This window comes from Megascapheus bottae, chromosome 22 (assembly GCF_031878675.1).
Source record: "Megascapheus bottae isolate mThoBot1 chromosome 22, mThoBot2.hap1, whole genome shotgun sequence".
Classification (NCBI taxonomy): domain Eukaryota; kingdom Metazoa; phylum Chordata; class Mammalia; order Rodentia; family Geomyidae; genus Megascapheus; species Megascapheus bottae.
Genome location: NC_143530.1, coordinates 15,529,231 through 15,673,409, shown reverse-complemented (window position 1 = coordinate 15,673,409; position 144,179 = coordinate 15,529,231). Strand labels below are relative to the sequence as shown.

Here is a 144,179-nt window from a genome sequence, read left to right as displayed (position 1 = left end):
TCTCTTCCAGTCCCTCCTCCACTTTCATCTGTGTCCAGTGAGTTCCATGACTGTACTTTTTCACTTTTCCATCAAGTTCTAGGCTCTCTCCTCCACCCTCCTGAATGTGAATAAACTGCACATAAGGTAAAGTAGACAGACTCATCAAAACCTAAAAACAAAAAAAGTCATTTGTTTCCATCTTTTGAAGTTCATTTCAGTATGTATGTTATCTTATATAAATATGAAGAGGCACTTTGGCATTGGCCATTGTGTTTCTCTCCTAAGAGTATCTTTTTTTTGGTCTCACTGTATATGAATATCTAGAATCCTGTACAATTTGTCATATCCCAGTGTATTTTAGATCGAATTTCCACATACCAGGGAGAACATGTGCCATTTGTCTCTCTGAACTTGGCTTACTTCACTTAATACAGTTTGTTCAAGTTCATTCCATTTCCCTGGAAATGATATTATTTTCTTTTTTCTCATGGTGTGTAAAATTCCTTTGTGTATAGGTACCTCATTTTTTTGGATCCACTCATCTGTTGTGGAACATATACATGGTCACACTCCCCCCCCCCCAACATATACATAGAGTCCAGATTAGTCTAACCTGGTAGGTGATTATTTGTATTATTAATACATTATGAACTGTGAGATAAGAATAATGTTGCAGCCTTAGAGCCAACCTGAATGTTATTTAGTTTTTCTGCTAAAACACAAGTAAATGTTAGTGTTGTATTTTTTTGCCAGTCCTGGGGCTTGAACTCAGGGCCTGGGCACTGTCCTTGGGCTTTCTCAGGTTAGCGCTCTACCACTTGAGCCATAGCATCGCTTTTGGCTTTTTCTGTGTATGTGGTACTGAGGAATTGAACCCAGGGCTTTGCACATGCTATGCAAGCACTCTTACACTCTAGGGCCATGATCTCAGCCCTAGAGAGTTGCATTTTTATCAGAGTTAATATGCATCACAGACACAATTATAAGACCCCTTCCCCCTAAAGAGGAAACCACAGGTGAGTTTAGTATGATTAATTTTTTCCTTGTGCCACAGACTTTTAGGAAACAAGATAGAATTTGTTGACCATTGGAAAAGTAGTAAAGCAGTGTGTGGTAAAAGTAGAGGAGGCAGAATGAATGGTATGAGGACAAAAAGGATTTTAAATGTTGGATTCTCTTGTATTGATAAAACAATTATAAAATAAAATTAAATGATTTGTTTATCTTTCTCCTGAAAAAAAAGAAAACCCATAGGAGAAAAAGAATCACATGTGAGTTATAGCTCCTTGTGGATTATAGATGGTAAAAAATGGGAACTATTGCTCAATCAGGTTAAAATTAAGTCGTGGTTGTTTGTATCACATTTTCTCTCTTCTGTAAGGTAAATATATGACCAAATAAATATCTATACAAAGTAAAACCAACATAATTTTATATTTCAGACAGATATTCATGTTTATTATAGAATAAATTACTTTCTAAGCATCAAAGGTGACAGCCGAGTTAACCTCACTAGGAAAGAGAATTGTCACAAAACTTTTTTGAGTAGTAACTTCAGCTTTCTTTCTTTTTTTTTTGTAACTTCAGCTTTCTTTTCAGCACTTTCCAGGCTATTTCTACTTAGTTCATTATACAAAAGAATGATAAATAGTCTCACATAGGGATGAAAAGTCAGAGAATGTCAAATTTAGTAGAATATCAAATGGCCTATGCAGAATACAGTACATCTAATTCCAATTAGATGTGCTTACAGAATTATGTTTATCTGATTATCTGATGTGCTTTTTTCCACGCAAAGCTTACTTCTAAATGAAAATGAAACATAATTAAAGATACCAGAAAGGCATAAAGATACATGCACAATAACATATGAGTATGAAGTATAAGAATACTCATTAAAGAATGTATAAATATCACTAAAGTGGAAAAGAGGAAAAGCACAGAAAACTATGAGAGGAAAGACAAAGTAGAGGAGCTGATAGCATTTAGAATTACAAAGTGTGTATGCCATAAGGCTGAGAAATTTAAACATAGAGCCTGAAGAAAATTTCCACATGATATCATTTCTATATTGCATTTAATTTACACAGGACTAAAAAATTGTTATTGTCAAGCAGATGTACAGAGTGGTTACAGTTGCATAAATCAGATAAACAGTACATTTCTTTTTGAATGACACCCTTTCCCTCGCTCTCTGTTTGTTCCTTCTGTCCGCACCCACAAGTTGTATAGTTCACTTTCAAAAAAGTGTCTAATGGCTACCATGACTGCATGTATTTGTTCATCCTTTGTCCCACCATTTCTGTGATCCCCCCTTACCTTCCCAAAGACAGATAAACAAACCAGACAAAAGGAAAATAAGAATTAAAATTCTACACATAAATTTAAACTACTACATGATGTTGCTCTTCAGCTGAGAAAAAGAATCATGAATCTTTAACAAAGGCTATCAAGTGGATTTTTGCCATTCACTGTACTGTCCCTGTGAACTCCAGAGTATTTAATTATGTATTTTTGGAAATGATGTGACGGTTTCCTTCAGGCCACAGGGAGCAAAAAATGATGGAAAAAATAAACACTTCTTCTAAAGATTACTTCATTTTGCTGGGTTTTTCTAATTGGCCTCATCTAGAAGCAGTTCTCTTTGTGATCATCTTGATCTTCTACTTGCTGACATTGTTAGGTAACTTGTTCATTATCATCCTATCCCATCTGGACGCCCACCTCCACACCCCCATGTACTTCTTCCTCTCCAACCTCTCTGTTCTGGATCTCTGCTACACCACCAGCTCCATCCCCCAATTGCTGTTCAATCTCTGGGGCCCAGACAAGACCATTTCTTATGCTGGCTGCATGATTCAGCTCTACTTTGTTCTGGCATTAGGAGCCACAGAGTGTGTGCTGTTGGTGGTGATGTCCTATGACCGCTATGCAGCAGTGTGCAAACCCTTGCATTACACTGTCCTCATGCACCCTCGCTTCTGCCGATTATTGGCTATAGGCTCATGGGTATGTGGATTTATCAACTCAGCACTTCATTCCCTCTTTACTGTCCTGGTACCCCTGTGTGGACATCGCCAAGTGGATCATTTCTTCTGTGAAGTTCCTGCTCTGCTGCAAATAGCATGTGTTGATACCCAAGCCAATGAGATGACCCTCATGATCACAAGCTCTATTTTTGTCCTCATACCACTCATCCTCATTTTCACTTCTTATGGTGCCATTGCCCGGGCTGTGTTGAGAATGAAATCAAGCACTGGACTTCAGAAAGTCTTTGGGACATGTGGAGCCCATCTCATGGTGGTGTCCCTCTTTTTTATTCCAGTCATGTGTATATACCTACAGCCTCCAACAGAAAAGTCTCAAGATCAAGGCAAGTTCATTGCCCTGTTTTACACTGTTGTTACACCCAGCCTCAACCCTCTCATCTACACCCTCAGAAACAAGGATGTGAGAGGGGCAGTAAGGAGACTGATGGGGCGGGGATAGTGTGTGCTTGTTACCTGGACTGTAATCTACATCTCTTCTTGACCAATGGTTCATAAATTCATCACTTCACCAACTATACTATTATTCAATAAACATTCATTAAGCCAAAACTTTCACAAGCATAGAGGAGTTATTTCTGGCAAATATAAATGAAGCACGATCTGCCTAAATCATACGAGTGTGGAAAATACAGCCATGTAAATTCAATTTTTTCAATGTCGCAATTAATATCAATCTGAAATCCTTTCTTAATTAAGCATGATTGTAAAACAAGTTGTAAATATTTTCAGAAGAGCATTTTATATTTTCAGTGGAAAGTCAATATTTTAATTAAAAATATCCCTACAATGTATCCTAAATAGCTTGCTTCTTATTTAACCAAGTTAAAGATGTTGTGAAATAAAGCCCAGTGTGGTGGTGATTTATCGTCAGCCATCTACATGTGAGCCAAGTTAAATATGAGCTCCCTTTTCTTTTACTATCATCACAGTTTATTAACAAATGCAGCTACAAAAATAGCATGGCAGACACCTCAATTCGTCCTTTTCAAAAGCCTGTTGATTGGATCCTTCCTGTTACCAGCAGCTCCATCTTCTACAAAATGGGTGGTCGTCTTCATTCCACCTCATGGAGAAGACACTTTGGAGGGCCAAGGGAAGTTATTTGCTTTTTTCAGGCATTTTCCAACAGTACAGATCTCATGACTCAGTTCTTCCATCCACATGATGACATATTTACCAAAAGAATGAGCAATCAAGAGTTATCTGCTAAGGAAATTTTGCCATAACCTCATTTTTAGATTAGCTCATTTACTGATCTAGGTTTGTATCCCCATACTGTGGGTCCCCATGGTTCTCTAGTCCTCAGAATGTTAACTGAAGGCTTACTGACCATAGCCATTGAAGATGTGGTGAGGACAGAGAAGGTGCAACACCTTTGAACCCTTTGGATGCACACTACTGAGATCGCTGATTCTGGTGACAAATGCCAATGTGGGTTCTCCAAGTTCATAGAGGTTGCCCACGTTTCTTGCCATTCTGGCCATTCATATCTCAATTCTGTACATTGCCTGCATTCCTTATGACAGTGCCTAGTTTTTTCATAAATGAACTTCCTCCTTGCCTTTCCAAGCATCTTTTGCAAGTATTTCTTTCTTGGGCATTTTATTTTCAGCTCTGTGAAATTTCTTTGCTTTTTCTTAAGTATTTTGGGCACAGTAGGAGCCTTCTTTTTCTTCTCTTGGGCATTCGCCATGGAGACATAAAACAATGCTATCTTTTGATTTAACAGTCATATCAATTGACAGACTAATGACTAAAGGATAATTCAATACAAAATATTATTTTGGCAGTGTTTGGATTATTTTCTGAAAGTCAAATATCAGTTACGGTCTGAAGGCTTTAAGATTTTGCTCCGGATGACTGAAACATTGGGTCTTAAATTATAAAATAAAGAATATATATGAAAATGTCTACTCTCTTTGTTATGTGGCTTATATTTATACTGTTTCTGATCATTTTTCCTTTCTGTGTCTATGAATCTTCGTTCATTTCCAGTTACATATAAAATATGGTACAAAGATATCTGTCCTTTTTCTAAACTTCCCAAAATCTAAAGTACCAAAAATTGTGTGAATAAAATAATTTTTGCTCATTAATTATGTTATGTTGCAATTGCAACATATGTTGTTTTAAGCAACAAAAGTTACTTAAAAGAATCCAGTCTTGCCTTGAGAAAATTTTGATCTGGGACATCTTATGTAATATTTGATTTCTCATCATCTAACTTTTTTCTTCCAGTTATATTTAAGTTTTTTATTTTTGCCAGCCCTGGGCTTGAGCTTAAGGCTTGAGTTCTGCCACTTGAGCCACAGCACCACTTTTGGCTTTTTCTATGTATGTGGTACCAAGGAATCCAACCTGGGCCTTCATAATATGAAGTTTAGTATCCATATATATCAGCAAATCATTTATTCAAACCAATTGTTATGTCCATTTTCCTGTTTCTACTTAATATCCTTTTCTCAAATATAACCATAGACTTATTGCTTCACCATATCTATCCCTTTTCTATCATATTCACGTGCCCTAGTGATCTCTGGGATTTCTAAAAGTAATGTAATTCTGAGTATGGCAGATTGAAAAATCACTGGATTTATATTAGCTATAAATGAATTAATTCGAATCATCTTTCTTATAAAGAGATGACATACTTTTTTTTGCCCAGCCAGTATTTTATGCAATGCAAATCTACAAGTATCTCTTAAGTACTGAGGAAAGATCTTTTAGGCAACTTAAACATTTCCACAACATTCACTTTTGTTTCCTTTAAGGAAAGTATTAATGTTTTAAAGCCTGCTTGGACTGCTCAGCTTTGAGGAAAGTTTTTCCATCTCCTTTGAAAATATCATCTCAGGATTTCTCATGCTTTATTTCAAGAACAGAATAGAGATTATCTGCCTCACCCGTTAACATATATTTTCCCAAAGTTATCCGTGTAAGCATTCATGCTACTTATACTGAATATACAGAAATACGATATTTTCTACAACCTATAAAATATTACTGTAATTTATTCATACTATTCTTTATCCTGTGATAGTCAACATAATTCTTACAGTTCCTATATTTTCACAGAGTTTGGATGAAATAAGATTATCTATAGACTTAAACACTAGTGCACACATTAACTAGCCCAGGACAATATAGATGATTGAAATACATACTCAGAACATCTGTAATCTGTCTATTGCTGTGCTTACAACACATATAGACATTAGTACTTATCTCTAAAACTGAAAACAGCCTATGTGTCTGCATGTAAAATCAACAAAAATACCTTAACTACCAATTATAATTTATGACATGATTTTCCATCAGAGAATTCCAACTCTTAATATGGATATCATTTGTATGTGAATGAAAAATTTGGAGTTTTTGGCAGTCAGAAATCTGCTAGCTATTAATTACTTTAAATTTGTGCCAACCTAAATCAGGGATGATTGGCCTGGAGAACTGAATTATACCACATAATCTATTACTTTTCAGAATAAATATGAGTTTATAGATTCTTATAGAAAATAATATGAAATTGATTTTCATTCCAATTATTTGCTAAGATGGCTGGTCACACCAGAAAGTATGTTAGAAAAAATCCTAGCAAAAGGATATTGAAACAAAAGCCATATAATGAATGATTGCTGTCCTTAATGTGCTATTTTATCTCATCTCTGTTGCTGTTCCTTTGTTATCTCATATTGACACAATATCTCACTTTGTTATCTGATATATTGGATACATTTGTATTTGGTTACTTGAAATTGGACAGGGAAGGGGGGGAAAACCAAGAGGGGGGTGGGGGGGAGGGTAATGGGACCAAGACATGTGGAATGGTATCAACGTATGTGAATTAATGCACCTTCTATCTGGCAAATATCATGTTACCCTTTTATTTTTTATTTATTATTTTATTTTATTTTTTGCATTTTTTTATTGTAATTAGTAAAAGGGTTACATGATATTTGCCAGATAGAAGGTGCATTAATTCACGTACATTGATACCCTTTCACATGTCTTGGTACCCATTTCCCCCCCTCACACCCCCCACCCGTCTTGGTTTTCCCCCCTTCCCTATCAAATTTCAAATAACCAAATACAAATAAATTCAATATATCAGATAACAAAATGAGATACTATAACAATATGAGATAACCAAGGGACAGCAAAGGAGATGAGAGACAACATAGTACATTAAGGACAACAATCATTCGTTACATCTTACCCTTTTATTAAATACAATAAAAAACAAAACAAAACAAAACAAAAAAAAGAAAAAATCCTAGCAAACTGTTCTACTTATAAGTCTTTCTTTATTCATTACATATGTTTGAATTCTCAATATAAATTCAACACCATATGACTATACAGTCTATTAATTAAATTTAATTAATTTAAATTTAAATTTAAATTTTTATTGTGAGTCTTCGATCTGTATTTTTACCATTTCACCTTTCAATGATACATACCTTGAACATTTTTATGCTCAAAACATACATAAATAAATATGCTCATATTGTTGGTTGAAGTAATTAAATTGTATTTAATCAACAACAAATGATTATTTTGCATTACAATTTTACTTCTTATTTGAAGAATTTCATTATGATATTGATAATTTGTGTAATATATTTAGATTAAACTTATTACATGTGTCTTAAGTCCCATTTCTTGGTGTCTCATTGTATAAATAATCTTTGTTTTAATTGAACACTGAAATATTTGCAAGTGGTCAACTCTAATATCACATCTTTCTTCAAATGCTAAAATAGTTCACAAGAATTTTCAAAATTTATCAGTAGTATAATTTTATTTAGGCTGTGCATTTTATAACTAAATGAAAAATCCTTCATCTAAACATAGAAAGGCATAGCACACTTCCTAATTAAACCAGATTAATATTTTCCAGTGTCAATATTTAACTCAGAGCCTCATGTGTGATAGTCAGGGTCTCTTCTGCCAAGTCACCTATACATTCTTGTCATTCTACTGATTTACCTTAACATAGGGTATTGCTTCTACCCTGTCTGAGCCTGGACTGATAACTATAAGTTTTAGGCTCCCTGCCCAGGGCTGGAATGACAAATGTGTGCACAGATGATGGGTGCACTCTGTGATGAGACAGTCTAACCAACTTTTCTGCTTGGGATATATTATAGGTACTAGACATTTGCATGGGGTGTAATAGCCTTTCTTAATTTATTTTTCTAAAAAAAGACAAGGTATTCAACAATTGAATATATTGAGGAAGTTATTTCTTGTGACACTTTGAAACATTAGAATGCTTTGCAAATGATAGCCTGTGCCTAAGGCAGCTCCTTTGAGCTTTGAGAAGCTCAAAGAATCAGGGAGTCACACAACTACGAATGATTGCCATGCAGTTTTTATGATTAGCTTAGAGTAATGGTATTATATCATATATAATATTTTAATATTTTTCCTATTTCAAAAAGTTACTATTTCTAATAATGTTAACACTTACAGATTATCTTAATGTATTTTCAAATCAATGTTCATAGTGGAATATTTAGTAAATATAAACATTGACTGACATGATTACAAGAAGACATATAACATGGCATATTTTACCAAAAAAAGCAACAATTAATTGTACAAAAAGAATATGCATAAATTACTGACGTGAGAAATGAGAGAAGACTTTATAAACTTATTCTAATTGTAAAGCTAGAAAACCACAAACTTTCACTTCAAACTGTAGATTCTTCTCACCAAATTGCCTAAGGCCCCCTTCACATCCTTGTTCCTTAGGGTGTAAATGAAGGGGTTGAGGGTTGGAGTCACCACTCCATAGAAGAGAGCCATGAACTTGGGCTGGTCCCTTGTGATAGAGGAGGGAGGCTGAAGGTACATGCTAATGGCTGGACCATAAAATAAGAAAACCACAATGAGATGGGAGGAACATGTGCCAAAGGCCTTTTTCCTTCCTTCAGAAGATTTAATGTTCAGTACTGCACGTCCAATGCTAGCATATGAGGCAAGTATCAAGCACAGAGGAACAGCTAACACAAAAATGCATACCACAGAGAGTGTGAGCTCATTGGCCTCTTTCTCTCCACAGGCAGTCTTTATCAGGACTGGGATCTCACACACCAAGTGATCCAGTGTATTTCTGCCACACAAGGGCAACTGTAATGTAACAGTGGCTTCTGACACAGCATAGGTAAGGCCACACAGCCACACAGTGGACACCAGTAGAATGCAGAGGCGCTGGTTCATGATGAGGGTGTAGTGCAGAGGTCTGCAAATAGCCACATAGCGATCAAAGGACATAAGAGCCAGCAGCAGACATTCTGTGCCCCCCATGATGTGAAAGAAATAGAGCTGAACTGCACAGCCCATGTAGCTGATGGTCTTCCTAGAGCTCCCCAGGTTGAAGAGCATCTGAGGGACGATGCTGGTGGTGTAGCACATGTCCAGAAAGGAGAGGTTGGTGAGGAAGAAATACATGGGGCTGTGGAGCCGGGGGTCTAACCTGGACACCAGGATGATGGTGATGTTTCCCATCATGGCCAAGGGGTATGTGACCAGAAGAACAATGAAGAGAGGAAGCTCCAGCCAAGGTCTGTCAGAAAATCCTAGTAGAATGAACTCCTCAGGGAGACTTCCGTTGATGAGAGACATTCTTTTCAGTTTGTTCTACAGTTATAGGGTTGGCTAATGATGTTGGCAGAGAGAGAAATACCATAATCATGACATAAAATATAAAATGGAATGGTAATATCATTTTGAAATACAACAAAGCATGTCCCTCCAGGTGATTTAAATTTCCTTCCTTAAAACTAAAAGCTAATTTATGTTAAATAAGTAATCCAATCCCTCTCCACACACATCCTGAATTTTTTCATCTGTAGGAGGCAATGGTTGAAATATTGATAGTGATAAAATAAAATGTCATGCTTCTCAACGTTCACATGCTTTCTTCCCCTACCCACACCTCTTCTTCCTTTCGTAGAATACACATTAGAATCTTGACTGCATTCTGCCCTTCTCCCCTTCTTCTGTTCTTTATTCATCTATTCTTCTCCTTTTGATCCCACAGTCTCCATTTCAAGCACCAGCTTCCTAGAGATGGGGTTGAATTTGATTGGTTTTGGCACCATGATCTTATCCCATTTGAGCCTTCCCTGAGGATGCCTGACCTTGAAAAAACAGCGATCTTTTTATTACCTTATTTTTATAATCTTTGATAAAAGTAAATGAAGACACTTGAAGTTTTCAAACTTTGCAAGGCAGAGAAATTTGCTCCAGAACTGTTCATATACTAAATGGAAAAAAAATGCTTAGTGAAGGAAAGCAATGTAGAAAAACCGCACTAGGGCTTGTCAGGGTGCTATTTGACTGCTATGCCTGAGGTCCCTTGAGCATTACTTCCTCATAGGACACTCATTAATTTCTGTACCAGATGAGACAGATCCTGGGACCAGAACTCTCCATGGAAATGTTCCTGTGCACAATTATGTATCTGCTGAACTGAGTCTGCAGAAAGTATCTTCTGTAGTTGGATGTGTTTTGAAATAATCTGGTTCCATTTCCCAGCCATGAACACCAGCTTGAAGTAGCGTACGAGTGAAGATGAGCTTGTAGAATACATAATTCTGATGAGTTTATGAGATAATTTCTTGAAAAGTTTACTTTAGTGAACAAGAATATTTTATTAAAACTGGGCTATTTCTAATCAAAATATGATTATAATATGAAATTGAGGTGGAATGGTTACTTGTCATAACATATAAGATCATTGACTTTCTGTTTCTATTTTTTCCATATATTTTACTGTAATTAATAGAAGGGTTACATTATATTCAACAGATGGAAGGCTCTTTACTTCACAAACATTGATACCCTTTCTAATGTCTTAGTCCCCATTTCCCTGCCCACACCACCTCATCTTGTTTTCCCCCTTCCCTATCCTATTTCAAATACCAAATAAATATATAGACAATATATCCGATATCAAGATGAAATAGTGTGACTATATGAGATAACTATGGAACAGCAAAAGAGATGCGAGATAACATAGTACATTAAGGACTACAATCACTCATTATATGGCTTTTCTTTCTATATCCTGGAGGTCCTTTTGTTTTCTGTTTCTATTTGTATGCTTTCAGAATGCAATAAAACATTTCTTTACAAAAACATATTTACCCATTTTCCACCCTACTTTCAATTGTCAATGGGCTCTGAACTCTTCCAAAATATTACAACTCTGAATATCACACTGTCTGGATATAGAGCTCCTCAGTGATCCAGGAATTCCACTCCTGGGTATTTATAGAAATTAATGCAGACAAGGCCACACTAAAACTACCAGAACAACTTTGTTCATTGCAGCATTATTTACCATAGCTAATATATGGAACCAGACCAGATGCCCCTCAGTAGATGAATGGATGAAGAAAATGTGGTATACATATGCATACTATGGAGTTCTATGCTTCCATCAGAAAGAATGCTATGACAACATTCATAAGGAAATGGAAAGACTTGGAAAAAATCCTATTATGTAAAGTAAGCAGGACTCAAATAAACAGAGGCCCCATGGTCTGTCTCATTTGTAATCATTAGCATAGGTGTGGGTCAGTCCGTAGCAGATGATCACAATAGCTCAATAACTTTGTACATGTGACCATACAAGTGGTATTAATTAGAATGAACTCCAAGATATAAAGTCAAGAGGTTTGTATTTTTGTTTTGGTTTAATCTACTGTGTGAAGTTATTTCTTTTACCATCATTTTCCCCCTTTGGTTTATCTCCTGTTGTGACTGCTTTGGATTTTGGTGTCTTGTATAATAAGCGTTTATCTGATTTGGGAAAGCGGAGGGGAATAACAACATGGTGAGACAAAGGATACAGGGTGAACCAAGGCAACAGCAACTCTCATAAGACATTCTGTTGGAAATGGACTTTACAACTCGGGGAGGAAGGTGGGCAGGGAAAGTGAGGGAAAATGAGGGAGGGGTAACACTCTTGGACAAGAAATGTACTCATTACCTTACTTAAGTAACTGTAACCTCTCTCTACATCACCCTGACAATAAGACAAGATAAAACTAAAATTAAAGAAAAAAGAATTTTCCTACATGAATCTACAAAGCCTTTCAAGTTAGGTCAAATGGCTGGTGTCTTTGTTCTTTATGGACTGATTGAAATAATGAGAAAAAGTTTTGAATTATTTTCCTTGAAAGGATAATCTTAGCATTGACTTTGCTTAGTATCAAGGACAGAGCATATTTTCACCATGAAATAAGGGCTTTCTCTTCAATATAGCTTTTCAAAAGTCAACCAAAATAACAATTATGCTGCTTACATGGAATTCTGGAAACAAAAAAACATTTCTGAGATTTATACTGTTCAGTTCGTGTGTGTGTGTGTGTGTGTGTGTGTGTGTGTGTGTGTGTGTGTGTGGTGAGTATTCGTCCCATGTGCATTCACACCAGTCTTGGGGTTTAATCTCAGGGTCTTGGCATTGTCCCTGAGTTTTTGTGTGTAAGGCTGTTATGACTAGTGCTCTCCCACTTGAGCTACAGCTCCACTTTTGTCCTTTTGGTGGTTAATTAGAGATCACTTTCACAGACTTTCCTACCCAAGCTGACTCAATGCATGATTCTGAGATATCAACTTTCTGAGCATGTAGCATATTAAGTGTGAGCCACCAGCACCTGACCTATCGTTCTTATAATTCTTTATGCTTTCATCATCCAGATATCATGAACCCTCTTAAAATAAGCAATCTTCATAATCTTAAACGCTTATAACATACTTAAACTATTTGAGAGTGTAAAATGATTGATATAACTCACTGTGGACAACTGTAATCAATCTCTACTAATCTGGTTATGATAAAAGCTCTCTGTGTTTCTTCTCCAAAACTAAAATCACTAGTTCTCTTTATGTAGTTCTAACATAGAATATCTAACTGGTGCACATTATTTAAGATAATATTATACATTAAAGAAGTATAATTATTTTTGCCTGTCTGTGTGGTAAAATTAAAACATTTTCTGGCATTCAGTCTGAAGCTGGCAATTTAGTTTCTTAATTTTTTTTGGTTTTAAAATGGAATAAAGGCCATTGATTGGTCCAAGAGGTGTTCAATACCAGATAAGCTGGAATTTCTCAGAGAGAATCTGGGTTTTAAGGTAATTCTCATGTTAAATAGCATGAGGCTTTTTCATCCCATTAATTTTTTTAGATCTAATTATAATACAGATGAGAAAAGTCTGAATGACCTCTCATTTTTCTTAGAATTGTTAATGTTTTTACACACTTAAGGAAGAATTCTCAACATGTTAATTAAACAGCACATAACACTTTAATATATTATTTTGCTTTGCATTGATTAGCACTTTCAAATGGTAGTAATGCAGATTTCACAGTTCTGGTATGAAAAATTTGTATCATTAGGTTCTCATTGTTTATCAAATAAACTATAATTAATTATACCATTTCGAGGTTCAAGCTGAATCTTTAGTACTTTTTTGTGAATCTTTAGTAATTTTAAAGAACATTTCTTCTCACTGGATTTCTTCTGACGTGTCTTCTTATTTGGATTTATACATACACAAGATTTTAGTTTGTCAATATTTTTGAGACATTTTTTAAAATTTTAATTCATGGAAGGATTACATTATATTCGCCAGGTAGTATGTGCATTACTTCACAAACATTGATATCCTTTCTTTTGTTTTGGTCCCCATTTCCCTACCCCCCCCACCTTGCCCCTCATCTTCTCCCTTCCCTATTCTATCAGCTTGTCAATATTTATATGAGTTCCTAGTCCTTTTACGAATCGAGAGACTCAAAATACTTTTAAGAAACTAGTAAAAAGAAGTTTCCTCTTTCTCATTGTATCTCTTTCAGTTTTTAATAATACTTACACGAATTAACCACATAAAATCATTGCATAGTAATTGTGTCCAGCTGAAACAACAAGTCCTGGGCTTGCGCTCCTTAGACCTTCTCAAGGCCAGTGCTCTACCACTTGAGCCTCAGCACCACTTCTGGCTTTTTTCTATGTATGTGGTATCAAGGAATCGAACCTGGGTCTTCGTGCATGCTAGGCAAGCACTCTATTGCTATACTAAACTCCTGTGCCCCAACAATGTATTTTTAAGGAGCTGATCATGTACATAAATTGAGGAAGAACATATAAAACATAGGATTTTATTTTTACTCCTCTTGTAACGTAATGTACAGAGGAGTTTCAGTTACCTAAGTCAGGTCATGCGCCCATTCCTTTTCAAGCATGGCACTTCTTCCTTTGTTTCCTCCTAGTTATCCCTTCCATTCAAACACAATTGTATAATTCATTATCAACCCAGTGTCTAGTGAATAGTACTACTGTCCCATTTGTTTACCCTTTGTCCTACCATTTCTGTGCTCCTTTTTAGCCTGCCCAAAACACATCAACTTACACTCAAAACAAAAGGTACAGAAAACAAAAACAGTGACAATGGGGAAAAAAGAAATTCCTAATAACAACAACAAAACCCCTCTTGTTTCCATTTCTTGCATTTCATTTCAATAAACATCATTTTACATGAACATATGCTTACAGCTATTGATTGAACCTTTCTGATCCTCTACTAAGAATATCCACCTTGGGTCTCACTGAAAACAATGTTTTTTGAAAGCTGCGAGTGCTTCAGAAGTAATGATCTGTATAGGCAGGCTGCCCAGAAAGTTGGAACAACTAGAATAGAGTGGCGGAATGTAAGAAATCAGCTGGTGAATGTTTGCAATGCTGGTTTCTGATAATCTAATTAGATGCAATTGTATTAAGTAAATTATTTTATATCATGTTATTAATAGACTGGGACGTACAATATTTTCTATGATTAATACTTGGTTACTTAAAGTGACTATTTCACTGTATCTGAACTCAAATCAATCTATTTTATTTATATTTATATATTGTTATTTTTGGCAATACTGAGACTTAAATTCAGGGCCTTGTGCTGTTTTGTTTCTGGTTTATTTTCAAAGCCTCATCTTTTTTTCATCAAGGTGGACTTTAACCTGATTCTTCGGTACCTGTCAAGTAGCTGGGGTTACTAAGTCACACATAAGTCTGACTTAGATTATTTGTAAAATATCCACCGCATACTGCCATAGTGATGCAAACTAGATAAGTATAATCATCACTAACATGATATAAAATGAAATAAGCAAAATGACATATTTTTATGAAAGGTATAGGGGGTTACAGTTATATTTGCCAGATGGTAGGTGCATTACTTCTCACACATTGATACCCCTTCTCATGTTTTGTCCCCATTTTCTTCCCTCACCCCCTCCCAATCATCTTGTTTTCCCTCTTCCCTTTCTTTTTAAATAAAGAAATAAATTTATATACAATATGCCAGGTAACAGAATCAGATACTGTAAGAATATGAGATTAATCAAAGGGCAAGTAAAGAGAAGAGAAATAACATGGCACACAAAATGACTTAGTTTAAGAGAACAGGGACTTTATTAGGAACTTGTGAGTTAAAATACTAAACTGAGGGTACAAACTTTCACTTTGAATGAGACATGCTCCTCACCAGCATACAAACTGCCCCCTTCACATCCTTATTCCTCAGGGTGTAGATGAAAGGGTTGAGGGTTGGAGTCACCACTCCATAGAAGAGAACCATGAACTTGGGCTGGTCCCTTGTGATAGAGGAGGGAGGCTGAAGGTACATGCTAATGGCTGGACCATAAAATAAGAAAACCACAATGAGATGGGAGGAACATGTGCCAAAGGCCTTTTTCCTTCCTTCAGTAGATTTAATGTTCAGTACTGCACGTCCAATGCTAGCATATGAGGCAAGTATTAAGCACAGAGGAACAGCTAACCCAAAAATACATACCACAGAGAGTGTGACCTCATTGGTCTCTTTCTCTCCACAGGCAGTCTTTATCAGGACTGAAATCTCACATAACAAGTGATCCAGTGTATTTGTGCCACACAGGGACAGCTGTAACGTGAAAGTGGCCTGTGACACAGCTGCTATCACTCCACACAACCACACAGTAGACACCAGTAGAATGCAGAGGCGCTGGTTCATGATGAGGGTGTAGTGCAGTGGTCTGCAAATAGCCACATAGCGATCAAAGGACATAAGAGCCAGGAGCAGACATTCTGTGCCCCCCATGATGTGAAAGACATAAAGCTGAACCACACAGCCCATGTAGCTGATGGTCTTCCTAGAGGTCCCCAGGTTGAAGAGCATCTGAGGGACGATGCTGGTGGTGTAGCACATGTCCAGAAAGGAGAGGTTGGTGAGGAAGAAATACATGGGGCTGTGGAGCCGGGGGTCTAACCTGGACACCAGGATGATGGTGATGTTTCCCATCATGGCCAAGGGGTATGTGACCAGAAGAACAATGAAGAGAGGAAGCTCCAGCCAAGGTCTGTCAGAAAATCCTAGTAGAATGAACTCCTCAGGGTGACTTCCATTAATGAGAGCCATTCTCTTCACTTTATTTCACCTGTGGCAGAACAGTGCCAAGGAAGTTCAGCGAAGTGGTGAAGAGAGAAGGATTGCATAGCTATAAAAATAGGTTGTGGTAACATGCTCTTAGAATAACATGTATGATCTAGCACCAGGTGAATTAAGTTTCCTTCAATCAGAGGCCATTATCTTCAGCAACGAAGACATTCCATTATTGAGTATCCTCTTTTCTAGTGATGATTACAAGAAAATAAGCTATGTTTTGGAAATTCCAATACAAAATATTTCAAACTTTCACCAACCATAATACCAGTTAAGAAAAGTCATTAATATCAAATTTACCGCTTTCGGTTTCCAGTTGTCCTATAGAGTGCCTGTGTCAAAGGAATGAGTTGGAAAAGCAGGGTTGCAAGTCATTTTAAAATCTGAAGAAAAATAATATACTGACAGTGACAGAAGAGAGAATATATCAGTAAGGTACAATCAATAAAATTGGCTCGTCCAGCAACTTCCAATTAGTTGTATAATTGTATTTTACATGTGGGGAAATAGAAGACTATGATCTTAGCAAATCTATCCTAGGTATTTGTATGAAACATATTCAAACTCTGTGAACATATATTTCCTTATGTTCATGGAATATTGATGAGATACCCACATGCTGGAAGAGCTATGTGACCTTAACAGAGATTTTAAAATTTTGAATTTGATTTTGTATTCTTTTTCTAAACTGTTTTATTGTTATTGGATAGGTGATGTACAGATATGTGGCAGTTATTTAAATCAGGTAATGAGTGCATTTCTTTTTATTTCTTTTTTGTATTCTTGTGCTCTTGTATATTACTATTGAGTTCAAGCTTTGAGAAATTAGTATCTACTGTAAAGTTTAGTTAATTTAGTCACCTTGTAAGGATTTTATTTAATCTAGCACATATTTAGTATTCTCTTCTGTCTAATAGTTTAAGTATTTTTCAGAGACCCACTGATTTAATGTAAATACAAATGCATATTTCAATTTCAGGTAACTTTGGTCAAAGAAATTCTAATTCAGCTCTAGCAACATTCAAATTTCAGATAATACATTTTCAGCATGCTTTTTATTTTGCTTTTCAGCTAAAAATCAGATTGAACAGTAAAACCAATGACGAGTGAAACAATATTTTGGAAAAGAAAGAATGTTTTTTAATTTACTGTTTTTCCTTTATTACTGTTTTGTTTTAAAAATAAATACCCACTCATCATCTTTTGTAAGATAAGGAATAGTATTTGTAAAGTTAAGATGATATCGCAACGACAAAATTCTGTCTTACTCTTTGTCAATGAACAATCCCTTGGGAAAAGATTGTATTGTTAGTTTTACAAACAAAGCATTTATGTGGGTTTTCATATAAAACTACTACCAATAACTACTCAGAGGTAAGATATGAATGTTGCTCTTTGAGTATATATTACCCTTCTTCACACATATTTGATAATGTAATTAGTTACAATAATTAATAACAATTCTAAAAATATTAATGAGGACTCTGTACTAAACTCTGAAAGCATTTATTACCCATTAAAGCATTTAATAGGTACCCAAAATACTACAGCACTGGCAACTTTATATCAATGTTGATAAATATTCTTTGTGGTAGCCTGTTAGGGATAATCTAAGCATCAAATAATTCTCAGCGCCTTAAGTGAGGTAGCAAGATTGTAGACTGTCAAAATCAGTAGTTCAAGATTCCATGGAAAGCATCTCTTCTCAAAGCATGTCATCTGAATAAATGTGCTCTATACACATGGATTCACTTCAATTTTGTTCAAATTTTAATATGTACACAATTAATTTAGGACCATCTCATGGCCTAAGTTATATTTTTTCAGGACTAGTTCTATGTCAGAAATTAGACAGAAAATTGTGATGCCAATTAGTTTGATATGAATTAAATTAAATGAATATCTTAAAAACTACAATTTCCTGTTACTGAACAACTAGCATATGGAAACTACTACATATGTAGTTCTCACTGTTATGGTTATTTTTCAATCTGTCAGTTTTTAAAGAGAAATTTTTGATTTGGTTCTCCATGAATTCCCCCACAGTTCCTTTGGTCTGACCCTCACAATAGTGCAGTAAGTATGTTTTCAGTACCTTTATGAGGTTTGTCATTTTCTGGAGTTTTTTTCCTTATTATTCTTTTACAGATTAATAAATATGATTCAGTTTTTTAATATATTCACAATTTATACTTCTATCATTACATTTTCCTCCCTTATGTGTTACTCCCATGATATTTTAATATATTTAACTTTTGGATTTATTAATTTTGAATTTATACTTCCAGTGATTGATTCTATTCATTATTTTAGTGTATAAGGAATTACTTATCCAGGCATGTTTCAAAATCACTTTAATAAATTGCTACACTAAATTTCTATTGATGTCTCATTTGTGTCTTCACTTGGCATTTTTATCTTAGTATATGTTATTAACATTTCATTTCCAATGCACATGTACATTCATAGCAATTTGAGGTTTGTTGATAGCAAAAGATAATAATAAGAAATAAAAATCATATTACCTAAGATTCTATCAGTTGAATGAAATGATATAAATAAATCGATTCATCAAATTTTAACCATAGATTTGTAATTTTGAAGGATTGGTGGAACATTCAGGCACTTCGAATCTGAATGTTTACTAATATTTAAAAACTTTAAAGTCAAGTCAAAGTAAAAGAAGGAGGGATTTATAAGAAAAAGAAGTGAGATTTTCTTAGAGCCAGTGAACTAGGAATTTCTGAGTTTGTGAATACTTCACTGAAAATACATGCTTCATCTGTCATATGCATGTTAGGTACTCTGTGCTACACGCACTCTAACTTTCCCAAGAAAGTTCAAGCACAATTGTGTTGAAAAATTGTTCAAACACAATTCCCTTTTTACTTACCCTCTTTTGATAAGTATAAAGGAATTGTGAAAAAAGACACAAAATTTTCAAGCTTTCAGTGAACAGAGAAGCTGTTATAAAGAGATATATTTAAAGATGTGCCAATAGTACAATGCTTTAAGAAGACTAAAGTCAAAGTCCAACAAAATCAGTACCAAGAAATGTGTACTTTCAAGATGGAAGTACTGGGCCAGGGGGAAAGTGGTAGAAGAATGAAGAGGGAAGCTGGGAGAAGGCTGGCAAGAATTCATTGTATAATCATAGGACTGAGAAATAGAAGGAAGGGGTAGGTCAAAGCAGGAGTGAAGGTATTGATGTGATGACGCAGATCAAGATATATGATTTGTTAAATTGCAAAAAAACTCAATACAGAATCTAAAATTAAGGTAAGCATGGGAAGAAGGGGCATGGTAGGGGAGAATGTTGAAAGTGATGACGTTGAATAGGAGTCATTGTATTTATGAACTGCTTTGGTGAATGGCAACTCCTTTGTATAGCTACTTACAGATAATAAACATCTTAAAGAAAAAAGAATTTCTTACAGGCCAAGTGACAGTGATTTATACCTGCAGTCCTAGCTACTCAGGAGGCTGATTCCTTGACGTTCCAGGTTTAAAACCAGACAGAGCATGAGAGTCCACGAGCCTCATCTCTAGTAACTCGGAAAAATCAGGAAATGTTGCTGTGGCTCAAGTTGTAGAACACTACTAGCCTTGAGCACAAAGAGGCCCAGGGTCAGTTCTCAGGCCCTGAGTTCAAGACTCAGCACCAGCAAAGGGAGGTGGGGGAAGTAGAAAAGAAAAGAAAAGAAACTTGCTATAAACTGAGATTTTTTGAATGGGTACACCTTTGCACAACTACTAAACGAAAATAAAAAATTAAGAATTTACCACAGAATTCTTAGTATTTCTGTTGGTATAAATGTCCCTGAGTTAGAAAGACAAGAACAGAACATGTGTAGGATGTATGTGGGTATATTTGTATATTTTTCTGGAGGACTCTTGAGCTTTCTTTTTACACAGGACATTCATTTATCCTTTTTCCCAAATGAGTTAGCAGAGATAGTTCCTGGGGACAAAACTTTCTGGAAATGCTCCATGTTAGTTATGCAGTGACCAGAAATTGGTATCATGTATCATCTGTTGTTATGTGTATTGAAATAAACAGATTCAATTTCTAACATATTGACTATCAATTTTAATCAGTATAAAATTAAAGATGAGCTTGTTTGATTTTGAAAAATGTGATGTTCTTGAATATGTTACACCATTGAGATCTTATAATATGTCACACATAAGATAATTATCTCTAGCCATAATAATAATGAGCCAAAAAATCTAAGATATATAGAAAAGCTACAATAAAGTAGGATATTCCCAAATAAAGTAGGATATGCCCAAATAATTTTATATGAAAGTAAGAATGGTAATCTCTTATTGACATTGATAACATTTTTATTTGTTAATAGTAATGGGATAATTATAATAATAATGGGATATTATTTTCAGTTTTAACCTGCTGTATTTTTTGCTAGACCTGTGGCTTGAATTCAGGGTCTAGGCACTGTCCTTGAGCATCCTTAAGACCACTCTACCATTTGAACCACAACACCACTTTTGGCCTTTTCTGTGTATGTAGTATAAAGAAATCAAACCCAGGGCTTAGTGCATACTAGGTAAGCATTCCACCACTAGGCCAAACTCTCAGTCCCCTTGTTATATTTTTTAATCTAAGATAAATTTCTATTAGCTACCATGTTTATGATTATGTCTCCATGCCTTCTATGAGTCTTGTTCTTTTTTAAAAATAATTTTTATTGTAATTAATAGAAGGGTTACATTATATTCACCAGATAAAAGGTGCATTACTTCACATACATTCATACCCTTTCTCATGTTTTGGTCCCCATTTCTCTCTCCCCACCACCTCCCCTCATCTTGTTTCCCCCCTTCCCTATCCAATTTCAAATAACCAGATAAACATATATACAGTATATCAAGTAACAAGGTAAAATTCTGTAACAATATGAGATAACCAAGGGACAGCAAAAGAGATGAGAGATGACATAGTACATGAAAGACAACAATCACTCATTACATGGCTTTTGTTTCTATTTCCTAGAGTTCCTTTCATTTAGCATCATCCTATATGGCCTATGGATCTAGGTTTTGCTCTATTGTAAATCTCTGCTAGGAGAGCCCAAGGTTTCTACTGAGTATATGAGTCATGTTCTTTATCAGTTAATTGGCTACCTCAATTTTATCTGGTTCTTTTAAAAATACTTTTTGTATTTTATGAATAGTATGTATTAAAGATAATTTTCAAACCCTCTTATAGAATTTACCTTCTATATAGCACCCATACGTCTTTCTTTTCTAATTTTCTGTTAGAAAAACAACATTTAATATATTATAAATGCATATTGATGTTTCATACATTTTATCTAAAATAATGCATGCTGTATTTTATTAACTATAATATCTACCTATTAAATAGTTATGTTTTCAGACAAAAGACATTGTCAGTGAAAAGAATATTTTCTTTATTTTAATGTTTAAAACATAATAATTAAGTTATATATGTAATAACTACCTTTTTTCTTTTTAAAAAAGTAAAGATAAAAGAAAAAGTAATTATTACATTTCTTAAAATTATAAAAACTGACATCTCAGATACTTGAGAAGATATATAGGGTGATTATAGGCAGTTCTCTCTCAATATCCATAAAACTTTAGTAATAAGTTGGCTACACATTCAGCACAAATGTGAGATTTTCCTTCAGCTCTACTCCAGTTCTAGGATTCACCGTCCTCTAAGGCATTGTTTTCTACATTGATTTCCCAGTCGTCAGCTAGGCAGTTCTAGAAAATCAATTTCCCACCAAAATTAAGACATATCCCTCAATCATAGCAAAACAGGAGCCTTCTTCCCTTAAGTCTAAAGGGAAAGGGCAGTTCATTGTTGTACATAGCATAAAATGAAGAGAGAAATGACAATTTATTTAATTCCTGATTATACTCATGCATATCTGAGTCAGATGCCAATAGTCTAGACTACATCAAGGATGAGGAGGTATATGAAGACTACATGAATAGACTTAGTTGTCAGAAAACCAATTTGCCTTAAATAATAGAAAGAAGCAGGGCCTGGCGGCTCACCACTTGTAATCCTAGCTACTCAGGAGGCTGAGATCTGAGGATCAAGGTTCAAAGCCAGCTCAGGCACAAAAGGACCTGAGACTCTTATCTCCAATTAACCTCTAGAAAACAGGAAGTGGGGCTTGGCTCAAGGGTAGGGTGGTAGCCTTAAGCTAAAGAGTTCAGGGACAGTGAACAGGCTGAGTTCAAGCCCCGTGACTCACCAAAAAAAAAAAAAAAAAAAAAAAAGAGAAAAGAAAAAGAAAAAAAAGAAAGAAAGTAGAGCGAAGAGGGTATAGTAAGGATAGGATCATATGACTATGATAAAAATAAATTGGTAGTCTCATGAAAAGTTTAGTTTTACACTTTTCTCTACTGTCTTGCTCTGTTTCTCTTATGATAACAACCTAATGCTGTCATTCCTAGCTGATAAAACTATCCCACTCTTTTTTTAATCTATTTTTTATTGTAATTAATAGAAGGGTTACATTATATTCACCAGATAAAAGGTGCATACATTGATACCCTTTCTCATGTCTTGGTCTCCATTTCCCTCCCTCCCACCCCCATCCCTCTTCTTGTTTTCCCCCCTTCCCTATTCAATTTCAGATAACCAAATACGCATATATACAATATATCAGATAACAAGGTGAAATACTGTAACAATATGAGATAACTAAGGGACAACAAAAGAGATGAGAGATAACATAGTCCATTAAGGACAACAATCATTCATTATATGGCTTTTGATTCGATAACCTGGAGGTCTTTTCATTTAGCATCATTCAATATGGCCTTAAGTATATAGATTTTTGTTCTATTGTAAATCTCTGCTAAGAGAGCCCAAGGTTTCTACTGACTATGACAAATGAGGGAAACCATTTAGCCTATGTTCCTTTTAGTCTGGCTTACTTCACTTAATATGATTTTTCTAAGTCTTTTCATTTCCTTACTAATGGGGCAAACTATCCCACTCTTTGTCTATAAAACACATAAAATTTAATTCATCAAGCGCCACAAACTATGATCTTGTCAACTTTCAGTAAGAAGATTAAAGAGAAATTCTTAAATTACTAAACTATTCTTAACATCTTTGCCATGGCTTATTAGAGTGGTATAATCCAGCATACTAATTCTTAGGTAGAATCTAATAAAAATAAAAATGAAATAAAAATAAAAAACACATAAAATTTATCATTCTGTGTACATGAGCAAAGCAGTGGAACCTAAGCAACTCACAGTAGTAAGAGCCACATGTAAATTTTCAATGATTTGAATCACCAACACTGGAAACATTGAAAGAGTTACACACATACTTCAGAAGAAAGGAATCCCATTAAGATGTGCTAGAAACACAGGTATTCTTAAAATATCTTATCCTGAAATCATCAGTACGCATGTGGCTATAAATGTCATTTATAGAATGTATACATTTGATCCTGCTGGTAATTCACAGAATGAGTTTATTTTCCTGTAAAAGATTAACACTAAAATCTTTCCCATAAGAACAAAAGGATATATAGATCTGAGTTATTACCTTTTCTCTCAAATTCCCCCGAAAATGGTTTTTATTAATGTGTCTGTTTTTAACCTGACATCTTATCAAAATGTATCCACCCATAAATATTTATTTATTGCTCACTCTTTAGATACCTGTGATAAATTCTTTATGTGGGCACAATGTAACTTAGTTACATGGTCCTCACTCTAATAAAAATTGCAGAAAAATGATATTAGGATTTGCCACTTGGTAGTCAACAAACCCCCGTAATATGGTATTAAAGGAATCCAACAATTTGGAGAGGCTTAAATACTAAGATACTTTTACAACTGGAGCTCTTCTGGGCCATATATGCTGGGTGTGGTACAGAAAAATATTTATGATTCATCTCTTCCATGATGGTAGAATGAGACAAGAAGCCTTTTCATTGCTCCTTTCATGTCCTTATTCCTCAAAGTATAGATAAAAGGGTTAAGCATAGGAGTGACCAAACTGTAGAAAAGAGACAACAGTTTGTTCTTATCCTGGTAGTTGGTTGCAGAGGGTTGTACATACATAATGATTACTGGCCCATAGAACAGAGTCACAACTATAACATGAGACCCACATGTATTAAAGGCCTTCTTCTTACCCTCAGAGGACCGGATCCTAAGCACAGTAGCTCCAATAAACCCATAAGAAACAAGGATTAGGGAAAGAGGCACCAAAGAATAGAATGTCCCCACGATGGACAGTATGGCGACATTAAAAGTAGTGTCTGCGCAGGACATCTTGATCATCACTGGAACTTCGCAGAGAAAGTTATCTACCTTGTTATTGCCACAAAGTGGTAGCTGGACGGTGAGGGATGACTGAAGCAAAGAGTTAGCCAAACCGCTTATCCATGCCACAGACACGAGGAGGATACAGAGTCGCTGGTGCATCATGGCTGAGTACCTCAGGGGCTTGCAAATGGCAATGTACCGGTCCAAAGACATAACAGCCAGGAGGATACACTCTGTCGCTCCCAGGAAGTGAAACATATAAAACTGGGTCACACAGCCCTCATAGCTGATAGATTTATCTGGGCCCCAAAGATTCAGTAAAAGTTGAGGGATGGTAGTTGTAGTAAAACACAAGTCCAAGAAGGAGAGGTTAGAAAGGAAGAAGTACATAGGGCTGTCAAGTCGAGGATCTACCCTGGAGATCACAATAATGGAAATATTGCCTACCAGTGTGAAGACATAAGCAAGAAGAACCACAGTGAAGAGGGGGGTCTCTAGCCATGGGTGATTGGAGAAACCCAAGAGAATGAAGAAATCCGGAGCACTTGAATTGCCTGGGTACATGACTGCTGGTGGCTGTGATAGATTTAGTTGAAAGTGAAGACTTGTATTTTGTTGTTACATGTCTGTGGGGGTCAACCTATCTACTTAGGTAAAAATGAAGGGAGTTGAGAGATTTTTCTTCGTGATGTCACTCCACCCAAATGAGTTGATCCTTGTGCAAGATTAAAAATGAAGAATCTAAGAAGAATATTGCTTTGGTAATGCCACACAAAAGAATGGCTAATGAATATATTTCGTGGTAGAAGCAGGATCCCACAGAATCAAACATTATTTCACTGGGAAAACTAGAAACAGATCTCACCTAGAGTGGGAGAATAAAATGGATGAATAATTGATTCTCAAAGTTGTCCAAGAACTACTTCTACTCACCATAAGTTCATTTCTTTAAGTAGTTAGCCCACCTTCTAATGGGATGTTTGTTTATTTGAGGATTTGTTTTTGCTTGTCTTTGCCAGGTACTGGTTATGTTTAGGAGGTGATTTAGGAGAACTCAAAACTCCAGGAGTTCCAGGTGGATCAGCCTGATTTACATGGAAGAAACATATTGTTATTTCTTAATTTCTAGTCTCCAAACCCAAACCTCACTTTTGCAACTTAACCTTTTGTTACAAAAGAGAATAAGCAGCTGAAAGGAAATGACATCTTTGACTACAAAGATGAGAACTTACAAAACAAGACAACTAGTTGACTTCAAAGCCTAGAGACCCTGGAGGCTTCTGTACCCATCACAAAATTTGATGTTTACTACTGCTCTGCAGATTGTGAACTGTAATCAGTTATATATTTTATGTTATTAGTTTACTATATTTATTTCCATTAAAATGTGAGGATATATTTTTTATGATTTGAATTATGAGGTAAAATATATTTCTTACCATAGACAATGACAGAGTCTGAAAAACACTGGTATAGAAAAAAAAGGAAAAGGATATGACATCTGAATAAAAACTTGGATCTAGTTTGAGCCAGGAGTTTGGCTTAGTGGTAGAGTGCTTGCCTAGCATGCACTAAGTCCCAGGTTCTGATTCCTCGGTACCATATACATAGAAAAAAAGTCAGAAGTGGTGCTGTGACTCAAGTGGTGGAGCTCTACCCTTAAGAAAGCCCAAGGATAGTGCTTGGGACCTGAGTTCAAGGACCAGGACTGGCAAACAAACAAACAAAAACTTGGATCTAGTTCATCAACAATAGTTAATGCATATATTTTTCAGGCATCACACAAATATCCAGAACTCCCTTCCTGACCTAGCTGTGAGAATTAACTAGTGCAGTATATGTTACCACATCTGTGCAGTGCTGAATGCTCAATTAGATATTTTCACAAAATATGGTATCATATTGATTTTGAATCTATTTATGCACAACAAATTTTCTTCAAGTCGGCACCAATTTTAATAGTGTCTATTCTTCTTATAAAAAATTTCAGAAGGATTGAATTTTTTTACCTTCCAATTTCTTAAACTACTAAGATCATCTGACTTGATTCTGATTTGATGACTTCAAGGTTTTTATAGCAGCATACATTCATTTTAACTGATTGAAATTCCCAGTAATTCAAACAGTACTCTGACATGATTTTCAAAAAATCTAATGTATGTTTTAAATTCTACGTGATATTCATTAGTATTAAAAAGTATCAAGCTATGTTCTTCTCTACACATTTTCTAGCATGCAACTTTCTTAAAGAGGAACAAGAAATTGTTCTGAGATTAGGTTGCATAAACTGAATAAATATCTTCAACCAATATGTAATATCTACCTTAAACATTGTCGATGTTCCATAGTGGTATTACATTTTCTTTTTATAATGAATGTTGATCTTTGCATCAGAATTGACTCTCAGTTGGAAGATTATATATCCTCTCTTTATTTGGTAGGTTTGTGTAATATCATAAATCCTTTCTTACATAATGTAGCCCTTACTTTAAATGAGGGAAACATTTTATCCTTAAATAATAGTTAAGGGACTATTGTGTTTTATAAAGCTGTGGGACTTTAATCTCCATATAAATAATAAATCTCAGTGGAAATTTCTCAACAAGAGGCACTATAGAAATTCCCTAATGGATATAACTCCCTCTAACATTCTTATACCAAAAACTGAAATGAAAAAATTATTGACACTTGTTGGGGAGAATGGGTTTAGGTTGAAAAGACTTACAGAAATCTCAATATAACTCACAGAAATTTTTCTTACATTAGTAGATAGAAATTAAGAAAATCAATTTGGTATCAATATCCAATTTTCTTATATATGCTTTTTCTTGGGGGATTATTCTTAAGATTCTAGATATGCTAATGGTTTAGTAATCTTGACTCAACATACATATGGCGAGGCAGTCATTTTTTGTTTTGTTTTGTTTTGGCACTGGTGTTTTGAATTCAGGGCTTTGGGCTTGCAAGGACACTACTTAAGCCAACAATACTATTCCTTTTTTTTAAGGCAACTCTGGAGGCCTTTCGCATCACTTCTGTCTCGCTTTTTCTTAGGCAGCATGAATGGAATACATTCTTCACTGAGGGAGGAGAGGAAAAGAAGATGGTAAGGTTGGAGGAGGCAAAGAACTCAAAGGGAAAGGGAAATCTTAAATAGTGCGTTATCACATTGTGCCACAATAACTACACAACAAAAGGAAATACTAGTCTTTCCTACAAAAACTTGAAACGATGGAAGAAAATGAATTACCTGTCATAACTATTTGTATTTCTCAGCTATATTTTGTGCATTTGTTAGAATAAATAGCTCTTTGTTTTTATTATTTTTTATTTTATTTATTTCTTTAATCTTGTTTGCAGGGTTCTTAGTGAAGTCTTCTTTTTCCAAACTTGATTTTACTTTGGAAATAGTGCGGTAATATGCAGAGGGGTTACAATTACATGAGTCAGGTAATTAGCATGATTCTTTTTGAACCACGTCTCCCCTTCTCTCATTCTCTAACGTGTCTCTCCCTTCCCTTGCTAGAGAGCAAAATGAAAGAGAGAAAAGTACACTTAATTTTCCACAGAGAGTCTAGTAAGTCTGTTGTATTTGTTTACCCTTTGTTCCACCATTCCTGTGTCCCCCTTTCCCTCCCACATACGAACAAACTAACAAACAAAAGAAAAAACAAAAACAGCAACTAAAAATTCCTCTTGTTCCTTTTCTTGGAGTTCATCTCATCAAAGATTATTTTATACAATCATATGCACATGGCTATTGTGCCTTTGTCCACCGTTCCTCCTTTGATCTCAGTGTGTGAATGTCTGGCGTCCTATATAATTTATCATGTCCCAGTGTGTGTGTGTGTGTGTGTGTGTGTGTGTGTGTGTGTGTGTGTGTGTGTATTTATAATCAGTCAGTGTGTTTACTTGTAGATTTATAGGCACAGTCTAGCTATGATAAATGAGGAAAACGATTGAACCTATGTTTCTTTGCTTCTGGCTAACTTTGCTTAATACATTTTTTTCCAAGTCTTTCTATTTTTTTATAAATTGTACAATATTATTCTTTCTGATGAATGAATGGAATTCCATTGTGTGTATATACCACATTCCCTTGATCCATTCATCCACTGAGAGGCATCTCAGTTGATTCCATATCTGAACTATGGTAAACAATAAATAGGGTTGTGTTAGTAGCTTTACTGTGGTGTTATATTCTACTGGATAAATGCCCAGGAGTGAATTTCTGGGCTGTAGAATAGCTCTTTGTTTAGTCTTATAAGGAAGTGAAGTCTTCTCTTGGGATCATAGTCTTTACTTTCACTCAAAGGAGAGAAAGCAGACAGAGCAACAATTCAAAAACACATTCCGTATTTTAATAATATATAGAATGCACTATACTCCTAGGATTTGTCCTCTCTCTCATCCATGTACTCTATCACTTTGTTTAAGGTGTGTACTATCTTTTAGGTATCTGTCATCTTAGGTCCAAAGACAGAATTTTACATGAATTCTGTACCTTACTAGAAGAAGCAAACTTGATAGGGATAAAATATCATTGTTCAACCCTTAGATATTTCCAGTGGTGCCAGAAAGTTTGATAATGTTTTTCCAAGTGCAGGAAAAGACATTCAGATATCACACCTTTTTATTTCCTCTAACCTAAACCAATTAAGGCTTCCTCTGTCTTTATGGATCTTGGTGATTTGAAATGTATAAGAAAGCTATCTGGCCTCATATCTCTTCCCTATTAAAATCAGTCTGCAATATTTTTGCATGAGTCAGCAATATTCTGTTGCGAGTGTCATGACCTGTTGAGAGCATCACCTGACTAGCCATGTATCAATGTTCATTCTCCACGAAGGTGATGCTGACATCCAGCATGCAGCCATGTGTTGAGCAGCCCCTGGCTTCTGGCGTTGATCGCCAGGGATTGCAAAACAAATGTTCATTATTTTTCACTTTGGAGGTAACAAATGTAATGAGTAGTTGATGGGGATGATTTAAACTTTACAAATGACTATATCCTCATTTAATTTTTACCCATTAATTTTATCTCCAGTTAAATCTTTCTAGTGCTATTTTTTTTTCTGGGGCTTGAACTCAAGGCCTGGGAGCTGTTACTGAGGCATTTATTCTTTTTGGCTCAATATCAGCACTCTACCATTTGAACCACAGTTCCACTTCCAGATTTTTGGTGGTTAACTGGAAGCAAGAGTCTCACAGACACTCTTGCCATGGATCAAACCATGATCTTCAGATCTCAGCTTTCTGAGTAGCTATGATTACAGGTATGAGCCCCTGGTTCTCAGCACCACTATTCATTTTACATTTATTCATTAGGATACTTGTGTATGGAGCAGCTTTTTGTCTTCATTTTTTTCCCTTTTATTCTTTATTTTTGAATAAGCTTAAAGATTCTGTGCTATATAGGTAATTAATTTTTTAATGCCAAAATTACTCTAGAATTGAATAGTCATTGGCACTTCAATTTGGCACTGTATAATTTTATTTGTCTCTACGACTTTTAAAGCATGTTCTTTCTTTTCATGAGCTTATGCTATTGTTTTTCCTCGGGTCACAGAAAACAAATGATGATGGAGAATATCAATATCTGTCAAAGTATCAACTGAACTAGAATAATGACTACAGTCATTTTAAACAAATATAGATGTAATACTGATCTCTAAATATCTCTAGATATTTTATTTCTGAGTCAAATGTCAGCTCTGAGGCCTCTATGATTAGGCTGTTGTTGATTCAACACAACCTACTACATGGTAAAGTAAGATGACATTCAGGTTTCCATTTCCTGTGTGCATTGCTATTGTACTGGTTCTATTGACTTAATCCTTTTCTGTGTCTGTGACTCTTCCTTTCTCGACTAGTAGCAAGAACAAGAGTCTGGAGTACATTCTTTTGTACTTTGCCTTCTACTCATAAAATTAAGAACCACAAATTGTGTGCATAAAAGAACTTCTAGCAACATTAAAGCCAACAGAGAGTGGAATAGCACATGAATAGAGAAATCGCAAAACATAGAAAATGTGGCTTCTTACTTTGAACTGTCTTGCAGTAAGAAATCTTCGGGCAATTTATGTAGGAATCTCATCTTTTAAAAACTAAATATTTTCCTGCAGTTTTAGTAGGATATAGTTTTCAAGAATGATATATGGTTATATTACTTAGGATGAAGTTTTGACATTTGATATTTTATCAATTCATTTTTTAAATTCTCATTAAGTAGATTACCATTTTCATCACCCCATACTTAACAGATAGTGTCTAGTAGTTATATGATCTCCTCATTTGAATTCCTATCATCCACATCAAAGGCAGAGAGCTCAGGCCCCTGAAGAAATTTTCTATTAACAACCTTACTACTATTAATTAATTCTTTTTTTTAATTTATAATTTTGATATTGTAATTAATAAAAGGGTTACATGATATTTGCCAGATAGAAGGTGCATTAATTCACATACATTGATACCCTTTCACATGTCTTGGTACCCATCACCCTCCCCCCACCCACCACCCACCCCCCGTCTTGGTTTTCCCCCCTTCCCTATCAAATTTCAAATAACCAAATTCAAATATATCCAATATATCAGATAACAAAGTGAGATACTGTAACAATATGAGATAACCAAGAGACAGCAAAGGAGATGAAAGATAACATAGTACATTAAGGACAACAATCATTCATTATATGGCTTTTGTTTCAGTATCCTGGAGGTCCTTTCAATTAGCTTCATACTATATGGCCTTATATATCAAGGTTTTGCTCTATTGCAGATCTCTGCTAGTAGAGCCCAAGGTTTCTACTGATTATGCCGAATGAGGGAAACCATTGAGCCTAAGTTCTTTTGAGTCTGGCTTACTTCACTTAATATGATTTTTTCTAAGTCTTTCCATTTCCTAACAAATGGGGCGATGTCATTCTTTCTGACAGCAGCATAGAATTCTATTGTGTACAAATACCACAACTTGTTGATCCACTCATCAACTGAGGGACATCTAGGTTGGTTCCATATCTTTGCTATGGTGAATAATGCTGCAATGAACATTGTTGTGCTAGTGGATTTAGTATGCCCTAGATTCTGGATGGTTGGGTAAATGCCAAGTAGTGGAATTGCTGGGTCATAGGGGAGTTCTATGTTTAGCCTTTTGAGGCACTGCCATACTGCTTTCCATAGTGGTTGAACGAGTTTGCACTCCCACCAACAGTGTAGTAGTGATCCCTCCTGGCCACATCCCCTCCAGCATCTGTTATTATTCGTTTTCCTGATCCTGGCCATTCCAACTGGAGTGAGGTGGAGTCTTAGAGTTGTTTTGATTTGCATTTCTTTTATGACCAGAGATGTTGAGCATTTCTTCATGTGTCTATAGGCCATTTTGGTTTCTTCTTCAGAGAAGACTCTCTTTAAGTCTTTGGCCCATTTTTTAATGGGATGGTTGTTACTTTTAGTTTTGGTGTGATTAAATTTTTTGAGCTGTTGATATATTTTAGATATGAGGCCTTTGTCCGTTGTTTGCTTGGTGAAGATCTCCTCCCACTCTGTAGGCTTCCTAATTAATTTACTAGCTATGTCCTTTGCCATACGAAATCTCTGCAGTTTAATGCAGTCCCACTTATCCAGCCTTTCTTTGATTTGTTGTGATTCTTGGTCCTTATTAAGAAAGTTTCGACCTGTGCCAAGGAGGCCTAGTGTATCTCCTATTCCTTCCTGTAAAGTTTTCAGTGTGTCAGCTTTTACCTCCAGGTCTTTGATCCATTTGGAGTTAATTCTAGTGCAGTGTGACAAAGAAGGATCCAACTTCAGTTTTCTGCAGATGCTTAACCAGTTCTGCCAGCACAACTTATTGAAGAGGCTGTCTTCCTTCCATTCTATTTTTTTGGCTCCCTTGTCAAAGATTAGGTGGCCATAGGTCTGTGGTTTAGTATCTGGGTCCTCAGTTCTATTCCATTGGTCTTCAGGCCTGTTCTTGTGCCAGTACCAAGCTGTTTTGGTAATTGTAGCTCTATAATAGAGTCTAAAGTTTGGAATTAAAATTCCTCCAGCGCTGTTCTTTCTGCTAAGAAGTGTTTTTGCTATACGGGGACTTTTATTATTCCATATGAAATTTTGGATTGCCTCTTCTATTTCTTTAAAGAATGCCATTGGGATATTGACGGGTATTGCGTTGAATTTGTAGATAGCCCTTGGCAAGATTGTCATTTTCACAATGTTGATTCTACCAATCCAGGAGCATGGGAGGTTTTTCCATTTTATTAATTAATTCTTGAAGTCATTTTGTCCTAGTGAGTTTCCTATTCTTTTTCAGAATTTTACTTTTTTATTTTTAAAAAATATTTTATCTTTATCTCTATTATAGGAGGGTGAAAATTATTTTTTATAATGCATCTTGATCAGAGCCACCCTTCCTATCATTCTCTGCCCCTCACCTATCCTTCTTCCTACCTGTCTCATCAAGTTTTCTAGATTCATTTTAACGTTTCCTATTTTTTTTTTTAGATAAAGGAGATGTCGTGGGGGACATCATAGAATTGCATTTAAGTGGGAAATTCCCTTTACCAATGTATGTGATACTTACCTCAATAGTCTATCAAAGCATGCAAAAACTCTCCTTCATTTAATAAAAATGTCATTGCACCAAAACCTTACAGAGATAATCTGAATTACTAAAGTTGGATTCACATTGACTGTGACTCTAGTAGGATGAGGCAGACAGACCTGGTGTCAAGATCAACCTGACTGATGTAGGCAATCCCCATTTCAAAAACCAGATCAAGTGAAACCAAACAGCATAAAAACAAAACAAACAAACAAAGAAAGACAAGACATTGGGCCCAGCAAGGGTTTCCAGAATTTTATTCTTATGTTATGGAGTGAATTCATGTTACTTTCCTCTATCCAGCCTCACAAACTGTGCTAGGACATGCAAGTGAAGGCCAGCATAGTTTAGAATAAAATGTTCTTCCTTCTAGTGGGAATCATAGTATCTCTCTGGAGTTCTGAGTAAAGCAGTGAAAAGTTTGGAAGTCTGTACCATAGTAGTCAAATGAATCTAAAATAAAAGCTTTATATGATTTTCCAGCTGAGTAAAGGCTTTTCTTCTCTAGCCATCACAAGCTTACTGATCTTGTTAGTTTGAAAAGATGGGAGAAAACTGGAAATTTATGTTTTTGATGTACAGCTGTATAGTATGCACCACCCAATGTTTCAAAGTCTCCTCTTTCTCTTTCAGGGCCCTGGATTTAGCATTAAAAAATGGCCAGCTTACTATTTTTTTAACCTTTTTTGCTAATACATGACCCTCAAAATTAAAACCTAAACTGATTTTGAACAGTCTTTTTTTTTTTTTTTGCTAGTGCTAGAGAGTAAGAGACTCTTTAAATGTGGCCATGAAAGTTATCTTCTTTCCCTAAATCAGTGGAACTTACAGTGTAGTTCTGGACACACGTCATTACTATAATCAGAGACTTTGCTAGAATTTCTAAATACTTAAAAAATTGCAAACTGTGGGTGGTGCCCCAAAATGCTGTTTGAGAACCCTTAGTTGATAAGCTAGCTGATTTAATTATGCTAGTATTTGCCTTAAAGTCTTTGAAAACAATTAGTAAAAGCCAAGCAAATTGAAAATAATACCGTCATTGCCCTCATGCTTTCTAGGGTTTAAAATACCACATACTGGGGCCAGGAGTTTGGCCTAGTGGTAGAGTGCCTGCCTTAGCATGCACAAAGATCAAGGTTCCATTCCTCAGTACCAGATACATAGAAAAAGGGAAAAGTATGGGGGTGAATGGGGGTGGGGGGGAGGGTAATGGGGACCAAGACATGTGAAAGGGTATCAATGTATGTGAATTAATGCACCTTCTATCTGGCAAATATCATGTGACCTTTTTATTAATTACAATAAAAAATATCAAAAAAAAAAGAAAAAGGCAAAAGTGGTGCTGTAGTGGTAGAGCTCTACCACTCCAGTGAGAAAGCCCAAGGAGAGTGCTAAGGCCCTGAGTTCAAGCCCCAGGACTGGCAAAAAAAAAAGTACCACATACCTGGTGCTTTTCTTTCCACTTTTAATTTCTATCACAAAGTGCACAAAGATCTTAAGCGCTAGGAATGATGATGCTGACTCATGTCCTAACTTACCACTATTCCTCTGCAATGGAGGAGGACTTGTTACAATGAGACTGGTATGCAATTTATCTCCCAGTATGGGGCTTATTATTCAGAACAAAGCTTTTATGTTAGGCCCTCTGAGAGCAGAGCCTTGTTTAAGAAATGAGTTGCAAATAACCGATTTGGGGAGGTAATCTAAAGACAAATAGATGTAGAAGAGAAAAGGAAGGATGAGGTAAGAAAGAAAAGCAATCTCCAGGCATAATGGCCAGCTGTGTCTAGTGGGAACTCAATTCTCTCAGGACCTTCCTACCAAAGGAAATTTTCAACTGAAGGAAAAGTGGCTGAAGTATTTATCCACTCGCTACCTTAGCTTTAGAGTTTAAGGGTTTCCCTCATGGGTCATTAAATCTCTTGTACTTTGGGGCAGCATCTATTTGTGTGCCCAAAGGGTCCCTGGTGTCAGGCAAGGACTTTGAACAGAGATGGAAGATATATACCACACTTGAGATTTAACACTGTCAGTATGTGTAAGATGAGTCAGTTCTTACAGAGCTGCTCCATAAAGTCTGGAGAGACAAGGTGATCAGAACTGGTATTGGAAGCATTTGTTTAAGTGGATGAATTGCAAATGCAGCCAGAAAAATCAGAGCACACTGAATTTCTGCCTGAACTCCCCTGAGTACTGTTCCAAAAAAGTAGAAGAGGTAAGCTGATAAAACTCAAAGGGACATTGGATATCTTCGGGGAGAACTATCTCAGCAGAAACAGGTAATGATATATTTGTAAAGTAAAAACGAGCTGGGTTAAGACTCTGCCCTACCTAACACACACCTTTTTGGATTAGGGGAAAAATTCACTTTCTGTCATGATTAACAATTAAGGAGAAGCTGGGAAAAATAAAATAGATGTTTTGGTTGTAGAAATATAGCATCAGATTGTGTCTACACTGCTATTGAAAGATGAAAGCCTAGAAAAGAGCAGTCTCAACAAAGAATATAAACCAAATGTGAGTTGCTAAGAATTCGATACATCAAAGGATGACGCTGGAGGCACAAGCTTTGGAACATGATAAAAGTTTATTAATACTGACATTTACTCAACCACCCAACTATTCCTCTACAATATCAAACTCAAATTCACAGCCAAGGTACTAAGATTTCATCGCTAAATTCAAATAAAAATTCTCCAGGGAGTAAAGGAACAATGACACAGAAAGGAAATGGAGACATAGAGACAACATGTTGGTTTTCTAAAATGTGTACAATGGGAAAGACAAGTTACATAAAGTAAAAAATGTTGAAATTTGAATTATGAATAATATCTACATCTAAATACTCTTGTAATTACTGTGGATTTGGATTACTTAGAGTAAACATTGATTGTGATAATGTCCTGAATCTGTTTCTTATATGTGATTAAAGCAAAATTAGGATAACTTAATAAATTGTGAATACTAAGCGAATTCATAGGTTTTTCCTCAAAATGATGGTCATTTATTTGATAGGATAATAATTGAAAAGTGAAAAGGAGAAACAGAATGGAGAAGAAAAAAGGAATGGTTACAAGGACATGAAGCACGTAATATGACAAGAGAGAGGAAGAGATAGGGGGACACACAGGAACAAGACAGATACACTGAAAATGACAAAGAGACAAGACAGAAACAGAGATATGAAAACTTGAACAGCATTGTGTGTATAAAGTAGTTCAAGACATGGTAAATAGCCAATCTTTAAAATCACAAATACAACATTTTTGTCATGCTGAACAAATTAAGACTATATGCAATACTTAAAATGGACAGAAATGATCAGCGACAAAATTGAAGATGATCTAAAAGAGAGAAAGCAAGGGAGAGGGAGGGGGAGAGAGACGGAGAGAATGGTGACTATGAAAGTTTAAACACATAACTAAAGGTATTTTCCCCCAAATATAGGATCTGAAAGTCTTACTTTTAAGTAGAAAGGAATCAACTAGTCATACTACCTTTCTTCCTGTATCAGTACTTGAAGTATTAGAAGCCTGGGAGCAGCCAGTTCAAATCTATGTTCCAAAGAGCAATGGTTCCAGAAGCTATGAGCACACTTTGCAATGACAGCCACAGCGATTTCATCCTCCTGGGCTTCTCCGACAAGCCATATTTAGAGAAGGTCCTTTTCTGGGTCATTTTGATCTTCTATGGCTTGACCATTTCAGGAAATATGGTCATCATGCTTGTTTCCTGGCTGGATCCCAAACTCCAGATCCCCATGTATTTCTTCCTCTCCAACCTTTCCTTCCTGGACCTGTGCTTCACCAGCAGCTGTGTGCCTCAGATGCTGCTGAATTTCTGGGGCCCAGAGAAGACCATCAGCTACACTGGCTGTGCCATTCAACTTTACATCTTCCTGTGGATTGGAGCCACTGAATGTGTCCTTCTTGTTGTCATGGCTTTTGACCGCTATGTAGCAGTGTGTCACCCACTGCAATATGTGGCTATCATGCACAGTAGAGTCTGTGTGCAGCTGGCTGTCCTTGCCTGGGGAACTGGCTTGGTTCACTCTCTGATTCAGTCCCATGCCACCTTCCAGTTACCGTTTTGCTCTAGCCGGATGCTAGATGGCCTTTTTTGTGAAATCCCAACCCTGATTCAGATCTCCAGTGCAGACACTACCTACAATGAAGTCCTAATGTCGGTAGCTAGTATTATTCTCCTTGTGATGCCCTTGATCCTTATCCTTGTCTCCTATGGTGCCATTGCCAAGGCAGTGCTGAGGATAAAGTCAGCAGCTGGACGGAAGAAAGCCTTGGGCACCTGCACTTCTCACCTTCTAGTGGTCTCCCTCTTCTATGGTACCGTCACTAGTGTCTACCTGCAACCCAAAAATCACTACGCTCACGAGCGTGGCAAGTTTCTCACCCTGTTCTACACTGTAGTGACCCCAACTCTTAACCCCCTCATCTACACTCTAAGGAACAAGGAGGTAAAGGGGGCACTAATGAGATTAGGGAAGAAAACCTGGAATTTCCAAACTAATATCTAGTCAGGATAATCTATGCCGATTGCTAAATGTAAAGAGAATAGAGAAATAGAGAATAATCTTATCATGGAAATCTTGAAGTTAGGTTAGTTAGGAAAGTGATGCATTTCCTGGAGGAAATAATTAACTAATTTCATTTGTTTTAATCATTGATGAAGAACAAATTCTTCATTATGTTCTTTAAACACAATGTGATATAGAAATCAATGTATTTTATAATCCTTGTCTTCATTTGGGAGGAATGAAACACAAAACTTGCAAATAAAATATAATGTAAACTATGCTTTTCCATTTTTTGCTTTATTTTTTTTATTGTAATTAGTAAAAGGGTTACATGATATTTGCCAGATAGAAGGTGCATTAATTCACATACATTGATACCCTTTCACATGTCTTGGTACCCGTTTCCCTCCCCCCCATCCCCCCCACCCGTCTTGGTTTTCCCCCCTTCCCTATCAAATTTCAAATATCCAAATACAAATAAATTCAATATATCAGATAACAAAGTGAGATACTATACCAATATGAGATAAACAAGGGACAGCAAAGGAGATGAGAGACAACATAGTACATTAAGGACAACAATCACTCATTATATGGCTTTTGTTTCAATATCCTGGAGGTCTTTTCAATTAGCTTCACATTATATGTCCTTATGTATCAAGATTTTGCTCTATTGCAAATCTCTGCTAGTAGAGCCCAAGGTTTCTACTGATTATGACGAATGAGGGAAACCATTGAGCCTAACTTCCTTTGAGTCTGGCTTACTTCACTTAATATGATTTTTTCTAAGTCTTTCCATTTCCTAACAAATGGGGCGATGTCATTCTTTCTGACAGCAGCATAGAATTCCATTGTGTACAAATACCACAACTTGTTGATCCACTCATCAACTGAGGGACATCTAGGTTGGTTCCATTATCTTTGCTATGGTGAATAGTGCTGTAAACTATGCTTTTCCATTTACTACACTTTTTTTTCATTCTACTTTTCTATAAGTTGAAGTAGTTCTTTTATTCAAGAACTGAGAACCTACACATTTTTTTCAGTTTGGAGACAGCTGTGTTTGAACAAACTTACATGCACATCTTTTTTTTTTGGATTCTTTTTTTTTTTTTTTTTGCCAGTCCTGAGGCTTGAACTCAGGGTCTGAGCACTGTCCTTGGGCTTTCTCAAGGCTACAGCTCTACCACTTGAGTGACAGCAGCATGTCCAGCTTTTTCTATTGTATGTGGTACCAAGGAATCAAAGCCGAGCCTTTGTGCATGCTAGGCAAGAACTCTACCAGTAGGCCATGCTCCCAGCCCATACATGCATATGTCGACTTAAGTCTTATGGCTGTTCCTTCTGTCTTCCTGTCTGTTTGACCATTGATGAGGTGTGAGTTGCTACCACTACCCAGAAAAAAAGCAAACCTTGCTAACTGTTCTGTGCCCATCTGCCCTAATATTATCTTGGGTTCTCAATTATTAGAGTTCTATTTTCTCACTCACTCAAAGTTCCTAATTTAATAAAATGTTGCTTAGTATATGGCCTTCCTTCCTTCCCTCCCTCCCTCCCTCCCTCCCTTCCTCCCTCCCTTCCTTCCTTCTTTCCTTCCTTCCTACCTGCCTACCTGCCTTCCTGCCTTCCTGCCTTCCTGTCTTCCTTTCATGCTTGTATCAGTCCTAAGGAATTAACTGTGCTGTCCCTGAGCTTTTGAGCTCAAGGCAAACACTCTACCAATTGAGCCACAACTCCATTTTTGGTTTTTGGTGGTTAATTGGAAATAAGAATCTCATGGAATTTCCTGCCCTAGCTGGCTTCAAACTGAAATCCTCAAATCTCAGCCTCCTGAGTAGCTGGGATTACAGAAGTCAGAAATTGGCAGTGGCTAATAGGAGGCAGCGTTAATAGATACAATGCTCTACTCAGATCCCAGTTTCAGAATGAAGGCATTATTGCCTCAAGGGCTATATGTGATATTGAGATATGTCACTTATCTGATACCTTCTTTTGGGGTGATTTCATTTTAGTGGAGCTCCTTTGTTTAAACACAAAGTTTGGTTTTTATTTTCCCCCTAGGAAATCTAAATTTAATCCTAAGGGAGTTTTGAAAGTCGACCTATTTCCCCAACTCAAGATGTCTCTTAATCCTTCATTCCATACTGATGAATCTCTGTAGGACATAGTGGAATTTTGTAAAGCTAGAAATCTAACTTGACTTTATGTTATCTTTAATCCCATTTTCTTTTTATGATACTGGTCCAATAAACCTAAATGCTTGTCTCCAACCCTGACTCTGCTTCCTGTGAAACTTCAATTTTGATGTATGGCAATACATCTGCAGTCACACTTCCACCAAATGACACCTATCCCTGGTTTAAGCAGTTATAACCAACATTAAATGTCCAGAGAATAGGCATAGTCATCAACTAGAACACTACAGGCAAGAAAAGGTAAACGTATATTAATAGAAGGTGTCAATATTTTATGAACAAATGCTTCCATACTCCAGGGTTAAATAATTTGGTGCATCAACTAGCCAAGAGACTAGCTGATCTATTTAGTGATTGATACCACTGGAAGAATCCAGCGCTGAAATCTGATTTTTCTATGGAGCAGTAAGCTTATACTTTCAACAGCAGCATTTTCAAAAAGATTATGCTCTGTTTCCATCATTTCAAGCCCATCTACAACACTGAGGATTCATTGTAAATAAAAAAATTGACACTCATTATAATCAAATTCCCTCATAGCTCTGCTTTTACCATACCCTGAAGTTTTTAGACTGTCATGCATTTACTTTCATTTGATTCAAAGAATTTTTTTTCAGTTTCTCTTATGAATTCCTCATTGAGCTTCTTGAAAAATGTGGTATCAAATCTCCAAGTAGTTATGTAACTTCTACAGTTTCTTTGGTTTGTAGTTTTGTCTCATATCCATCTGCAAAATTAACTTATGCTGATATGCTTTGTGGCCCAATTTTGAGAAAAAAAAGAGATCTCCTATCAATAATCTAATGATAAAAACTGTCATTGTGCACAGTGCCAAGAAAGTGCTGATATGTTATGATCAGAACTGGTTCCAGACAAAAACCACACTACATTAGAGGAGCAGTCCATGTGAGGAACTGCATCTAGTTATGAAAACATGACTCCTTGAAAAAAATATTGACGAGATGAGCTAGAAGTCTAAGAAGAAAACAAGAACATAATAATTAGCACCAGGAGTTACAGCTAGAAAAAAATGTAAAGAAACTTCAAATTGAATCAGCGCTAGGCAGAGATGCTCCTTTCTAAAGCTACATTGTTGTTCTTTCTCCTTCCGTATTATATATAATTTAATATTACATATATTTCAAGTGTTCATTTACCTGGACTTGAATCCAGGACCTCTCTCATGCCAGAGCCCAATCCTCTCCATACGTATTCTTATTTTACCTTTGGGGAAAAGAAGTAAATTTCTGGGAAAGGGAGGTGATGAATAATTGCAAAATCAAATGGCTATGGAAAAGCCAGAAGTTTCATAAAAGAGATTAAACATGTACAACATCTGAGAAACACTGCTTTTGGGGGCAGTTTTAATACATTTGGGCTATAAAATTACTAATATTTCATGTCATATTTTTGTGAGGCATACAAAATCTATTTTCAAAAACCTAAATACTGGACCAGGAGTTTGGCCTCGTGGTAAAGTGCTTGCCTAGCATGCACGAAGACCCAGGTTCGATTCCTTGGTACCACATGCATAGAGAAAAGCCGGAAGTGGTGCTGAGGCTCAGGTAGTAGAGCTCTAGCCTTGAGAAAGCCCAAGGACAGTGCTCAGGCCCTGAGCTCAAGCCTGGGACTGGCAAAAAAAAATACCTTAAATACTGTGGTGATAAAATTCATTATTCTCTGTGTTTTCTTTTGGAATTGGAGCAGATTCAGTGTACCCTTTTTTCATCCATATATGACACAAGAGTGTCTCTGTCTAGGCTCTTTGCATGTCCTTTCACCTTCATAAGAAGACTGATACCTGAGACAAGACTGATGATACCTGAGACAAAAAAGGCCTTTCCATTCCCAAGGTCTCAGTTAAGTATAAGAAACAATGAAAGGAACCAGGAATGGACTACAGGATAAGTTCTGTCCATAGGACACCGTGTCTCCTAGAAAAGAACCTCTTCCCTTTTATGCTTTCTCAACAATGGAAGGTCTGGTACTTTCTAACCTGTGAACAACTCATTTCCTGAGCATTCTTCCAAGGGTTTCCTTTCTAGTCTACTTCCAGAACCAGGTATTGTAGCCTACATTCCATAAACTGGATAGGAAATTAGGTGCAAATTACTAATTTTGGAAGTGATTACAAACAAAAATAGATAATGCCAAGGAAAGAGTAGCACAGGTAAGAAAGAAAGGAAGATAGGTGTAAAAGAGCCAGGCTGAGTGCAATGGGAATTTTGTTCTCTCAGGACTGTCCCAAAAAAGGAAATTGTGACGAGTGGCAGAAACCTCTATGTACTTATTTCTACTTTCAGTTGTCTGAGAGTTTCCCTAGGGTAATTAAATACTTTGAAGTTTGGGGCAGCATTTGTCATTATGCCAAATGGACTCCCACAGTATCCAACAAGACCTTGTGGCCCAGAAGGAAGAAATATACAGCAGTTCAGGTGTATCATTGTTAGTGTGGATGAGATGAATCTGAGTTCATATCAGGTCACTCATCACAGCTGCACTGAAATGCAAGCTGCACTGAGGAGATGAGTAGCGTGAGCACCAGAGCCTTCTGCTTCCTAGAGGATGAAATGCAAACTCTGGTACACATTCGCAGGTCTGGGAAAGGGAACATTAGATTTCTTCTTGAACTTCTCTGGTTAATCTTTGGAAAAGTAGAAAGGTAAGTTAAAAAAAAATCAAAGGGACACCTGTAATTCTAGCTACTCAGGAGGCTGAGATCGGAAGATCACTGTTCAAAGCCAGCCCAGGCACTAAAGAATGGTAGGCTCTTATCTAAAATTAACTACTAGAAAACAGGAATGGGGCTGTGGCTCAAGGGGTGGGGGGTAGCCTTGAGCTGAAGAGCTCAGGGTCAGTGTTCAGGCCCAGAGTTCAAGCCCTGTGATCCACAAAAAAAAAAAAAAAAACCAAAGGGTGTTATGTATTTTTAGCAAAAAATACATTACAGAGATACAATACAGAGATGCAATTTCTTGCAGTTTTTTCATACTGGAAATGAGGTAGGCCCGAACTTTGCCCCTAGCCAAAATGCTTTTGTAAGTAGTTCACTATAGGAAAAATGCATTTCCTTCGTGATTAGGAAAACAGGGGGGCGGGGAGAGAAGAATTGGAGGTGAATGTAAATGTATTTGATCATCAAAATATTTGTAAATGATTGTTAAAAGAAAACTGGAGGTAATATTGATCAAGATATGTTATGTTTATAAACTGTTAAATGGCAACTCCTTTTTATAACTACATAAAGAGAGAAAACTGGAATGGGAGGAACAATCTGAGCAGACAAAAATGAACCAGAAGGTGGTTGCAATGAAAGTTGGTAAGAAAGGATGGAATTAGAGATCATGCATTTTGGATATGGGAAAGTGTAAAATCCCTTACAGATTCAAAATAAACCTCTATTATAATAGCAAATTCACATTCACTACCAAAGCCTAGCAATTCAAAAATCAAATTTACAAATTAAAAAGGAGACCAGAGTCATCAAGACAATAGATTCCCCACAATGCATAGAACATTAAGGAAAATTTTAAGCAGGTAAAAATAACATGGTGAAATTTGAACTACAAGGACTTATGTCTTTAAATGACCTGAAAAAAGTATTATTAGAGATAGCCCGTATATTAGTGATACTGATGATTATGAAATTTAAAAAAAAATCTCCTTGTAGTACGTGTATATTTATATATCATGCCATTAATATGACTGTGATAGATTAATAATACCTTATAATATCTCATAGTGCTACTTAGAATCATAGCATTGACCATTTAACATAACATTATTTTCAAAGATTTAAATTTTTCATTTTAATTCCATGGTTTTTTGTCTTATCCCATACACTTTTTCTATCATTCTATATCATCACCCCTCTGAGAACCATACTCATATATGAAATTTGGGAATCGTTAAACAGGAATTCAGATTCCTTAAAAGTGAAGAATGTGAAATATTAGAAGGGATGATCAAATCATACAGTTTATTTCATGAAAATGATATTCCACATTGATATATGTGCGCTATAATACAAATATCCATAATCTATGAATGGCAGGAAATTGTATAAATGAAGTTTTTTCAAGTTCTTTTTCATGAAGATAATCTAGAGATATGACACCCTCATAAATATTGCCTTCATTCATACTTGCTGAAAAACAATGGTTGTAAATTTTGATGCTTTCTATTTGGAACGATCCTTGCAATCTTATCAACATTTTTATTATAGCTAACTTATGTTGAAGAGTCAAATAATACCATATAGCCTTTTTTAGTACTTTCCTTGTTTTTTTCACATCTGTTCTTTCCAGTAATAATAAATATATCAGGATATATACATATCAAAATGGATAGACAAATCGAGGACAAGATTAGAAACTTCATGAGGTGAGAGCATGAAAATGTCTAAGGGATTATATAAACTCAGAGATTCACAGATTACATGAAAAGCTAAATGAAGGAAACGAAAAAGTGAAGGGAAAAAGTGGAGAGCACAGTAGGACAAGAGAGATGGAGAGAAGAGAGAAACATGGGAGATAAATTGAGAATCAGCTATACAAAAGTAGAATGGTGGAACAGAGATGAAAGATAACAAATAGGGGAAAATACCATATAAATGTATAAACTATTCAATAAATGTGAAAATATTCAATCTTTAACAGCAAAGATGCAACCTATCCCAAATTCAGCAAAGCCATTGATGCTAGCAAGTACTAAAATATATTTTGGACAAAGTTTACATGAATATCTATGATGAGGCACAAAGCTGAAGAAGATATAAAATGGAAGACATCCATAGTGGTGGCTATTGAACACAAAAGCACTTCACTAAATGCTTACCCAAAATACAGGAGCTGAAGATCTTATCCATTAGTAGAACAACAAACAAAACAAGTCATATTTCTTTTCCCATGACTGAAGTGTAAGTATCACAGGCTTTTGAGCATCAGACTTTTGAGCCATCTCTGAAAGAAGCAATTCTTCCCAGAAGAGATGACCATACTCTGCAATGACAGCCACAGCGATTTCATCTTCCTGGGCTTCTCCGACAAGCCATATTTGGAGAAGGTCCTTTTCTGGGTCATTTTGATCTTCTATGGCTTGACCGTTTCAGGAAATATGGTCATCATGCTTGTTTCCTGGCTGGATCCCAAACTCCAGATCCCCATGTATTTCTTCCTCTCCAACCTTTCCTTCCTGGACCTGTGCTTCACCAGCAGCTGTGTGCCTCAGATGCTGCTGAATTTCTGGGGCCCAGAGAAGACCATCAGCTACACTGGCTGTGCCATTCAACTCTACATTTTCCTGTGGCTTGGAGCCACTGAATGTGTCCTTCTTGTTGTCATGGCTTTTGACCGCTATGTAGCAGTGTGTCATCCACTGCAATATGTGACTATCATGCACAGCAGAGTCTGTGTGCAGCTGGCTGTCCTTGCCTGGGGGACTGGCTTGGTTCAGTCTCTGATCCAGTCCTCTGCCACCCTCCAACTACCCTTCTGCTCCCATCGAATGATAAATGATATCGTGTGTGAAGTCCCAGCCCTGATTCAGCTCTCCAGTGCAGACACTACTTACAATGAAGTCCTGATGTCCATAACCAGTATTATTCTCCTCGTGGTGCCCTTGATCCTTATCCTTTCCTCTTATGCTGCTATTGCAATGACGGTGATGAGGATAACTTCAGCAGCTGGACAGAAGAAAGCCTTGAGCACCTGCACTTCTCACCTTCTAGTGGTCTCCCTCTTCTATGGCACAGTCACAGGGGTCTATCTTCAACCCAAAAATCCATATGCTCATGAAAGGGGCAAGTTTCTCACCCTGTTCTACACTGTAGTGACGCCAACTCTTAACCCCCTCATCTATACTCTGAGGAACAAGGAGGTAAAAGGGGCACTAATGAGATTAGGGAGGAAGACCTGAGATTCCCCAAATTCAGATAAAGATTCCTGTATGTTTGCCTGTTGTTGAGCTTAAAAATAACGAGCTTGTCCTGGGAGATGGCCCAGTGGTAGCCTAGCATGCACAAACACCCAGTTTAATTCCTTGGGACCACATACATAAAAAAAGCTAGAAGTGGTGCTGTGGCTCAAGTGGTTGAGGTCTAGCTTTGACAAAGTCCAAGGACAATTCTCAGGCACTGAGTTCAAGACTGGGAAAAAATAAAAAATAAATCAAGAACTATAAAATTTTAAAACATGGGGGTTATGCTATACCTAACTAGGAAAGAGGTAAGTATAATTATAATTTTGCTTTCAATCATGGATTGGGTCTAATTTCTTCATGATGATTTTTAAGCATAGCATGTTATAGGAATTTTTCTATTGTGGTATTATCTTGCAGTAAGTGAAAAAAAAACCCACATAGTTGCAAAATAAAATATCAAGTCTTAAGCATCATATTTTGCCTTTCCTTTTTTTCATTAATTTGCTTTTAAAGTTGTAGTGGTTCATTCATTCAAAAGTCTAGAAGCCTACAAAATTCCTAGTTTGGCCACAGAGGTATTAAACAAACTCACTTGGACTTCTCAACTTAAATCTAATGATTCAGTGATTTGTGTTTCTTCTCTCCTTGCCTCAGTTTGACCACTGATGAATATGGGTTGTTAGCACTATCCAGTGTAACTACACCAACATGATACTGTGCCCATGGGTCTCAGTATTATGCTTGACATATTTGCTTTTCAGTTATAGGGTTCAAGTTCTTTTTTTCTCCCTTCTAAGTTCTTTTTTTTTTTGGTCATTTCCAGGGATTGAACTGTGGGCCTAAGCACTGGCCTTTGCCTTGCTAAAGGCTAGGCCTCTACCACTTGAGCCACAATAATCCTGCAGTACCATGAAACCTGGGTTCTCATGAATGCTGGGCAAACACACTACCAGTAGGCCAAACTAACAGACCCTTGAATTCTTAATGTAATAAAATGTTTGTCTTTTAACAGATTCTATTCTTATTCTTTTAATGTGTAGACACCAGCTTATTTCTTGTCAACCTGTTATAGACTAGGTGCTAATGGTAGGATGGCAGATCAAGGATACAAAAATCATCCGTGTCAGAGAGATGATTGTCTAATGGCAGAGACAGATATTCATCAAAATAATTTGTATTTATTATCCTAGTAGAAAGAATGGTTCTTCAGTTCTTGCACAAGACTCATTACTATATCATGTGATGTTTTTGATGGGGGAGGTAGGCAGGACTAGGGTTTGTACTCAGAACCTCACCTTTGCTAAGCCAACATGCCACTTGAGCCATGTTCCCATTCTGTTTTGTTTTAGTTGTTTTAGTAAGAGAGTTGGCCTTTTAGCCTAGACCAGCCTTAAGTCTTATCCTTCTACTTCTGCTTCCCCCACACAGTTAGGACACAAATAGATATCACCACACCTGACTCTTTGCTGTGATGAGGTCTCACTAAGATTTTTGGCCAAGCTACCTTCAAACATGATTCTTCAGGTTTCTACTTCCTGAGTGGTGGGGATTAGACAAGCACCATGTGTCCTGGATTTTGACTTTTGATTATAACACAAGAAAAAGAGGGTACTTACTGTTTTGAAGTCTTGCTTGACTTTTACTTTCCTTTATTAACTAAAATCATGATTTATGTTTTGGATCCCTGATTGACCTTCTAATTTGCTTTACCCAATCCTCAGTACATGCCTTTCATATATTAGTTCTTGTCATCTAGAACTAGGATCAAACCATGCTCCTGCCTGTTTTCTAGTTTAAATGTGCTTCCAACTTCATATTAAATATGTAATAAAAAATGTTCCTGAGCTGGCTTATCTACTTAGTGACTTTCATAAGAAGGGCCCAGATCTGAACCCTGATTTCTAGAGATGGTAAGCTTAAATTCTGAGGTATTTCTTCATGTATCCTCTCTCTCACAAATCTGTCCGTGCAACAGGTCATATATATGGCCTGCCTTCTAGCCTATAAATTCGATTACTACATTAAGGATTCATTGTGTTAAAGAAAATAATAAAGACTGAGTTTCAGGTCTAGTGGCTCATGCCTATAATCCTAGCTACTCAGGAGATTGAGATATATGCATGGTGGTTCGAATCCAGCTAAGAAAATAATGTCGGTGAGATTCTTATCTCCAATAAATCACTCAGAAAAAGTCAGAAATGATGCCATGGCCCAAGTGGGAGAGAGCTAGCCTGAAGCACGGAGAGGCTCAGGGACAGAGTGCAGGCCCATAGTTCAAGACCCAGGGCAATAAGGAAGAAGAGGAAGAAGAAGAAGAAGAAGAAGAAGAAGAAGAAGGAGGAGGAGGAGGAGGAGGAGGAGGAGGAGGAGGAGGAGGAGGAGGAGAAGAAGAAGAAGAAGAAGAAGAAGAAGAAGAAGAAGAAGAAGAAGAAGAAGAGAAGAAGAAGACCAAGAGGAGGAGGAGGAGGAAGAGGAGGAGGAGGACGAGGAAGAAGAAGAAGAAGGAGGAGAAGAAGAAGAAGAAGAAGAAGAAGAAGAAGAAGAAGAAGAAGAAGAAGAAGAAGAAGAAGAGAAGAAGAAGACCAAGAGGAGGAGGAGGAGGAAGAGGAGGAGGAGGACGAGGAAGAAGAAGAAGAAGAAGGAGGAGGAGGAGGAGGAGGAGGAGGAGGAGGAGGAGGAGGAGAAGGAGGAGGAGAAGGAGAAGGAGAAGGAGGAGGAGAAGGAGAAGGAGGAGAAGGAGAAGGAGGAGAAGGAGAAGGAGGAGAAGGAGAAGGAAAGAAGGAGGAGAAGAAGGAGGAGGAGGAGGAAGAGGAGGAAGAAGAGGAGAAAAGACAGTATTATTAATTTCTGGCAATTTCCCTCTTTGTACACCATCATCATGTCCTACAGGTTTTGGTAGATTGTGCTTCTATTTTCTTTTGATTTAAGGCATTTAAAATTTTCTCCTTGAGAAAGACCCACAGTTTGCTGAAATGTGGATCATGTGTTTCTATTTCTGCAGTATCTATGTCAAAGTTTTCTACAGAAATGGAAATCTTTTCATTACTGGTAGGGATGGAAAACTAACCACATCATTTGACTATTGGGGAAAGAGCTATAATAAAATGTGGCTATGTAGGTGTCTCTATTGTATGTTGAAATACAGCCCTTCAGATATATGCCTAGAAGTAGATCCTATAGTGGCTCTAAGTTTTAATTTTCAGGAGCCTCCATTTTAATTTCCAAACTGGCTACACTCATTTACATCCCCATAAACATACCTTTTATCATGCTCTCGGCAGACATTGTTTCTGAATAGAAGTCACTCTGGCTGGAAAAAGATGGAATTTCAGTGATGGTTGGCCTTTCATTTCCTTTACGGCTAAGGCTTTTGAACATTTCTTTATATATTTATTGGCTAACTTTATATGTTCTTTGTGAATTTTGTGATAATAATATTTAACATTTATTAGCTGATGTATTTGTTCTATAAGTGTTGGGGTTTTTTTAGCTCTTGAGTTTATGTTCCCTAAACTGGAGAAGAAATTCACTAATTTGGACAGTTTTCACTAGAAAGGTATGGAGGAAAAGTAAGTCAAGATAAAGAAGATAAGATTATAGGCATGAAATAGCATGCCTACCTCAATGGTTTCCCTCATCTGTAATAACTGCCACACATGTAGGACTCTCCTAGCAGAGGATTACAATAGCTTAAAACTTAGATACATAAGGTCATATAAGATGAGACTAAATGAAAGGATCTCTAGGGTATGGAAATAAAAGCTTTATCTTGTGTGATTATTGTTCTTAATATACTATGCTATTTCTCTTCTCTGTTGTTGCCCTTATAGTTAATTTCATACTGTTACTGTATCTGACTTTGTTACCTGGTATATTGTATATAAATTTATTTGATTATTTGAAATAGGGAAGGGAGAAAAACAAGATGATTAGAAAGGGGTGAGGAAAGAGAAATGGGGAAAAAAACATGAGAAGTGTTATCAATATGTGAGAAGTAATGCACCTACTACCTGATAAATGTAACTGTGACCTCTCTATACATTACCCTGACAATAAAAAAAGAAAAAGAAATAGCCTGCCTATATGCCATGGGAATTTAATTCTCACAGGACTATCCCATATAAAAGAAACTGTGAGGAGTGCCTGAAAACATTTATCCATTTGCTTTTATCTTCCATATTTTGAGTGTCCTCCCTAGGGTAATTAAATCCCTTACAATTCCAAGCAACACTTGTCCATGTGCCAAATGGATTCCCATGTTACCAGGCCCAACACTTTGACATAGAGAGAAGACATAGTCGTCAATTCAGGCAGTGGTAGTGTGGATGAGATGATCTGAGTTTGTCTCAGGACATTCATTTTAGCACAACTTGAATACTGGTGTGTTGAAAAGACAATATACTTCAGTACCAAGGCCTTCTGCTTCTTAGAGCTTTGAATGCAAACTCTTGCTCACAAAATCAAGTAAAGGAATCAAAGAGCACTGGATTTCTTCATGAACTCCCTTGGGTAGTCTCTGCAAAAATCAGAGAGGTAAGCTGAACAAAAAAACCCTCTAAGGGTGTTTGATATTTTCAGTAAAAAAAAAAAATCTCGGCCAAGGCAGAGGAATGAATTCGAATTCCTGTATTTTGCATACTGAAAACACTCTCTGTCCCTTTTATTCATTGCATTATTGAGACTTTGAGGGTTGAGATTCCGGAGCTTTTTAGTATACTCTGGGTATTAGGCCCTTGATAAACATATAGAGGGCAAAGATAGCCTGAAGTTACTTAGCTATGTCCTTTCCTGTGTAGAAACTTTTAGGCTGATACAGTTCCATTTGACAATACTCTCTCCTCTATGTGGAACCCCAGAAATGCTACTCAACATTTTTGCCTAGGTCACAAAGTTCTAATGTTTCCTATAACATGTTCTATACAATTTTGCATGCAATCTTTTCAACAAGCATAACTAAATCTTGGAAGGATTAATCAGTATCGAAGTATAAGCTCTAAGAAAACACAGAAAAAGGTATTTACTGAAGACCAGACAGCACACAGATGTCTGAGTGATTATTGAACCTCAGGAACATACAGAGCAAGTTAAAAGGAAGAATGGAAGGGGTGACATTGTCCAAAGGAAAGGTATTCCTAGTCTGACTTATGTAAATGTAACCCATTTGTTTATAACATTATCAAATAAAAATTTGAAATATAGGAATGGAAGAGAGGAAAAAGACCGAGAGTGAAAAGAATTCATTTGAAAACCCAGGACGGCAACAGAGATGAAAATGACAAAGAGAAATGTGGAAGAAACACAATTAGATAAATTAATATACCAATATACAGAAATAAAAGGATAAAAGAAACAGGGCTAAAAGGCATTAAGCATGAAGAGCACCAAAAATTAATACATAAAATCCAATAAGTGTGATAAATATTTAATTTGCCCCATCAAAGATGCAACATGTTTCATATTTAACAAAGTGATTTACATGAGCGAGTGCTTCCATGTATTTTGGACACTATTTACAATGAACATTGATGGCCAAATAAAAAATAGTAGAAGATGTAAAAGAGAAAAGAAGGGTGAATTGTGGGTATAAAACATTAAAACCTGTTATGATTTTTTTTTATTCTGCTCCAAATTCAGGAGATGAAAGTGTCACTCTAGTTAGAGTCCAGAGGAAGAAAGCAGGTCCTACAGCTCATCTTGATGTCTGCACTAGAATCATTACGGGTTTTAAGCATCAAATATTGAAATACCCTCCACGTAAGGGATTGTCCCAGAAGCTATGAGCACACTTTGCAATGACAGCCACAGCGATTTCATCCTCCTGGGCTTCTCCGACAAGCCATATTTGGAGAAGGTCCTTTTCTGGGTCATTTTGATCTTCTATGGCTTGACCGTTTCAGGAAATATGGTCATCATGCTTGTTTCCTGGCTGGATCCCAAACTCCAGATCCCCATGTATTTCTTCCTCTCCAACCTTTCCTTCCTGGACCTGTGCTTCACCAGCAGCTGTGTGCCTCAGATGCTGCTGAATTTCTGGGGCCCAGAGAAGACCATCAGCTACACTGGCTGTGCCATTCAACTCTACGTCTTCATGTGGCTTGGAGCCACTGAATGTGTCCTTCTTGTTGTCATGGCTTTTGACCGCTATGTAGCAGTGTGTCATCCACTGCAATATGTGACTATCATGCACAGCAGAGTCTGTGTGCAGCTGGCTGTCCTTGCCTGGGGGACTGGCTTGGTTCAGTCTCTGATCCAAGCTCCTGCCACCCTCCGGCTACCATTTTGCTCTCATCGAATGGTTGATGACCTATTGTGTGAAGTCCCAGCTTTAATTCAACTCTCTAGTATAGACACTACTTATAATGAAATACAGTTGTCTATTGCTAGTTTTATTCTTTTAGTAGTGCCCTTGATTATTATCCTTGTCTCCTATGGTGCCATTGCCAAGGCAGTGCTGAGGATAAAGTCAGCAGCTGGACAGAAGAAAGCCTTGGGCACCTGCACTTCTCATCTTCTGGTGGTCTTCCTCTTCTACGGCACTGTTACAGGTGTCTACCTTACACCCAAAGACCCCTATGTGCCTGAACGGGGCAAGTTTCTCACCCTTTTCTACACTGTAGTCACTCCAGCTCTCAATCCCCTCATCTATACTCTGAGGAACAAAGAGGTAAAAGGGGCACTAATGAGATTGGCAAAGAAGAGATGGGATTTCTAGATTACCTGAACTTGCTGAGGTATGTTTGCTGCTTGCTGAACTTAAAAATATAGACCAGAATCTTTTCCTAAGTTTTCCCTACCGAAGTTGGGAAGAATTGCATTTTTGTTGTAGCAGTTTGAGTCACCAGGCATTTGTTGGGCCCTCTGTTTTTGTTGTTCTTTTATCCGCTCCCTCCATTTTTAATGATAGAAACAAACAAACAAAAACCATTTAAAACCAAAGCTTCTGGAAGAATCACTTGTTCTTGCCGGTCTTGTATCTCTCCTCAAACTTGACCTTGGCCTCCCATCAAACCTTGCGTTTAAGAGTTGAGTCTCTCATGTGAAAGGGTATCAATGTATGTGAATTAATGCATCTTCTATCTGGCAAATATCATGTAACCCTTTTACTAATTACAATAAAAAACAAAAAAGGAAATAAAAAAAAGAGTTGAGTCTCTGAAGACATCCTTACTGACAACAATTTTATCCAAAGGGATGTTCACAGAATACTTTGTGGGATACTTCAGGGATAGCGATCAATTCCAGCCACCAAAGCATGTCTGTAGGGGCGATCTGAAGTGCCCTCATCAATATTCTTCACGATGACGGCTTTGCGTCCTGAGCAGAGGCCAGCCAGACCAGCACCACTTTCCCGGGTTTCATGAACTTGCCCATTTCAACGGCACCCTGCAGGCCTGCAGCCTGTTATTCTTATTGAAGCACAATACTATAACAAATTTCTTTTTTTTTTGAAAAATATATTCTATACATTTCACTTGGGTACACAAAGTAAAATATTTGTGAAATAAAACATCAAGCCGTATGCATCTTTTTTTTGCATTTTACTTTTTTAAACTACAACTAAGTGTCTAAAGTTCCTAGACACAGACTTTAAGACTTTCATGTACTTCTGAACTTGACTCTTACAGCTGCTTGTTCTCTATGGCTCCTATCTCCCTTTGTAGTATAGAATATTACTGATGTGTGAAATCCTACCAGGATAGCCAAACTCACTGTTCTGGATTGCTTCTCTAATAAGATTACATGTCATTTGCTTTTTGTTTTTTCCCAATCCCAGGGCTCGAACTCAGAGCCTGAGCACTGTTCTTGGGCTTTCTAAGGCATAGTTCTCTGCCACTTGAGCCACAGCACCACTTCTGGCTATTTCTAAGTATGTGGTACTAAGGAACTGAACATGGGTCTTTGTGCATGCTCAGAAAAGACTCTTACAACTAGGCTGAACTTCTGGCCCTGTCCTTGGTTTTTGATACTCTGTGCCCACTATTATTAAATTAGACCAATTTTCCTTCACTCTAAAATTCTTTATAAACAATTATGCTGCTACAGAGACGTGAAATTTGCTTTTTTGTTTATTCCTGATGCTCTGCTATTTGAGCCACGTGTCCCCATCTGGTCTTCTGCTAGTCAACTGGTAATAAGACTTACCAACTTGTCTTTCTCAGCTGATTTTGAACCTCAATTTCCTGATCTCAGTCTCCAAACTAGCTAGCATTAGAGGCAGGAGCCATAGGAAACTGGCTTCCAAATTCCTACTTTAATGAAATATTTTTCATCTATCAGATATAATGTTTATTCTAATTGATGTTCATTTAATTTTATTGTCATTCATTTAACATTTTTTTGCCTGTCACAGAGTTTGAACTCAGGGCCTAAGCACTGTCCTTGTGTTTTCTCAAGGCTAGAGCTCTACCACTTGTGCCTTAGCACCACTTCCAGCTTTTTCTATGTATGTGGTAAGCTAGGCAAGCACTCCACACTAGGCCAAACTCCAGGGGTGTCATTTATTTAATTTTTTGGATGAAGTCTCCCTGACTCTTTGCTTATTTATGCTGGCCTCAAAGTCTTACCTCCTAAGCTCCCTTTTCTGGAGTAGCTGTGATTACTGGTATATACCATCCTGCCCAGTGCTGTGAGACTTTTACTTTTAAATATCATTCAAAAGAAAATTTGCCAGTCCTGGGGCTTAAACTCAGGGCATGAGCACTGAACTTGGGCTTGCTCAAGGCTAGAGTTCTACCACTTGAGCCACCACTTCCATCTTTTCCTATGTATGTGGTACCAAGGACTTGAATCCAGGGCTTTGTGCATGCTATGCAAGCACTTTACCACTAGGCCAACCTCTCAGCCCTGAAAAATATTTTTATTGTGCTTTCCAGTCATGTTTAACTTCTTTCATTTCTTAATTAAAATAATAAGCTCAGATTGCTGACCCCATCTGTGTTTTTTAATGCATTTTGCACGATCCTCACTGCATGACTCCTATGTGACAGTGCATCTTTGTCACATGGAATGAGAATCAGGCAATGTTCCAGCCTCCACGTTCCTGATGAACTGTACTGCTAGTTAAATTGCCCATAAAAATCATAGTAGTTGAGGAGAAACTAGAAGACAAAGTTGTTTTGTGGCATTTTAGTTTACAATTGTAGGAAATCAGGGACTTGAGGTTCCCAGGGGAAAATGACAATGTGGATGTCAAGGTGAGAGGTTTTGTTCAGCCATTGAAACAAGGTTAGGACATGTGTAGGAGTACGTTTTGAGCAATTCCTGAATAGTAAAAGGCCTATTTCTCTATCTCTAAAATTCTTGCCAAAGTTTACAGGAATGTGTAGAAAGCAAATGACATCGGTAAAAAACTGGGTGCCCTTCTACTTGAGAATAAGAGTCATATGGAAAAGCTGTTCCAATTAAGAATCTTCAGAATAACTTGAGTTCAACCATCTGCCTGGGCTGTGAAATGTTTTTATGCAATGGCCATATAAATAATGTAGATAGTAGTTGAGATGGATTGGCACATGAGCTTACAAGCAAGTACTCTAGTCACTGTTTCATAACCAAGTGGTTATCAAGAGCCCAATGGGGTATTCCTGGGAAAGCAATGTCACATTGGTGACATTGCAATGCTTCCATTATAATGTGGCAATGTGTTTTGTCCATTTGGGTTCATTATAGATGATAAGACAAAAACCAAGCATGACCTTCTGTTCTCAAACAAGTCCTCAGTCAATATAATTTTCTAAAGGCTTATGAAGGATTGATTCTGTAGATTACAGTACACAAACCATTAGAGGACACAAAGGAAACCAAGAAAGACCAAAGCAAGTAAGAGTGCTCATATAATACACTCTCACAAAATGGTCTGCTGGAAAAAGTACGATGCCATCCTCCAGGATTCTGAATATACATTAAATCAATTATCTTTCTGAAACTCTGTTCTCACTAGGAGTAATACATGAGTCAAATGAAGAACATACAAATGTCAAAGGTAAGTATTTTCATTTGTGATTTTTTTTTCAAAAACCTATTTCCCTATCCTCACTTCAGATGACTTTGCAAAGGATCTCTTAAATGTTAGCTTTTAGCAGAAAAAGGAATTGAAAGAAAAATAAGCAAGAAACTGAAGACAGCTCATTCCTTTCCAAATTCCCTTTGTCATATGGGTCAAAGCATTTTTCTCAATGATATTCTGACCAGGGACTCATGCTTCTCCTACAACAGCAGTGTGACAGCATGCTGATAAATTGTCACTGTGTCACTGTGCTCACCAGGAATCTTCATGATGTGTTAATTGACACTGTGGGAGCTGCTTTCCCAATAGCCCAGTTGAGGAAATCTAGCCACACTGTTCCTTTGTTTTCACCAAAATCCCATTTGCTCTAACATCAAGAGTTCATCCCTTGATACACGGAATGCTCTCATGAGTTTATCCTTCTGCTACAAACAAATAGCTTTTATTTGAGATATTTCTTCTAGTCACCAGTTCAAACTCTTATCCTAAGTTGATATAGTATATCAGAGTTGGAGATGCATAGAGTTGTTTGTGCTTTGGAATCCAAGCTTTCTATTAAAACAATGAATTCATCCATAAGCAAGATGAGGAAAACAATGTACATAAAATGTGGACAGACACAAGGACACAAGTAAATGTTCCAAGTGCTACTAAAGCCTAGGTAAGAGTGTGAGTTTTTCTTTAATAGCATCAACATTTATTGGTCAAAATAAAAGAAAGGGGGAAAATGATGACTTTTCCCACTAAAATGCAGAATTCTCATCTACTGCACAGCCTCTCAAGCCAAATTCTGATAAGGTCTTTGATAGCTAGCTACTTCCATAGTAAAAAGGAAATGTGAGGTTACAATTTCTACGTTTTCTTCCTTGTATCTAGTAGTATTTGTCTCTTATCTCTTCATAGCAATGATAAAGGGGGGTTATGAAACAAAGAGACTTTGCAGCTTTGTTTTAGATCTTATACTAAGCATGGAGGTAACAGTGTGAGGAAGAAATGGACACTGGCATAAATGGAAATAAGTAGCAACATGGGATTCCCTACGTCTCATATTATATTGTTGCCAATTCTAAAGAAATATCTAAAAGTTTTCTGGACAACTCCCATCATTGTTTTAAGTGACAGTGACCTCTCAGTGAAAAAAAATCTTTATAACTTAATTAGTGCTCATTTTGGGTATGGCCATAGTTTTCTTTTAAATAAAAGGGTCATGTCTTACTTTGAATGTTTTTAACTGATAGAAAAGAACATAAAATGGTACACATTAATGAAGTACCAAGGGGTATTTTCAAATATGTACCCATTGCATGGTAGAATGTGGACAAAGTTGAAAGTATTATTTGTGTAATAATTTCTGAATGTTTCACTAATAGTATAGTTTTATTAGAATTGTGTTTCAAACTATCCATATTATACAATGTCTTTTTATGAGTAAATCAAAATTTTACTTACACAAATCATAAAACACTGAAAACAAAAGTCAAAGTCATATAATAAGCTCTTTAAGGACAGTTTCCAGAAATATAAAAGTATCTTGCTTTAATATAAAGAACTCTTATGAAGTTGTAAAAAAGATTCTAATATTACAATTTTAATAGAAAATGAGAGCAATATGCAACTCAACAATAACGAGATTAAATGGTTATAAAATAGTTTAACCCTGCTACGAAAGAATTGCAATTTGAAATGAGACAGCATTTTTTTAAAATTTTTTATGGTCGGGTAACGTATAGAGGGCTTCCAGTAACATTCATCAGGTAGTAGATACATTACTTCCCACACATTGACACCCTTTCTCATGTTTTTGTCCTCAATTACCTTCCCCCACCCCTCCCAATGGTCTTGTTTTCTCCCCTTCTCTTTCCTATTTCAAACAAACAAATAAATGTACCTAAAATATACCAGGTAAGAAAGTCAGATGCAGTAACAACATGAGATTAACTATAAAGACAAAAAAGAGAAGAGAAATAACGTAGTACATTAAGAATAACCATCACACGAGATAAAACTCTTGTATCCATATCCTAGAGGTCCTTTCATTAAGCCTTATCCTATATGACCTTATGTACCTAGGTTTCGAGATCCTCTGCTAGGAGAGTCCTACATGTGTACTAATTATTACAAATGAGGGAAACCGTGGAGCCTATGTTTGTTTGGGTCTGGCTTACTTCACTTAATAGGATTTTTTCAAGTCTTTCTATAGAACGTCTTTATTTTTATTGGTTTTTTAAGTATTCTAATATTTATGCTTAAAATGAAGTTATACAAAACTGAGGATATTAAGAGAGAGAATTAGGATGGATATCAAAGATTAAAACACTTCCACAAATCATGCATCTCTCTCCCCAAATACAGCTAATGAAAATCTTGTGCTTAAACCAAAGAAAAATCCTAAGAGTGGTATTGCTCTTCTTCTTGTCTCTGAGCCTCAACTTTGGAGTCATGGTCCTAAGAGGCAATGGTCCCCGAAGCTATGGGCACACTTTGCAATGACAGCCACAGCGATTTCATCCTCCTGGGCTTCTCCGATAAGCCATATTTAGAGAAGGTCCTTTTCTGGGTCATTTTGATCTTCTATGGCTTGACCATTTCAGGAAATATGGTCATCATGCTTGTTTCCTGGCTAGATCCCAAACTCCAGATCCCCATGTATTTCTTCCTCTCCAACCTTTCCTTCCTGGACCTGTGCTTCACCAGCAGCTGTGTGCCTCAGATGCTGCTGAATTTCTGGGGCCCAGAGAAGACCATCAGCTACACTGGCTGTGCCATTCAGCTCTACATCTTCCTGTGGCTTGGGACGACTGAATGTGTCCTTCTTGTTGTCATGGCTTTTGACCGCTATGTAGCAGTGTGTCATCCACTGCAATATGTGGCTATCATGCACAGCAGAGTCTGTGTGCAGCTGGCTGTCCTTGCCTGGGGGACTGGCTTGGTTCAGTCTCTGATCCAGTCCCCTGCCACCCTCCAACTACCCTTCTGCTCACACCGGATGGTGGATGACATCGTGTGTGAAATCCCAGCCCTGGTTCAGATCTCCAATGCAGACACTACCTACATTGAAATCCAGATGCTCATATCCAGCATTGTTCTCCTGATGGGGCCCTTGATCCTTATCCTTTCCTCTTATGCTGCTATTACAATGGCGGTGATGAGGATAACTTCAGCAGCTGGACAGAAGAAAGCCTTGGGCACCTGCACTTCTCACCTTCTAGTGGTCTCCCTCTTCTATGGCACAGTCACAGGGGTCTATCTTCAACCCAAAAATCCATATGCTCATGAAAGGGGCAAGTTTCTCACCCTGTTCTACACTGTAGTGACGCCAACTCTTAACCCCCTCATCTATACTCTAAGGAACAAGGAGATAAAGGGGGCATTAATGAGATTAGGGAGGGGAACTTGTAAATCCAAGAATAAGCCAGTTGTCTAGTGTTTATTGATTGCTGAACTGGAAAATAAAGAGTAATCTCATTTAAAACCTAGAAGAAAGAAGAACTTCATTTTATTATAGATATGCTTTACATTTCATTCTTCAAATATTAATTGGATCCTTGATTTTTTTCTTATCATCAGCACACTATAGCCTAGAAATGAAAATGTTTTAGAATGATTTCTTTTAAAAAACTTAGATTGAGTGCACAAGAAACTCAATATTTCCAAAATATACCAAGTAGCAGATTTCATGTATTTTCCTTTATTTTACTTTTTCATTCTTTTCACTTAGGGTCTGAAAAGCCTCTTCTGACAAAGTTTCTAAAATTCTTAGGAAAAGGCTCTTCAAGTAATTTACATTTGCTTCTGTGCTTTCATTTAATGGTTTTGTTATGTGGTTCTTCTTTTTATCTCTTGCCTTAATGTGGTTATACAAGGCATCTACCACTATCCGATGCAAGAATACTTTCCAAACCATCAAAGTCAAGTGTTTCCAGGTACTGTGTCCCTAATAAGATTGGTGTTTTTTTTTAAGAATTCATATTCTTGGGCCAGGAGTTTGGCCTAGTGGTAGAGTGCTTGAGTAGCCTGTAAGAAGACCCAGGTTCAATTCCTCGATACCACATACATAGAAAAAGCTGGAATGGTGCTATGGCTCAAGTGGTAGAGTTCTAACCTTGAAAAGCCCAAGGACAGTGCTTAGGCCCTGAGTTCAAGCCCCAGGACTGGCAAAACAAAGAATTCATATTTTTGGTTGTACTTCTATTTCTTTCTTCATTGTGACTTCCTGTTTTAATGAATATTTGCTCTTAATAGACCTAAATTATATTCATTCAGCTTATAGATGTCATATTATATACCTGTCATGTATTAGACATTAGAAAAATGAGAAAACACTAATGTAAGTTCTCTAATATATTATATTAGAGAATTTAGAAATTACTTAAGTAACCAAGTGGTTGAGTTTTCATAATCAAGGAGTCACAGTTTTATATACATTGCTTTTAATCTGAAAAGAATGACCAGAGATTTAGTGGTTCTAAAATTCATTTTATAACCTTTAGAACCACAGGCTCACTTTATGACAGTTTATAATTTTACATCAATTTTGCTGACTTGACTCTAAAAATGTTTCAGTGAGGAGTTCTAAAATTATACTAGTTAGGCAGCATGAATAGTTTAACAAATTTATGGAAACTTCTTTCCAGTATAATTTGTTTAAGCATCTAGCTCACAATTATGTCTTTTTCTATTAAAGACAGAAGATATTTTACTATTAAAGAAAACATGAGGAAAAGACTTTTCAATTAATAAGATATCTGCTTAATTAGCAGAAACAATTTGTCTAAAATTTGGAAAAGCAGAATATAATCAATAATTAAAATCATTTCTAGTTGGGCAAGGGGCCCACCTATATTTCCAGTTACTCACAAGGAAGGTGCAAGAAGATTTTAAATTCAAGATCAATCTGAGCCAAAGGAACTTAGGCTCAATGGTTTCCCTCATTCGTCATAATCAGTAGAAACCTTGGGCTCTACTAGCAGAGATCTGCAATAGAGCAAAATCTTGATACATAAGGCCATATAGTATGAAGCTAATTGAAAGGACCTCCAGGACATTGAAACAAAAGCCATATAACGAATGATTGTTGTCCTTAATGTACTATGTTGTCTCTCATCTCCTTTGCTGTCCCTTGGTTATCTCATATTGTTACAGTATCTCACTTTGTTATCTGATATATTGAATTTATCTGAGCAAAGTTGGGGAGACCCTATCTCAAAATTAAAATAAGAACGAAGATTGCGGATATAGCTCAAATTATAGCACGCTTTCTAGGCAGTACAAGGTCCTAGATTCATGTCTATGTATCAAAAAGGGACATTAATAGTCTCAGGCCAGAAATAATTATTTTTATTATGTGCTTTTTCATGCTTATCTATACATGTGTTTTTATAATACTGGAAAAAAGTCATCTCATGTTGTGCCTTAGTCATGTACTAAAATATTGCCAGGATTATGAAAAGGCACTACATGTTTAAAATTCATTTAATTGACTATACAATAAATGTTGTATGATTTCCTCTTGAAGACATAAAAGAATCACCCATTCAAACTGGAATGAACCAACAGCCCCGAAAGTGATGTGCTCAAATCCACAAGTGAAATGGGTTTAATAGGCATTATAGACAGGTGGTTGCCAACCTAGACCTGCAGAAATTGCCCCATCACTGAAATTGGCATCACTCTACTTGCTAAAATATTTTACTTGGCTCTGACTCTATAGCAGAAAATTAGTCTTTGTTTGCCACCTAGTGTCAATTCAGCAGAAGTGTTTATAGACCCACCTATAGGCTCACTTGTGTGGTAACATAGGACACACAAAAACAGACTGTGCTAGGTATAATCTGTCCTTATTACAGTCTCTGTTGAGTTCGGTGAAGTGTCTGACCATGGGAAGTTAGGCTTGATTTTGCTGCATATGACACATAGGATAGCAAATGGTTGGACTGCTGCAAGATTGGACTTGCTCTATGAAAAATTTGCAGGATTCATCTCACGACACCAATCAATTGATAAGCAAAGGACAAGAAAATATGATCAACACTTCTCAGTGCTGAAACATTATGATTATTCAATATTGCAATACTATATGAATAATATATGTCCTAGTATGTAAATATTTATGTGCATTTGATTTTAAACATACATATATTTATGTACATATACATATATAAATGTTTATATGCATTTGATTATATACATGAAAAATTTGTAGATAAAATATTTACTTTTTAAAATAATAAAATAATGTATATATATATTTTTTTTTATCGGTCATGCGGCTTAAACTCTGGGCATTGTCCGTGCATTCTTCAGCTCAAGGCTCCCACCCTACTCCTTGAGCCACAGTGCCACTTCCAGTTCTCTGGTGGTTAATTGGAAATAAAGGGTCTCACAGACTTTAGTGCCCAGGCTGGCATTGAACCGCAATCCTCAGATCTCAGCCTCCTGAGTAACTAGGATTACAAGTGTGAGCCACTGCACTCAAATATTGTTTTATTCGTACTTAATTATTTTTAAATCATTTAATATTTTCATTTTATTTAGTAACAACGCATGAACTTAATGAGATTATTAAATAGCTGAACTTCAGAATTGTGCTTATCAGGAAATTATAATTCTCCCTAGCATTTGCGCTTTTAATTTAAACATCTCATCATTACTCTTTCCTTTTTATTGATATTGTAGAGTTGATATTCAGAGGGGTTACAGTTACATAAACCAGGTAATGAGTAATGAGTAATGAGTACAATTCTGTTTGAATTCCCTTCCCTTCCATCACTCTCTCCCAGTCGTTCCCATTCTTTCTATGGTACCATCTTGCTTTGTTTCTTTTTCATCATCAAGTTCAGAAAACTGGGACATTAAATACAGGCATGGAAGTAAATGGAGACAGTAAGCTTTATATATAATATCTAATTTTATGAATAAAAGTGCTGCTACGTGAATGGTTAAATATTCACATACTATAAGTTTATCTATTAATTACTACATACAATACAATAGTTATTTTTAAAAGGATTTTAACTGATACAGACCAGGAATCTGAGACCTAGTCTGCCTTTTATCAACTGCACAACAATAACTTGCAACACAAGTTCTTTAGCTTTTCTGAAATTCAGTGTCTTTGTATACAGAACATGGATATGATGAGTGAGTTTGTGAGTTTTAAACAAATTAGCACAAAAGACAAATAGTATGCCTTCTCATTCACATGTAAAATATGAATATCTGACCCCAAAATATAACTCTATATTTTTATCAGCAAATCTAAACTAAAACACTGAGGATTCTAAGTGTTGGCAAGAACATCAGCAGATAGATGGCCATTTTAGTATTCTTAATTGGTTCTTTAATTTGTAATAATAAGGTTAAAAACTAAAAATACAGGGGCCGGGAGTTTGGCCTAGTGGTAGAGTGCTTGCCTAGCATGCACAAAGACCGGGGTTCGATTCCTCAGAACCACATACACAGAAAAAAGCCAGAAGTGGTGCTGTGGCTCAAGTGGTAGAGCTCTAGCCTTGAGAAAGTCTAAGGACAGTGTTCAGTCCCTGAGCCCAAGCCCAGGACTAGCAAACACACACACACACACACACACACACACACACACACACACACACACACAAAACAACTAATGTAGAACTTTTCATTAACAAATAAATTTTGAATAATTCTGTGTATGCAAATGTATCATAATGGTACAGTCACATCATTCATCAGTTTTTCATTAAATAATTTACTTTGCTTAAGGTTTGGGGGATATTAAAACTTTCTGTAAAGTTACAAGAAACACATTGTTTTCTGACCTTTTTTGCCCAACTTGCAATATCATAAATGTTTTTGCTGTTGTCCTCCATAAAACAGAACTATCTTGCAAGCTCTGAAAAAAAACCCTGAATTTTAAATCACTTAATCATTTAAATGCCTTAGCAATTAAATCATAGAAGGCTGAGTAGGAGAAAATATTATGCTCCATGCTAGGACTCCCTTTTAATACATAATTTTATAAAAGCTATAATATTTATGTGAGGCATATTAAGATCATCTTTGGTACACAGTCTTCTGCAGACACTGAAAGTTTTTGGTGCTCAGAGAAGATTCCCTGCAATGTCAGAAAAACAAAGCACATAATCCTCCATCTTCTGAAAAAGGCTTCAAAATTCCTAAACACATTTGAATTTTCAGGCAATCAACAGGCATAAGCAATTGCATACACAAATTCCCAAAAGAATTAGAGTTCATTTTCTCCTCACCTTTTTATCTGACAAGGACTAAATTCCTGTGATCTTCCTCTTGACATAAATCACCCAATAATCTAAATACCATCAATTAAAACTCAAAACCAACTACCAATTGGCTATGATGGATAATCAAAATTTCACTGAAAACCTACTTTGGCAAAAAGTCAAATACAGAATATAGAAATCCAAAGAGTACCACCAGGATACTTCCCAGTGCAGCAAGGGAAGTGAGGGACCAATTTTAGACGACATGTTTTCATGTGTTTTTTTTTTTTTCAACTTGGCCCAAGGATCAAGATGAGCAATATATCACTGTACTGACAGCAATAAATTGTTAAAGATAAACTCAAACACATCTAGCTATTTAGCAGTGCACTGCTTATTCTGCACAAGAGAGATCAACCAATAGGAATATTTTAGCTAATAAAACAGAGTTAGAAGTTTTTATACAAAAAAGGAATAGAAAATGAAGTGACTGGAAACAAGCCTTGCTTGTACTTTGTTGGGCAAACTTATTATCCACCAGATAGCAAAGGCGTTGAAGTAGATAGGGTATCTTCCAATGCTCTAACCAGGAAAGTGAAAGGAAGCCATTTCCATCGCTTATAGATTCTCCAAAGAGATGCGAATTGAGTTATTTAGCACAAATCTCATATCAGGTCGTCTGTATCATCTTCATCTTAAGTTGAGCCAAATACTTCAGGAAGATTTCTCACACTTCTCAATTCTTGTCTTTCCTCACCAGCCTCCTCAAAGCTCCTTTGACATCCTTGTTTCTAAGAGTATAAATGAGAGGGTTGAGAGTGGGGGTGACCACGGTGTACAAAAGCGTGATGAACTTCCCTTGGCTGTGAGCGTAGGAGCTCTTGGGTTGTATATAGATAGCTGTGATGGTGCCGTAGAAAAGGGAAACCACCATGAGGTGAGACCCACAAGTTCCCAGAGCTTTGCGCCAGGCTTCAACAGACCTGATCTTCATCACTGCATGAGCGATGCGCCCATAGGAGAGCAGGATAAGTGTCAGGGGAAGGAGAAGTAGCACCAAGGAGGCCAGGAAGAGCTGGACCTCATTGGCATGGGTGTCCACACAGGCCAGTTTGATCATGGCAGGAACTTCGCAGATGAAGTGATAAATTCGATGGTTCCCACAGCGAGGCAGGCGAAGGGTGATGGTTCCTTGAATCAGTGTGTTGCCCACTCCACTCAGCCAGGCTACTCCTGCAAGAGACTGGCAAAGTCGTGGGTGCATCACTGTGGCATAATGAAGCGGTCGGCAAACAGCAGCATACCGATCGAAGGCCATGACAGCTAGGAGCACACATTCAGTGGATCCCAGCGCCAGAGATACGTAGAGTTGAATGGCACAGCCTAGGGGAGAAATTGTCTTGGCTGGACCGTGGAGGTTCCACAGCAGCTGGGGAACGATGCTGGTGGTGAAGCAGAGGTCCACGAAGGAGAGGTTGGTAAGGAAATAGTACATGGGTGTGTGGAGCATGGAATCTAGGAAAGAGACAAGGATGATTGCTGTGTTGCCTGCCAGGGTGAGGAGGTAAGAGATGAGCACTGCCACGAAGAGGATTTTCTCAAGTTGTGGCTTGTCAGAGAATCCCACCAGGATGAAATCACCGCCTGCACTCTCATTGATCGTCTTCATCACTCCACCCTGGAAAAGGAGAAAGTGTATACAAATGTAAGTGTTAGGTGGGATACAATATAGGATGCAATACACACCTGAGAGACGCTGCCCCTAAAGATGAAGAATCAGTGCAAGTTATGATGTATGGGGAAAAGAGAGAAAGAGACAGAGATGAAATCTAATGGACAGAGACACAGAGGAAAGAAAAGTAATCAGAGCACACAGAGAACTGTCAAAAGATATGCTGAAATATGAAAAGTGGAACAATAAAGCCTCCATCATTATTGTTCAGTTACTCCAAATTGTTTATTTTTTTTTTCTGGAAATCTGCCTTTTATTTCCTCCACAGCAGGAAAAGCAGGTGTGCTACCAAATCAGTAGACATCTTTGTCGCTATTCAACTGTAAATAATGTAAGTAACAAAAGTAGATGTGATATATGCATTTGTCAATATCATGCTCAGAGTGAAATATCCAACCACATGTTTTAATTACTTATTCGATAACATCTTCTTATCAACTTTTGATTCATATTTTTTGCATAATAATAAAATAAAATTTTCATATAAATAAAAATGGACAATCTAGAGTATTTTAACAGAATCCACTGAGAGTAGCAGTAATTATTGCAAGTTGAAACAAAGCTTATGTCTGTAAAAATAATTTTTAGAGTTGTATATTTAATTTTAATTTTAACAAAAGTAAAATATTTCAAATTTTTATTTTTCCATAGGTTTCATGCTTGGATTATAAAGTAAATTTTCCTTTTATAACTTCATATTGTGTAGTAGAGAATGGCAAATCTATTGAATTCCTTCTTTTTATTTTATTTAAAAAAATACTTGTATTATCTTTAAATAGTTGTACACAGGAGTTACTCATTCAACAAAGCAGTTTATGAATGTGTCTTGACTCCTTCTTAATTCATTTAGTTTTTTTTTTTTTTTGCCAGTCCTGGGCTTGAGTTCAGGGCCTGAGCACTGTCCTTGGACTTTCTCAAGGCTCGAGCTCTACCACTTGAGCCTCAGCACCACTTCCGGCTTTTTTCTATGTATGTGGTACCGAGGAATCGAACCCGGGTCTTCATGCATGCTAGGCAGGCACTTTAACCACTAGGCCAAACTCCCGGCCCTTAATTCATTTAGTTTTAAAGAAATTTTTAATCAATTTCATTAGAGTAACTTACTTGCTAGGTCAATCTGATTTTAATTTCCTAATATTGCTCGATTCTATACTAATGGAATATTTTTAATTGATGGCCTAGATGGGAATACATTCTAAGTAGTTGTTTATCATTTGACTTTTAGTCTTGCCCATTTCTTGTTCATTTGTGGTCATTAGAATCATTCAAAAATAGGGTATTTATTAACATATTTTTATTTTGATAAAATATATCAATATCTTTTGTAATTTTTATTTCTTAAAGTTCCAAATTAACTCAAGGCTCAAATTTGGTCCTCATTTCTGATTGCAAAATTATTTCCCACCATTTGTAATTTCCTCTAACCAAGTCAAATTTCTAAGAACTTACTTAAACTATTGGCTAATTTTTTTGTCTCTTTCTATGGTTCTTTATGTTAAGTATCCTTATTAGGTTTTACTCACCTGCTAATATTGATTTTTTTGATGAACATCTTCTAAGAAATACTGTGATCCAGTCCACTAAAAACTTCTTTTCTAGAAAGTAGAGTTTTTTTTAAACTCTTCAATTTAAGGACCTATTCGATTAAGCATGCCAGGTGTCCTAAAATGAAAATGAAACTCTTAATTGACAGTGATATTTCTTTTAAATGTTTTTTGTCTTTTTAAATGTTTCTTCCTATCCCAACCATGCATGACTATTTTTCAACAGATTAAGTAATAAAGGCATTTTTTAATGAACTGGTACCATTATTTGTTCTATTCAGCTATATTTTTCCTGTTTCCTGTCTTCATCACTAAAGTTATGTTTAAAACATATTTTTAAATGGGGACTGGGGATAGTATCCTTAATATGTGGCTATTAGATCCAAACAGTTCAAGAGAGAGGACTCAATATTTGCATACCCAATGCTATGGACATAGTATTGGAAATATAAACATAATTCATAGACATAAGAACCTATGACTCTATAGACATAATGTTTTATTTCATAAATTAATATGTATCTATGATATACAAACCCTTAGCCTAATTTTGATTATGTTCTAAAAACTAAGTGCCAGTGATTGTATATAGAGATTCCCTCTTGAATACTCATTTGTTAAACGTGTCATTTGAAATATGATGTAAAAATCAATGTTAATAAATTCTTTAATAAAAAAATTTAAAAAATGGAGGCTGGGAGTTTGGCCTGGTGGTAGAGTGCTTGTCTAGCATGCATGAAGACCCAGGTTCAATTCCTAAGTACCACATACATAGAAAAAGCCGAAAGTGGTGATGTGGCTCAAGTGGTAGAGTTCTAGCCTTGAGAAAGTCCAAGGACAATGCTCAGGCCCTGAGCTCAAGCCCAAGACTGGCAATAAAAATATATTTTAAATTTACAACACTATAACATGCATATACTAATGATCGTATTTCAAAGGATACATGTGGCCTGTAATCCTAGCTACTCCGGAGGCTGAGGTCTGAGGATCAAGGTTCAAAGCCAGCCCGGGCACAAAAGAACCTGAGATTCATCTCCAGTTAACCCCTAGAAAATGGGAAATGAGGCTTGGCTCAAGAGTAGAGAGATAGCCTTGAGCTGAAGAGCTCAGGGCCAGTGCCCAGGCCACGTTCAAGCCCCATTACCCACACAAATAAAAGGATACATATGTTTGCCTCACTTTGTACCCTCTCTTTTATTTAGCCAAGGAATTTCAGTATCTTTAGTAACTCTATCAGATCAGGTTTAATGATTTGAAATACACTTAAATGCTTGGGACCATTTTCAAATTAGCTACTATATATTTATATTTTCAAGGTCTCCTTCCTATGCAGTTACCATGTTTATATATATGTATTTTAATTAAGTGTAATACCATTCAATCATTAATCCCTGGAAAAATTGAGCCTATGAGTGTCATAATTTACAATATCCCACATCTTTAAATGCATATATTGTAATATGAGTGAATTCTTTTTTAGTTTCCTGCATTTCTTTGAGAAAATAGATTAGTTCAGAATTAAAGGAGCAAGAACAATTACTGTATACACATATACACAAACATAACCTATATGCTCAGTAACATGTACTTATGCAAAGCTATAACTGTATCAGAAAGACATTATCTTCAGTATCACATCCAAACACATAATTCAAAAGAATTTTTAAAAACCAATAGTTAATAGGGTAGTCCACAAAATGTGCTGAAAGTGCTTTCATTTTTTTCTATTTTTATATTTTCCTGTTGATGAATGTACACTATAAAATTAAGAGAACTATGAAAACAATTGATTTCAAATATAATCCTTTTAATATAAACAGTACATTAAATGTAACATTATTTCCTATCAAAAGTGTTCAATAGAAAGCAGTATGAAGGAAAAACAGATTAGTTATTGGCTGACATAAACACTCAGCATAAATGTTTATATTTTCTCTGTATAGGGATGTTAAAATGAACGTAGATGGGGAAGAGAAAAGAAAGAGCCATTTCATCTTTACCTCTGCAAACTTTGTCTCTTCTCAATAGTTGTGTAAGGTGAGAAAATACTTATTTCCAGAGACATAAAATAATGAATTTTTTTCTATAACAAGAACGGATATGTGGTCTAGATTGGGACTCAGGGAACTCCATATTCCTTATAGGGCAATTAATACCAGCACAAGAGTGACCAAGAACAGAGGTCCCCTAGAGAAAGGGCGTAGAAAGAAATGCTTCCAAACACTTACAACTTCGACCTGAAAAGTGTCCAGGCCCTTAATTCACATTCTGCAATGAAATCTTGAAGAAAATGAAAATAAAGTTCTCACCTTCAGTGAGGTCTTTGTACAAAGTTATGATTTCCATGGAATTGTCACCCAATTACCTCCATGGTTAAAGGCCACTGTGAAATCAGGACATGATTATCAAGATATCTTGAAAATGCATTTGCATATGTCATATACCAAGTTATCTACTAAGAGAGATTTTTCACCAGTGGATTCTATTTCAAGGGGATGAAAACAGGTCATTATCACCTGACTGTAAAGCATTTGCCTTGTCACTATTTCTTAAACCGTGCAAAAGCTTCCCTGATGAAGTAAAATTTCAAGACACTCAACATAACAGAGTCCTTAAAACCTGACAAAACATATTGGTACTTCTAAGAAATTCACAAAATGCAAAGGCTAGATCTGCTCACATCAAATTTCTTCCAAAATACCCTCTAGTATGCTAACACCCCTAATGGTTTAGTTACATAACATTTTGTTCAGTAAGTTAGCAATTTGTGTGAGTAGGGTATTAGGACAAATGTTTAGAGAACTTCTCACTGAAATAGGCATTTGAGAATTGAAGGTATATCCTCACTTTCTAGACTCAATTCATCATTTGTACTTAGAAACAATTGGAAACAGATAAACACAAATAATATAAAACTGATGTATAGGTGGCAGTTTGATCCAAAATAAAGGCATTATAATAATGAGGCAGATTAGAATGGCCTTGCTCTTTGGGAGAGAACCAGAACAGGAATTAAGCATTGTTAGGGCTCTGTTGAATATTGTTAAATTGCTACTAATCCTGATAGTCATTGTAAGCACCCCTTTTAATGCTTAATTTTCTTTTGAATAAGCTAAGATACTGGGGATGGAGCCAATGTGATTCCCTAAATTGAAAGCTAACACATTTACCCAGGATGAAGATCAATCAGCCAAACAAATTAAAGAAAGTTTGGACAAATGGGACTGAATTGAACTGCAGAGCTTCTGTATGGCAAAGGACATAGCTAGCAAGTTAAATAGAAAGCCCACAGCGTGGGAGAAGATCTTCACTAGCCATACAACAGACAAGAGCCTCATATCTAAAATATACCAACAGCTCAGAAAATTGAAGCTCTCAAAAACAAATTCTCAAAGAAATAAACATCCATGAAAAGATAGGTTAAAGATGTAAAGAGAGACTACTCTGAAGCAGAAATAAGAATGGCCAATAGACACATAAAGAAATGTTTGACATCTCTGGACATAAAAGAGGTGCCAATCAAAACAACTTGGAGATTTTACCTCACCTCAGTTAAAGTGGCCATTATCAAGAAATCAGCAGATGCTAGCAAGGATGTAGCCAGAAGGTAACACTACTACACTGTTGGTGGAAGTGTAAACTCGTTCAACCGGTCTGGAAAGCACTATGGTGGTTTCTCAAAAGAATGAACATAGAGCTCCCCTATAACCCAGCCATCCCACTCCTTGGCCTTTACCCAAATGTCCAGAAACAAGACCATACTAAAAGTACTAGCACAACCACGTTCATTGCAGCATTACTCACCATAGCTAAGATATGGAACCAACCCAGATGTCCCTCAGTAGATGATTGGATCAACAAGATGTGGTATTTATACACAATGGAATTCTATGCAGCCATCAGAAAGAATGACATAGCCCCATTCTTAAGGAAATGGAAATACTGGGAAAAATAATATTTAGTGAGGTAAGCCAGACCCAAAAAACATAGGCTCCAATGGTTTCCCTCATTTGTAACAATCAATATATATCTAAGATTCTCTTAGCAGATCATCACAATAGTTCAAAAGCTATGTACATATGGCTATATAGGATGAGGCTAAGTGAAATAAACTCCAGGCATAGAGGTTTATCTTTGTGATTGTTGTTCTTAATGTACTATGTGAAGTTATTTCCTTTCTCCTTTATTTCCCCTTATGGTTTATCTCATGTTGATACCTAGTATATTCTATATACATTTATTTGTTTATTTGAAATAGGGAAGGGAAGGGAAAAACAAGATGACTGGAAGGGGTTGGGGGAGGGAGAAAATCATGGGGAGAGGTATCAATGTTCAAGAAGTAATGTCCCCACTACCTAATGAATGTAACTCCAACCCCTCTATACATCACTCTGACAATACAATTTAAAAAACAAAGCAACCTGTGCCAAGGAGGCCTAGTCTATCTCCTATTCCTTCTTGTAAGGTTTCCATTGTGTCAGCTTTTATCTCCAGGTCTTTGATCCATTTGGAGTTAATTCTAGTGCAGGGTGACAAAGAAGGATCCAACTTTAGTTTTCTGCAGGTGCTTAACCAGTTCTGCCAGCACAACTTGTTGAAGAGGCTATCTTTCTTCCATTCTATTTTTTTGGCTCCCTTGTCAAAGATTAGGTGGCCATAGGTCTGTGGTTTAATATCTGGGTCCTCAGTTCTATTCCATTGGTCTTCAGGCCTGTTCTTGTGCCAGTACCAAGCTGTTTTGATTATTATAGCTCTGTAATACAGTCTAAAGTTTGGTATTGAAATTCCTCCAGCGCTGTTCTTTCTGCTAAGGAGTGTTTTTGCTATATGGGACCTTTTATTATTCCATATGAAATTTTGACTTGGCACAGGTCGAAACTTTCTTAATAAGGACTAAGAATCACAACAAATCAGAGAAAGACTGGATAAGTGGGACTGCATTAAACTGCAGAGCTTTTGTATGGCAAAGGACATAGCTAGTAAATTAATTAGGAAGCCTACAGAGTGGGAGAAGATCTTCACCAACCACACAACAGACAAAGGCGTCATATCTAAAATATATCAACAGCTCAAAAAATTGAATCACTCCAAAACTAATCTCCAAAGTAACAACCATCCCATTAAAAGATGGGCCAAAGACTTAAAGAAAGTCTTCTCTGAAGAAGAAACAAAAATGGCCTATAGACACATGAAAAAATGCTCAACATCTCTGGTCATAAAAGAAATGCAAATTAAAACAACTCTAAGATTCCACCTCACTCCAGTTAGAATGGCCATGATCAAGAAAACTAATAACAACAGATGCTGGAGGGGATGTGGCCAGGAGGGATCCCTACTACACTGTTGGTGGGAGTGCAAACTCGTTCAACCACTATGGAAAGCAGTATGGCAGTTCCTCAAAAGGATAAACATAGAGCTCCCCTATTACCCAGCAATTCCACTACTTGGCATTTACCCAACCATCCAGAAACAAGGACATACTAAATCCACTAGCACAACAATGTTCATTGCAGCACTATTTACCATAGCAAAGATATGGAAACAACCTAGATGTCCCTCAGTTGATGAATGGATCAACAAGATGTGGTATTTATACACAATGGAATTCTATGCTGCTGTCAGAAAGAACTACATCACCCCATTTGTTAGGAAATGGAATGACCTAGAAAAAATCCTATTAAGTGAAGTAAGCCAGACTCAAAGGAACATAGGCTCCATGATTTCCCTCATTTGTCATAATCAGTAGAAACCCTGGGCTCTACTAGCAGAGATTTGCAATAGAGCAAAACCTTGACACATAAGGCCATATACTATGAAGCTAATTGAAAGGACGTGTAGGATATAGAAACAAAAGCCATATAATGATTGATTGTTGTCCTTAAGGTACTATGTTATCTCTCATCTCTTTTGCTGTCCCTAGGTTATCTCATATTGTTACAGTATCTCACTTTGTTATCTGATATATTAGATATATTTGTATTTGGTTATTTGAAATTTGATAGGGAAGGGGGGAAAACAAGATGGGGGTTGGGGGGAGGGTAACGGGGACCAAGACATGTGAAAGGGTATCAATGTATATGAAGCCCCATGTCTGACAAAAAAATAAAGTTTTTTTTTCCTCTTGCATATTTGCCCAAATGCATACTGCATTATAATTTGTCTTACGTAAAGAAACCTACTGTCAACCTGATTGACAGTGGCTCATGCCTTTAATCCTTGCTGAGATCTAAGGATCTCAGTCAAAGCTAGCCTGGGCATGAAAGTCCTTGATACTCTTATCTTCAATTAACCACCAGAAAACCCTAAGTGCTGCTGGGATTCAGGGACAGTGTCCAGGCCCAGAGTTCAAGCCTCATGGTGAGAGAGAGAGAGAGAGAGAGAGAGAGAGAGAGAGAGAGAAGAGAGAGAGAGAGAGAGAGAGAGAGAGAGAGAGAGAGAGAGAGAGAGAGAGAGAGAGAGAGAGAGAGAGAGAGAGAGAGAGGAAGGGAGGGAGGGAGGGAGGGAGGGAGGGAGGGAGGGAGGGAGAGGGAGGGAGGGAGAGGGAGAGAGAGGAGCTAAATGTTTTTATATAGGACATGGTTAAGGAAGAGATAAAGCAAACAGTAGAATAAGAAAATTTAAAGAGCCAGGATCCAATTACCTAGCTACTCAGGAGGCTGAGAGACCTAAATTATAGAGGTTAATAGCCAGCTTTTCCAGAAAAGTCCATAAGACTCCATCTCTGACTAAGTAGTAAAATGCTGACTGGAGCCGTGATTCAAGTGGTTGATAGAATACCTGCTGTGAGCAAGAGAAGAAGAGGCCTTAAGTTTGTGCTCTGATATTAGAATTTAACACAACATACACACACAGACACACACAGACACACACACACACACACACACACACACACACACACTAGCCAACAGAAACCCCTGCAAGTGAAGAGTTTGTGTTCTATAATTAATGCATAATGATATTAAATACCTAATTTTCACCCCTAAAAATGTAAACTTCACAAAAATATGAAAATTATACAGTTGGTTTGAAGCAATAAGTAAGTATAACCTTTCTTAGAAGAAACACAAATACAATAAATGTAGAGTCCTAGAAAATATCTCCCAGTGTTCTACATGTCCTTCTAAAACTGAACAGAACATGGAGAAAGAACTAAGGAAAATACAAGGACAATATATGAATAGAATGAAAATATTAGCAAAGAGAAAACCAAAAGTCAAACTGATATGTGGCCTATCATACCTGCGAGCTTTTGATCAGGTTGATCTTGAACTATGATCTGCCCAATCTATACCTCCTAGGTAGCTGAGACGACAGGCAGGCCCCACCATATTTAGCCAGCAATCAGTACCTTATCCTGGTCTTTGGCTGTTCTAATATTATTAACTCTCAATTATATGTAGTCATCATTCATAGCCATGAACAAGGAGTTTGTCTTGAATGTGGGTCTAGGGGATTTTATAGTATATGATTGCTTTATTTGGGGAATTTAATACATATGGTATGGCTTAAGAATGCATTGAAATCAAAATAAGTTCAAAAGTAAGAAGCTTACATTCCCATATGTGCTTTGCACAGTCTCATGCTTTTATCAGTTGTGTTTCCATCATTGATCACCTACTGGGTGTTTCCCTAACCGTAAAAGAGAAAATTCTTCTCCCATACAAGGCAAATGCCAATCTTTCCAATCCTAACAGAGGACTTATTTTGTGTTATGTTTCATTGACAAAATGAACATTTTAGATATGTTGGAAGGTGGCACAGCTTTACTGGTTGTAGGTGGTGTTGATGGAAAAATGAATCAAGCATCCACAGTACAGTACCAAATACTACAGGTCTTGTGCATTCCTAGCATTTCCCAGATTCAGGAAATTACTATAATTTATTCATGTAAATCTTGTATAATAATCAGAATAAATATTAATTTTATAAATACTACATAAAATGAAAATTTCTTATGTAGTTGTCAAAACTATTTTTGATAAATAAAAGGGATTAATTTGACAATTAAAATTAATAGTTGACATAAGTTAAATAATTTGTTATTGGGACGTAAAAACTGGGAGAGAGTGAGGGAAGGGGCGATACCATTCAAAAGGAATTGCGCTAATTACCTGACTCATGTAACTGACACCCCTGTGGATACCCCTTTACAATAACAATAAAATATATTAAAATATTAATTTGTTGTGATTGTATAATTCACCATTAGTTAATATTACTCTGTATGCACATTCTATGATAATGATTTCTGCTAATATTCAATTTGATTCAATGTTCATTTTCCTCCCTCTTACATTTACTTTTTTGGCTTCTCAAAATTTAGTATTTTCCTCCAAATAGAGATAAAGCAGTAAGAACGACTCTCAAGAGGAAGAATCAAACTGATCCCAAAGAAGAAATTACAAGTCCCTAGGGAAAAGCAAAACGATAAGGAAAGACAGAGGAGAATTGCAGTGGGATGTATTTATATACCATTGTTTCTCAGTAAAGAGGAAAGCTCAGATACACCATCATGTGATCAGCATAGATTTGTAGCTTGCTCGCTCTCTCCCTTTCCCTCTCTCCCCTTCCTCCCTTTGTCTCTCCAGTGTCCAGTGTGTGTGTGTGTGTGTGTGTGTGTGTGTGTGTGTGTGTGTGTGTACAAAGATGAAGATATTGCCAGGAGAGACATGATTCTATCTTGTGCATCCTTCTGAGATCACAATGATCCTTGATTATAAGAAAGACTTCTCAGTACAGTTTTAGAGATGAGGGAAGGGAGGCTTACATCCTCTCATCTGTGAGTTGTCAAGAGGAGAGGAAGCAGAAAATATCTGAGAGTGGTTCATCTGAAGTAGTAACCTGCTTCTTTTTTCCCCTCCCCTTCAAATGTCAAAATTGAAGGTAGGTGTTATGGCTTTGGAGCAGAAAATTGATGTGTGGAAATGGATGGTTGATGGTCCTCCAAGCATTTTCCAATTCTTGCAGTTATTTTAATTACTTACTGTTTCCTTCAAAAGCAGAACAATATTCTCAGATGTCCAGTTCTATTATACATTAAAAACTGAGAACTGCTATGCAAAAATTATTTCATAGGAAAATAATGTATAGCCTGTGGTTGTAGAACGGAGAGACTCTGGGCCTGGATTTGGCCCTGAGCTCTTCAGCTCAAGGCTAATAGCACTCTACCACTTGAGCCACAGCTCTACTTCTAGCTTTCTGGTGGTTAATTGGAGATAAGATTCTCATGGATTCTCTTGCCCTAGCTGGCTTTGAACCATGATCCTCAGACCTCAGTCCTGAGTTGCTAGGATAAGAGGCATGAGCCACCAGTGCTCAGATAGATTATTTTAAAGCACCTCTCAGCTAAATATTACATCTTCATGAAATGATTACTTGGAAAATGTGGAAAGTAAAAGGCAATGATATTTATGAACTTTTCTACATAAATGTACAGAAAATATCTCTACTGTAAAAACAACTTTAGAGATAATTATTATAAAATAATGATTAACATTTGGTTTCTAGATAATGAACACTGTAGAGTGTTTCACATTATAATATCTAATACTGTGTTGCATGATTTTCTTCACTTGTTTGTAAATGACCATTTCATTAAAAAAAGCAGAAAATAAAAACTTAAACAATCAATGATTTGAAATCTGGTGCAATCAAAACTAATGACTAAAATAAAGTCAATATTATTGGATTATTCCAAATGACTTTAAGGCACACCCTTAGAACCAGGTGAAGGGTCTTGAGAATGAGAAGAATAAGCTCAAAAGTGAACCCCAAGTAGGGGCAGCCATATTTAGCTCTCACCACAGCCATTCACATGATGTATGTATTATCCACCAGGGAAAATCAATCCTGTACAACCAATTTCTTTTTAAATTTTTTAGTATAATTAATTGGAGGGTTACATTATATTCACCAGATAGAAGGAGCATTACTTCACAAACATTGATACCTCTTCTCATGTTTTTGTTCCCATTTCCCCCCTTCCCCCTCCCCTCAGTTTGTTTTCCCCAGTTCCCTATCCTATTTCAAATAACCAAATAAGCATATATACAATCATACAATGAATTTCTTTAACAGAATTTTCCCATCTACCATCTAATATCTACAGAACTTCCTTTTCAAAGGGGAATTTATCATTACTTATAAACTAAAATTTAATTTTCTGAATACAATCATTGAAAAGTGATAGTTTATTTTTACCCTTTCTAAAAATCTGCTCCATGTTTGGCTCAGTGAAATTACATCATTTTATTAGTATGGACATTACTTTAATATGCTGTATTTTCTTTCCATTCATTCTCCCACTGAGTCTTCACATGTGTTTCCTTGTTTGTATGCTAGTCAGTGATATTTGTTCAAATTCCAACATTATGGTGTCTCCTTTGTAGATTTTTTTCCCTTGGCTTTTTCTCTAATGCTTTCCATGTGTGACCTCCACTTACAATTCAATGATAGTTTAAATCATGAAATTGTAAATAAATCAGTCAAATAAATTTAAATCTCATTTAAGGAAAAGGGGACTTTTTTCCTTGGAGAATTCTAATACTGGTGACAAGAGTATGAACTGCTCTGGGCTCAATGCTCCTTGAAGAAAGCAAGAAAGGGGAAATGCAAATGAAGAGAAATACATAGGTATGGAAGAATCTTTAGTTGGAGGATTTGATGACTTGATCAAAGCATGGCATGAAGGAAGAATTTAGAAAAACGACCATTTTTCCGTTTCACATATAGACATGGAAATGCATGCAGATGCATTCCAGAAAACTCATTGAACATCTCAAAAATACAATAGGATTTCATTTGAAGATGTGTGAAGTAAGTGCTGAGCTCAGAATTTTTTAAGTTTTGGAACTATAGATTCGAATTTTTTCCATTGGTATTGTAAGAAAAGTAAAAGAATGGAAAGAGTGAAACTCAACAGACCACCAGGCTTTATTTGGGAAAAAAGCCTGGGAAGGTCAGCCATCTCTCCTCCAGCCTGGCTGAAGGAGAAATGTTGCACTCCCCTTTCAGCTATGGACTCTTGAAATACTGGGCTGAAAGAGTGAAGTCAGGTGGGACAGGTGGAAACAGGATGAGAAGGAGGTGGAGTTGGGTGAGCAATGCTTTTTTTTTCATATATTTTTATTGTAATTAATAGAAGGGTTACATGATATTTGCTGGATAGGAGGTGCATTAATTCACATACATTGATACCCTTTCTCATGTCTTGGTCCCCATTTCCCTCCCCCACCTCCATCCCTCATCTTGTTTTCCCCCCTTCCCTATCCAATTTCAAATAACCAAATACAAATAAATCCAATATAACAAAGTGGGATACTGTAACAATATGAGATTACCAAGAAACAGCGAAAGAGATGAGAGATAACATAGTACATTAAAAAAATCACTCATTATATGGCTTTTGTTTCTATATCCTAGAGGTCCTTTCATTTAGCCTCATACTATATGGCATTATGTATCTAGGTTTTGCTCTATTGCAAATCTCTGCTAGGAGAGCCCAAGGTTTCTACTGATTATGACAAATGAAGGAAACCATTGAGCTTATATTCCTTTGAGTTTGGCTTACTTCATTTAATGTGATTTTTTTCTAAGTCTTTCCATTTCCTAACAAATGGGGCAATGTCATTCTTTCTGACAGCCATATAGAATTCCATTGTGTATAAATACCACATCTTGCTGATCCACTCATCAACTGAGGGACATCTTGGTTGCTTCCATATCTTTGCTATGATAAATAATGCTACAATGAACCTTGTTGTGCTAGTGGATTTAGTATGTCCTTGTTTCTGGACATTGGGTAAATACCAAGTAGCAGAATTGCTAGGTCATAGGGGAACTATATATTTAGTCTTTTGAGGAACTGCCATACTGCTTTCCATAGTGGTTTAACGAGTTTGCATTCCTACCAACAGTGTAGTAGTGATCCCTCCTGGCCACATCCCCTCCAGCATCTGTTGTTATTAGTTTTCTTGATCCTTGCCATTCTAACTGGAGTGAGGTGGAATCTTAGAGTTGTTTTGATTTGCATTTCTTTTATGACCAGAGATGTTGAGTTTATAGGCCATTTGTGTTTCTTCTTCAGAGAAGACTCTCTTTAAGTCTTTGGCCCATCTTTTAATGGGATGGTTGTTACTTTGGAGGTTAGTTTTGGAGTGATTCAATTTTTTGAGCTGTTAATATATTTTAGATATGAGGCCTTTGTCCATTGTACGGTTGGTGAAGATCTTCTCCCACTCTGTAGGCTTCCTAATTAATTTACTAGCTATGTCCTTTGCCATACAAAAGCTCTGCAGTTTAATGCAGTCCCACTTATCCAGCCTTTCTCTGATTTGTTGTGATTCTTGGTCCTTATTAAGAAAGCTTCGACCTATGCCATGGAGGCCTAGTGTATCTCCTATTCCTTCTTGTAAAGTTTTCTGTGTGTCAACTTTTACCTCAAGGTCTTTCATTCGTTTGGAGTTAATTCAAGTGCAGGGTGACAAAGAAGGATCCAACTTTAGTTTTCTGCAGGTGCTTAACCAGTTCTGCCAGCACCACTTGTTGAAGAGGCTGTCTTTCTTCTGTTATATTCTTTTTGGCTCCCTTGTCAAAGATTAGGTGGCCGTAGGTCTGTAGTTTAATATCTGGGTCCTCAGTTCTATTCCACTGGTCTTCAGGCCTGTTCTCCTGCCAGTACCAAGCTGTTATGATAATTATAACTCTGTAGTGAGCAATGCTTTTTTTGAATGAGACATTTTCCTCACATTTAAGAATCCACAGAGGGCTGGGAGTTTGGCCTACTGGTAGAGTGCTTGCCTAGTATGCAGGAAGACCCGGGTTCCATTCCTTGGTACCACATACTTAGAAAAAGCCAGAAGTGGTGCTGAGGCTCAAGTAGTAGAGTTCTAGCCTTGAGAAAAATCCAAGGACAGTGCTCAGGCCCTGAGCTTAAGCCCAAGACTGGCAAAAAAAAAAAAAAGAATCCAAAGAATGACTTTACTCTTCTGCTTTCCAGGATATGAGCCTCAACTGCTCCCTGTGGCCAGAGAACAGCTTGTCTGTCAAACGCTTCTCCTTCTCCAGATTCTCCCAGGCAGCAGAACCACGTGTCCTTCTCTTCACCGTCATCCTCCTCATGTTCCTAGCATCCTTGACAGGCAATGCTCTCATAGCCTTTGCCATCCGCACCAGCGCAGCGCTGCACACCCCCATGTACTTCTTCCTGGCCAACCTGTCTCTGCTGGAGATTGGCTACACCTGCTCTGTCCTCCCCAAGATGCTGCAGAGCCTGGTGAGCGAGGCTCGGGCCATCTCCCGGGAGGGCTGTGCCACTCAGATGTTCTTCTTCACCCTCTTTGGTATCACTGAGTGCTGCCTGTTGGCGGCCATGGCTTTCGACCGCTATGTGGCCATCTGCTCCCCACTCCACTATGCCACGCGGATGAGTCGTGGGCTGTGCGTCCACTTGGCTATGGTGTCTTGGGGGGTGGGATGTGTAGTAGGTTTGGGCCAGACCAACTATATTTTCTCCTTGGACTTCTGTGGCCCCTGTGAGATTGACCATTTCTTCTGTGATCTGCCCCCTCTCCTGGCGCTGGCCTGCGGAGACACGTCCCATAACGAGGTGGCCGTGTTTGTGGTGGCCGTGCTTTGCATTTCCAGCCCCTTTGTGTTGATCCTCGCCTCCTATGCTAGAATCCTGGCTGCAGTGCTGCTCACGCCCTCGCCCGAGGGCCGCCACAAAGCTCTCTCCACCTGCTCCTCGCACCTACTCGTGGTCACACTCTTCTATGGCTCAGGATCCCTCACCTACTTGAGGCCAAAGGCCAGCCACTCACCAGGAAGTGACAAACTCCTGGCCCTCTTCTACACAGCGGTGACGTCCACGCTGAACCCCATCATCTACAGTTTGCGGAACAAGGACGTGAAGGCCGCTCTGAGGAGGACTCTGGACAGCGGGAGGTTCTGACCCATGGACAGAAACCCAGAGCTATGCAAAGATGCACTTTGGAAAAGTATTCAACCAAAGAAAGGAAAAAGGAAGAAACTGTGCACTTTCATCTGTGATGTGCTTCTTTAATAACTCACTGGGATTTCAAAGAATCTCTCAACTCAACCTTATGTTGACTGCAAATACTTCAAGGATGCAATCTACCCACTAATTTTATAGTATCTGAGTCAAGAAATACAGAACATTGTTTCTAAGCAGGTGAGATTAATTTTTAATTTACCAGATTTGTAAGTTATCCATTTGTTAGGAACTTGTTAAACTCTCATTTCACATTCTTAGACATATTCTACACCTGAGAGATCATCTAATCTCTGACCTCCACACAAACCTGCTCCATTTGACTTTCACTTTCCTAATAACATTTGGAAGCACATTATTTCTTACTGAAATTTTTTGAATTGAACTGATGGGTATATATTTCAGAACAATTTATTTTTTTTTAATTTTTTTGCTTTTTTAAATAAAGAATTTATTAACATTGATTTTTACATCATATTTTAAATGATAAGTTTAACAAACTATTTTTATGTGAATTTGATATGCTTAAAAGGTACTGATATTCCCTAACCAAATTTTAATTTTAAGACTATTTGCTCTAGAACTTTCAAGCAAAATTTCACAGAATGTTGTTAAAGAAAAAAATTAATACTGAAATGCACAGATAGATGAAAATTATTCATTAAAAATGATAACAAATGACTTTAAAAGTTTAATATAATGTACAATGTGCAGATTAATACTGACTCAGCATATTTAAAGAACACGCTGCAACTTTCCTGTAGAGACATTAACATTTTTTCAATATAGTGCAGCAGCCCTAAGAACATAAGAATGCACAATTCTGATCAAAACAACTGTCAGATTCCACCTCACTCCAGTTAGAATGGCCATGATCAAGAAATCTAATAACAGCAGATGCTGGAGGGGATATAGCTAGGAGGGATCATTACTACAATGTTGGTGGGAGTGCAAACGCATTCAACCACTATAGAAAGCACTAGGGTAGTTCCTCCAAAAACTAAACATAGAGCTCCTCTATGACCCAGCAATTCCACTACTTGGTATTTGCCCAATCATCTAGAAACAAGAACATACTAAATCCACTACCATAATGATGTTCATTGCAGCACTGTTTACCATAGAAAAGATATGGAACCAACCCAGATATGCCTCAATTGATGAGTAGATCAACAAGTTGTGATATTTATACACAACGGAATTCTATACTTCTGTCAGAAAGAAGGACATCACCCAATTTGTAAGGAAATCGATAGACTTGGAAAAAAGTCATGTTAAGTGAAGTAAGCCAGACTCAAAGGAACATAGGCTCAATGGTTTCCCTCATTTATCATAATCAGTAGAAACCTTGGGCTCTCCAAGCAGAGATTTACAACAGAACAAAACCTAGATATATAAGAACATATAATATGACGCTAAATGAAACAAGCTCCAGGATATACAAACAAAAGCCATGTAATGAGTGATTGTTGTCTTTCATGTACTATATCATCTCTCATCTCTTTTCCTGTCCCTTGGTTATCTCATATTGTTACAGTATTTCACCTTGTTATCTGATATATTGTATATATGCATATTTGGTTATTTGAAATTGGATAGGGAAGGGGGAAAACAAGATTAGGGGTGAGGGTTGGGGGAGGGAAGTGGGGACCAAGACATGAGAAAGGGTATCAATGTTTGTAAAGTAATGCACCTTCTATCTTTCAAATATAATGTAACCCTTGTATTAGTTACAACAAAAATATATGAAAAAAAGGCATAATTCTGAATTTGAACATCTACTTCTAGGGGAAGTGCAATGACAATGATAAACTAATTGAATCATAATCTCATTATGACAATTCTTGGAATACAGTTGTTACAGATTTTTTTAACTGTCATATATACGATTTGGTCTCTCACAGTGTGATAGTTCTACAGTCACATGATAATATGGACTCAATACTCAATGCTCAATACTAGACCAGGCTGTCTCCATAAGTGAATGAATGGTGGATCAATCCAGGCTCTCCGATGTCAGAACGCAGGAGCTCTTGCTCTATATCATAATTTCTGTGGTCTGCTCTATGCTTTTGTGCCCATTTCAGCCTGAAAAAAATATTGATCAGGATCAAATGTTCCTAAAAAATATCTCTTCTGGGGGGATTATGATCTTTTTGTTGGTGGTGGTAGTGGTTGAGGGGCTTGAACTCTGCCTGAGCACAGTTCCAGGGCTCTTTTGTTCAAAGCTAGTTGTCTACCACATTGAATCATAACTCCACTATAGGTAGTTATAAAATTGATGTTGAAATTTCTCTCTAATTCTGGAGATTTACTTTTGGCTGCTTTTAGTTTTCATTTGAAAGCTTCTCCTTTGACGTGAATCATCATATGCCACGCAAAAAATAACTTTTCAATCATATTTAATAATACTCTAAAGCAACACCTAAGCCATATTTAAAATAACACTCTTTAAGTACAAAATAAAAATCTAAAACCATATCTTCTTTTGGCATAAAATTCTGTCACAAGAGCATTCTGTCTTCAAGTAAATTTCTCAAATAGATAATTTTTTTAACTCCATTAAGGTTTATTTGACTCGATAGTAAATGGCCAGGCATCAGTGGCTCACAATTACTACTCTAGCTCCTCTGGAGGATGCTCTGTGAGCAGAAAAATCAATAAGACTCTTATCTCCAACTAACCCCCAAAAGAAAGGTAGACCTGGAGCTCTGTTTCAAGGGATATAGCACCAGCCCTGAGTGAAAACACAGAAACGGCACAAAAGAAGCCAAGGAAGGTCAAATAAAAATATTATGTTGTGCATCATCCAATATGACTGGTGGTCTTATGAGATAAAGAAATTAAGACAAAGACAAGTACAGAGGGAAAACCAGTTAACATGATAGGAAGATGACAAACCATCAAAAGGTTCAGAAAGATCAGTAGGAAAATTCATGCCTAGAGAATAGAGAAAAAATGAGTTTTGCTGATTTTAACAAAATAAAAATTTCTTTTTGTTGGTTGCGGGTCTTGAACTTATGACCTGGGCCCTGTCACTAAGCCTCTTTGTGCTCAAGATTAACACTCTGATGCTTTGAGTCACAATACTACTTCTGGGTATGGAGTGATTAATTGGAGATAAGAGTCTCATGGGGACTTTTCTGCCTGGGCTGCATTTAAACATAATCGTTAGATCTCAGCCTCCTGAGTAGCTAGAAGTACAGGCATGAACCACCAGTGCTCAGCTAAGCAAAGCATTTTTTGAATTGTAATGCATGGATGGGTCACAGTTACATTCGCCAGACAGAGGGTACATCATTTCTCACACAGTGACACCCTCTCTCTGTTTTTTGTCCTCATTTCCTCCACCCCCCAACCTCCAAACCATGTTGTTTTCCCCACTTCCCTTTCCTATTTCACATAAACCAATGAATGAATATACAATATACCAGTAACGGTCAGATAGAGTAATAATGTGAGATTAACCAAAGGGCAACAAAAGAGAAGAGAAGTAACATAGTACATTAAGAACAACAATGACATAATACAAAGCTCTTGTTTTGTCTGGTTATCCTAAGTCTCAGGTGAAAAAACAAAGCAAAAAAAATACAGAAGAAAAAACAAGGCAAAAAAATACAGAAGCTGTACTCTAACATTTATTTCTCATTGAGTTAAAGCTAGCATTCTAAACTATTTTAAGTGTTTACTAAAAGTAAATACAAATTATTTGTTTAAGGGAGGAATCCCAGCCAAGCAGCCACCTTAACTACTATCATGGCAGTACAGGTATGATGAGCATTCTACTGTTACCTAGAGGAAGATTCATCCCATCTATATCTGTCTTCTGACAAAATGCAACTTTCGCTTCAGAACACACAGTCCAAGATATAATATGTTGAAAAGAGCTCATACTGGACAATGTACCATCACAATCCTTCAGTCATTTCCAGATGACTCAATGTCGATTTTCATCAAGGCCAAAGGTGAACATTTTCCCTAATGATCCAGCAAAGACCTGTGATGAGTGAAGCCATACACCAGAAGGCTTTTGATTGGTGTAAACACAGTCCTACCTTTGCATGAGGCCTGTCATGGTAAGGTGCAAGAAATCTTTTCCACCACATCGCCCTCAACCATTTCTTGCTACATCAGGAGGACATTCAGCTTGCTTTTTGAGCCAGATGAGAGATCACTGTCTATGTTACCTATTGGTAGGGAGATACCAATGCTGCCATTAGCAAACCTAATGCTGGTCAAAAGCAATAGAGTGGGCTGCACTGGTAACACATTTGGATGATGAGAAAAGGAGCAGCAACTGCAGCAGCAGCAGAGTGGTTCTGAAGCAGCAGGAGAGGCAGCAGAGCTAGCAGTAGCTGATACCTTTTCTGTAGCAGTGGCACTAGTAATTTCTCAAGAGTTTCAGAGGTTACCAGGGCAGAAACAATGGGAAGCAGACACAATGAAGGCTGCAAAGAGCTAAGCATGAGAAGCTGGTGGGCTGTAATTTCAGTAGGAGTTTTAGTTTGATGTAAAGCACTATTTAGGTGCAAGGGGGATCAAGAACCCTAGGACTGAGAGCTGTCATTTTATCAAGGAGGACAGAACATCCCTCCAATCTTAGTGCCTATATGCTTAGTGTCAGAAAAGATGCACATGGTAGACTTTCATATTTTTAGATTAATATTTTATACATATATATAATACATGCATGTGTATATATTATCTTTAAACCATTATACAAAGGAGTTATCATTCACCAAAGTAGTTTATAAATACAATGCATCGTGTCACCCTTTGTTAATTTCTTGATATCAGTGTAACATTTTTCTTTGTGTGGAAAACAAACATTTGTGTGTGTGTGATATAGCAATTAATTTCACCAATAAACTACTATCTTCAAATCCTTCACCAAATTTATAAACACAAGACAGAAGGAATAGGCACACAGATGTTTTCTTTTTTTATATTTTTTATTGTAATTAATAAAAGGGTTACATGATATTTGCCAGATAGAAGATGCATTAATTCACATACATTGATACCCTTTCACATGTCTTGGTACCCATTACCTGCCCCCCACCCCCCCTCTAGGTTTTCCCCCCTTCCCTATCAAATTTCAAATAACCAAATACAAATAAATTCAATATATCAGATAACAAAGTGAGATACTGTAACAATATGAGATACCCAAGGGACAGCAAAGGAAATGAGAGATAACATAGTATATTAAGGACAACAATCATTCGTTATATGGCTTTTGTTTCAATATCCTGGAGGTCCTTTCAATTAGCTTCATGCTATATGGCCTTATGTATCAAGGTTTTGCTCTATTGCAGATCTCTGCTAGTAGAGCACAAGGTTTCCACTGATTATGACAAATGAGGGAAACCATTGAGCCTAAGTTCCTTTGAGTCTGGCTTACTTCACTTAATAGGGTTTTTTCTAAGTCTTTCCATTTCCTAACAAAATGGGTCGATGTCTTTGTTTTCTGACAGCAGCATAGAATTCCATTGTGTACAAATACCACAACTTGTTGATCCACTCATCAACTGAGGGACATCTAGGTTGGTTCCATATCTTTGCTATGGTGAATAATGCTGCAATGAACATTGTTGTGCTAGTGGATTTAGTATGCCCTAGATTCTGGATGGTTGGGTAAATGCCAAGTAGTGTAATTGCTGGGTCATAGGGGAGTTCTATGTTTATTCTTTTGAGGCACTGCCATACTGCTTTCCATAGTGGTTGAACGAGTTTGCACTCCCACCAACAGTGTAGTAGGGATCCCTCCTGGCCACATCCCCTCCAGCATCTGTTGTTATTAGTTTTCTTGATCCTGGCCATTCTAACTGGAGTGAGGTGGAATTTTAGAGTTGTTTTGATTTGCATTTCTTTTATGACCAGAGATGTTGAGCATTTCTTCATGAGTTTATAGGCCATTTTTGTTTCTTCTTCAGAAAAGACTTTCTTTAAGTCTTTGGCCCATTTTTTAATGGGATGGTTGTTATTTTGGAGTGATTCAATTTTTTGAGTTGTTGATATATTTTAGATATGAGGCCTTTGTCCATTGTTTGGTTGGTGAAGATCTTCTCCCACTCTGTAGGCTTCCTAATTAATTTACTAGCTATGTCCTTTGCCATACAAAAGCTCTGCAGTTTAATGCAGTCCCACTTATCCAGTCTTTCTCTGATTTGTTGTGATTCTTGGTCCTTATTAAGAAAGTTTTGACCTGTGCCAAGGAGGCCTAGTGTATCTCCTATTCCTTCTTGTAAAGTTTTCAATGTGTCAGCTTTTACCTCCAGGTCTTTGATCCATTTGGAGTTAATTCTAGTGCAGGGTGACAAAGAAGGATCCAACTTTAGTTTTCTGCAGGTGCTTAACCAGTTCTGCCAGCACAACTTGTTGAAGAGGCTATCTTTCTTCCATTCTATTTTTTTGGCTCCCTTGTCAAAGATTAGGTGGCCATAGGTCTGTGGTTTAATATCTGGGTCCTCAGTTCTATTCCATTGGTTTTCAGGCCTGTTCTTGTGCCAATGCCAAGCTGTTTTGATAATTATAGCCCTGTAATAGAGTCTAAAGTTTGGAATTGAAATTCCTCCAGCGCTGTTCTTTCTGCTAAGAAGTGTTTTTGCTATACACACAGATGTTTTCTAGGTCTCTAAAAAATATGGAGTTTTCAATAGCTACATATGTGCAACATACAAAGATGATATACACATAAAGAAAGGGGTGCAGTTCACAAAGGAATGCTCTATAAATATAACAGGCACAACTGTAAGAATCTGTCATACTGATGATATATGCCTAAGTAATTTCAATGACAGGTGAATAAATATAAATACCTAGAGCACAAACTATGTTTGTACATTTTTTCTGAGAATCTGAATTTTTATATTAAAGGAAATGAGAGTGTATGTCTGATGACAAGCGATGCTTAAGAGAGCTTGCCTGTGTTACCATAGAAATAACTTCTTGTATATCTGTAGCTAGTCTCATGGCTTATCTCCCTGTACAACCCTTTCTGTGTTGAGAGTGATTTTAATATCATTGCCTTGTGAGTCTGCTTATGATCAACCTCAGATAACCTTGCTAAAATAAACAACCTTCTCCCCAAATAAGACAAAATTTTAGATAATGACAGTTTTCTAGTAGGCCTTGATAAAATCAAACAATAAACTAGGAACAGAAATCCTACTTCCTGTGGATTATAACATGTGATACCTAACAAATAATAAGAAGTATTGTCAGGTAAACATAAAGTTTCCCAATTATGGTTCAAGATATACTGACATAAAGCATCTACTGAGGAAGAGATTTAATGTTCTGAAGAGAAAGTAGGTTTGCACTGGTGTCATTGGTCTTGACATTAGTCACTAGAGAAATAACTCACAGACTAATGTATGATGCATAAGCACAATCATATACTATACATAAATGTATTTCTTCAGAGTTTCTTTTTCTTTTTTCTTTTCTTTCTTTCTTTTTCTTTTCTGAAAGGTCCTGGGTTTGAACTCTGAGCCTGGGCTGTGTTCCTGAGCTCTTCAGCTCAAGGCTAGCACTCTACCACTTGAGCCATATGCTACTTCTGGTTTTCAGGTGGTTAATTAGAGATAAGAGTCTCGGACTTTTTGTTCCCAGGCTTGCTTTGACCTGCAATCCACGATCTCAGCCTCCTGAGTAGCTAGGATTACATGCATGAACCATAGGCACCCAACCTCTTCACAGAATTTCTATAAAGGATATCCAAGATTTGCAGAAAGAAGCATAAAAAAGATAGTAGTAGCCAAAATCCAGATGCCCCCAGCCCAGAGTTCAATCCCTATATCAGACAGAAAAAACAAATAATGATGCTATTGATGACAATTTCCCAACTACATTTATTTGCATGTACTAATGCTTCTAACAAATGAAAAGAAAAAGCATAATTATGTGATGCATGGAAGTCTGAGAGACTGAATGGATAGATTTCATATTTCTCCCTAACTTGGGTCTTTTGACAGCAACTGCTTTATTGCACATTTAACTTCTTTGTTCCTCAAAGTATAGATCAAAGGATTAAGGGAAGGGGTCACCACGGTATAGAAAAGGGTAAGGAATTTTCTGCGATTTTGTGTGTATTTGCTGTTTGGTTGAATGTAGACAAAAAATATAGTCCCATAAAACAAAACCACAACAATCAGATGAGACCCGCAAGTCCCAAACGCTTTCCTCCTGCCTTCGGTGGATTTCATCCTCAGCACACTTCTAACAATGCAGCCGTAGGAGAACAGAATAAGTCCCAGAGGTAAAACCACATAGAGGACTGTCGCGATGGCAAGCTCATTATCTAGGAGAGTGGTGTCCTCGCAGGCAATTTTCATCAGAGCAGGCTCCTCACACACGAAATCATCCACCCTGTGGTGGCTGCAGAGTTCTAACTGGAAGACAAGGCTGGTCTGGACCGTGGATTCCACAAAACCACTGATCCATGCCATCGCGGCAAGTTGCTGGAGTCTTTCAGGGTGCATGATAACGCCATAGTGCAGAGGTCGACAGATAGCATTGAAGCGATCATAGGCCATGACACTCAGGAGGACACACTCTGTGGAGCCCAGCCCCAATGCAATATATAGCTGGGTCACACAACCAGCATAGCTAATGGTCTTCTCAGGGCCCCTGAGGTTCCAAAGCATCTGTGGGACAATGCTGGTAGTGAAGCAGAGGTCCAGGAAGGAGAGATTGCACAGGAAGAAGTACATGGGTGTGTGGAGTTTGGGATTCAAGAGTGACACAAGTATTATCGTTGAGTTCCCCAGCAAGGTCAGAACATAAACGATGGCAATGACCTTGAGGAGAATCATCTCCAGCTGGGGCTGGTCAGAGAAACCCAGTAAAATAAAACCTGCTGGGTGGCTGACATTGAACTCTTCCGACTTTTCTTGATTCTGAGTCATCTCTCTTGACAATTCCTATTTTCTTTCTATGAGAAGAAAATCAGTTACTATAAGTGTTAGAAATATAGTTAGCCAAGCGAAATTATGGCTTGTAAGTCCTGGAGTGAGTAAAAAAACCCGAATACAGAGATAATATAATACAAAAGTAATGATCAATTTACTTGCTAAAGAAAAGAGACAAACACATAGCATGAAAACAACAAATATAAAGCACACAAAGACATCAGAGGTACACATGAAAACAAGTGTGACATGTATGCAAATTATCCAATATTACATACACATATATATGCCCTCCGTATGAACCCTGTGAAATCATCTAGCACAGTAAAGGAAAGTAATAAATAAAACCATAAATCTATGACTGCTAGACAATAACTCTAATACATACATTTAAAAAGAACACAAACTAGGCAAAACTTGTGAGAGAGAAGTATTATATACATAGCATCACACTATGATGGAGTATAATGTTAAGGAGGAATGGTGTTTGTTACTGCACAGAATATTCATTATTTTCATAAGAAGCAATCAATTACTGATAGTAGAACCAGTGATACAATTGAGAGAAACTTATGTGACCTCTCCATATTAGTCATTGGTATTGTTTTACACAGGATTCTAATTCATTATTCTCATTTAGCAAGCTATTTCCCCTAGTGAAAAACATGCTGTAAGACAGTATTGGCCCAAGAATACATGAATTCGATTAGCTAATGTGCTAGATTAGCTCCCCTGTATTTTATGAATTATAAAAGAATTTACATTACATTTACCCAAATAACCATGTAATCTAGTCTCTTGAAAAGATTAAGACATATATTATGAATATCCATACCCCTGACTGATCAATTTTAGGATCCTCCCTACAGCTGACTCCTTAACTCTGATTCAAGTCTGAAACTTTCTCCCCTAAAAAATGGCATTTGCTGAATTCTTAGGAGATGAAGAGGGTAAAAAGAAGCACAGAAATGGTGGAATGAAGGGCTAATTAATTCAGCAGTGATACCCTCTAGACACTGTTGAAAATGCAGCTGATGGTGGGGATGGGAAAGAAAATCTGGGAAAAAATGGGGGAAGCAATGGCACTGTCAAAAAAGAAATAAATGCACATATTAGCTGATTGGTGTAACTGTAACCCTTCTGTACAACACCTATACTAGAACAATGTTTAAAAAAATGTCTTGAAGTGAAACCTTAAAATTTTCTCTCGACTATCATAACTAAGAAGTAAACATTTCTAAGAACTTTGCATATTTGTGGTCTCAGGTAATTATTATACAGTCCCATGTATAAAGAATTTGCACTAAATTTTCCTTGGAACTCATAACAATGACTTGCATGTTGAAATTTTATGAACACAAAACTATTGTGTGTTTTAGGTAGAAGGTAGTCATCCTTTAAAATTTATAGCAAAAAAGAGATTGAGAGTTTAGGGCACATAGTGAAGTATTTTAGTGGTAAGACCAAAACTCTGAATACTATCAGGAAATAACCTCTAAAATAAACATCAAAAGAATCATATTTTTCGAAGGATTAAATATCTCCTGTAAGAAACAATGCATAACTAGCCTTATTTTATTTCTACAGCTTCATCATCACAAATTTTGTTTTCATGTGCTTGTGAACCTGGTAAGTGGCTGGCATTTTGTAGTGAGAATGCTCCTTCTCACATTCTTGTTAATAAAAATGATGAAATTGTAGTTTCTGGTCACTGAAAATGGGATTGCCCTGGATCCTCAGCTTTCAAAATAAACCTTCCTTTGTGTTTCCTTAATGTTAGAAAGAATGCCATACCTTCGAGGGAAATGACAAATCCAGCTCTACAAGCTGTTGATGGTATAGAGGAAAATTTGAATCATGGATACAGTTTTCCAGGTAAGCCATCGAGAAACAATGAAGGTTCAGCTTGCTAGCACAATCATTCTTCTATAATCTCTTTGATCAAATTAACTTCAGACCAATTTTGTTTAGTTTGTTTATTCATGGACATTGCTGCACCTCTCCTCAGGCGATTTCTAATCAGTGTATTGGAAAGGGAGACAAATCTCTGGGGAGGAAAAGAAAAACAGAGATGAGATTTGGGTATTCATTTCTTCTGGAAGACAATCATATTGTACCTGTTTGGAGAAAACACCTTAAGATTTTTAAGAATTCTGTTTCAAAATTTTCAGATATATTAAAAAAATATGGCAGAGTGGTAAGATACAAAATCAATATGTGAAAATCACTAAAAAATGCTATATGACAACAACAAACAACCTGGAAAAGAAATCAAAAGAATCTTATTTATATAATATACTCAAAAATATTCCAGAATAAACTTACCTAAAGAAGAAAGATGTCTAATAAAAACTATAAAATATTGTGAAGAGGAAATTGATCAAGGTATTAAGAAAAGAATCCAGCCCATGTTCAGGGATTAGCAGGATTAATATTGTGAAAAATAGCCATATTGCTAAAAGCTAGCTACAGATTCAATGAAATGTCCTAAAAACATTCTACCTAAACATATAAAAAAAATCAATCTTATATGCCAGGCACGGTGATTCATGCCTGTAATCCTAGCTACTCAGGAAGCTGAGATCTGAGGATCAAGGTTCAAATCCAGCCTGTGCACAAAAGGACCTGAGACACTTATCTCCAATTAACCTCTAGAAAATGGGAAGTGGGGCTTGGCTCAAGAGTAGGTCAGTAGCCTGGAGCTGAAAAGCTAAGGGAGAACGCTCAGGCCAAGTTCAAGCCCCATGACTCACAAAAAAGAAAAGAAAAAAAAAGAAAAACTTAAAGCTCAAATGGAAGCAGTAAAGATTTGCACATAGCTTAGGAAGTTCTGAGCAGCTGGAGCAGTATGAGAGGTAATATGTACCTGACATCAATTTTTTAAACTATAGTAACACCAAAAGCAGGATACTTGCATACAAAAATGTCTGCAAACCAATAGAATAGAATAGAATAGAATAGAATAGAATAGAATAGAATAGAATAGAGTAGGTTGGGATGGGATGCAATAGAATAGAACTGAATAATCTGAGAAATGAGTCCATCAATACATAACCATCTGTTTTTGTTTGTGAAAGGAACCAAAGTTGTACAATGAGAAAAGACAGCTTCTTTAACAAATGAAACTGAGAAAACAGGGTAGTCACATGTAGAATATTGAACTGGAATCCTACATTTTGTTTGGTACCAAAACGAATTCAAAATGGGGAAAAAACAATATCTTCTCATTATTGGGGTTTTGAACTCACAACCTTGAATTTTGCTAGGCAGATACTATGCTGCTTCAGTTGTGTCCTCAGCCCCCTTTGAAAGTTATTTTTCTCATGAGATCCCTTGTTTGTTGCTTGGATCTGGTTTCAGAACATGATCCTTCTTTCTGACTACAGATGAGCAGACCACACACAATTGGTTTAAGATGGATTCTCTAGAGGATATCTTGAGCTTGCCTGAAAATGAGATCTCTTCATTTGGATTAACTGGGTTTATAGGCATGGCTACAATATCATAGATAAAATCTCTTAATTTAAATCTTGAAATTTTGAAGCTATAATAGAATACCAGAAGGCACAGTAGGAAATTGTAAGCACAGACAATGAATTTGTAAACAGGCTAGATTTTTCTTAGAAAATTTGAACGGAAATTTACAAGTGTGTTTGGATCAAATGAAAAAGTTTCTTCCATCAGAACTACAATTTCAAGAATAAAAAGAGATCCAGCAGAAGAGTTGGAAATTTTTGCAAACTACTCAGTCAACTAGGGGTTAATAATGAGGCTCTACAAGGTCTCAAAATATTACCAGAAACAATCCACTCAATCAATGACAAACAAATTGGAAATCTCTCAAAAAGATATAAGTGGCAAGTAAATTCGTGGAAAAAATGTTCAATACTCTTAGTCATTAAGGAAATGAACATTAATTGACATTAAGTTTCCATTTCACTCATCCAGAAAGATATTCTTCAGTTAAAAAATAAAAGCTGTGAAGATGAAGGGAAAAAATGACCACTTATATATTGTTGGTGGGAATGACAATACAAATGCAGCCACTCTGAAAATACATATGAAGCTTCCTCAAAAAATTAAGCCAGCAATATCCCTCTTTGGCATATTGCCAATTACCATACAGTAAAGATACCTGAATATCTGTGTTTATTCCAGAACAACTCATAGCAGTTAAAGGATTTCATTAGCCTAGGTGTTCAACAACCAAACAATTAGTGAAGAATATGTTATACACACAACCAGTGGAAAATACTCAGCAAGAAAGAGGACTACAATCAGGTAGCAGAGCTAGAAATCATTGTTGTAAGGGACATAACCCAAAGTCAGAAAGACAAATATTATATATTGTCTCTCATATACAGAATTCAGTGCTGGTAATCACAACTGGGGACAGCAGGATGACTGGATAGTCAGGACAAAACACTGAGAAAGGGGGCAGAGGATAGAAAAGTGATGCCAGGGGATCTAGCACTCACTGGCGCCTGAACCTCGTGTTCCCATTATTTATTCCTTTCAGTACAAGAGAGGTGACTACAGGTATGTGTAGAAACCTGGGCATCAATGTATCTTTGTCATTACAACCATTAACATGAGGTACACTTTGTGTACAAAGTGATAATTGGCTTCCTTATCATTACGAGGCAGAGGGGAGGGATAAATATTCCAAACTTAATGTAGACTTTCATCTTACTTTTAAGGTCTTAACCTTTCAGTGCCTAAACTGCTTTAATTTAAACACCCTGAGGATAATAACATAGACATCCATTTTTACCTTAACTCTTTGTTCATATCAGGCTCTCAGCCTTCTGAATGCTGTTGAGATGGCCTTCCAATCTCTTAAACCTTTCCAGGACTCAGCTCCTTTTCAGAGCTCCTCACAGTGTAGACTTTTAAGAAATGACATATTTGTAAAATTAGGACTGCTGGATGGGTGGGGGAGGAATAGGAACTGAAAGGTACAAAGTATGATACAAGTGCATACTATATCTATGCATGAAAATAGCATAATTAAACCCACTAAAACCTCTTTGAATGGAGAGGGCAGGAGGGTTAAAAAGAAGAATAGAGTGTGAATTCCAAGTATATTCTAAAAATACCATCAAATATAACACTGAAACCTCTTTGTCCAATTCATTGACACTAAAAGACTTTACAAAAAGATTGATTAGATGGGGAAGAATTGATATTAAGTTGAGAATTTCAGTTGCACATGTTAAGAGCTTAGGTGTCACTGTCCTATAATCACAAGTGATAGCCTCATGTCTTTAATAAAATAACTCATATTATGGAAGAAAGATGACAATACAGGGCTATCCTCTGCCCTGAATTTTATGGAAGCCTCACTGATGGCTAGGAGACACAGCTTATTGAAGCAGGGATTCAAACAAAAAGAAATGTGGAACCAATCCTGAAGTCAAAGACCTGAAGAATAAGTGAATTTCTAAGGGGCCAGCATGTACAAATAAGGGGTTTAAAAAACCTGCTGCAATGCCAATTCAAGCCGTAACCCAATATTTTTATGAATTTTATTATCTCCATACTGTAGACCTGTACCTATAGTAAATGTCAGAGAGAAAAAAATCCTTCAAGCTTTTTTCAGGAAGAGAGGAGAAAATTTTGTTTTGAAGTACAGCAGGATTCTCTTTCTAGTTACTTTATTTTCTTGTTTACTCATTACTCTTGATGGCTACTTGATAGCTGCTGAAAAATTTTAAAACACTGAATAGAGTGGTCAAAGAATTATTTGCAATTGTATATCACATTTTCGGTTATATCATACAATCTACATAGTCCATGGTACAAATACCATAAATACCACATTCATAAATTTCACTGTGGATTTTTCTCCATTTTATATTTGTTTTGTTTCTTTCTCAAATATTAGAACTTAACTAAACTTAAAGACAACTGTCCGTGACAAATGTCAAGAGACAAAATCAAAATCCTTCCTCTCACTCTCCAGTGGGAAGAAATTATATCCGTTGGGAGAGTGAAAAGTTAAGGATGTGGAACAGAGAGGAGAACTGCAGTGCAATATATTTAAGACATATTGTTTTTTGTTTTGGGCAAAACTACAAGTCATAGTCACATGATCAGTATAGTTCTGTATAGCTTTGTGTGTGGGGAGGGTGGGGGGGTGTATGTGTGTATGTAAAGGCATTTCACAGAAAGATATAAGATTCTTTCCGGAGACATATAATCTTCCTAGGAACAGACACTTCCCCTGACTGTACCATATTTCTCAGTACAGAAGTCTCAGAAATGACAGTCATGAAAGCTTACATTATCTGACTTTGGAGATGTTATATGCAGATAAGATCAATAAATATGTTCATCAAAAAATATAGCCAGCTAATCCTCCCTATCAAATGCTGTGATTGAAGGTATGTTTATAGAAAATGTCTTACAAGTAGTGGTATCTGAAAGATAGTAAATGTCACACAATGGCTATCTGATATTCAAGTGATTCTTGATTCTTGTCATTTTTTTTAATTCATTCTTGTCTCTTTGAATGAAGAGATTAGCTGTTTATTCATGTACCTAAATCCCATCATAAAATAGCTGTAAATTGTTCTAAAGTAACTAGTTAAAAGGGAATGAAAATATTCCTATCATGTATGTTTGCGAATGGGGATTATCCAGTACTTAGGAATGCACTCATCAAATATGCCATTTTCTATTCAACTCTGTTAATATGGCCTCTAGGTGGATGCTAGGTTCCTGGTGAAGTAACTGGAAAGAAACCTAGAAAGATAGGGAAAAGTCCTCACAGTGACTATACATGTGTGTCCACTATTGAAGAAGTTTAGAAATAATAATTGCATAATAATGGAGCTTATTATTCATTGGATATTTCTTCTCACTGGGACCTAAACTGCTTCAAACATCACACCTAAAGGTGTGTCATAGGTTCTAGCTAAGAGAAGACAAAGGAATTGTTACTATCAAAACAGACTCAATAAGAACTGAGTCAATCCATGATCATGCCTATTGTTGTGACACCACTAACACAAAGTAAACCATTGGTTCTCCATCATTTTAAAGCAGGCTACTTGGGGCTTTGAACTTCTCTATTGGGCAGTCTTTTAATCGAGCAGGAAGTTCTCAATTCCAAAAGCCATTCTGAGATGCCCCAAATATCCCTATTTCAGCACACCTCCCAAAGAGTAAGGAAGGATTGTTCATCGGGACTTCTAAATTATCATACGGAGAGCAAAAATGGCTGTCATATTTGGGACATTTCAGAGAAACAAAATTTAACGACAGAAACAATTCCTGCAACAATAGAATCCGTGAGAAGTTGGAATGATTTTAGGCAGTAGAAAAGTTTTCATTGCCAAGAAGCAACTCATTGGGAACCATGGAAAATACAGTGAGATTATTCTCAGATTTTAAAAATTAGACGGTCATGATCACTAGGCTGGTGTAAATGCATTTGGAAAGTTATATGGTATTGCAATACAATGCAGGGGATGCAATTGACCAGCAGAGGACCAAGAGAGGGCAGAATTCAGGCAGTTTCCAGAACAGAGATAAAACTACAGTGGTACTTGAAAGATGCTTCACCATGTAAACAGCCATAGAAACAATAAGATACATATGAAAATAAAGTACCTACTAGACAGTTTATACTTAGACTGGACTTAATAGGAGTTCCATATTGATGAAGGATGAGATAAAATTTCTGTCAGTTATCAGTGACTTGATTCATGCATTTTTTGCAATCATATTAAGAAAGGTCAGTTTTCCATTTAACAGATAGTAATAATTCTCTTTTAGCAAACAATGCTCTGATAGAGGTGCAAAGCTGAGATCTCTCAGCAGTATGGTGAAGATGCACTGTGAATGGCTGTGATACTGCTTTAACATGGCTGCCCCTTCTTATCTTTCCCACCTCAGTTTGCTTCTCCAAAATACACTCTAATCATCCTATTGAGGTTAGTCTAGAATAAGGATATACCCTGGTTATAATTAAATCCTTTGTTATAACTGTGTACTTATTCAGAGATGACTTAATTTCCAGTTTGCTTGACTAAAGCATATGTCCCTGTTGTGGAGAAATAGATTTTATGAATTTTTGGATCTGCACAACAGAGTAAAAACCACTCGGTTCTCAGGCTTGTTGAATACATGCTTGGAGAAAGAAAACCTTTGCAATGGAAATTGACAGAACTGAATCCCTATTAGAAGCTTTATCTAGCACTATTTGAAAATTCATTAGTGTCTGAAATGTAGAGACGATAGAACAGCAATTTTCGTTTTTCTATTTCAAGGTGACTGAGCACCATTTTTGAAAAACTTGGCATAGTCAATAGAGAAAAGGATTTATTTTTTTCTTTTTCATATTTTAATTGTAATTTATAGAGGGGTTACAGGTATATTCACCAGATAGAAGGTGCATTATTTCTCACACATTGATACCCATTCTTGTGTTTTGTCCCCATTTTGTCCCCCTCATCCCTCCCAATCATCTTGTTTTCCCTCTTCCCTTTCCTATTTCAAGTAAACAAATAAGTGTATATACAGTATGCCAGGTAACAAAATTAGATATTGTAATAATATGAGATTAACCAAAAGAGAAGAGAAATAGCAAAGTACATTAAGAACAAGAATCACACATCATATGGCCCTTGTTTCTACATCCTGGGGGTCCTTTCATTTATCTTCATCCTCTGTGGCTTATGTATCTAGGTTTTACACTGTTGTAATCCTCTGTTAGGAGAGACCTAGGTGTGTATTAATTATTACAACTGAGGGAAATCATTGAGCCTATGTTCCTTTGGGTCTAGCTTACTTCATTTTCATTTTTCCCCAAGTGTTCTATTTCCTTACAAATGGGGCGATGTCATTATTTCTGATGGCAGCATAGAATTCCATTGTATATAAATACCACATCTGCTTGATCCAATCATCTACTGAGGGACCTCTGGGTTGGTTCCATATCTTCACTATGATAGATAGTGCTGCAATGAACATGGTTGTGGTAATGGCTTCAGTAGATCCTTGTTTCTGGATGTTTGGGTAAATGCCAAGGAGTGGAATTGCTGGGCTATAGGGGAGCTCTATGTTTAGTCTTTTGAGGAACTGCCATACTGCTTTCCAGAATAGTTGAATGAGTTTACACTCCCACCAACAGTGTGTAATGATCCCTCCTGGCTACATCTCTGCCAGCATCTGTTGTTATTAGAGTTCTTCATAATAGCCACTCTAATTGGACTGAGGTGGAATCTCAAAGCTGTTTTAATTTGCATTTCTTTTATGGCCATAGATGTCAAGCATTTCTTCATGCATTTGTAGGCCATTCTTATTTGTTCTTCAGAGAAGTCTCTCTTTTAAGTCTTAGGCCCATCTTTTAACGGGATGGTGGTTTCTTTGAACTTTTGTTTTGAAGAGATTCAATTTTTTGAGCTGTTGATATATTTTAGATATGAGGCCTTTGTGTGTTGTGTGATTAGTGAAGATCTCCTAGTCTGTGGGCTTTCTAGTTAACTTGGTAGCTATGTCCTTTGCCATACAGAAGCTCTGCGGTTTAATGCAATCACATTTGTCCAAACTTTCTTTAGTTTGTTGTGTTTCTGGGTCTGTATTAAAAAGTTTCAACCTGTGTCAAGGAGATCTAGTGTATCTCCTATTCTAGAAAAGGATTTAATTTTTTTCTTTGAAAAGAGATTATGATAATTGGTAATTTCAGGAGTTTGGGAATGTTTGAATTGCAGATAAGATATTTCTTTGACCCTAACCTTAATTATTAATGTCCATTCCTTGAAAAAAATAAAAACGAAATCCAATCTCATTTGACTTTGCTCTTCAGCCTTCCAGGATATGAGCCTCAACTGTTCCCTGTGGCCAGAGAACAGCTTGTCTGTCAAACGCTTCTCCTTCTCCAGATTCTCCCAGGCAGCAGAACCACGTGTCCTTCTCTTCACCGTCATCCTCCTCATGTTCCTAGCATCCTTGACAGGCAATGCTCTCATAGCCTTTGCCATCCGCACCAGCGCAGCGCTGCACACCCCCATGTACTTCTTCCTGGCCAACCTGTCTCTGCTGGAGATTGGCTACACCTGCTCTGTCCTCCCCAAGATGCTGCAGAGCCTGGTGAGCGAGGCTCGGGCCATCTCCCGGGAGGGCTGTGCCACTCAGATGTTCTTCTTCACCCTCTTTGGTATCACTGAGTGCTGCCTGTTGGCGGCCATGGCTTTCGACCGCTATGTGGCCATCTGCTCCCCACTCCACTATGCCACGCGGATGAGTCGTGGGCTGTGCGTCCACTTGGCTATGGTGTCTTGGGGGGTGGGATGTGTAGTAGGTTTGGGCCAGACCAACTATATTTTCTCCTTGGACTTCTGTGGCCCCTGTGAGATTGACCATTTCTTCTGTGATCTGCCCCCTCTCCTGGCGCTGGCCTGCGGAGACACGTCCCATAACGAGGTGGCCGTGTTTGTGGCGGCCGTGCTTTGCATTTCCAGCCCCTTTGTGTTGATCCTCGCCTCCTATGCTAGAATCCTGGCTGCAGTGCTGCTCACGCCCTCGCCCGAGGGCCGCCACAAAGCTCTCTCCACCTGCTCCTCGCACCTACTCGTGGTCACACTCTTCTATGGCTCAGGATCCCTCACCTACTTGAGGCCAAAGGCCAGCCACTCACCAGGAAGTGACAAACTCCTGGCCCTCTTCTACACAGCGGTGACGTCCACGCTGAACCCCATCATCTACAGTTTGCGGAACAAGGACGTGAAGGCCGCTCTGAGGAGGACTCTGGACAGCGGGAGGTTCTGACCCATGGACAGAAACCCAGAGCCATGCAAAACTGTTTGGAAAAACACATGCAATAATCCATCATTCCTGCCCACTGTATGTTCTAAGCTGTCTCCTAAGTCTCTTCTTTAGTAACTTACTGTAATAGGCATAATTGAAAATTGCCAGTGGACTCTTGGGAAGGAAATACTTTGGTAGACTATCAATACACAGCTTTATCCAAAATATTTCCCTGTGAAGTTTAACTGTGTAAGTTGCATTGCACCTTGTCAGACATCTTCTGGACAACAACAACCAACTGATGCCTGTCTCCTCATGTATCTCTTCCATTTTAGCCCTTAATTCCCTATGCCTTTGAAACATGTTATTTCTTTCCATTAAAATTGTTTAAAATGTACTCAGCTGCATATTTTGGCACATAATTCAGAATTGCAGCATTGTTTTTAATTTTTTGTCACCACAGATGTTTAACAGTCTATAAAAAGAAATTGTTTTGCTTCAGAAACTACTGGGTGCACAATATGAGCCTATTTTTTTAACTTTTTGAAATATAAAATTGTATCTGTGGTTCAAACATAAAAATTCATTATTTAAATAGGTCACAATATGCTATCATGTTCAGCTATACATATTTTAATTGTAAAATATATGTAATTATAAAACTATATGCTCTGTTATTTGCAATTTATAGTAAAATTGCCAAGAAATCTAATGAATCAAAGTGTGTCACTTATCAAAATAATTTGATGTACCTTGTAAGAAAACATTATTGAGATATTCTTATAGTTAACATTTATTGATACTGAAAAATATTGGTAATGACTAACAAAAGTATTTGCATTTGAGAGAAAGATAAATCTTGTTGACTCAACATTTTATCTAACTGATGACAGCTAAAACATTTCCTGGTTTTCCTTTTATTCTATATTTTCAGGAATGACGAGCATTTCAGGAATACAAATGTGGGTGAGAGGACTTTTCCATAATGTCTAACAAGAGAAATTTCAAATAATATATCATTTTAAAAAGTCTTTCCTTTAGGTTTCTCCCTTGAGAAAGCAACATTCTAGACACGAATCAACTCCATGAAATTGGAAATAGCAATCCCTGAAGTCTTACTAAAATCCATATTTTCTATTTATTCTCATGTGATTTTCTCCGAGGAAAATATTTGCATCCCTCTGGCTTATGGGTATTTTTTTGTGATGCTCACTCCAGGAGAGAAACTAAGATGTTAAAATCTTGCCACCAGTGATTTTCTGTTCATGCTGCCAGTGCAGTTACATGATCTAGAGGATGGAAGTATTTGCACTAGACCCTTCCATCACATCTCTCCTGAGTTTCCTCTAGTCACTTATTGGCTGTCTCTCAATCAGCCACTTTTCTGACTTATTCTCTGTGCCTCATTTAGATGACTTCAGGAATCTGGCTGAAGGTCTGACCTCTATGCATCTTTGTTTAAAAAAACAACAACAACAACAACCTTATTCATACGGTAAGGAGAAACAGTAACAATGTGAGGAGGAAGAGTATTCTTTTTACAAAAAAAATATGTAGAGGTAGGAGGGTATTTTCCTCTAGACAATTATTCATGTCCAAATGTCACTGGATAGGCCTTTTATATTTAAGTTTCTCATGGTAGCATTTTTACAATGATTTTTTAAAAAATGTTACTGTATGTGCACATGCAGGCATTAATTTGTGATGACTGACTGTCATTAGATACGGTCCAGGGGCTCCTTTCAAACCACAAGTCAGACGTGAGCTGCCAAGAAGGCAAATAACTTCCCAACTGACTTCCAATGTGTAAGCTGTCTCAGAAGACTGAAGAGAGTGCAGTTACTCTTTGGACATCATCTGAATAAAAATTAGGGTAAGTAATGGGTAAGAGTAGAAGGCTCACCTAGAAAGAGTCCCCATAATCTAAATACCTTAAAATCTTTTAGAGATCTAGCATGATCCTAGTATGGCAGATGTGAGAGGATTAATTAGATTATTTTGGTGTTGTCTATGATTCTTGTAGATTCATAGCATATATTCCAATGCTATTCTCCTTTGTAAGAATTAGTTAGCTAGTTTGTGGTAATCATTTCTTACCATGCATACATACTGAAGATATTGTAATACATAGTCAGTTTTTCTCAAAAAAGCTTAGAAAAAGAAAGTTTCAGTAAATATAGTGATGGTAAATGTTTACAACTGAACACAATGATAATTAAAACAATCTAACAAGTTATCAAATTCATCATTTAAATACCCATTTTTCAATAAATGTTGCTTAGTGAACTTTTGATATAAAGTCACTGAAAAATGAAATAAATTGTCATCATTTTCAAGTTGTTTCTAAGTTTACAATCTTATCTAATCATGTGATTTTTTTCTGACTTTGTTACCTGGTATATTGTATATATGTTTATTTGAAATAGTGAAGGGAAAGGGGAAAACAAGATGATTAAGATGGGATGGGAGAGGGAAACAAGAACAAAAACATGAGAAGGGGTATCAATGTGTGAGAAGTAATGCACCCATTACTTGACGAATGTAACTGTAACCCCTCTATACATTATTCCAACAATAAAATAAAAATAAAAGAAAATAAAATTTGGTACAGAATTGGAAAATTAATAATCCCTAGATTTATGTTTATGAATAAGTTCATGTTCAGGAACATATTCCGTTTTACAAGACTTCAAATTTAAGATGGATTCTAATTTTTTTCATATGATTCTAAAATTTTTAAGTAAATCTTATCATTTTCTTAAGGTGATAGGGATAACTGATATTTAATTTCAATCTGCTAAAATAATTCACTTTAGTGACTAAAGCTGAAACATATCGGTCAGAGATACATTGGCTTTTTATTTTGAACAGTATTAAGTAAGTATGTAGAACGTGTGGGGTCTTTATGTAGAAAATAAGAATCTATATGGAATATTATTTGGCATTTTCTGAGTAGAATTCTTTCCTTAATTGTCTTAAGTAGTTGGATAAAATGATTTCAGCTCAACATGTCTCTGAGTTCAGTGCATTTTTGACAATTTATTCCATATTGATTAAAACATAAAGAAAATACAAAGGAAAATCCAGTAAATAGAAATTAAAGACAGTAAATAAATTTTTTTAAATAAAGGAAAATACAGTAAATAAAAAGCACAAAAGAGTGGGAGGAGCAAATTGAATATTTTACACCTTCTATAATCTCTGTATACTGAAAATTCATCTGTTTCTGACTCTGTTACACTCTGAATTCTACCTGATGAATGTAATTGTAATCCCTCTATATATCACCCCAACAATAAAAAATAGATGAATGACAATAAATAAAGAAATAGATAAATTAATAAGTGTTGCTGGGAATGTGGCTTAGTGGTAGAGTACTTGCCTAGCTTGTATGAAGCCCTGGGTTCCATTCCTCAGTACCACATAAACAGAAAAGGCTGGAAGTGATGCTATGGCTCAAGTAGTAGAGTGCTAGCCCTGAGCAAAAAGAAGCTCAGGGATAGTGCCCCAGGCCTTGAAATCAAGCCCCAGACTGGCAATAAAATAAAATAAAATGTAGAAAGACTCCATTCCAATTTATTTTGGTATGAATAGTCACTCAAAATCCTTTGAATAATGGATGCATCCATATGTATATATACATGTACCCATGACTGATAATGTACTATCTATTTTACAATTACATGTTTATATAAGTATATTACACATCATATATTATTTTACATATACTTCCTTCTTTGGTAACAAAATCAAATATCTATTCAAATGGGAAGCTCTTCTTTTTTTAAGTAGATTATTTTCAATAATAACTATTGACAAATATCGGGGGAAAAAGAGTCAACAGTCTAATATGCCAAATGTTTATGGAGATAAAAATGACATCAAAGAATACCTTTGTGTCTAAGAGTATCTTTTTTAGTCGTCACTTATTTCCTTCTCTGTGTAACTTCAAAGCCCTTATCTAAAAGTGTATGTTAAATAGTGTAGAGAAACAGTAACAGTGCTCTTTCATGAAACTGAATTCTCCAGGAATTCCTACCCATTTCTCTTCCCTTAGAAGCTGGATGGAACAAAACAATGAAACCTCTTGGGGAGATTTTGTTTTGCTTGGATTTTCAGACCAGCCTCAGCTGGAAAGTATCCTTTTTATGGTGGTTTTGACATCCTACCTTCTGACCCTTGTGGGCAACACAGTGATCATCGTGGTGTCCTACCTGGACTCCAAACTGCACACACCCATGTATTTCTTCCTCACAAATCTCTCCTTTCTTGACCTTTGCTTCACTACCAGCATCGTGCCTCAACTACTGTGGAACCTGAAGGGACCAGTCAAGACCATCACGTCCACTGGCTGTGCCATCCAACTCTATGTGTCCCTCTCCTTGGGCTCCACTGAATGTGTTCTCCTCACTGTTATGGCATTCGACCGCTATGTAGCTGTGTGCAGGCCTCTCACTTACACTACCATCATGCGCCCATCGTATTGTAAGGCTTTAGCGGGAATTGCCTGGCTAAGTGGCATAGGAAACACTCTTATCCAAGGCACCATCACGCTTCGGCTTCCTCGATGTGGGCATCGCCACCTCCATCACTTCTTGTGTGAGGTGCCTGCCATGATCAAATTGGCATGTGTGGACATCCGTGCAAATGAAGTCCAGCTCTTTGTGGCTACCTTAGTTCTTCTCCTTCTTCCTATGGTCTTGATCTCAATCTCCTATGGATTCATTGCACAAGCTGTGATCAGAATCAAGTCATCTCAAGCTTGGCGCAAGGCCTTAGGAACATGTGGTTCTCATCTACTAGTGGTATCTCTTTTCTTTGGGACCAGCTCAGTCATATACATTCAACCAAACCGATCCTATGGCCACAGCCAGGGCAAGTTCCTCACACTCTTCTACACGGTTGTGACCCCCACTCTCAATCCCCTCATATATACTCTGCGGAACAAGGATGTGAAAGGAGCGCTGAGGAGACTGCTGAGGAGGGAAAAAAATTCTAAAGGGAGAAAGTTAGGAAGTGGTGGCCTTCCTCTCTGGAGACTTGCTTAAGAGATATGTTCAATACCAATTTCCAAATGTATACTTGTCTCTTACTTATCTCTCTTACTGTACATCGTGCCCACCACTGCCTCCATTCAGATTCCAGTTTGATAGCTCATGGAAACTCATTCATGTCACAGCTCTTCAATATATCTGAAGCATATAGTAAAAATGAGAGCTTTCATAGATCTTCTCCATAAGCATATTATAACATATATAGTAAAGAACTAAAATAGTGCTGACTGTTAATTTTTTTAATTGAGAAATACAGATTCATGGGAGATAATTGTATTTTTTATTGGAAATGAATCCAGTTGTAAAATCTTGCAAATATTTTGTATATATTATCCCTGTTCTTTTATGAAACAATTGCAACAAAACTAAATTTGAAAATGTAGGATGAGCTCAGCACAATAGCTCATGCTTACAATCCTAGCTATTATGGCAAGTGAAAATAAGAAGATGATGGTTTTCAGCTAGCCAGGAAGCGATGTTTATAAGACCCCCATCTCAAAAAAAGGGGGTAGTGGGTGGCATATGCTTGTTATCCCAGCAGCAGCAGCCTGGACAAAAAGCATGTCCTTATCTCAAAAAAAGATACAAAATGGCTGGAGGTATAATTCAAATGGTGGAGTGCCAGCTTACCAACATCAAAAAAAAAAAAAAGAATGGAAGACATGAAAATGCCTGTACACAAAGCGTTTGATCTATGACTCTACTTACAATGCCACTGGGAAAAAATTGAATAATTGTGATAAAAATTAATAAGAATATTTAAGTAATTGTGAATTATTAGGCAGCCATTAAATATTAAATACAGATATAATGAAATTTCAGATGGATCAAGGCTCTCTCTGTGTGCAAAACTTTCTCTTCAATTCTGTTTGACACTTTGATTTCTTTAATGCCTTTGTGGTTGCTGTGACTGGAAAGTTTGTCCTCACTAGCTGTGCATAATCTTTTGCTCTTCACATGATCTGTGTATTCTTCATTTCCATCACTTCATACCATTTTATTCATGCCAAGTACCAAAAAGTCAAGTATGGCATTAATTGCTAAGTAAATCTTTGAGAAGACTCTCCAAAAGTAATATGACATTCAGAAATCTTTACACACCTCCTCTTATCACTCCCTATATGTACTTGGATGGTTTGTTTACAGTTGTTTAGTATTTTATATTGTGATATATTTGATTTATTTTTTTCCTGGAAACACTGAAACTAACCAAAATTTCTCTCCATGCTCTTTGTGTGAGCATTAATGTAAACTTTTGAATCTGTGTTATAATAAATATGATTGAGATGATGAGTTAGAGTGGTTGAACTTATAGGCCAATTCTGTCAAGCTCATTAACCTAAGTACTTAAAATGTATGTATGTCAAGTCAGTTTCATCATATATGTCATGACATCAGGAATGGTGAGAACACTTTTCTAACCCCTGTGGCTGTTAGAAAAGGGAGATCTTACCATCCAGGTAGAGTTTAGCTCACTACCTCTTGCAAGTTCATAATTGGTACCATTCTAAACCATTTAAATGAGCCTAAACTTAGTGAATTGGTGCCTTTTATGTATTTGATTACATATTCATTCTCTTCTTAAGATAATTCTAACAACCTTTATATATGGCAAAGTAGTTCCTTTCTCTTTTTTGTAGGTCTTGAAACTTACTATAAATTTTAACAGGGTTCTGCATTACATTTAAATCTATCTTAATTTCTCACAGACATAGAAACTCTTTTCTATCCTATCCTCTAATGTCATATTAACCCATCTTTACAATGCCATGCACCTATCATTGTCCCAATTCAAATCTGCTTTCCTAACAAAGAGAGAAAATCTATAGTTCTGAGCTGAAATGGAATGGTAGCTATGTTTGATTTGGAGCCCAGAGTTTATATAACTCCAGGTGAGTTCAGTTGTGTAATAACTATCTACCACAAACATTCACACCTCACTCAAAGAGCTCATGTGGGCCACCTCCTACCTTCAGAATATAGGTTCCTATAACCAAAATTTCAAGTTTTCCAGTTTTCATTTTTCATCTTATTTATCTCAGTGATAACTTCTATATGCTACAGGAATTTTCTGCCATATGTGATGATACTAGTTTAATATTAAATGGCTCCTAAATAGTTATGGAAGCAATTCAAACTTAATGTAAGTTTTTCAAGTTCTCTACCATCTTTTAAAAATTTGTCTGTTTTCTCCCTGACATGGTCACTTTCATCCTATGCTTAATTTCTATAGTTTCTGTAGGTTTATTAATCTTGTGCATGCTATCTACTTTCTGTTTGTCAAAAGTCAAAATTATATCTATTTTACAACTATGTCCTTACCATTTGATCATCTCCTCTGTTCTGTGTTGCTATGACGTTTGTCATTAATTAGTGAAAATAAAAGAAGAATGGATTTTTCTAGGAATTTAAGCTGGCTATTTTTACTAGAGAAGACATAGATTCAGAAATCATAGGAGATATGCATATGAGAGTAAAATGGATTATATGACTGAGGAGATTGTATTAGTGAAGGAGATTGCATATTTGTATAAATTCTAGAAGAATACCTTATTGTTTAAGGACTTGCTCTACTTGCTCTGCTTTCCAGAACAAGTTGCATAATCACTGGAAGGATAAGTCTCCAAATTTAGAGCAAAGGAACAGTATAATTTTCATAATACTTTGATGGGGAGGAAGTGAGAGGAGGCATGCAAATGTATGACTGTGCCTGGCAACTCCAAAACCTAAAGACATCTTTTCATCTTTCTTTCTCTTTCTTTCTTTCTTTCTTGCTTTCTTTCTTTCTTTCTTTCCTTCTTTCTTCCTTCCTTCCTTCCTTCCTTCCTTCCTTCCTTCCTTCTTTCTTTTTGCATTTTCAGTGTTTTTTCTTTATTTTCTTTTATTATCAGGATAATGTAAAGAGGGGTTACAGTTTTATTCGGCAGGTAGTAGCTGCATTACTTCTCATACATTGATACCCCTTCTCATGTTTTTGTCCCCATTTTCCTCTCCCTACCCCTCCCAATAATCTTTGTTTTCCCACTTTCCCTTTCCTATTTCAAATAAACAAATAAACATATACACAATATACCAAGTAACAAAATCAGACACCGTAACAACACGAGATTAACCATAAAGGCAAAAAAACCCAGAAGATAAATGACATAGTATGTTAAGAAAAACAGTCACACAAGATATTGAAATTCCTCCTGCGCTGTTCTTTCTGCTAAGAATTGCTATTACTATATGGGGTCTTTTATTATTCCATATGAAGTTTTGGGTTGCCTTTTCTACTTCCTTAAAGAGTGACATTGGGATATTGATGGGTATTGCATTGAATTTGTAGATAGCCCTTGGCAGGATTGCTATTTTCATGGTGCTAATTCTTCCAATCCAGGACCATGGGAGGTTTTTCCATTTCCTCAGTTCTGTTTTAATTTCCTTTTTCAGGGTTTCAAAATTTTCATTATAAAGGTCTTTTACATTCTTAGTTAATTCCTAAGTACTTTATTTTATTTGAGGCTATTGCAAGAGGAGTTGCTTTCCTGATTGCTGTTTCACTCTTCTCATTGTTGGTATACAAGAAGGCTGTTGATTTTTTTTTTGCCAGTCCTGGGCTTGCTTTCGGTGGCTGAGCTCTGTCCTTGGACTTTTCTCAAGGCTAGAGCTCTACCACTTGAGCCTCAGCACCACTTCCGGCTTTTTTTCTATGAACATGATACCGAGGAATCGAACCCAGGTCTTCATGCATGCTAGGCAAGCACTCTACCACTAGGCTAAACTCCTGGCCTGGCTGTTGATTTTTGAGGGTTAATTTTATACCCTGCTACTATGCCAAAGTTTCGAATCAGCTCAAGCAACTTGGGAGTAGAGTCTATGGGGTTCCGTAAATACAGAAGCATGTCGTCTGCAAAGAGGGGAAGTTTCACTTCCTCTTTCCCTATTTGGATCCCTTTTATGCTTACTTCTTGCCTTATTCCTCTGGCTAGGAATTCTAATACAATGTTAAAGAGAATTGGAGAGAGTGGGCATTCTTGTCTTGTTCCTGATTTTAGTGGAAATGGCTTTAGCTTTTCACCATTAATTATAATGCTAGCTGTGGGTTTGTCATACACGCCCTTTATTATACTTAGGAATGTTTGCTGCATGGATTCCTAGTTTCTCCAGAGCTTTTAGCATAAAGTGGTGTTGTATCTTGTCAAATTCCTTTTGTGCATCTATTGAGACAATCATGTCATTCTTGTCCTTGCTCCTGTTGATGTGATGAATTATATTAATTGACTTGAGTGTATTGAACCAGCTTTGCATCCCTGTGATGAATTCTGTTTGATCGTAATGTATAATTCTTTTGCTGAGTTGCTGAAGACGGTTGGCCAGTACTTTGTAGAGAAGTTTTGCATCAATATTTGTCAAAGAAATGGGTCTATAGTTCTCTTTTTCATGGCTATAGTAACTAAAACAGCTTAGTGCTGGTACAAGAACAGGCCTTAGGACCAATGGAATAGAACTGAAGACCCAGACATCAACCCACAGACCTATGGCCACCTAATACTTGATAAGGGAGGCAAAAAATAGAATGGAAGAAAGACAGCCTCTTCAACAAGTGGTCCTGACAAAACTGGTTAAGTACCTGCAGAAAGCTAAAGTTGGATCCTTCTTTGTAACCCTACACCAGAATTAATTCCAAATGGATCAAAGACTTCGAGGTAAAAGCAGTCACCTAAAAGCTTTACAAGAAGGAATAGGAGATCCACTAGGCCTCCTTGGCATAGGTCGAAACTTTCTTAATAAGGACCCAGAAACACAACAAATCAGAGATAGCTTAGACAAATGGGACTGCATTAAATTGCAGAGCTTCTGTATGGCAAAGGACGTAGCTAGCAAGTTAAACAGAAAGCCCACAGAGTGGGAGAAGATCTTCACTAGCCATACAACAGATAAGGGCCTCACCTAAAATATACCTACAGCTAAAAAAATTGAATCTCTTCAAAACGAATCTCCAAAGAAACAACCATCCCATTGAAAGATGGGCCAAAGACTTAAAGAAAGACTTCTCTGAAGAACAAATAAGAATGGCCTAGACACATGAAGAAATGCTCGACATCTTTGGCCATAAAAGAAATGCAAATCAAAGCAACTCTAAGATTCCACCTCACTCCAGTTAGAATGGCCATGATCAAGAAATCCATCAACAACAGATGCTGGCGGGGGTGTGGCCAGGAGGGATCACTACTACATGGTTGGTGGGAGTGCAAACTCGTTCAACCACTATGGAAAGCAGTATGGCAGTTCCCCAAAAGACTAAACATAGAGATCCCCTATGACTCAGCAATTCCACTACTGGGCATTTTCCCATTGGTCTAGAAACAAGGATACACTAAATCCACTAGCACAACAATGTTCATTACAGTATTATTTACCTTAGTGAAGATATGGAACCAACTCAGATGTCTCTCTGTAGACAAATGGATCAATGAGATGTGGTATTTATACACAATGGAATTCTATGCTGCTGTCAGAAAGAACGACATCACACCATTTGTGAGGAAATGGAAAGACTTGGAATAAATCATATTAAGTGAAGTAAGCCAGGCCCAAAGGAACATAGGCTCAATGGTTTCCCTCATCTGTAATAATTAGTACAAGTCCAAAACTCTCCTAGCAGAGGATTGTAAAAGCTCAAACTTTAGATACATAAGGCCATATAGGATGAAGCCAAATTAATGGACCTCCAAGACATGGAAACAAGGGCTTAATTATAAGTGACTGTTACTCTTTATGTATTATGCATTTCTACCTTCTCTTGTGCTGCCCTTTGGTTAATCTCCTATTGTTACTGTATCTCACTTTGTTACCTGGTATATTATGTAGATGTTCAGCTGTTCAATTGAAATAGGAGGGGGGAATTGAGGGGGAAGGGAAATGGGGACAAAAACATAAGGAATATCAATATCTGAGGAGTAATTCACCCTCTATCTGGTGAATATAAATGTAACCCCTCTGTACATTGAAATGAAAAGAAAGAAAGAAAGCACAACAATCACATAAGACAAAGCTCTTGTTCCCATATCCTAGAGATCCTTTCATTTAGACTTGTCCTATATGACCTTATGTACCTAGGTTTTGAGCTATTGTAATCCTCTGCTAGGAGAGTCCTAGATTTGTACTAATTAGTACAACTAGGGAAACCATGTAGCCTATGTTCCTTTGAGTCTGGCTTACTTCACTTATTATGATTTTTTTCCAAGTCTTTCCATTTCCTTGTGATTGGGGGATGTTGTTCTTTCTGATGGTAGCATAGGTTTCCATTGTATAAGTACCACATCTTCTTGTTCCATTCATCTACTGAGGGACATCTGGGTTGGTTACATATCTTCACTATGGTAAATAGTGCTACAGTGAACATGGTTGTGCTAGTGGCTTTAGTATGTCCTTGTATGGACATTTGGGTAAATGCCAAGGAGTGGAATTGCTCTTATTTACTTTTTACACCTTTCCATGTTTCATGAGCATATCTTAAGAATGTCATATGACGGAAATGCCAAAAGTCCACACTTGAAAATATGGTTAGTCTCATACGAGTAATTCAAATGTCTTCTTTCATTTCACAAATACAAGTGCAGGAAGTAAGTAGAAATGACTTTATAACTCAGATAAGAAATGTCCATGTTTAGGTAGGAATCAGTACTGACCTAATACATCCACATAGAACCACATAAAATTAATTTGTTCTTCAAAACCCCTTCAAGGGAGACTTCTTGTTAAAGAGTACAGGGATTCCTCAGCTCTGCCTAGGACCGAGTCAATAGGCCCCTTGAACTAATCCATTACTCACTGTGAAAGCATTCTCCTCTAACACAGCCCTCAGTGAAAATCTGGGATGCTTCCCGGCTGTTCTGGCAGCGTTCAAGAAACACCTTTGATTTATTTTAAGAAAAAGGAAGAAGCTTCCATCGAAAGATTATGAGAAGGGCTGTGTTACCACATTCTTATGCACGTGTTGTCTCCTCAGAGAAGCAGGAGACAATATTCTAGAAGCATTGAGACACACCCATCAAAGCAAATGTCACGTCTTCTCTCTTGCCCATTCCTGTACTGATGGAACACGGGGTCAATATTCAAAGCAGTTATAAAAATTCACAACAGGTACTTGCCCAAATAGTCCTGACACTTGGAATAAATTCAAGCTATTTATATTTATTGTCACAACACATCATTCATAGCCAAGAACAGAATTTTATGCCCTTTATTTAGCCATTCCTACACTAAAATAAGCATATAACCATGATCCTAGGGTGAAAGGGATATGAATAAAAATATTATCAGTGAAACAAATCTCTTAGATGTCAGTGGACACAAAAGAATGCTAGAATCAAGAGGAAGTTCTTATCATGAAAAAGAACGGCATAACTTTGAGAACAGGCACAGATATAAAGCAATCTTGCACCTTTCAGAAAGAATAATTCCGAGTTCTCAAAAGAAGTGAGAGATGCGTATAACACTTCAATAATCAGAAAGTTGAAACTTGCAAGGTGGTGAGAAATTGCTCAGGAGAGCACACAGGCCCAGACATGGACCCCAATGGAACCACGTGCCTACTGCAATCTATACAGTGGGCAGAATTGAACATGGCAGGGGCCATGTGCAAATAAACCGTGAGAGAAATGCTAAAACACCCATCCTACTAACCAACATCCAAAGAGCTTGCAAATGGTGACATGATCAGTTTTATTAGCAACAAATTGCCTTTCTGCTGCTTCTCTGCTATTCCTAGCCAGTAAATTAATGTAAGAAAATGACAGTGAAAGGTGGAACTAGGAGCCAAATGATGTGGGTTCAAAAAGTTGATGTCCCCGCTCAAGAATTACAGCTGTGAGCTGGGTGCTGTGGCTCACGTCTGCAATCCTAGCTACTTGGGAGGCTGAGATCTGAGGATCACCATCCAAAGCCAGCATGGGCACTAAACACCATGAGATGCTTTATCTCCAATTAATCACTAGAAAACTGAAAGTGGTGCTGTGGCTCAAGGGGTAGGGCAGTAGCCTTGAGCTGAAAAGCTCAGGGACAGTGCTCAGGCCCAGAGTTCAAGTCCATGACCAACAACAACAACAAAATACAGCTGCGAAGGTACAGTGGTATCCACAGATGCGGTGCCTGTAAGAAGAGATGTTCATTGTGTATGTGAGAAAGGGAGAGAGAGACAGAGCCATTGTCAGAGAATAGGAAACACAAAGAGCAAAACATCCTAAGACAATGTTGAATGAAGAAAAAAATGAAAAATCAAGTCCCCCACTGGGAAAAAAATGCATGCTGAATACATATCTTATATAAAGGTCTGTTATTAAAAATACTTAAACAACTCTTTAGGTTTACTAATAAGACAACAACATGATTGTAACATGGACCAAAGATCATAACAACAAAAAGAACACAAATGAGATACCCAATACCCACAATACAGCATTCTGACACCACCAAGCACTTATGTGGAACAACTGGAAGTCTCAGTCATAACTGGTGGGAATGTGAAATAGTGCTTTTATTCTAGAAGGTATATTGGTAGTTTCTTTTAATAAAAAAAGATAATCATACTCTTACTCTACAATAAAGTATTTGTGCCTCTCAGTAAAAAAAAAAGAAAAAGAAATGTTGCCCACTGTACATTTTTTAGAAACTAGTAAAACTGAAATAGAAGGAACCAGTAGCAATAATGTAATAAAATGAGACATTATCAAATCTGAAAAGAATTAAAAGATTATAGAAAGACATTATGAAGAATGGCATTGTAACAGCATATTGTAATAGAACCTTAAGAAAACATATCTATTCTCCTGATCTGAAATGCCATAAATTTTGAAAACATTTGCTGTCTTCTTTTTTCAGTTATAGTTATTATCTTTAAATAGTTGTATGAGTTAACCATTCAGTGTGTCGATTCATGAGTGTAGTACATCTTTATCAGTATCATTCTAAGCCTCAAATTTTATGACACGTTTTATTTGAGATCTAATACTATGATTAAGCAACTTTCCTCCTTTATCTATCATTTTAATGAGTTATGTTTATTTAATGTTAGTCTTAGGATAAATTCAATTTTGGCAATATGCTTGATTTTTAAATACTTTATATTTTGAATTCATGTTATGTGTAATAGCAGCCACCAACTTCCTACCGGTTTGGTTGGTAAAGTTATACTTGGTCAAGAAAGTATTCGAAATTTCATTTTTGTCTAACATATATAAAGATTTCTTTAAATTTTATTTGAAAAAGCCAGGCATGGTGGCTTGTACCTGTAATCCTAGCTACTCAGGAGGCTGAGATCTGAGGATCAAGGTTCAAAGCCAGCCAGGGCATAAAATGACCTGAGGCTCTTATCTCCACTGAACAACTAGAAAATGGGAAGAGGGGTTTGATTCAAGGGTAGGGCAGTAGCCTTCAGCTGAAGAGCTCAGGGACACTGCCCAGGCCTTGTTCAAAACCCCATGATCCACACACAGACACACAAAAAAATATTTGAAAAAGACTAGAAGCTTGAACAGGGACAGCACAAAAATCTCTTAAAAACTACCATTCAACATGTCATAAAATAAACTGGTCAGCCTTACCAATCACTGGAGCAAATGAGATGGTAAGATGAAAATAACAGGAGATATTAAGTGTGGGCATAGATATGGAGTACATACCTGTGCAGTATGAATATGAAATATATATCTAGAATACACACTAGTTTCCAAAGCTGATGTTCTCTCCTAAACCTGAAGGAATACATAGGTAATTCTATTCCAAAAGATGATAGCAATAACATTTTCACTTTCACTAACCCAAACATAAACATGACAATATCTGTAACAACTTTATTCATAAAAGATAAAACTCAGAAATACTCAAATAGCTGTGAACACTACAATGAGAAAAAGCTCTGGCATTCATACAACAAAACACAAAATAGTAAAGAGATATAAACAATAGAATATAATAATGAAATAACAGACATATTATGGAAATTAAACATTGAAACAACTAAAATAAAAAATGACAATCTAACAGCAGAAGTTAGGCATCTTTATTCAATTTGGCAAATATTTTAAAAAATACTCAAGAATTAGTGAAGCAAAGAATGGCTTCCTCAGACAGTTTGTCTTTGGATACTACAAGCCTGGGGTTAATTGAGAGAGCTGTGTCCTTGGGACATTGTTAAAAATCACTGGCCTATGTCCTCACAGTCTCTTCTGATTTGCTGGTCTTGAGGGATCTGCAGTCTCAGATAACAGCTCAGGAATACACACACATGGAACACAGCCACTGGCTTGTCAACTCAAAGTAATAACAGTTTGACCTTCGTGGTTTAAATTTCCCTTTTGTTTCAACAGGCGATTCTCAGTAAGAAAAGAATTATTACATCTTAACTAATTCATTGGTATTCATGCTTTCTTGGCTGTAACATAGGTATAACTCTTAGCTGTTAAAAGTAAATCGGGATTACACCTTTACCATCTCCTCTGCGTAAAGGGGGTTAATACGGGTAAAAAGTTGATGTCACTTTTTTTTCTTCATCCAAGTGAAATGTAATTCTTCTAAAATTTACTGTGAAAATATTCTAATGAATAAGAAACTGATCCATGACTAGTCTCTCATTGCATTCTTTGCATGTTTTTGTGTATGATTGTGTATTCAAGTGCAGGTAGGAAGTCTTATTTGACTGAGATGGGCAAGAGAGCTACAAGCAGGATTAGAACAAGCAAGGTATGTCTGACATATCATTTGATAGGAGAAAAATGGCAAAATGGAAAGTTATGCATGTAATTTACGTGATTGTGTTTATGTATGTTTCCAACTGTGAGAACATTACACTTAGAACTGTATGTTTAAACATATTATAGAATATGTTTATTATTCATTAATTATATGAATACCATATTATATTGTATATTTTTCATTGTTTAAATACCATTATATATTACATACATATTAATATACACACATTTGATATTCTCTTCCCATTTTGCTAATCACTCAGGAACTTCATGCAATCTTTGATTACTGGTGTTCAGAGTTTTCATCTGGCCTTGTTTTTGCCTGAGTTTGGTTATAGCTTTTCATGATAAATGGAATTTATATACAGCACCAATATAATGGAATGTTTTCATATATTATCCATAATCAATTTTATAAATAATAAAATAACCATATGAATTTAATTAGTATTAGGAAAGTTATTATCCTTTAAACCTTGAGTAATTGTTGCCTATACCCTGTAGAACGTGTCCCTTGCTCAAAACATGAAATATAGGTTGTCCTTATGTATATGCACTGAACCAGTGGAGACATCCTTTTAGTCTTCTACAAGGTAGATTGTCTATGAGGGTTTATTCCACATTGCACAACCTCTTCCATCTCCTGAAGAACTTTTCTGTGTTGAAGCCTTCTCTCTCCATTCAGCCACCTTTTCACCATACAAGATTGGAAAACTGACTTCTTTCCCCAATACCACACACCAAGGAGGCAGAGAATGGTTGTTCTGAACATAGTGCATAAATTCACATCCTTAATATGCTGGCAACCTGAAAACCAGTCACTCATCCCAAACTGAAAAACATTTCTGAAAGTAAGTACCCACATAAGTAAACATTTAGATATAAGTGTAATGTTTTGCTTTGGATAATTAAATATTTGGCATTTTACATTATAAAAAACTCTTTCACCTCTAGAAACTGTGACTTTAAGAAAAGAAATCCTCAAAAAATATTTCAGTTCAATGTTAATACGGGAAGAATGGAGACATTCATTCTATATAATTTGCATATACTAAACATCAAAGACATTGAAACTTGCATTTGATTTATGTAATTTATCATCAGTATACAGGACTTAAAAATTCATTTAGGATTCTTTTCTGAGGTAAGTTTTCCCTCAGATTCTAATGTTTATCAGTGAGGAAAAGTCTTTGTGTCTACAATCACCTTCTTTGCTTTTCTGCAGTGCATTTTCTATTTAACATCACCTGCTGCAGACTTTGAAAGACACTGTGCCAAAATTTACTCCCATAGACGCTAGAATTAGATCAGTCATAGCCAAGGTTTCAAAGCAATATTCCACAAAGGTTGACATTTAACTACCTCTTGATTCTTGTAATGTCTTCCTTCTTGCTTACCTAAGGTAATGAGCATGATCAATAGCAGTTCAAAAGAAGGCTTCGTTTTGGTGGGCTTCTCAGAGCGACCACAGCTGGAAAAGATACTCTTTGCCATCGTTTTGATGTCCTATCTGCTTACGTTGGTGGGAAATACAATCATTATCCTGATCTCCTCCACAGACCCTAAACTCAAAACACCCATGTACTTTTTCCTTACTCACCTCTCCCTAGTGGACATTTGTCTTACCACCAGTATTGTTCCTCAGCTGCTATGGAACCTCAAAGGACCAGCCAAGACCATCACGAGCCTGGGCTGTGCCATCCAGCTATATGTCTCCCTGGCCCTGGGCTCCAGTGAATGTGTACTCCTGGCTGTCATGGCTTTTGATCGCTATGCTGCAGTGTGCAAACCTCTCCACTATGCAGTGGTGATGAATCCACGGCTGTGCCAGGCTCTGGCAGGGATTGCCTGGCTGAGTGGACTAGGAAATGCTCTTATCCAGGGCACCATCACGCTCCGACTACCTCGCTGTGGACACCGCTGGCTCCGTCATTTCTTCTGCGAGGTACCTTCCGTGATCAAGCTTGCATGTGTGGACATCCATGCCAATGAGATCCAGCTCTTCATGGCTTCACTGGTCTTGCTCCTCTTGCCCTTAGCGCTGATACTGACATCATATGGACACATAGCCAAGGCAGTTATGAGGATCAAGTCACTCCAGGCCTGGCGCAGAGCACTGGGGACATGTGGCTCCCATTTGATGGTTGTCACCCTCTTCTATGGAAGCATCACTGCCGTCTACATCCAACCCAAGAGTTCTTATGCCCACACGCATGGGAAATTCATTTCTCTCTTCTATACAGTTATGACCCCCACCCTCAATCCCCTCATTTACACTCTGAGGAATAAGGAGGTGAAAGGAGCTCTGAGAAAACTAATTCACAGGGATCTAAGCATGTGAAAAGGAGGCTGAGTTTAACAGTAGTCAACTCAGGTATAAGGCACGTTTGTAATCTCCGCCATCACAGGGATCTAAGCATGTGAAAAGGAGGCTGAGTTTAACAGTAGTCAACTCAGGTATAAGGCACGTTTGTAATCTCCACCATCTACAATACTGTGTTTCCCTTGTTTTCAAAGCTGTGTTCTCCAGTCCTTCTGGGGGCTTCTTTTGGATCCTATGAAAGGCAGTTTTCATCCAAACCCTTTAATATCTATTACTCATTCCTCACTTTCTGTACATTCATTGCATTTTAGTTTCCCTTCCCCACGTTTTCATTTTCTTCTACCTTTTAGTTCTTCTTTTCTTCTGATTTTTATCCTGAACTTTACAACCATTTTTTCTGATAGTTCTACATTTTTTTCATATATTTTTAATTGCAATTAATAGAAGGGTTACATGATATTTGCCAGATAGAATGTGCATTAATTCCCATACATTCATACCCTTTCACATGTCTTGGTCCCCATTTCCCTCCCCTCCACCCCCACCACTCATCTTGTTTTCCCCTGTTCCCTATCCAATTTCAAATAACCAAATACAACATTTTTATCTATTCCTTCCAGTACTGTAACAATTGCTGAAAACAACTGTCTCCAAGTAGACTGTGATCTCATTTTTCACAACACAAAGCTATCATCTACCTTTTAGGAGAATTTCTGGCTCAGAACTGAGGCAGGGAAGGAGAAGCTAGTAAGACCAAAGAAAATTTGTAGTACAGAACATCACAACAGCAGTAGAAGCTTACGATAGAGAAATGCTCTATCTGACAGAGGCTAAAATGAGAATATTCCAAGTATTTGCTTAAAACATAGACATTCTCATAGCCCATAGATTCAGCTGAGAGATCTTTGAAAAGGTTAAAATCAAAAAGCCTCAAGACTTTGCCAGCACTGATTTTGACTCTTAGACCAAAGTAGAAATTCTGGTACATGCTTCACTAGGCATCTCTTCGTGAATTTTTTTCTCATTACTCTCATATACCAATCAATCAACTTTATAACTCTCTAGGTTAGGAACAAGATGTAATACCAATGAAGGACCAAAAGACCTGTATAAAAAAGCAAAAGGCATTGACATCTGTATATATGAGGAAGTGTCTTCATCACCATAGTATGAAATCCTATTTGACAAACTTAGTTCGAGGCTAGTGGCTCTCATTCTTTCTGAACATAACAACTAACACTGAGCCATTAATATTAATATGATCAAGGTTCACTGGATTGCATATGTGGAAATGACAAAATGAAAACTCCTTATACAACTGAATGATGCTAATTTCTTTTTAAGGAAAAGAAAAACAGCTACTGCAACATAAGGAAAAATGTTCATGATGCTGGGATTTTCATTGATGGGAGATTTTGCATTCAAATATTACTTCAAATATTGCTATTCCTTAATAAATAAGAATAAATTCTACATTGCCTTCTATCATTGCATTATATTCTGAATGTTTTAATATAATTCATTATTTTAGTATACATTAATTGAACAGAATAATATGCTTCTTTGTGACATTCCCATACCTTGCACACATATACTTAGATCATATTTACCATCTCTTTTACCTTTATATCTCTTCTCCTTCCTCCATGTTTCCCCTTTCCTCATTTTTAATCAATCTTTTATATATTCTATTTCCCCTCAGACTTCACACTTGAGAGAAAGCATGTATATACTTGTTTTCAGAAAGGGTGATTAATTCAGCTACAGACATCAAGAAGAAGCATAAATATCTGTTCAATCATGTACAGGTCTTATACAGCATATGAACTAAATGCTCCATGAGCCAATCCATTCCTCTACCAAAACATTAGATTCACTCTTCTTTATGTCTGAATAAACTCCAATGTGTCTGCATCCCACACTTTTTATCTGTTCATCTGTTGGTGGGTACGTAGGCCAATTCCATAACTTAGAGATTGTAAATGATGCAAAGATGTACATATCTCTATGGAAAGGTGACTTTAATCTACTCAGAAGAAATAGGTTAATAGATTTTTATCCACTGCTCTGATTATCCCCAACATATTGTTCCTGCTTCACCTATCATTGACCTCTGGAAAAGAGATACCTGTCTTTGTTCACTGATGCATCCTGAGTGCACAAAACAGTGTATAGTCTACTGGACACTAAGTGAGCATTTTTTGGAAATATTCAATTAATTTAGAGACATTCAAGAACAATGAGAGGTGGAAATATAGAGGGATGGTAAATGCACATTAAAAATAAGTATAGCACATTTGACTTTAGACACATACATGTAAAACTATTGAGTTAAAACTAAGCTAGTACAGGAAGGAAAATTTGGGTAAGCTATTATGTTGATGTATTTTTTTCTATATTATTTATTGTAATTAATAGAATGTTAATTCTATATTCACCACATAGAAGGTGCATTACTTTGCAAACATTGATACCCTCCCCCCACCCTTACTCTTCATCTTGTTTTCCCCCTTCCCTATCCGACTTCAAATAGCCAAGTAAACATATATACAATATATCAGATAACAAGGTGAAATACTATAACAATATAAGATAACCAAGGGACAGCAAAAGAGATAAGAGATAACATAGTACATTAAGGACAACAATCACTCATTATATGGCTTTTGTTTCTATATCCTGGAGGTCCTTTCATTTAGGCTCATCTTATAAGGTGTTATGTATCTACGTTTTGTTCTATTGTAAATCTTTGACATCACCCCCATTTGTAAGGAAATGGAAAGACTTAGAAAAAAACATATTAAGTGAAATAAGACAGACTCAAAGGTTTCCCTGATGTTTTTGATTACTTTACTTTTTACTTTACTTTACTGTAAAAGTGATATACAGATGGACTACAGTTACATATATTAGATATTAAGTACATTTCTTTTTGAAGTGTCACTCCCTCCCTCATTTTCTCTGTTTTTCCCTCTCAATCCCCTATTTCTGACTTTAAACAAACATTTGCAGCTGTAATCACCCTCTGAGTAGGATCCTCAGGAAAGTGCTTATGATGGATACCAGTGGCTACTGAATTGCTTTATTATATTTAGAAATATAATCAAAAACAAAAGTATAAGACAAGAAAAATACTTAATACTTATTTAGACAAGTCCTCATAAAACCCTCAATTAACTCTTTGTTCTTCTCTCTTCTCAAGATATTACATATCCATATGTGGTACATTTGTGTAGATGTGTGTAAGTATATTTGTGTATTTATGTGGGTAAGTTAATTCACAGATAACATCTTCCTTACTTTAGCCTTGCCGTTTTGTATTTTTTTCTGTGTAAATACATAGAGAAACACCATTCTAATTCTGTAGCTATAGACTTGCTTAATCTTTAATGAATGGGCAATATTACACAATAACTTGAGGTCAAATTTTTGTCTAGTTCTTTATTAACACCATTAACTATGGAGTGAAGGTTGTCCTGCCTCCACCTGTGCATGATCATGTGAAAATCTCTGCTAGGTGAATGTCTGCACACATAATGGCTGTTCTGACAGGCATACTCATTTTTACATACGTTGTATATTTATAAATTGCTTTCCAAGAAGGCTAAAGCAAAGTATCCAACACACAAGAAAATGAAATGCTCTTTGAAAATTTAAATAAATTACATCATTTTTTGGTTTTATGTTTCTTTTTTCCCATGTATTTTTATTGTAATTAAAAGAAGGGTTACATGATATTCACCAGATAGAAGGTGCATTACTTCACATACATTGATACCCTTTCTCATGTCTTGGTCTCCATTTCCCCCCGCCCTCCCCCACCCTTCATCTTTTTTTCCCCCCTTCCCTTTCCCATTTCAAATAACCAAATACGCATATATATATAATATATCAGGTAACAAGGTGAAATACGGTAACATTATGAGATAGCCAAGGGAGAGCAAAAGAGATGAGAGATAACATAGTACATTAAGGACAATAATCACTCATTATATGGCTTTTGTTTCTATATCCTGGAGGTCCTTTCATTTAACATCATACTATATGGTCTTATGTACCTAGGTTATGTTCTATTGTAAATCTTTGCTAGGTGAGCCCAAGGTTTCTACTGATTCTGACAAATGAGAAACCATTGAGCCTATGTTCCTTTGAGTCTGACTTACTTCACTTAATATGGTTTTTTCCAAGTCTACCCTTTTCGTTACAAATGAAGCAATGTCCTTCTTTCTGACAGCAGCATAGAATTCCATTGTGTATAAATACCACATCTTGTTGATCCACTCATCAACTGAGGCCTATCTTGGTTGCTTCCATATCTTTGCTATGATAAATAATGCTGCAATGAACATCGCTGTGCTAGTGGATTTAGTAGGTCCTTGTTTCTGGATGATTGGGTAAATGCCAAGTAGTGGAATTGCTAGGTCATGGGGGAGCTCTATGTTTAGTCTTTTGAGGAACTGCCATACTGTTTTCCATAGTGGTTGAATGAGTTTACACTCCCACCAACAGTGTGGTAATGATCCCTCCTGGACACATCCCCTCCAGCATCTGTTGTTATAATTATATTTCTTTTTAAATTTTCTTGTCATGATAATATATACAGGGGTATATAGAAGGGATACCCCTTCTCATGCTTTTCTTCCTGTTTCCCTCCCCTAAAACCCCTCCCAATCATTTTGTTCCCCCCTTCCTTTCCTAATTCAAATAAGCAAATAAAGGTATACGCAATATACCAGGTAACAAAGTCAGATATAGTAACAACATGAGATTAACCATAAAGTCAAAAAAGAGAAGAGAAATAACATAGTACATTAAGAACAATAGCCACAAAAGATAAACCTCTTATTTCCATATCCTAGAGTTCATTTCATTTAGCTTCATCCTATATGAGGTTTTATATTTCTTATCTCTGTAAGATTATTATACCTTTTAATCATGCATTTGAAAGTTATGCACAAACTTCTTTCTTGGTCATTTGTGATTATTTCTTGGAATTCTGGTTTTTCTTAGTAAGAATGTGTACAGTAAGAATCTTTAGCCATTTCTCACATTTCATAGATACTCTTCTTTGAAGCTTTTCTGCATACATTATAGACATATATATACATATATATTTGTAATTGATAGAGGGTTTATAGTTACATTCAGCAGATAGAAGGAGCATTACCTCACAAACATTGATACCCCTTCTCATGTTTTTGTCCCCATTTCCCTGTCCTCAACTCGCCCCTCATCTTGCTTCCCCCCTTCCCTTTCCTATTTCAAATAAGCAAATAAACATATATACGATATAACAGATAACAAGGTATGCTACTGTAACAATATGAGAACAAAAGAGATGAGAAATAACATAGTACATTAAGAGCAACATTCACTCATCATATAGCTATTGTTTCCATATCCTAGAGGTGCTTAATTTAGCTTTACCCTATACGGCCTTATGTATCTAGGTTTTGAGCTATTGTAATCCTCTGCTAGGAGAGTTCAAGGTTTGTGCTAATTATTACAACTGAGGGAAACCATTGAGCCTGTGTTCCTTTGGGTCTGGCTTACTTCACTTAATATGATTTTTTCCCCCAAGTCTTTCCATTTCCTTGTGATTGGGGGATGTTGTTCTTTCTGATGGCAGCATAGGTTTCCATTGTGTAAGTACCACATCTTCTTGTTCCATTCATCTACTGAGGGACATCTGGGTTGGTTACATATCTTCACTATGGTAAATAGTGCTACAGTGAACATGGTTGTGCTAGTGGCTTTAGTATGTCCTTGTATGGACATTTGGGTAAATGCCAAGGAGTGGAATTGCTCTTATTTACTTTTTACACCTTTCCATGTTTCGTGAGCACATCTTAAGAATGTCATATGACAGAAATGCCAAAAGTCCACATTGAAAATATGGTTAGTCTCATACGAGTAATTCAAATGTCTTCTTTCATTTCACAAATACAAGTGCAGGAAGTAAGTAGAAATGACTTTATGATGCAGATAAGAAATGTTGCCCAGTATACATTTTTAAGAAACTAGTAGAGCTGAAAATGTTCTTAGCAGTATTCTACAGGAGGAAATAGAAAGAACCAGTAGCAACAGTATAGTAAAAGGGGACATCATATCTGAAAAGAATTAAAAAGATTATAGAAGGGCTTTATGAAGAATGGCATTGTATCAGCATATTGTAAGAACCTTCCGAAAACATATCTCTTCTATTGATCTGAAATGCCATTTATTTTGAAAATATTCGCTGTTTTCTTTTTTCAGTGATAGTTACTACTTTTAAATAGTTGTGTGAGTTAACCATTCAGTGTGTCGATTCAGGAGTGTATTACATCTTTATCAGTATCATTCTGAACCTCAAATTTTATGACACATTTTGTTTGAGATCTAATACTATGATTAAACAACTTTTCTCCTTTATCTATCATTTTAGTGAGTTATGTTTATTTAATGTTAGTCTTAGGATAAATTCAATTTTGGCAATATGTCTGATTTTTAAATACTTTATATTTTGAATTTATGCTATGTGTAATAGCCACCAACTTCCTGTTTATTGGTAAAGTTATACTTGGTCAAGAAAGTATTCGAAATTTCATTTTTGTCTAACATATATAAAGATTTCTTTAAAATTTATTGAAAAAGCTGAGCATGGTGGCTAATACCTGTAATCCTAGCAACTCAGGAGGCTGAGATCTGAGGATCAAGGTTCAAAGCCAGCCAAGCCACAAAAGGACCTGAGACTTTTATCTCCACTTAACCGCTACAAAATGGGAAGAGGGGCTTGATTCAAGGGTAGGGCAGTAACCTTCAGCTGAAGAGCTCAGGGACAATGCCCAGGCCTTGTTTAAGCCCCATGACCCACACACAGACACACAAAAAATATTTGAAAAGACTAGAAGCTTGAACAGGGACAGCACAAAATTTTCTTAAAAACTGTCATTCAATATGTCATAAAATAAACTGGTCAACCTTACAAGCCATAGGAGATTGCCAATTAAAATAACAATGAGATGGTAAGATGAAAATAACAGAAGATATTTAATGTGGGCATAGATATGGAGTACATACCTGTGCAGTATGAATATGAAATATATCTAGAATACACTAGTTTCCAAAGCTGATGTTCTCTCCTAAACCTGAAGGAATACATAGGTAATTCTATTCCAAAAGATAATAGCAATAACATTTTCGCTTTCACTAACCCAAACATAAACGTGACAATATTTGTAACAGCTTTATTCATAAAAGAGAAAATGAGAAAAGGCTCTGGCATTCATAAAACAAAACACAAAATAGTAAAGAGATATAAATAATACAATATTTATAATAATGAAATAACATATATTATGGAAATTAAATTGAAACAATTAAAATTAAAAATGACAATCTAACAGCAGAAGTTAGGCATCTTTATTCAATTTGGCAAACATTTAAAAAAATACTCAAGAATTAGAGAAGCAAAGAATGGCTTCCTCAGACAGTTTGTCTTTGGATACTACAAGCCTGGGGTTAATTGAGAGAGCCGTGTCCCTTGGACATTGTTGAAATCACTGGCCTATGTCCTCTCACAGTCTCTTCTGATTTGCTGGTCTTGAGGGATCTGCAGTCTCAGATAACAGCTCAGGAATACACACACATGGAACACAGCCACTGGCTTGTCAGCTCAAAGTAATAACAGTTTGAGCTCCGTTGTTCCCTTTTGTTTCAACAGGTGATTTTCAGTATGAAAATCTTAACTAATTAGTATTACATCTCAACTAATTCATTGGTATTCATGCTTTCTTGACTGCCACATAGGTATGATTCTTGGCTGTTAACAGTAAGTCGAGATTACACGTTTAGCATCTCCTCTGGGTAAAGGGGGTTAATATAGGTAAAAAGTTGATGTCACTTTTTTTTTCCGCATCCAAGTGAAATATAGTTCATCTAAAATTTACTGTGAACATATTCTAATGAATAAGAAACTGATCCATGACTACTCTCTCATTGCATTCTTTGGATGATTTTGTGTGTGATTGTGTATTCAAGTGCAGGTAGGAAGTCTCATTTGACTGAGATGGGCAAGAGAGCTACAAGCAGGATTAGAACAAGTGAGATATGTCTGACATTATATCATTTGATAGGAGAAAAATGGCAAAATGGGCAGTTATGCATGTGATTTACATGATTGTGTTTATGTATGTTTCCAACTGTGAGAACATTACACTTAGAACTGTATGTTTAAACATATTATAGAATATTTTTATTATTCATTAATTATATGAATATCATATTATATTGTATATTTTTATTGTTTAAATGCCATTATATATTATATACAAACTAATATATTCATGTGATAATTACCATCATTATTATATACACATATTTGATATTCTCTTCCCATTTTGCTAATCACTCAGGAACTTCGTGAAATCTTTGATTACTGGTGTTCTGGTGTACTGGTTTTTCATCTGGACTTGTTTTTGCCTGAGTTTGGTCATAGCTTTTCAAGATAAATGGAATTTGGATACAGTACCAATATAATGGAATGTTTTCATATATTATCCATAATCAATTTTATAAATAATAAAATAATCATATGAATTTAATTAGTTTTAGGAAAGTTATTATCCTTTAGGCCTTGAGTGATTGTTGCTTACACCCTGTAGAACGTGTCCCTTGCTCAAAACATGAAATATAGGTTGTCCTTATGTATATGCACTGAACCAGTGGAGACATCCTTTTAGTCTTATAGAAGGTAGAGTGTCTATGAGGGCTTACTGCACATTGCACAACCTCTTCCATCTCCTGAAGAACTTTCCTGTGTTGAAGCCTTCTCTCTCCATTCAGCCACCTTTTCACCATACAAGATTGGAAAACTGACTTCTTTCCCCAATACCACACACCAAGGAGGCAGAGAATGGTTGTTCTGAACATAGTGCATAAATTCACATCCTTAATATGCTGGCAACCTGAAAACCAGTCACTCATCCCAAACTGAAAAACACTTCTGAAAGTAAGTATCCATATAGACAAACATTTAGATATCAGTGTTATATTTTGCTTTGGATCGTTAAATATTTGGCATTTTACATTATAAAAAAAACTCTTTCATCTCTAGAAACTGTGATTTTAAGAAAAGAAATCCTCAAAAAATATTTCAGTTCAATGTTAATACGGGAAGAATGGAGACATTCATTCTATATAATTTGCATATACTAAACATCAAAGACATTGAAATTTGCATTTGATTTATGTAATTTATCATCAGTATACAGGACTTAAAAATTCATTTAGGATTCTTTTCTGAGGTAAGTTTTCCCTCAGATTCTAATGTTTATCAGTGAGGAAAAGTCTTTGTGTCTACAATCACCTTCTTTGCTTTTCTGCAGTGCATTTTCTATTTAACATCACCTGCTGCAGACTTTGAAAGACACTGTGCCAAAATTTACTCCCATAGACGCTAGAATTAGATCAGTCATAGCCAAGGTTTCAAAGCAATATTCCATAAATGTTGGCATTTTACTACTTCTTGATTCTTGTAGTGTCTTCCTTCTTGCTTACCTAAGGTAATGAGCATGATCAATAGCAGTTCAAAAGAAGGCTTCGTTTTGGTGGGCTTCTCAGAGCGACCACAGCTGGAAAAGATACTCTTTGCCATCGTTTTGATGTCCTATCTGCTTACGCTGGTGGGAAATATAATCATTATCCTGATCTCCTCCACAGACCCTAAACTCAAAACACCCATGTACTTTTTCCTTACTCACCTCTCCCTAGTGGACATTTGTTTTACCACCAGTATTGTTCCTCAGCTGCTGTGGAACCTCAAAGGACCAGCCAAGACCATCACGAGCCTGGGCTGTGCCATCCAGCTATATGTCTCCCTGGCCCTGGGCTCCAGTGAATGTGTACTCCTGGCTGTCATGGCTTTTGATCGCTATGCTGCAGTGTGCAAACCTCTCCACTATGCAGTGGTGATGAATCCACGGCTGTGCCAGGCTCTGGCAGGGATTGCCTGGCTGAGTGGACTAGGAAATGCTCTTATCCAGGGCACCATCACGCTCCGACTACCTCGCTGTGGACACCGCTGGCTCCGTCATTTCTTCTGCGAGGTACCTTCCATGATCAAGCTTGCATGTGTGGACATCCATGCCAATGAGATCCAGCTCTTCATGGCTTCACTGGTCTTGCTCCTCTTGCCCTTAGCGCTGATACTGACATCATATGGACACATAGCCAAGGCAGTTATGAGGATCAAGTCACTCCAGGCCTGGCGCAGAGCACTGGGGACATGTGGCTCCCATTTGATGGTTGTCACCCTCTTCTATGGAAGCATCACTGCCGTCTACATCCAACCCAAGAGTTCTTATGCTCACACGCATGGGAAATTCATTTCTCTCTTCTATACAGTTATGACCCCCACCCTCAATCCCCTCATTTATACTCTGAGGAATAAGGAGGTGAAAGGAGCTCTGAGAAAACTAGTTCACAGAGATCTAGGCATGTGAAAAGTAGACCAGTCCTGTGTCTGGAACTCAGGGCCTGAGCACTGTCCTTGGCTTTTTCAAAACTAGTACTCTACCACTTGAGCCACAGCACCACTTCAGCCTTTTCTACATATGTGGTACCAAGGAATGAAACCCGGGTCTTTGTGCAGGCTAGGCAAGCACTCTTACCACTAGGCTAAACTCCTGTCCCTCAGCCAATCAACTTTATAACTCTCTAGGCCAGTAACAAGATGTGATACCAACAGATGACCCAAAAAACCTGTACAAAGAAGACAAAGGCACTGACATCTGTGTTATATCAGAAAGTGTCTTCATCACCATAGCATGAAATCCTATTTGGTAAGCTTAGATTAAGGCTAGTGGCTCTCATTCTTTCTGAACATTGCAACTAACACTGAGCCATTCATTAATATTAATCTTATCAATGTATACTGGATTGCATATGTGGTGGATATGTCAAAATGAAAATTCCTTTTACAACTAAATGATGCTAAAGAAAAACAGCTACAACAACATAAATTAAAATACTCATGATCCTGGTATTTTCATTGATGGGAGATTTTGAATTATAGATTCAAATATTGCTATTCCTTTATAAGTAATAATAAATTCTACATTTGTAATTCTATAATTCCTTCATATTGTGAATGTTTTAATATAATTCAATATTTTAGTACATTAATTGAACAAAATAACAAGCTTCTTTGTGACATTCCCATTCCTTGCACACATATACTTAGATCATATTTACCATCTCTTTTACCTTTATATCTCTTTCTCATTCTCCTTCCTCCATGTTTCCCCTTTACTCATTCCTAATTGATCTTTTATGTATTCTATTTCCCCTCAGACTTCACACTTGAGAGAAAGCATGTATATACTTGTTTTCAGAAAGGGTGATTAATTCAGCTGCAGACATCAAGAAGAAGCATTAATATCTGTTCAATCATGTACAGGTCTTATACAGCATATAAACTAAATGCTCCATGAGCCAATCCATTTCCCCACCAAAACATTAGATTCACTCTTCTTTATGTCTGAATAAACTCCAATGTGTCTGCGTCCCACACTTTTTATCTGTTCATCTGTTGGTGGGTACGTAGGCCAATTCCATAACTTAGAGATTGTAAATGATGCAAAGATGTACATATCTCTATGGAAAGGTGACTTTTAATCTACTCAGAAGAAATAGGTTAATAGATTTTTATCCACTGCTCTGATTATCCCCAACATGTTGTTCCTGCTTCACCTATCATTGACCTCTGGAAAAGAGATACCTGTCTTTGTTCACTGATGCATCCTGAGTGCACAAAACAGCATATAGTCCACTGGACACTAAGTGAGCATTTTTTGAAAATGTTCAATTAATTTAGAGATATTCAAGAACAATGAGATGTGGAAATATAGAGGGATGGTAAATGCACATTAAAAATAAGTATAGCACATTTGACTTTAGAAACATACATGTAAAACCATTGAATTTAAAACTAAGCTAGTACAGGAAGGAAAATTTGATTAAGCTATGATGTTGATTTATTTTTTACTTTACTTTAAATTTTTTTATTATAAAGGAGATATACAGAGGAATTACAGTTACATATGTTAGGAATTAAGTACATTTCTTTTTGAAGTGTCACTACCTCCCTCATTTTCTCTTTTTTTCCCTCTCCATCCCTTATTTCTGACTTTAAACAAACATTTGAAGTTGTATTTATGCCCTAAGTAGGATCCTCAGGAAAGTGCTTATGAAGGATACCAGTGGCTACTGACTTGCTTTATTATGTTTGTAAATATAAGCAACATCAAAAGTATAAAACAAGAAAAATAATAAGGATGCTTATTGTTTAGACAAGTCTTCCTAAAATGCCTCAATCATCTTATCCCTGTGTGGGACATTTGTGTAGATGTGTGTAAGTATATTTGTGTATCTATGTAAGTTAATTGACAGATAGCATCTTGTTTACCTTAGTCACGCCATTTTGTAATTTTTTTCTGTGTAGATATATAGAGAAACGCCATTCTAATTCTGTAGCTATAGACTTGCTTAATCTTTAATGAATGGGTAATATTAAACAATAGCTTGAGTTCAAATTTTTGTCTAGCTTTTTATAAACACCATTAACTTTGCACAGGGGCCTTGCTAATCTTCTCTGTATCATTCCAATTTTAGTATATGTGCTGCTGAAGCGAGCACAACACCATCAACTTTGTAGTGAAGGTTGTCATGCCTCCACCTGTGCATGACCACGTGAGAATCTCTGCTAGGTGAATGTCTGCACACATAATTGATGTTCTGACAGGCATACTCATTTTTACATATGTTGAATATTTATAAATTGCTTTCCAAGGAGTCTAAAGGAAAGTAACTATCCAACATACCAGAAAATGAAGTGCTCTTTGAAAATTTAAATAAAATTACATCATTTTTGTTTTTATATTTAGGGTAATGTATAGATCACTTACAGTTACATTTGTCAGGTAGTAGATGCATTACTTCTCGCACTTTAATATCCATTCTCATGTTTTTGTTCCTGTTTCCCTCCTCCCACCCCCTCCCAATCATCTTGTTTCCCCATATTCCCTTTCCTAATTCAAATAAGCAAATGAAAGTATACACAATACACCGGGTAACAAAGTCAGATACAGTAACAACATGAGATTAACCATAAAGTCAAAAAAGAGGGGAGAAATAACATAGTACATTAAGAACAACAATCACATAGTATGAAGCTAATTGAAAAGACCTCCAGGATATTGAAACAAAAGCCATACAATGAATGATTGTTGTCCTTAATGTACTATGTTATCTCTCATCTCTTTTGCTGTCCCTTGGTTATCTCATATTGTTATAGTATCTCGCTTTGTTATCTGATATATTGGATTTATTTGTATTTGGTTATTTGAAATTGGATAAGGAAGGGGGAAAACCAAGATGGGGGGGAGGGTGGAGAGGAGGGTAATGGGGACCAAGACATGTATCACCTTTGAAAGACCCGTGGAGACCCGCACCCAAGGACGCACACACGAACCACTGGATGCAATAGGCAAGAGGGTTTTATTCGGGCATATGCTCGGGCTCCCAAGTCCACTTGACCACGAGATCCGCAAGGTTCGGGTCAGTGTCTGGGCTAGGGCTTCTCAGGTACACGTGACCTCGAGATCGGTGAGGTTCGGGTCAGTGGCTGAGAGAGCCCCGATCTGTCTCGAGAGTCACTTTTTATACAGTTTTACAGTCCATTACAACAGAGTCCGTGCTTTTACAGCCAATAAGTTTAAAGTATTACAGCAAGGTCTGCACGCAGGCAGCCAATCCTTGGGAAACAAGTTATACATTTTGACCAATAATTGTTCAGACAGGGCCCGGGGGAAATATGTCCTTGGTGTGGGGAGACGACCCTTATCTGAGGTAGCACATGTTGTTTGTGAGGTAGGATGGCCAGCTGCAGAGACTGGTCAACAGGATGTGGACTAGGGGATGCGACCCTTATCTGAGGTAGCACCTGTTGTTTGTGAGGTAGGGTGGCCAGCTGCAGATTAGCTTGTGAGGCTACTACCTATTTACCAAGGGGAGAGAGTGGGGTAAGTGATCTAGCAATAATATAATTTTCTTAGCAAAGTATATTTTATACAGAGGCCAGAAATCGCTTGGTCAGGCACAAAAGTCTACTCCTTAACAATATGGGCTAGCAGGGTCTTCACGCTGAGTAGCTCATTCCAATGGGTCCGCGGTCCTGGGAGAATGACCCTTGTTCTGTTATAAAATTAGCTCCTTTCAAGGTCTGGATGGTGCTATTGCCGGCTAGTTGTCGACTACAGATAGCAGAGCAAACGGGATGTTACAGAGAACAGAACAAGCAGAACATGGGCTAAGCTTGTAAAAATTACTACCATGGGGAAGGGGCAGGGTCGGGTTTTACACAAGTTTCTGCCCAGTTATGAGAGGTACGGGTATTAGTAAGGCATGCTTACAAACTATTAAGAAGCGCCCTCATTCTGAAGCAGCAGCCGTCTTGTTGTTTATGTAAGCTGTTCAGGGTATAGAGATGAAAAAATAACTACCCCCAGACCCAAAGTTATTCCCCATCAGTAAGCAGAATAAAAATCCCCAAGGACCCAGAGGTTGCACAAACAGGAACTTCTGAGCCCTAGTCAGCCATTGTTCACACAGATGTCCATAAGCTCCAGGAACCAACCTATTTGGTGTCAAAACTAGACTGCACATATAGCATTGTATAGCATTAATTTCCCAAACCATAAAACTACTCTGACAGTTGAATGGGGCCCAGCGTCTTAGAACTTCCCGCTGGTTTCCACCAGCCTGGGAAGCTCCCCAATCCCCATTTTATCTCATCCGACCACCTGATGGGTGTAAATCTGTGACATTTGCCTTTGAAGAGACTGTGTAAACACTGGCTGTCAGCCTCTCCCCAGCACCTCACAACATCACTGCTTTGAGGTGTGAGTGAACAAGTTGCATGCTGGCTCCCTTAATCTATGGCCACCTGGCCACCGTTCCTCAGTTAGCAAAAGCATGAGTTAAACTTTAAGATGACAGCACTATGGTTCTGACCTGAGATCTATCACCTTGTTTATGGTTTCATCTCGTTTAGATACGGCTTCCTCATGGCTTTCTGTATGTTTTCAAACTTTTCTTAATCATGTTTATCAATTGTATTTGTATAGCATTTAGAAACTCTCCTCTAGTTTTGCCATTGACTGCCCCATTGCCTGTTTATATTGGGTGGGAGATGCTATTCCTTGATTTGCCATTTTTCTTGAGTTTCTTGTTAAATTGCTGGATTTTCTGGTTCCGTGGATGGGTGATGGCTCTGGTCTCACGCAGGTTCTGTGTGACTCTGTCTGGAGTCGGCAGGTCTGCGCTGCTGAGAAGTGCTGTCTGCTCAGGTTCCTGATGGAGGCTTTGTCTCTGCAGCGGCTCTGTCTTCTTGCTTTGGTTTCCTGCCTTTCTCCTCTCTGACTATCTGTGGTGCTAAAGCTTACTTAGGATGGATCTTTGGGTATGAACTTTCCCCTATGCTGCTAGAACTACTATCTTGAGAGCTCAGAAAGACTCATACTGAACCACCTCCATCTTCTGCCATTCTCTACGCAGCATGACTGATTATTACTTTTAATCATTTATTTGAAAGTTATGGACAAACCTCTCTCTTAGTCATTTGTGATTGTTTCTTGGAATTCTGGTTTTTCTTAACAAGCATGTATACAGTAAGAATCTTAGCCTCTTGTTTTTTACATTTCATAGATACTCTTTTTTGAAGTTTTTATGAGTAGATTATATATTTTTTATTGTAATTAATGGAGGGATCATAGTTACATTCGCCAGATAGAAGGAGCATTACCTCACAAACAAGGATGCCCTTCTCATGTTTTTGTCCCCATTTCCCTCCCACCCCCCTCCCCTCATCTTATTTTCCTCCCTTCCCTTTCCTCTTTCAAATAAATATAACAGATTACAAGGTAAGATATTGTAACAATATGAGAGGGACAACAAAAGAGATGAGAAATAACATAGTACATTATGAACAACATTCACTCATCATATAGCTCTTGTTTCCATATCCTAGAGGTCCTTTGATTTAGCTTCATCCTATATGGCCTTATGTATCTAGGTTTTGAACTACTGTAATCCTCTGTTAGGAGCATCCAAAGTTTGTACTAATTATTACAAATGAAGGAAACCATTGAGCCTATGTTCCTTTGGGTCTGGTTTACTTCACTTAATATGAGTTTTTCCACATTTTTCCATTTCCTTACAAATGGGGCAATGTCATTCTTTCTGATGGCACCATAGAATTCCATTGTGTCTAGATACCACAGCTTGTTGATCCAATCATCTACTAAGAGGCATCTGGGTTGGTTCCATACATTTGCTATGGTAAATAGTGCTGCAATGAACATCACTGTGCTAGTGAAGTTTTCATTTGTGTTCATACTTTTCTTTTAGGTATTTTACTGTAGCAGACATCAATCATTTTAAAGCCTATGAGATTTTAGTGATCTTACATCCTTTGAAAGAGGGTAGATCTTTTGTCAAATATTATCTTATTTACAACTGAGGTTTCAATATTTTAGAAATATTAAAGGAAATTTGCTCTGAGGGAAGTTTATGCATTTTACAAAGATTAATATGAGTTGACAAATCATATTTTACCAAAAAGTTTCCTTATTACCTAATAATTGGCATGACAAAGCAAATATCTATGCAATTTCAGCTTACTTCTTAAGATGCACATAAAATCATCTCAAAATTATCACATATTATATATTTAGGCTAACAAAATGCAAAATCTGATATTTAAGGTTATTTGTTCAAGAACACAGATTTGATACTTACAAACGATCTTATTGATTTTATATCCATTATTTTTCTACTAATCCAGAGACAGATGGAAGAAAAGAAGGAAGGAAAGAAGGAAGAAGGGGAGGGAAGGAGGGAGGGAGGGATGGAGGGGGCGAGAAACTTAATAATATTTGATAAAAGTTGTTGAATTGTAAATTTGATTGTCAAGGTAGAGTTTGACTTGGTTATGCTAAAGTAATTGAAGGAAGAACTTGGTCAATTGATATTTTGGAAAGGTTTTCACAGCCATGTGAAATTCCACTTTTCTCAAAATTGTAAACACCTACAAAAAGGAAATTTTATCTGTTTTATCATCTAAATTATTAAGGAAATATGCCAGGCACCAGTGGCTCACACTTGTAATCATAGCTACTCAGGATACTGAGATCTGAGGATCACAGTTTAAAGCCAGTCAGGGCAAGAGAGACTTTTATTTCCAATAAAAAGCTAATCAGAAAAAGCTGGAAGTGATAGTTACTTAAATGGTAGAGCAGGGCATTGGCGTTGAGTGCAAAGAGTCTCAGAGACAGCACCCAAGCCCACAGTTCAAATCCCAGCACAGGAAAAGAAAAAATCCATACTGACAACCCCTGAGACAGCCAAGTCTTACTGGAATTGATTAAATTTCTTCTTTAGTGACTTGCCAAACTTGCTTGGCAAAGTTTGCCTTTTGATAGGAATATTTTTCTTTATTACTTTTGAGGTTTCTCTACCTTCTAGTCCCTCTGGTTATTTTCTCCTGGACATATTGGCGGCAGCAGGTACCAATTATGCTGTCTCAGAGGCTTAAATACAGGATGAGTTTAAGACGGAAATGGCATTGAAACTCATGGGAAATCTCCCTTCTGTATCAATGGATTCTAAGGATAGCCATAAATTGGCTTTCTTAAAATTGACCTTTTGGAAGGTCAGAGAGTGTTTAGTCAGTTGATTCTAAGAAGAAATTCAAACACAAACCAGTCTGAATATCATGTTTGAGCCACAGGCCAATCTTCAATCACTCTTCATTCCTATGTTACTAACTCAACCAATGGATGGATTATATCCTAGAAACAGGTGAATGCAGAGAAGATTTGGGAGGGAAGGTGAGTCATTGTTACCTTGTTACCTTGAGCTAAAGGGCTCACTCATGGCCAGAATCACAAAATAAAATTTTCCTTAGAAAACTAAAGATTGTTTCTATTAGTTGGCTGCATTTTTGCTTGAGGGCAAAAGTTTTCAAAAATCTTATATTATTCAAATATTTGCTTCTGAATTTACTAAATTCCATCAACTTGGGTAAGTGCTATAGAACCTCATGTTTATACTTAGCCCAAACACTGTACTCTGGAATTATCAAGAAATAATTAGCTATGTGACACTGAGTTCTGCTTTGAAGTGGGGAGACTAAATTCCCTTACATATAAAAAAGAATTTGGAGCAGATGACAGCTAAGATGAAATCTCTAAGAGTCTTAAAATCTTAATTACAACATATTTGCACGTATATGCATGTTTCTGAATATGCATATGTATATATACATACACATGTATGTATATATGTATGTATCCATCCCAATGGACATTAGCTTATGAATCAAGATACAAAAGCAGAAAAGTATAGAAGCTTTCACAAAGAGTCTGTGGAGACCATCTCATCTAATGGTAACTTGTTTTGTACCTGACTTTGGTCAGGAACAATGAAATATATAATTCTTACTATTGAGACTTATGATAGGAGCAAAGTGAGTATACCCGTGAGGAGTATAAGACTATATATAGGTGTACCTGTGTGTATAAAGTTATATATAATCTACATGTGTGGAAAATCTAGTGTGAATCTTTTGGTTTTGAAAATACTTGTTACATGCTATTTTTAATAAGGACAGCTATCAGAAAAAACATGCATGATAGTTCATGTTATTGACTTTAAGAACCTTATGCTTTCATCAAAATATTCTTTTTTTTAGTTTACTTTTGTTGTAAAGGTGATATACAGAGGGGTAGGTCAGGTAATGAGTATATTTCTTTTTGAAGTCAGTCACTAAAATATTCTTAAGTGTGCTCTTTTATCTTTTTCCCCTTGGTTAGCTATTTAGGTTACAGACTGGGAGCTATTAAAATATTGAGTTTTGTCTGAAGGGTTACCAGTCCAAGTAAATTAAATATTGTTTAAATTAAAGCAAATCTGAACATAAAAGAGCCATACAGGCAAGGCAAGGGATAAAAACCATCACAAATATCTAGAAAGTGAGTCAAAAATTGATTTGAACATAGAAATATCAGACAAATTTTGTCTTAATATATCTTATCTGACTATTGAGAAAGTTAATGAAGAGAGCATTAAAATGAAACTATACCATAATGGCCTCTATGTCTTCTTAAACCATGTGGTCAGATAGTTTATGTCCTACTTCCCTTCATTCCTTTGCATAACCCATTTACTTGAGACCCACAGATCTCTGTCTCTCAGCTCCAATTTTGCCCCCTCATGGGGATTTCCAACATGGTTTTACTTCCTATTTACGTAAATTAAGCTCTACTAATCCCCATAATTTTCTTATATAGTCAAAAAGGTGAGAACTCCCCATAGTCCTTTCCAGACAAGTAGACTGAATTCTCCGTGTGAGACTTTTGCCTTCAGTCTTAGTTTCCTATTTTATTTTTAATGTCATTCCATGGTCCCAGAATTAAGATACTTACCTAAGATACTTATCTAACTAACTTATCTTTATGCATTTACATTTTTTCTCTCTCATGCTTTCCTCTATTTTTCAGTTTAGTTATTTAGTTCATTATCTGAAAAAGGTGAAAACTATGTCTTACTGTGTAGCTCAAACTTGTCTTGAATTCACTAGACAGGCCAGGATGACTTTTAATAAATAATCCTCCAGCCCTCAACACCCTCCAGAGTTCTGAAATCATGCCTGTCTTGGCTCTACTTTTTTAGTTTACTATTGCTATTCTTCTGTTACTCATTTTATATCACTTTTATTATAAATATTAAATATTGAGGCTTATATCAAAGAATAACATTACTGTTCCCTTGGAATAAAGAATGTAATAAGATTTTATTTATAATGATCCAAGCTTATCTCAAAAGTATCATTTAACAGAAGAAACAAATGGTTATGACTATTTGGAGAGAGTTGGTATAATGAAGACTATAAAAATGATATGACATTCACTTAAAATCGAGGAGAAGAAACATAGCTTCCTTGAAATTTACAAAAGCATTATCTGAGTGCAGGAAAATAAATGAGATTCTGCAAGGGGCATTAGGCAGATAACAATTCAGACAGGATGAAGGTGCTGTTCTACAGTTGTTGTTCTAAGGATTTTGATTGAACAAGGCTTTGACTGCTGATAGGGATAAATCTCTATAAGTAAGGTATCCTCTGCTACATAGAGGCTATCTCCCACTGATGACAACAGAGAAGAAAAAATTGGGTCAAAACATATATAAATAAATAAAAATTAGTCTCAATGTCAAAGCAAAATCTATTTCTACAATAATCTTCTAATTTGACAATACCAACAATCCCATTTCTTTGAGGATATAGCTGGATGCGAAAAACCTATGTTCCAGGCTGTATTCCTAAATATAGAAGTCTCACAAGTATAAATTCACAGTTATTAAGAGTAGAAAAATCAGTCATTGTGGTTTTTTTAAAAATCATATCATAAATGAATTGCATGGATTAGATGAGGGCAAGAACACACAGGCAATCCAGTGGTAGAAATAGAAGAACGAATAGATGACACAACAAGAAGTAAGATATAGAGAATATTTTCATATGTGCTCATAAAATTATGGGATTAGAAACTTAATACAGCTTTAGATTTCGAAGAAATATATATATGGAACATATGGAACTCTATCCAGTGATTCATATCAGCGATTACATTTTTATCAGATTTACCCAGATATATTTAAGTAACTTTTTTTCCAGCAAGCAAATGTCTAAGGCCTGACTCTTCGATTGTCAGTTTGAATGTTTTGCTTTCTGCCTCTCTCTCTCTCTCTCTCTCTCTCTCTCTTTCTCTCTCTCTCTGTGTCTGTCTGTCGCTCTCTCTATTTTAGTGTTAGTTTAATGATATTTTTTTACCTTTAATTAGTTGTACAACGGGCTTGCCATTTAACAAAACAGTTTATGAATACAATACATGTTTCTACATTCTCACCCATCCCTCCCAGCCCATCCCTTCCCTTCCTTTTGTTAATTTTGTAGGCTATATATTGGATTTGGACCAACATTCTCCTTGCTTCTTCCTCCATTCATCTATCTTTCTCCTAGTTTTTCTTGGACAACAAGCAGGGTTTCTTAGAAGGGGTTAAAAATATCTTGATACACCATCTTGTCATCCTGCAGGTTTCATGAAATTCTCCAGTTCCCACTATGTGTCTGGATGAGATCAGTGTGATGGAGATAAGCATGCCAACGTGCCTTGGCTGTGGCTCCTCTGCAGACCAATCTGCCTTCTCCCTCCTATCCTCTGTTCAAGCTGTTTTTAAGGAAGCTCTATCATTTCCCAATTGCTTTAATTCACACTATGTTGTCAACCACTGAACACCCCTCTCACACAGTACTGATGACCATACTATGGAAGCTTTATAGCAAAGAAGATACCAAAATCCAAAGAGAGGGGGTAGTTACCCAGAAGCCACCATTCAATAAGTAACATTTCTGAGCTACATTGCTGTTGCTTCACTTGTTCTTTTCTCAGAAATCTTTCAATATGTCATGGATAATACTATAAACAGATAACATTTTATCATTGACATGTAGATACAAATGGCAGAAATAATGAGAATTTGACCTCAGCATCTGTGGGCTCGAATCCTCAATGTGTTACTCTTAGCACTAATACCTATTCCTAACAGCGGACATTGAGAAGTCTCTGCTGTAATTTCACTTATGAATACCAACATGTGGAGTAGGAATCAGAGTTCGCTAGATGATTTCATCTTGTTGGGGTTTTCTGACCGCCCTTGGCTAGAAACACCCCTTTTCGTGATCTTTCTGATGGCTTACATTTTTGCCCTCTTTGGAAATCTCTCCATCATACTAGTTTCCCGCCTGGATCCTCAGCTGGGCAGTCCCATGTACTTTTTTGTATCCAATCTATCCCTTCTGGACCTCTGTTATACAACCAGTACTGTCCCACAGATGCTGGTCAATCTTAGAGGACCAGAAAAGACCATTAGCTATGGGGGCTGTGTTGCCCAACTCTACATTTTTTTGGCCTTGGGTTCCACTGAATGTATCCTTCTGGCTCTCATGTCCTTTGATCGTTACGCAGCCATTTGCAAGCCCCTTCACTACCCAGTCATCATGAACCCACGACGATGTGTCCACATGGCCTCTGGTACCTGGATCAGTGGTTTTGCTAACTCTCTCGTCCAGTCCACTCTCACGGTGATGGCCCCAAGATGTGGACACAGGGTGATAGACCACTTCTTCTGTGAAGTCCCTGCGCTGTTGAAACTCGCATGTACAGATACTAGTGTGAATGAGGCTGAGCTCAATGTTCTTGGGGCTCTACTACTCTTGGTACCACTCGCTCTCATCCTGGGCACTTATGTGTTTATTGCTCAGGCAGTGATGAAAATCCGCTCTGCTGAGAGTCGCTGGAAGGCCTTTAATACCTGCGCTTCCCATTTACTTGTAGTCTTCCTGTTCTACTTTACAGCCATCAGTATGTACGTTCAGCCTCCTTCTAGTTATTCTCATGACAGGGGTAAGATCATGGCTCTCTTCTACGGCATTGTCACACCTACTCTCAATCCATTTATCTATACACTGAGAAATAAGGATGTAAAGGCTGCCCTGAGAAGAACACTGACTAGGGAGTTCTGGGTGAAGACACGGTGATATCTGTAAAGATGGGTGGACACATTCACCTTTCAAAGAAAAATGTTGAATATGGAACCAATGAGGAAGCATCCAACCATTGGCATAAAATCCACAAGTGGACCAAGAAAGAAGCAAGCAACTCTTGGCAAAATATAGACATTACTTTTCCACTTAAAAAATTTTCATATCCCTTCCTCCTTCGTGGAAGGTTTTATGGCCCTTTGCCATAAACCAGTAGACAAAAGAAAATCAGTTTAGCAAAAGTCAACATCATTGTCTGAAATGAAATTTAAACATTATCCTCATCACAAATGTCCCATCTACACAGAATTCAGGCTGGTGTACAAGTTGTGTGTCTTCATGGAATAATCATTTGTTATCTTTGCTTATGGTTGTCTTGCTGCCAAATGTACATATTGACATTTGCCTTAATTAAAAATTTTGTGTGTATATGTGTGTCTATGTGTGTTTGTGAATGAGGGTAAAGAAACTAGATTATATTTGAATATGATTTAGATTATTTCTCTGTTATCAGTGAATTTAATAATTAAAACTGTACTGTGTCCCAAAAGGAAACTATCAATAATCAAAAAGTTAGTTCACAACATATTATTAATTTTCTGTTTGATAGTTCTTAAAACACAAATATGTGCTAGTTATGAATTATTATCAAATTTTTAAGATACATCCCCAAGATTTCTTTTGGATATGTAGCTTTCTAGAATTTAAATGTTTTTTTTTTACTTATTTCCATTCTCTGTGGTCATTCCAAAATAATTAATTAAGATCTCTTTATAATATCTACCTAGAAGTCTTGAAAATTATGAATACACTTCAAGTATATTTTTTTAGAATTTTTAATTAGTGGAACTAAATAAATATGTTAGTGGTATGAATTCTGAGATCTAGGTCTAATGAGCACGTGAGTGAAATACAAATTATCTATGTGAGTTCAACACACTGCCAAAAATTATGAAATATTGGGATTTCAAATATTGAAAACATGATCTAGTACAAAACATGTATAAAATCTCTCCCCTAATGAAATACTCTATCAAGTTGTAATTATAATGCATACCATATTTCAAATGAACTACTCTGTTTTTCCCCAGATATAAATAAGACTTTTGCTTTTCCTCAGATTATTCAACTACATCTTAAATTTCACACCTTTTCATGACACTAATTCATCCCAACCGTGTGAGATTTTATTTCCGCAAATGGATGTTATTTTGAATATCCTTCAACACAAGTCCTTCTCAACCCATATAATAATCTGTGTCTGTATCTTCTTCTCAGTACTGTGTTGTGGACATGCTAAATGTTTGATAAATAGGCCCAACATAACTGGACCTGGAACTGCCAAAGTTTTTCCCAAGGATTTTTGTGACAATTTCTTATTCTCCATCCAATAATTGCAAGGCTTACTTTCCATCAATGAAGTCCATAGAGCCTTAGTACTTCTCTGTTAGCTACAAATGATAGGACAGATGAAGCTGAAATATCAAGAAAAAACCGTTGGAAATACTTTTGTAAATCCTGGGCTCTAAAGGACCCTAAATATTATGTTTTTTTTTTAAATCACATTGTGTCTCATTTTCTCTTAGGACTCATATCAATATGAGATAAAATATGCATTAATAAAAATTTTTCTGAGCTGATTTTTTTTTCTTGTCAATTGTGGGGCTTGAACTCTGGTCCTGGGCACTGTCCCTGAGCTCTTCAGCTCAAGGATAGCACTCTACAACTTGAGTCACAGTGCCACTCTGGTTTTCTGGTGGTTAGTTCATGCCTGGGCTGGCTTTAAAGATCCTATTCTCAGATTTCAGTAGCTAGAATTAGAGCATGAGCCACCAGCGCCCAGCATGTACTGATTTATTTTATTCAAGCAGTGCAGTTCTCAGTGGCTGTGTGTTTTAGATTTTTGAAAACACTAAAAATGCTACATGTTCTTATATTAACCTTATTTAGAAGCCTAGACCAAATTCAAAGGAAGTGAATATTTTTTCTTTTATTTATTTATTTTTGTATTGTGATTAATAGAAGGGTTACATTATATTCACCAGAGAAAAGGTGCATAACTTCACGAACATTGATACTCTTCCTCATGACATGGTCCCCATTTCCCTCCCCCCACCC

At 36.9% G+C, this 144,179-nt stretch overlaps 14 protein-coding genes, 1 non-coding gene and 3 pseudogenes across 15 annotated transcripts; 11 read left to right on the top strand and 7 right to left on the bottom strand.

Moving 5' to 3' along the window:
• The first annotated feature begins 2,541 nt into the window (after positions 1-2,541).
• On the top strand, positions 2,542-3,471 carry LOC150048050 (olfactory receptor 2J3-like). The gene has a single exon (XM_090355360.1). It carries the CDS (start codon positions 2,542-2,544, stop codon positions 3,469-3,471), a length of 930 nt encoding a protein of 309 aa, XP_090211486.1.
• Positions 3,472-8,729: 5,258 nt separating this feature from the next.
• Positions 8,730-9,668, bottom strand: LOC150048049 (olfactory receptor 2B11-like). The gene has a single exon (XM_090355359.1). The coding sequence runs from the start codon at positions 9,666-9,668 to the stop codon at positions 8,730-8,732; it is 939 nt and encodes a 312-aa protein (XP_090211485.1).
• A 5,900-nt stretch (positions 9,669-15,568) lies between these two features.
• On the bottom strand, positions 15,569-16,507 carry LOC150048048 (olfactory receptor 2B11-like). Its single transcript, XM_090355358.1, has one exon. The coding sequence runs from the start codon at positions 16,505-16,507 to the stop codon at positions 15,569-15,571; it is 939 nt and encodes a 312-aa protein (XP_090211484.1).
• Positions 16,508-24,439: 7,932 nt separating this feature from the next.
• LOC150048047 (olfactory receptor 2B11-like) lies at positions 24,440-25,390 on the bottom strand. The gene has a single exon (XM_090355357.1). The coding sequence runs from the start codon at positions 25,388-25,390 to the stop codon at positions 24,440-24,442; it is 951 nt and encodes a 316-aa protein (XP_090211483.1).
• Positions 25,391-37,014: 11,624 nt separating this feature from the next.
• On the top strand, positions 37,015-37,962 carry LOC150048046 (olfactory receptor 2H2-like). Its single transcript, XM_090355261.1, has one exon. The coding sequence runs from the start codon at positions 37,015-37,017 to the stop codon at positions 37,960-37,962; it is 948 nt and encodes a 315-aa protein (XP_090211387.1).
• Positions 37,963-45,146: 7,184 nt separating this feature from the next.
• LOC150048045 (olfactory receptor 2H2-like) lies at positions 45,147-46,073 on the top strand. The gene has a single exon (XM_090355355.1). It carries the CDS (start codon positions 45,147-45,149, stop codon positions 46,071-46,073), a length of 927 nt encoding a protein of 308 aa, XP_090211481.1.
• Positions 46,074-51,852: 5,779 nt separating this feature from the next.
• Positions 51,853-52,788, top strand: LOC150048044 (olfactory receptor 2H2-like). Its single transcript, XM_090355260.1, has one exon. The coding sequence runs from the start codon at positions 51,853-51,855 to the stop codon at positions 52,786-52,788; it is 936 nt and encodes a 311-aa protein (XP_090211386.1).
• Positions 52,789-53,025: 237 nt separating this feature from the next.
• Positions 53,026-53,447, bottom strand: LOC150048043 (large ribosomal subunit protein eL27 pseudogene; annotated as a pseudogene).
• Positions 53,448-58,549: 5,102 nt separating this feature from the next.
• Positions 58,550-59,503, top strand: LOC150048042 (olfactory receptor 2H2-like). Its single transcript, XM_090355259.1, has one exon. It carries the CDS (start codon positions 58,550-58,552, stop codon positions 59,501-59,503), a length of 954 nt encoding a protein of 317 aa, XP_090211385.1.
• Positions 59,504-65,028: 5,525 nt separating this feature from the next.
• On the bottom strand, positions 65,029-67,621 carry LOC150048041 (olfactory receptor 2G3-like). Its single transcript, XM_090355354.1, has 2 exons — positions 67,548-67,621; positions 65,029-65,970 (listed from the first exon to the last, which is right to left on the bottom strand). Exon 2 carries the CDS (start codon positions 65,959-65,961, stop codon positions 65,029-65,031), a length of 933 nt encoding a protein of 310 aa, XP_090211480.1. The 5' UTR covers positions 65,962-65,970; positions 67,548-67,621.
• Positions 67,622-80,568: 12,947 nt separating this feature from the next.
• LOC150048040 (olfactory receptor 10C1-like) lies at positions 80,569-81,617 on the top strand (annotated as a pseudogene).
• Positions 81,618-89,537: 7,920 nt separating this feature from the next.
• Positions 89,538-90,491, bottom strand: LOC150048039 (olfactory receptor 2G3-like). Its single transcript, XM_090355258.1, has one exon. It carries the CDS (start codon positions 90,489-90,491, stop codon positions 89,538-89,540), a length of 954 nt encoding a protein of 317 aa, XP_090211384.1.
• Positions 90,492-100,319: 9,828 nt separating this feature from the next.
• On the top strand, positions 100,320-101,326 carry LOC150048038 (olfactory receptor 10C1-like; annotated as a pseudogene).
• Positions 101,327-105,313: 3,987 nt separating this feature from the next.
• LOC150048037 (olfactory receptor 2G3-like) lies at positions 105,314-106,297 on the top strand. Its single transcript, XM_090355257.1, has one exon. It carries the CDS (start codon positions 105,314-105,316, stop codon positions 106,295-106,297), a length of 984 nt encoding a protein of 327 aa, XP_090211383.1.
• Positions 106,298-118,444: 12,147 nt separating this feature from the next.
• LOC150048036 (olfactory receptor 2G3-like) lies at positions 118,445-119,380 on the top strand. Its single transcript, XM_090355353.1, has one exon. The coding sequence runs from the start codon at positions 118,445-118,447 to the stop codon at positions 119,378-119,380; it is 936 nt and encodes a 311-aa protein (XP_090211479.1).
• A 9,527-nt stretch (positions 119,381-128,907) lies between these two features.
• On the top strand, positions 128,908-129,843 carry LOC150048035 (olfactory receptor 2G3-like). Its single transcript, XM_090355352.1, has one exon. It carries the CDS (start codon positions 128,908-128,910, stop codon positions 129,841-129,843), a length of 936 nt encoding a protein of 311 aa, XP_090211478.1.
• A 2,087-nt stretch (positions 129,844-131,930) lies between these two features.
• Positions 131,931-132,037, bottom strand: LOC150048034 (U6 spliceosomal RNA). The gene has a single exon (XR_016539355.1). It is a non-coding gene; the product is annotated as a U6 spliceosomal RNA (small nuclear RNA).
• A 9,076-nt stretch (positions 132,038-141,113) lies between these two features.
• LOC150048033 (olfactory receptor 2B6-like) lies at positions 141,114-142,058 on the top strand. Its single transcript, XM_090355351.1, has one exon. It carries the CDS (start codon positions 141,114-141,116, stop codon positions 142,056-142,058), a length of 945 nt encoding a protein of 314 aa, XP_090211477.1.
• Positions 142,059-144,179: the final 2,121 nt, after the last annotated feature.

Excerpts from the sequence above, each read along its gene's own strand:
- LOC150048050 (XM_090355360.1), top strand. The coding sequence starts at position 2,542 with ATGATGGAAAAAATAAACACTTCTTCTAAAGATTACTTCATTTTGCTG.
- LOC150048049 (XM_090355359.1), bottom strand. The coding sequence starts at position 9,668 with ATGTCTCTCATCAACGGAAGTCTCCCTGAGGAGTTCATTCTACTAGGA.
- LOC150048048 (XM_090355358.1), bottom strand. The coding sequence starts at position 16,507 with ATGGCTCTCATTAATGGAAGTCACCCTGAGGAGTTCATTCTACTAGGA.
- LOC150048047 (XM_090355357.1), bottom strand. The coding sequence starts at position 25,390 with ATGTACCCAGGCAATTCAAGTGCTCCGGATTTCTTCATTCTCTTGGGT.
- LOC150048046 (XM_090355261.1), top strand. The coding sequence starts at position 37,015 with ATGAGCACACTTTGCAATGACAGCCACAGCGATTTCATCCTCCTGGGC.
- LOC150048045 (XM_090355355.1), top strand. The coding sequence starts at position 45,147 with ATGACCATACTCTGCAATGACAGCCACAGCGATTTCATCTTCCTGGGC.
- LOC150048044 (XM_090355260.1), top strand. The coding sequence starts at position 51,853 with ATGAGCACACTTTGCAATGACAGCCACAGCGATTTCATCCTCCTGGGC.
- LOC150048042 (XM_090355259.1), top strand. The coding sequence starts at position 58,550 with ATGGGCACACTTTGCAATGACAGCCACAGCGATTTCATCCTCCTGGGC.
- LOC150048041 (XM_090355354.1), bottom strand. The coding sequence starts at position 65,961 with ATGAAGACGATCAATGAGAGTGCAGGCGGTGATTTCATCCTGGTGGGA.
- LOC150048039 (XM_090355258.1), bottom strand. The coding sequence starts at position 90,491 with ATGACTCAGAATCAAGAAAAGTCGGAAGAGTTCAATGTCAGCCACCCA.
- LOC150048037 (XM_090355257.1), top strand. The coding sequence starts at position 105,314 with ATGGAACAAAACAATGAAACCTCTTGGGGAGATTTTGTTTTGCTTGGA.
- LOC150048036 (XM_090355353.1), top strand. The coding sequence starts at position 118,445 with ATGAGCATGATCAATAGCAGTTCAAAAGAAGGCTTCGTTTTGGTGGGC.
- LOC150048035 (XM_090355352.1), top strand. The coding sequence starts at position 128,908 with ATGAGCATGATCAATAGCAGTTCAAAAGAAGGCTTCGTTTTGGTGGGC.
- LOC150048033 (XM_090355351.1), top strand. The coding sequence starts at position 141,114 with ATGTGGAGTAGGAATCAGAGTTCGCTAGATGATTTCATCTTGTTGGGG.